The sequence below is a fragment of the Mobula birostris genome, unplaced genomic scaffold (genome assembly GCF_030028105.1).
Source record: "Mobula birostris isolate sMobBir1 unplaced genomic scaffold, sMobBir1.hap1 scaffold_268, whole genome shotgun sequence".
Lineage (NCBI taxonomy): Eukaryota > Metazoa > Chordata > Chondrichthyes > Myliobatiformes > Myliobatidae > Mobula > Mobula birostris.
Genome location: NW_027275732.1, coordinates 773,537 through 903,480, shown reverse-complemented (window position 1 = coordinate 903,480; position 129,944 = coordinate 773,537). Strand labels below are relative to the sequence as shown.

General features: G+C 47.7%; 1 protein-coding gene across 2 annotated transcripts; it reads left to right on the top strand.

Moving 5' to 3' along the window:
- Positions 1 to 15,817: 15,817 nt before the first annotated feature.
- LOC140192806 (nuclear RNA export factor 1-like) lies at positions 15,818 to 101,877 on the top strand. Of its 2 annotated transcripts, XM_072250284.1 has the most exons (22): positions 15,818 to 16,095; positions 28,047 to 28,570; positions 32,573 to 32,765; positions 54,227 to 54,377; positions 56,645 to 56,728; positions 60,564 to 60,668; positions 62,189 to 62,269; positions 67,150 to 67,219; positions 68,491 to 68,579; positions 70,625 to 70,732; positions 72,984 to 73,093; positions 75,872 to 75,908; positions 76,967 to 77,035; positions 78,523 to 78,578; positions 79,394 to 79,501; positions 82,367 to 82,425; positions 85,788 to 85,903; positions 89,626 to 89,668; positions 89,782 to 89,854; positions 90,318 to 90,500; positions 98,086 to 98,146; positions 100,028 to 101,877. In XM_072250284.1, exons 2-22 carry the CDS (start codon positions 28,552 to 28,554, stop codon positions 100,070 to 100,072), a joined length of 1,860 nt encoding a protein of 619 aa, XP_072106385.1. In that variant the 5' UTR covers positions 15,818 to 16,095; positions 28,047 to 28,551; the 3' UTR covers positions 100,073 to 101,877. The 2 variants fall into 2 exon arrangements, with proteins under 2 accessions (XP_072106385.1, XP_072106384.1); XM_072250283.1 differs by lacking the exon at positions 28,047 to 28,570.
- The last annotated feature ends 28,067 nt before the right edge of the window (positions 101,878 to 129,944 follow it).

Here is a 129,944-nt window from a genome sequence, read left to right as displayed (position 1 = left end):
AGGTAGGGTCACTCTCTCCGGAGGATGAGGGATAGGGTCACTCTCTCCGGAGGACGTGAGGTAGAGTCACTGTCTCCGGAGAATGTGAGGAATAGGGTCACTCACTCTGGAGGACGTGAGGAAAGGTCACTCTCTCTGGAGTATGAGGTAAGGTCACTTACTCCGGAGGACGTGAGGTAAGGTCACTCTCTCCGGAGGACGTGAGGAATAGGGTCACACTCTCCGGAGCACGTGAGGAATGTTCACTCTCTCTGGAGGACGTGAGGAAGGGTCACTCTGTCCAGAGGTTTGTGGTAGGGTCCCTCTTTCCGGAGGATGTGAGGTAGGGTCACTCTCTCCGGAGGGCGTGAGGTAGGGCCTCTCTCTCTGGAGGATGAGGGATAGGGTCACTCTCTCCGGAGGACGTGAGGTAGGGTTACTCTCTCTGGAGGACGGGAGGAAGCGTCACTCTCTCTGGAGGACGTGAGGGATAGGGTCGCTCTCTCCGGAGGACATGAGGTAGGGTCACTCTCTCCGGAGGATGTGAGGTAGGGTAACTATCTCCGGAGGACGGGAGGAAGGGTCACTCTCTCCGGAGGATGTGAGGATTAGCGTCACTCTCTCCGGAGGATGTGAGGTAGGGTCACTCTATCCGGAGGACGTGAGGAATAAGATCACGCTCTCCGGAGGACGTGAGGAAGGGTCACTCTCTCCGGAGGATGTGAGGATTAGCGTCACTCTCTCCGGAGGACGTGAGGTAGGGTCACTCTATCCGGAGGACGTGAGGTAAGGTCATTCTCTCCGGAGGACGTGAGGTAGGGTCACTCTCTCCGGAGGACGTGAGGTAAGGTCATTCTCTCCGGAGGATGTGAGGTAAGGTCACTCTCTCCGGATGACGTGAGGAAGGGTCACTCTCTCTGGAGGACATGAGGTAGGATCACTCTCTGGAGGACGTGAGGTAGGGTCACTCTCTCCGGAGGACGTGAGGTAGGGTCACTCTCTCCGGAGGACGTGAGGTAGGGTCACTGTCTCCGGAGAATGTGAGGAATAGGGTCACTCTCTCTGGAGGACGTGAGGAAGGGTCACTCTCTCTGGAGGATGAGGTAAGGCCACTCTCTCCGGAGGACGTGAGGTAAGGTCACTCTCTCTGGAGGACGTGAGGTAGGGTCAGTCACTCCGGAGGACGTGAGGTAGGGTCACTCTCTCCGCAGGACGTGAGGTGGGGTCATTCTTTTCAGAGGACGTGAGGTAAGGTCACTCTCTCCGGAGGACGTGAGGTAGGGTCACTCTGTCTGGAGGTTGTGAGGTAAGGTCACTCTCTCCGGAGGACGTGAGGGAGGATTACTCTCTCCGGAGGACGTGAGGTAGGGTTACTCTCTCTGGAGGACGTGAGGAAGGGTCACTCACTCCGGAGGATGTGAGGGATTGGGTCACTCTCTCCGGAGTATGATGTAGGGTCACTCTCTCCGGAGGGCATGAGGTAGGGTCACTCTCTCCGGAGGATGTGAGGTTGGGTCACTCTCTCCGGAGGATGAGGGATAGGGTCACTCTCTCCAGAGGACGTGAGGAATTGTCACTCTCTCTGGAGGACGTGAGGAAGGTCACTCCCTCCGGAGGACTTGAGGAAGGGTCACTCTCTCCGGAGGACGTGAGGAAAGGTCACTCTGTCCGGAGGACGTGAGGTAGGGTCACCCTCTCCAGAGGATGAGGTAGGGTCACTCTCTCCGGAGGACGTGAGGGATAGGGTCACGCTCTCCGGAGGATGTGAGGAATGTTCACTGTCTCTGGAGGACGTGAGGAAGGGTCACTCTGTCCAGAGGTTTGAGGTAGGGTCACTCTCTCCGGCGGATGTGAGGTAGGGTCACTGACTCCGGAGGACGTGAGGAAGGGTCACTCACTCCGGAGGACATGAGGTAAAGTCACTCTCTCCGGAGGTTGTGAGGTAAGGTCACTCTCTCCGGAGGACGTGAGGAAGGGTCACTATCTCCGGAGGACCTGAGGTAGGGTCACTCACTCCGGAGGACGTGAGGAATAAGGTCACGCTCTCCGGAGGACGTGAGGAAGGGTCACTCCTTCCAGAGGACGTGAGGTAGGGTCACTCTCTCTGGAGGACGTGAGGTAAGGTCATTCTCTCCGGAGGATGTGAGGTAAGGTCACTCTCTCCGGATGACGTGAGGACGGGTCACTCTCTCTGGAGGACGTGAGGTATGGTCACTCTCTCTGGAGGACATGAGGTCGGATCACTCTGTGGAGGACGTGAGGTAGGGTCACTCTCTCCGGAGAATGTGAGGAATAGGGTCACTCACTCTGGAGGACGTGAGGAAGGGTCACTGTCTCTGGAGGATGAGGTAAGGTCACTCTCTCCGGAGGACGTGACATAGGGTCAGTCACTCCGGAGGACGTGAGGTAGGGTCACTCTCTCCGGAGGACATGAGGTAAAGTCACTCTCTCCGGAGGTTGTGAGGTAAGGTCACTCTCTCCGGAGGACGTGAGGAGGGGTCACTCTTTTCAGAGGACGTGAGGTAAGGTCACTCTCTCCGGAGGACGTGAGATAGGTTCACTCTCTCCGGAGGATGAGGGATAGGGTCACCCTCTCAGGAGGACGTGAGGATGGGTCACTCTCTCCGGAAGACGTGAGGTAAGGTCACTCTCTCCAGAGGACATGAGGTAGGGTCACTCTGTCTGGAGGATGAGAGATAGGGTCACTCTCTCCGGAGGACGTGAGGTAGTGTCACTCTCACCGGAGGGCGTGAGGTAGGGTCACTCTCTCCGGAGGATGAGGGATAGGGTCACTCTCTCCGGAGGACTTGAGGTAGGGTTACTCTCTCTGGAGGATGTGAGGAAGGGTCACTCACTCCGGAGGACGTGAGGGATTGGGTCACTCTCTCCAGAGGATGAGGGGTAGGGTCACTCTCTCCAGAGGACGTGAGGAATTGTCACTCTCTCTGGAGGACATGAGGAAGGGTCACTCTCTCCGAAGGACGTGAGGAATAGGGTCACGCTCTCCGGAGGACGTGAGGAACGGTCCCTCTCTCCGGAGTACGTGAGGTAGGGTCACTCTCTCCGGAGGACGTGAGGAATAAGATCACGCTCTCCGGAGGACGTGAGGAAGGGTCACTCTCTCCGGAGGATGTGAGGTAAGGTCATTCTCTCCAGAGGATGTGAGGTAGGGTCACTCTATCCGGAGGACGTGAGGTAAGGTCATTCTCTCCGGAGGACGTGAGGTAGGGTCACTCTCTCCGGAGGACGTGAGGTAAGGTCATTCTCTCCGGAGGATGTGAGGTAAGGTCACTCTCTCCGGATGACGTGAGGAAGGGTCACTCTCTCTAGAGGACGTGAGGTATGGTCACTCTCTCTGGAGGACATGAGGTAGGATCACTCTCCGGAGGATGTGAGGTAGGGTCACTTTCTCCGGAGGAGGTGAGGAAGGTCACTCTCTCCGGAGGACGTGAAGAATGTTCACTCTCTCCGGAGGATGTAGGGAATAGGGTCATTCTCTCCGGAGGACGTGAGGAACGGTCATTCTGTCCATAGGGCGTGAGGTAGGGTCACTCTCTCCGGAGGATGTGAGGTACGGTCCCTCTCTCCGGAGTACGTGAGGTAGGGTCACTCTCTGCACAGCAAGCGATGAAGGGCCACTCTGTCCAGAGGATGTGAGGAAGGGTCACTCTCTCCGGAGGACATGAGGAAGGGTCACTATCTCCGGAGGACCTGAGGTTGGGTCACTCTCTCCGGAGGACGTGAGGAATAAGATCACGCTCTCCGGAGGACGTGAGGAAGGGTCATTCTCTCCGGAGGACGTGAGGTAGGGTCACTCCTTCCAGAGGACGTGAGGTAGGGTCACTCTCTCTGGAGGACGTGAGGTAAGGTCATTCTCTCCGGAGGATGTGAGGTAAGGTCACTCTCTCCGGATGACGTGAGGACGGGTCACTCTCTCTGGAGGACGTGAGGTATGGTCACTCTCTCCGGAGGACATGAGGTCGGATCACTCTGTGGAGGACGTGAGGTAGGGTCACTCTCTCCGGAGAATGTGAGGAATAGGGTCACTCACTCTGGAGGACGTGAGGAAGGGTCACTGTCTCTGGAGGATGAGGTAAGGTCACTCTCTCCGGAGGACGTGACATAGGGTCAGTCACTCCGGAGGACGTGAGGTAGGGTCACTCTCTCCGGAGGACATGAGGTAAAGTCACTCTCTCCGGAGGTTGTGAGGTAAGGTCACTCTCTCCGGAGGACGTGAGGAGGGGTCACTCTTTTCAGAGGACGTGAGGTAAGGTCACTCTCTCCGGAGGACGTGAGATAGGTTCACTCTCTCCGGAGGATGAGGGATAGGGTCACCCTCTCAGGAGGACGTGAGGATGGGTCACTCTCTCCGGAAGACGTGAGGTAAGGTCACTCTCTCCAGAGGACATGAGGTAGGGTCACTCTGTCTGGAGGATGAGAGATAGGGTCACTCTCTCCGGAGGACGTGAGGTAGTGTCACTCTCACCGGAGGGCGTGAGGTAGGGTCACTCTCTCCGGAGGATGAGGGATAGGGTCACTCTCTCCGGAGGACTTGAGGAATTGTCACTCTCTCTGGAGGACATGAGGAAGGGTCACTCTCTCCGAAGGACGTGAGGAATAGGGTCACGCTCTCCGGAGGACGTGAGGAACGGTCCCTCTCTCCGGAGTACGTGAGGTAGGGTCACTCTCTCCGGAGGACGTGAGGAATAAGATCACGCTCTCCGGAGGACGTGAGGAAGGGTCACTCTCTCCGGAGGATGTGAGGTAAGGTCATTCTCTCCAGAGGATGTGAGGTAGGGTCACTCTATCCGGAGGACGTGAGGTAAGGTCATTCTCTCCGGAGGACGTGAGGTAGGGTCACTCTCTCCGGAGGACGTGAGGTAAGGTCATTCTCTCCGGAGGATGTGAGGTAAGGTCACTCTCTCCGGATGACGTGAGGAAGGGTCACTCTCTCTAGAGGACGTGAGGTATGGTCACTCTCTCTGGAGGACATGAGGTAGGATCACTCTCCGGAGGATGTGAGGTAGGGTCACTTTCTCCGGAGGAGGTGAGGAAGGTCACTCTCTCCGGAGGACGTGAAGAATGTTCACTCTCTCCGGAGGATGTAGGGAATAGGGTCATTCTCTCCGGAGGACGTGAGGAACGGTCATTCTGTCCATAGGGCGTGAGGTAGGGTCACTCTCTCCGGAGGATGTGAGGTACGGTCCCTCTCTCCGGAGTACGTGAGGTAGGGTCACTCTCTGCACAGCAAGCGATGAAGGGCCACTCTGTCCAGAGGATGTGAGGAAGGGTCACTCTCTCCGGAGGACATGAGGAAGGGTCACTATCTCCGGAGGACCTGAGGTTGGGTCACTCTCTCCGGAGGACGTGAGGAATAAGATCACGCTCTCCGGAGGACGTGAGGAAGGGTCACTCTCTCCGGAGGATGTGAGGATTGGCGTCACTCTCTCCGGAGGATGTGAGGTAGGGTCACTCTATCCGGAGGACGTGAGGAATAAGATCACGCTCTCCGGAGGACGTGAGGAAGGGTCACTCTCTCCGGAGGATGTGAGGATTAGCGTCACTCTCTCCGGAGGACGTGAGGTAGGGTCACTCTATCCGGAGGACGTGAGGTAAGGTCATTCTCTCCGGAGGACGTGAGGTAGGGTCACTCTCTCCGGAGGATGTGAGGTAAGGTCATTCTCTCCGGAGGATGTGAGGTAAGGTCACTCTCTCCGGATGACGTGAGGAAGGGTCACTCTCTCTAGAGGACGTGAGGTATGGTCACTCTCTCTGGAGGACATGAGTTAGGATCACTCTCTGGAGGACGTGAGGTAGGGTCACTCTCTCCGGAGGACGTGAGGTAGGGTCACTGTCTCCGGAGAATGTGAGGAATAGGGTCACTCTCTCTGGAGGACGTGAGGAAGGGTCACTCTCTCTGGAGGATGAGGTAAGGTCACTCTCTCCGGAGGACGTGAGGTAAGGTCACTCTCTCTGGAGGACGTGAGGTAGGGTCAGTCACTCCGGAGGACGTGAGGTAAGGTCACTCTCTCCGCAGGACGTGAGGTGGGGTCACTCTTTTCAGAGGACGTGAGGTAAGGTCACTCTCTCCGGAGGACGTGAGATAGGGTCACTCTCTCCGGAGGATGAGGGATAGGGTCACCCTCTCAGGAGGACGTGAGGATGGGTCACTTTTTCTGGAGGACGTGAGGTAAGGTCACTCTCTCCAGAGGACGTGAGGTAGGGTCACTCTGTCTGGAGGTTGTGAGGTAAGGTCACTCTCTCCGGAGGACGTGAGGGAGGATCACTCTCTCCGGAGGACGTGAGGTAGGGTTACTCTCTCTGGAGGACGTGAGGAAGGGTCACTCACTCCGGAGGATGTGAAGGATTGGGTCACTCTCTCCGGAGTATGATGTAGGGTCACTCTCTCCGGAGGGCATGAGGTAGGGTCACTCTCTCCGGAGGATGTGAGGTTGGGTCACTCTCTCCGGAGGATGAGGGATAGGGTCACTCTCTCCAGAGGGCGTGAGGAATTGTCACTCTCTCTGGAGGACGTGAGGTAGGGTCACGCTCTCCGGAGTACATGAGGAAGGGTCACTCTCTCTGGAGGACATGAGGAAAGGTCACTCTGTCCGGAGGACGTGAGGTAGGGTCACCCTCTCCGGAGGACGTGAGGTAGGGTCACTCCGTCCGGAGGGCGTGATGTAGGGTCACTCTCTCCGGAGGATGAGGTAGGGTCAGTCTCTCCGGAGGACGTGAGGGATAGGGTCACGCTCTCCGGAGGACGTGAGGAATGTTCACTGTCTCTGGAGGACGTGAGGAAGGGTCACTCTGTCCAGAGGTTTGAGTTAGGGTCACTCTCTCCGGAGGATGTGAGGTCGGGTCACTGTCTCCGGAGGACGTGAGGAAGGGTCACTCACTCCGGAGGACGTGAGGGATTGGGTCACTCTCTCCGGAGTATGATGTAGGATCACTCTCTCCGGAGGGCATGAGGTAGGGTCACTCTCTCCGGAGGATGTGAGGTTGGGTCACTCTCTCCGGAGGATGAGGGATAGGGTCACTCTCTCCGGAGGACGTGAGGAAGGGTCACTCTGTCCGGAGGACGTGAGGTAGGGTCACCCTCTCCGGAGGACGTGAGGTAGGGTCACACCGTCCGGAGGGTGTGAGGTAGGGTCACTCTCTCCGGAGGATGAGGTAGGGTCACTCTCTCTGGAGGACGTGAGGAATAGGGTCACGCTCTCCGGAGGACGTGAGGAATGTTCACTGTCTCTGGAGGACGTGAGGAAGGGTCACTCTGTCCAGAGGTTTGAGGTAGGGTCACTCTCTCCGGAGGATGTGAGGAAGGTCACTCTCTCCGGAGGACGTGAGGAATGTTCACTCTCTCCGGAGGAAGTAGGGAATAGGGTCACTCTCTCCGGAGGACGTGAGGAACGGTCACTCTGTCCATAGGGTGTGAGGTAGGGTCACTCTCTCCAGAGGACGTGAGGTTTTGTCACTCTCTCCGGAGGACCTGAGGAAGAGTCACTCTCTCCGAAGGACGTGAGGAAGGGTCACTCTCTCTGGAGGATGAGGTAAGGTCACTCTTTCCGGAGGACGTGAGGAAGGGTCACACTCTCCGGAGGATGAGAAATAGGGTCACTCTCTCTGGAGGACGTGAGGGATAGGGTCAGTCTCTCCGGAGGACGTGAGGTAGGGTCACTCTCTCTGGAGGACGTGAGGTTGGGTCACTCTCTCCGGAGCATGTGAGGAATAGGGTCACTCTCTCTGGAGGATGTGAGGTAGGGTCACTCTCTCTGGGGGACGTGATGTAGGGTCACTTCTCCGGAGGACGTGAGGAAGGGTCACTCTCTCCTCAGGACGTGAGGTAGGGTCACTCTCTCCGGAGAATGTGAGTACTGCACGTCAACAGCTGCCCCCGGAGAGAGCCAGCAGCACCAAGTTTTCTGAAGCCCACAAGACCGATGATCACACCAGTTCCCTTAACACCCCTTCAGTCGGGAAAGCAGAGCAGCACCTCCACTTCCTGAGGAGATTGTGACAAGTGAGTTTCCCCTGTCCCCATTCTAACCACATCCCACCGGCGCACCATGAAGGCAGCCCGGTCCAGCTGTATGACCACTGGCGACGGGAACAACGAGGCTTTGACCATATGACCACTGGCAATGTGAACGGCGAGGCATTGATTATAAGCACTGCAATGAATTGTGTGACCCACCGAGAGAACCTGTCTCTTCTCCCACCCCCCTGTCTATGAGGGTGTTCGCAAGACCCTCAGAGTTGTCGAGGACTCCTCCCATCCACCCCACAGTCTCCTTGATCTTCTTACCGTCAGGCAGAAGGTACCGCAGTGGAAGAACGAGGAGTGCCAGGCTGGGGAACAGCTACCGCCCAGTGCACACTGTTTCTGACAACACCAGTAGCAGTGTACTGTACGGGTGGCAGGGTGGAGGTACGTCTCTGCTAAAGGAGGTGTGAGGCGCTCCTTCCCTTCGCTGGCCTGTGGGTCACCCTTGGGCAAGGTGTAGCACCTGCTTAGCCCCTGATCAGGGTCACGTGAAGCCGGGGGATCAGGTGGTGGGTGGTCGTATGAGCAGCTGGTGCAGATCACAAGTCCTGGTTATGTGACCAGTGACACCAGGCAGACAATCTCTGAAGAGTATCGATACCCTTTCTGAATCCTTCGTAGTAATTGTTTTGTTCATGTATAGAGGAGATGACAAATAATGACAAATAATAATTTTAGCCGATGTAAAATAATAGCCCAAACTTTGTTTGTTTTTTTTTAGTTTAGGTTTTCTTTAGTCAGGGGGTTTTCTTTTTTTTTCTCTTTATAAAATATCTTTTTCATGGTGAGTTACTTGAGATTGGGAGGCTAAACTATATTTGTTACTTGGAATCTGTGCTTGTTCATGTTAACTGTTATTATTGTAATCCCGATCTCTATGTATCATTACTATTATTGTTATGCTTAATTTTGAAACTTAATAAAAAGATTGAAAAAGAAAGGAGTATTGATAATGTCTGGGGTCACCCCTCTTGTAAGGACACTGCCCAGAAGACGGCAATGGCAAACCACTCCTGTAGAGAAATTTGCCCAGAACAATCGCGGCCATGAGGCCCACGATCATAACGACATGATGATGTCACACAACACAGCACTGAACGAACGATATTTAACCATGTCAACTTGTGTGGGCATCCGCAGAATTTTTAAATGACCTGTTAATATTGTTGCGTTGATTTTATCTTACGTGCTGTGTGTGATATCTGTACTGTGGTTGGCACCTTGGTCCCAGAAGAACATTGTCTCATTCAGCGGTACGCACGTGTCTGGTTGAACGACAGTAAACTTGAAATTGAACTTAGTGTGATAGGGGTGTACGGGATGAAAGAGGCATTGATGACCGGACAGCTGGGGTGGAAATGGCTAATGAGTGGTCATGATTTTAATGTGATTGGAGGAAAGTGTAGGGGGGGACATCAGAGCTATGTTGTTATTTTTTCCCTTCTTACCCATTCTCTTCCTCACCTCCCTCTGGCGTCCCTCCTCCTTCCTTTTGCCATGCTTCTCTCTCTTCTGTCAAGTCCCTGCTTCACCTCCCAGCTGCTCACTTCAACCCCTCCCCATCACCTGTCCCCTTCCCTCCACACCCCTTATTCGGGCTTCTGCCACTTCCTTTTACAGTCCTGACAAAGGTTCTCGGCTCGACACGTTCCTCTCTGCAGATGCTGCCCGACCTGCTCAGTTCCTCCAGCAATTTGAATCAGTTCCTTCTTCTGACTTTTCATGGTGGTTGGCAGTCCAACTTAAGGAGCATTAGCGCCACCAGCTGGACTGGAGTGTGGTGTAGCCCTCCCCGTTCCTTATCAACTGAAAACTAAGGAAAGGAAAGGTACGTCGCATCCGGAGTTTCTCCGGTTAGCGGACGATTTCCCTCCACGCCTGACGTAGCGGGGAACCGCGTACGAGGCCAGTTACGGCAGTGGTTCGCCATTGCCTTCTGCCGGGTGAGTTTCCAAAGGGATCACCAGCTGGTAACCCAGCACATGCAGGGGAGCCGGCTGGATTCAAACTCGGGACCTTTCGTCCCGAAGTCTGGCACTGATGCCACTACGCTACCAACCAGGTCATCTGAAAACTAAACTACCCCCAAAAGCCCTATAGATCATAAATACTGAAAGACAATATTGTGGATTACATTAAAGTCACTTCCATAACACAGTAAAGTTTTAAAATGACACCAAAACTAGAAGCGCAGTCTGCATTTGCTTTCTTTCACATTGTAAAAGAATGTGTTCACCTGTTTAATAGTGAAGGCAACACCTACACCCAGAAGAACAATGTTTTCCAACAAGGTACAGGAATAATTAAGCATAGCACGCCCAATTCTGCATTGACTTGAAGCTGTTCCTCATCTGCTGGGTCCGTTTAAATCCCTTAGTCGTGAGAGAGACACAGGGGGAGAGAGAGAGAGAGAGAGAGAGAGAGAGAGTGATACAGACACAGAGCGAGACAGAGAGACAGAGATAGAGAGTGCAAGCAAGACACGGAGAAAATGAGACACACATAGAGATGGAGAGAGCAAGCGAGACAGAGATAGAGAAAAAATGAAAGACACACCTGGAGAGATCGAGAGTGAGAGAAAATGAGAGACGCACACAGAGACAGAGAGAGACAGAGACAGACAAGGAAATGACAGTGACAAACAGACATAGTCATAGTCATACTTTATTGATCCCGGGGGAAATTGGTTTTCGTTACAGTTGCACCATAAATAATAAATAGTAATAAAACCATAAATAGTTAAATAGCAATATGTAAATTATGCCAGGAAATTATGAAATAAGTCCAGGACCAGGCTATCGGCTCAGGGTGTCTGACCCTCCAAGGGAGGAGTTGTAAAGTTTGATGGCCACAGGCAGGAATGACTTCCTATGACGCTCTGTGCTGCATCTCGGTGGAATGAGTCTCTGGCTGAATGTACTCCTGTGCCCAACCAGTACATTATGTAGTGGATGGGAGACATTGTCCAAGATGGCATGCAACTTGGACAGCATCCGCTTTTCAGACACCACTGTCAGAGAGTCCAGTTCCGTCCCCACAACATCACTGGCCTTACGAATGAGTTTGTTGATTCTGTTGGTGTCTGCTACCCTCAGCCTGCTGCCCCAGCACACAACAGCAAACATGATAGCACTGGCCACCACAGACTCGTAGAACATCCTCAGCATCGTCCGGCAGATGTTAAAGGACCTCAGTCTCCTCAGGAAATAGAGACGGCTCTGACCCTTCTTGTAGACAGCCTCAGTGTTCTTTGACCAGTCCAGTTTATTGTCATTTCGCATCTCCAGGTGTTTGAAACCCTCCACCATGTCCACACTGACCCCCTGGATGGAAACAGGGGTCACTGGTACCTTAGGCCTCCTCAGGTCTACCACCAGCTCCTTAGTCTTTTTCACATTAAGCTGCAGATAATTCTGCTCACACCATGTGACAAAGTTTCCTACCGTAGCCGTGTACTCAGCCTCATCTTCCTTGCTGATGGCAGAGTCATCCGAAAACTTCTGAAGATGACAAGACTCTGTGCAGTAGTTGAAGTCCAAGGTGTAAATGGTGAAGAGAAAGGGAGATAGGACAGTCCCCTGTGGAGCCCCAGTGCTGCTGATCACTCTGTCGGACACACAGTGTTGCAAGAACACGTACTGTGGTCTGCCAGTCAGAGAGCAAGATAGAGAGGGAGAGAAAATGAGAGAGTCAGAGAGTTAGAGCGCGCAAGACAGTGAAAATGAGAGAGAGAGTGCAAAGCAGAGAGAAAATGAGAGACGCAGATAGCGAGAGAGAGTGAGTGAACAAGACAGAGAAAATGAGAGACGCAGACGGACACAGCGTGAGCGAGTCACAGACATACACAGATAGAGAGCAAGATAGCGAGAGAAAATGAGACTGAGAAAGAAAGAGCAAAACTCAGAAAATGAGACAAACTTCGAGAGCGAGCGAGAGAAAAAATGACACACTGAGAAAGAGCGCGAGCGAATGAGACAGAGAAAATGAGAGAGAGAGAGAGAGCGAGAAAGAGAAAGAGGGATTTTCTCATCTTTCTGCTGCTGTAAATTACCCAGGTATCCTCTCTCCACCCACAAGACCCTGTAACGCCAGATCTATTCCCACATTGGCGATACATGTATAGAAGTTCACGCCAGATCTATTCCCGCATTGGCGATACACGTATAGAGGTTCACGCCAGATCTATTCCCGCATTGGCGATACACCTATAGAGGTTCACGCCAGATCTATTCCCGCAATGGCGATACACGTATAGAGGTTCACGCCAGATCTATTCCCGCATTGGCGATACACGTATAGAGGTTCACGCCAGATCTATTCCCGCATTGGCGATACACGTATAGAGGTTCACGCCAGATCTATTCCCGCAATGGCGATACACGTATAGAGGTTCACGCCAGATCTATTCCCGCAATGGCGATACACGCATAGAGGTTCACGCCAGATCTATTCCCGCAATGGCGATACACGCATAGAGGTTCACGCCAGATCTATTCCCGCAATGGCGATACACGCATAGAGGTTCACGCCAGATCTATTCCCGCAATGGCGATACACGCATAGAGGTTCACGCCAGATCTATTCCCGCATTGGCGATACACGCATAGAGGTTCACGCCAGATCTATTCCCGCATTGGCGATACACGCATAGAGGTTCACGCCAGATCTATTCCCGCATTGGCGATACACGCATAGAGGTTCACGCCAGATCTATTCCCGCATTGGCGATACACGCATAGAGGTTCACGCCAGATCTATTCCCGCAATGGCGATACACGCATAGAGGTTCACGCCAGATCTATTCCCGCAATGGCGATACACGCATAGAGGTTCACGCCAGATCTATTCCCGCAATGGCGATACACGCATAGAGGTTCACGCCAGATCTATTCCCGCAATGGCGATACACGCATAGAGGTTCACGCCAGATCTATTCCCGCAATGGCGATACACGCATAGAGGTTCACGCCAGATCTATTCCCGCAATGGCGATACACGCATAGAGGTTCACGCCAGATCTATTCCCGCAATGGCGATACACGCATAGAGGTTCACGCCAGATCTATTCCCGCAATGGCGATACACGCATAGAGGTTCACGCCAGATCTATTCCCGCAATGGCGATACACGCATAGAGGTTCACGCCAGATCTATTCCCGCAATGGCGATACACGCATAGAGGTTCACGCCAGATCTATTCCCGCAATGGCGATACACGCATAGAGGTTCACGCCAGATCTATTCCCGCAATGGCGATACACGCATAGAGGTTCACGCCAGATCTATTCCCGCAATGGCGATACACGCATAGAGGTTCACGCCAGATCTATTCCCGCAATGGCGATACACGCATAGAGGTTCACGCCAGATCTATTCCCGCAATGGCGATACACGCAGAGAGGTTCACGCCAGATCTATTCCCGCAATGGCGATACACGCATAGAGGTTCACGCCAGATCTATTCCCGCAATGGCGATACACGCAGAGAGGTTCACGCCAGATCTATTCCCGCAATGGCGATACACGCAGAGAGGTTCACGCCAGATCTATTCCCGCAATGGCGATACACGCAGAGAGGTTCACGCCAGATCTATTCCCGCAATGGCGATACACGCAGAGAGGTTCACGCCAGATCTATTCCCGCAATGGCGATACACGCAGAGAGGTTCACGCCAGATCTATTCCCGCAATGGCGATACACGTAGAGAGGTTCACGCCAGATCTATTCCCGCAATGGCGATACACGTAGAGAGGTTCACGCCAGATCTATTCCCGCAATGGCGATACACGTAGAGAGGTTCACGCCAGATCTATTCCCGCAATGGCGATACACGTAGAGAGGTTCACGCCAGATCTATTCCCGCAATGGCGATACACGTAGAGAGGTTCACGCCAGATCTATTCCCGCAATGGCGATACACGTAGAGAGGTTCACGCCAGATCTATTCCCGCAATGGCGATACACGTAGAGAGGTTCACGCCAGATCTATTCCCGCAATGGCGATACACGTAGAGAGGTTCACGCCAGATCTATTCCCGCAATGGCGATACACGTAGAGAGGTTCACGCCAGATCTATTCCCGCATTGGCGATACACGCAGAGAGGTTCACGCCAGATCTATTCCCGCAATGGCGATACACGCAGAGAGGTTCACGCCAGATCTATTCCCGCAATGGCGATACACGCAGAGAGGTTCACGCCAGATCTATTCCCGCAATGGCGATACACGTAGAGAGGTTCACGCCAGATCTATTCCCGCAATGGCGATACACGTAGAGAGGTTCACGCCAGATCTATTCCCGCAATGGCGATACACGTAGAGAGGTTCACGCCAGATCTATTCCCGCAATGGCGATACACGTAGAGAGGTTCACGCCAGATCTATTCCCGCAATGGCGATACACGTAGAGAGGTTCACGCCAGATCTATTCCCGCAATGGCGATACACGTAGAGAGGTTCACGCCAGATCTATTCCCGCAATGGCGATACACGTAGAGACGTTCACGCCAGATCTATTCCCGCAATGGCGATACACGTAGAGAGGTTCACGCCAGATCTATTCCCGCATTGGCGATACACGTAGAGAGGTTCACGCCAGATCTATTCCCGCAATGGCGATACACGCATAGAGGTTCACGCCAGATCTATTCCCGCAATGGCGATACACGCATAGAGGTTCACGCCAGATCTATTCCCGCAATGGCGATACACGCATAGAGGTTCACGCCAGATCTATTCCCGCAATGGTGATACACGCATAGAGGTTCACGCCAGATCTATTCCCGCAATGGTGATACACGCATAGAGGTTCACGCCAGATCTATTCCCGCAATGGTGATACACGCATAGAGGTTCACGCCAGATCTATTCCCGCATTGGTGATACACGCATAGAGGTTCACGCCAGATCTATTCCCGCAATGGCGATACACGTATAGAGGTTCACGCCAGATCTATTCCCGCAATGGCGATACACGTATAGAGGTTCACGCCAGATCTATTCCCGCAATGGCGATACACGCATAGAGGTTCACGCCAGATCTATTCCCGCATTGGTGATACACGCATAGAGGTTCACGCCAGATCTATTCCCGCAATGGTGATACACGTATAGAGGTTCACGCCAGATCTATTCCCGCAATGGTGATACACGTATAGAGGTTCACGCCAGATCTATTCCCGCAATGGTGATACACGTATAGAGGTTCACGCCAGATCTATTCCCGCAATGGTGATACACGTATAGAGGTTCACGCCAGATCTATTCCCGCAATGGTGATACACGTATAGAGGTTCACGCCAGATCTATTCCCGCAATGGCGATACACGCATAGAGGTTCACGCCAGATCTATTCCCGCAATGGTGATACACGTATAGAGGTTCACGCCAGATCTATTCCCGCAATGGCGATACACGCATAGAGGTTCACGCCAGATCTATTCCCGCAATGGCGATACACGCATAGAGGTTCACGCCAGATCTATTCCCGCAATGGCGATACACGCATAGAGGTTCACGCCAGATCTATTCCCGCAATGGTGATACACGTATAGAGGTTCACGCCAGATCTATTCCCGCATTGGTGATACACGCATAGAGGTTCACGCCTCTGCACAGATGGAGAGCGAACACTTTGAGGTTTCATGCGCATGTGCGGGGAGAGGAAGGCAGTTTTGAAGGGCATGTAGGCATGCGCAGTACGAAGATATTAAACAAATGAGTCATGCGCATGTGCGGTGAGTGCCGAACGGTGAGAGACGCATACGCATGCGCAGAGGTGTGTGTGTGTGTGTGTGTGTGTGTGTGTGTGTGGGGGGAGGGGGTGTAGGTGTCGCGAACGCGCGTCAGCGTCTCTTTAACTGTTGGACGAGTGTGCGCGCGGGCGCGTGGGTCCGCCGGTGAGGGTTCAAATAATTCCGTCCGACCCGAACCCGCCCGGAACCAACGGCCGGCGCCTCGGAACCTGCCCGGAACCAACGGCCAGCGGTGCCGTTCCCCCACCCCCCGAGCGGAGGCCTTGTGCGGGAGAGTGGTCGGGCGGCATGTCGGAGGACGGGCGCTACTACAGCGGTAAGGGCGACAGGCGGGCCTGGGCCTGGGCCTGGGCCTGTCCCTTCAATTCCCTCCCTTCACCCCTCCCCTCCGGCCTCGTCCCGGCTCCGTAGGCCGCAGTGCGGGTTGCCGAGGCCTGCGTGGGCCCGGCTCCCCTCCCACTCTCTATATCTCATTGTGTACAGTCTGCACTGTGACTTTCTATGTGGGGATGTAAGTATTGACTGCGCGCTGTGTTCGTGGGGTGGACCGTCGGGCGGTGTCAATCTCAGCTGCGGCCTGGTTGAAATTTCTCACCTAGGAAGCGAGACTGCGATAGAATTAGGCCATTCGGTCCGTTCAGTTCGTCGTGGCTGATTTATTATCCCTCCCAACCCCAGTCTCCTGCCTTCTCCCCGTAACTTTCGACACTCTGACTAACCATGAACCTATCAGCCTGTGCTTTAAATATACCCAGTGACCTGGCCTCCAACTATCTGCGGCGAGCGAGATTCACCACGCTCTGGATAATGACATTCCTCATCTCTGATCTAAATGGACGTCCCTCTATTCTGAACCTGTGCCCTCTGGTCCTAGATTCCCCCAGTATAGGAAACATCCTCTCTACATCCACTCTATCTGTGTCCTCTGGTCCTAGACTCCCCCACTATAGGAAACACCCTCTCCACATCCACTCTATCTGTGTCCTCTGGTCCTAGACTCCCCCACTATAGGAAACATCCTCTCCACATCCACTCTATCTGTGCCCTCTGGTCCTAGACTCCCCCAGTATAGGAAACATCCCCTCCACATCCACTCTATCTGTGTCCTCTGGTCCTAGATTCCCCCAGTATAGGAAACATCCTCTCTACATCCACTCTATCTGTGTCCTCTGGTCCCAGACTCCCCCACTATAGGAAACATTCTCTCCACATCCACTCTGTCTGTGTCCTCTGGTCCTAGACTCCCCCACTATAGGAAACATCCCCTCCATGTCCAATCTATCTGTGTCCTCTGGTCCTAGACGCCCCCACCATAGGAAACATCCTCTCCACATCCACTCTATCTGTGCCCTCTGGTCCTAGACTCCCCCACTATAGGAAACATCCCCTCCACATCCACTCTATCTGTGTCCTCTGGTCCCAGACTCCCCCACTATAGGAAACATCCTCTCCACGTCCACTCTATCTGTGTCCTCTGGTCCTAGACTCCCCCACTATAGGAAACATCCTCTCCACATCCACTCTATCTGTGTCCTCTGGTCCTAGACTCCCCCACTATAGGAAACATCCTCTGCACGTCCACTCTATCTGTGTCCTCTGCTCCTAGACTCCCCCACTATAGGAAACATCCCCTCCACATCCACTCTATCTCTGTCCTCTGGTCCTAGACTCCCCCACTATAGGAAACATCCTCTCCACATCCACTCTATCTGTGTCCTCTGGTCCTAGACTCCCCCACTATAGGAAACATCCCCTCCACATCCACTCTATCTGCGTCCTCTGGTCCTAGACTCCCCCACTATATGAAACATCCCCTCCACATCCACTCTATCTGTGCCCTCTGGTCCTAGACTCCCCACTATAGGAAACATCCTCTCCACATCCACTCTCTCTGTGTCCTCTGGTCCTAGACACCCCCACTACAGGAAACATCCCCTCCACATCCAATCTATCTGTGTCCTCTGGTCCTAGACTCCCCCACTACAGGAAACATCCCCTCCACATCCACTCTGTCTGTGTCCTCTGGTCCTAGACACCCCCACTACAGGAAACATCCACTCTATCGAGACCTTTCAACATTTTGTAGGTTCCTCCCTCATTCTTTTAAACTCCAGAGCCATCAATCGCTGCTCATATGTTAACCCTTTCATTCCTGGAATCATTTTTGTGTACTTCCTCTGGACCTTCTCAGCACAGCCAATTTTGATGAGGGGCCCAGAAGTGCTCACGATCCTACAATTGTGGTCTGACCAATGTATTATAAAGCTTCACCATCATATTGTTGCTTTTATATTCTAGTGCTCATGCATTAATGCGCACATTGCATTCACTTTCTTCACCACAGACTCAACCTGCAAGTTAACCTTTTTGGAACCCTGCACGTTTGCACCTCTGATTTTCGAATTTTCGTCTTGGTTAGAAAATAGTTCTTTTATTCCTTCTACCAAAGTGTCATCCACTTCCTGACACAGTATTCCATCTGCCACTTTGCCCATTCTCCTAATTTGAGTCCTTCTGCACCATCGACTTCCTCAACACTACCTACCCCTCCACCTATCTTCATATGCGCTGCAAACTTGGCCACAAAGCCATCAATTCCATCCTAACACTACCAGTAGCCAATCGGAGTAGGCCCCCTTTATTCCCACTCTTTGCCTCCTGCCAGTCAGCCAGAGGAATGATGGATCAGCCTAATTGAATGGTGGTATTGATTCGATGGACAGAATGGCCTTATTCTGCTTCTGTGATCCTAAGGTCTATTTCAAAGGTACACTGCCCTCTGGGTGAAGAAATCTCTGCTTGTCAGCCACTTTGACACTGTGCCCCTCAGTTCTGTACACCTCAGGCAGCGAAAACGTCAACCCTGCATCTGTGCTTTCAGTCCTTTTTAAACATGTATGTTTTCATTGGATTAATCTCAACATCTGAATATAATCTCACCCATCCTTTTATCTCACTGGCTGTATTGCTGGTATATCCTACTTTGGGTAGAGAGACCGACTGCACACTCCATACTGACAGGAAGACGTCTTCAGTATCCTTTGCTGTGAAGTTTCGAGTTCAGAGTAGTTCTATGGTCAAAAGATGTATACAGAATACATCTCTGAGATTCGTCCTGTCTCAGGCAGCCACAAAGCAACGAAACACCATGGAACCCGTTCAAAAAAGCATCAGACCCCCAACATGAGAAAAAAGCGAGTGAACAACAGCTAGAATATCAAGCATCCAACCAGCAGTATTTAGTTCCGTTCCGCACCGCCGTGCTAGTCAACGCAGGGCCTTTTTACACTGTCCTTATTGATCGCCTGGATAAATAGAATCCAGAGAAGCACGCACCACAGACCTCACAGCCCCCCCACTCAATCTTTGCAGGAGGGAGTGGAAGTCCAGTTGAACGCAGGTAGACGACCTACGCAGTCGAGCAATGAGCCAAATGCCCTTTGCTTGCACTATCTACACGTCAGCTTTCAGTGATTACACGGCACCAACATGCTTCATAATGTAAAAAAATACACTTTCTCCCAAAAAGGATGACTGTGTTTTTCCATATTGTGTAGTGTCAGACAACACATTGCTTATTTATATCTTCTTGAAGCTTCACTGCGTTCTCCAGCCTTGATTCAGTAAGCTTGAACACACTACTCTTTCTCCCTGTTGATGTGGGTAGTGGACAGCTGTGATCTGCCAATTCTGCTATAACGGTTCTGTCCCAACTCAGTGATAGTGAGATTTAAAAGTAAAAGTCATTATTGTTTTAGGGCAGGGGTGTCCAGCCCTCCTTATTCTGTGGAGCTGACGTTTGGGAACCATTGTTTAAGGGTGAGATTGTATTGCGAGATGTGGAACCAAGAGTTGTGTAATTGCCGAAGAGAGGGCAAGTGAGCATCTCCTCCTTGCTCAGCTCGATGCTTGAAGTGTCATTGAGGTAAGCAAGCGTGTTGCCTCTGTGACTCGTGGAACCTTCTGGAGTTTTTTTTTGGTGTTCATTTACATGTGGAACAGTTTTGGGCCCTTTTGTGTAATGAAGAATCTGCTGGTTATGAGGAGGTTCCTGAGAGTGATCTCAGGTTATCGTCTGAGGAGCATTTGATTCTGGGCCTGCACTTGCTGGAGTTTGAGGAATGAAGTGGAATCTCCTTGAGGCCCATTGAATATTGAAAGGAGTTGGATGTGCAGAGGATGCTTCCTGTAGTGTGGGAGTCTAGGACCAGAGGACACAGATAGAGTGGATGTGCAGAGGATGCTTCCTGTAGTGTGGAAGTCTAGGACCAGAGGACACAGATAGAGTGGATGTGGAGAGGATGTTTCCTATAGTGGGGGAGTCTAGGACCAGAGGACACAGATAGAGTGGATGTGGAGAGGATGTTTCCTATAGTGGGGGAGTCTAGGACCAGAGGACACAGATAGAGTGGATGTGGAGAGGATGTTTCCTATAGTGGGGGAGTCTAGGACCAGAGGACACAGATAGAGTGGATGTGGAGAGGATGTTTCCTATAGTGGGGGAGTCTAGGACCAGAGGACACAGATAGAGTGGATGTGGAGAGGATGTTTCCTGTACTGGGGGAGTCTAGGACCAGAGGACACAGATAGAGTGGATGTGCGAGGCATTCGCAGAGCGGGGAAGAGATGATTAAGGCTCTCACCCCATCTAGTGACCTCAGTTTCAAAGTCTGCAGGCAGAAATAGTGTAACACTCTGCAGAACTGATAATTGGTGATACTGAGTGTGTAGCTTGCCAAGTACTTTCCATGTTCGGAGAGCAGCTGTGTACACACAGTACTGGAATAGCACTGTGGCAGACAGGACAGTTCTACAACGAGTAGTCAAAGCTCTGGCACCAGCCTGCCCGCCATCGCCGACATAGGGCCAGTAGCATCGTGAGGAATCCCACCCACCCTGCTCATGGACGGTTTGTCCCACTCCTATCAGAGAGGAGGCTGCGTACCATCCACACCAGGACCACCAGACTCAAAAACAGTCACTTTCCTCAAGCGGTAAGGCTGATCAACACCTCCACCCGCTAACCCAGCCGTCCACACCCTGACCATCGCTGCTTTATCATCTCCTGTCAGTTGCCTTATGTACAGACACTCCTGTGCCTAGTGTCACTTTATGGACATCTATATAAGCTAGCTTGTGTTTATGTCTATTGTGTTCTTGGTGTGTTTTCTTTTGTGTTGCATTGGATTGGGAGTAAAAGTGCTTCTTTTCACTGGAGGTGACGTTAAACGATCTTGATATTAACGCCCTGGCTGAGATTGGACACTGGAGTCACTCGTTTGCAGAGGTTGTGAGTGTGGGTGGACGTAGGTGTCCCAAAGACGATCAGCTTCATTGAAACGTACAGTGCAGTGCGTCACTTGGCCCAATGTCCGACACAGTCCGGGGATGTGCTGGGGGGGCAGCCCACAAGTGTTGCCACACCTCTGGCACCAGCGTAGCACGCCCACAATCCCTAACTCGCTGTGGGGGAGGGGGCGAGCGCCTGGCGAAAACCCACGAGAAGAACGTCCAAACTCCTTACAGTTAGTGGCGAGGAATGAATCCTGGCTCTGTCCAGCACTGCACTGACTCGCTGTGCTACCATGGTGCATGCCGTTGGTACTCTGGTGTAAAACACTGCCCTGCTTTGGAGAAATTGACAATTTCAATTTAACCATGCAGCAGAACTTCCACCACTGCAGACTTCTGTGATGACAATGCATCCTCATCTGTTGGTTCAGAATCCAGGAATCTAGCACCAATCCCAGAAGTTCTGTTCACTTGTGTGGAAGGACCTTCATCACTTCAGTAGTAAAGCATTCGTATCAGTACAACCTGTGACCCAGAAATTTAAACCACAAAACATGGCCCACTATGTATCTATCCTTCCATCGTCCTTGTATCCTTGTACCTGTCTGAACGGCTCTTCGAAGGCTCTAATTTATTTGCCTCTACCACCATAGCAGGCAGCACATTCCAGATATCCACCACTTTCTGAGAGAAAAGCTTAACCCTCACATCCCCTTTGAACATACCCCTCCAGTATTGGACATGTCAACCCTGGGAGTCTAGGGTTACTTCCTGTCTATTCGGTCTGTGCCTCTCATAATCTTATAACCCTCTATCAGATCTCCCCTCAGGCCTCCGTGTCCAGAGAAAGCAACCCAAATTTGTTCAGCCTCTCGTGATAGCACGTGCCCTCTTAAACCAGGCAGCATCCTGGTAAACCTCTTCTGTATCCTCTCCAAAGCCTCAACATCCAGAACTGTATGCAATACTCCAGATGTGGCCTAACCGGAGTTTGAAAGTTGTTGGCATTGAATGTGTAAATGAAGAAGGAAGATGGTGACACTTTGCAGGCACTTCACGAGGCTACGAGGCACTGTAGCGGATGTACTGCTATAGATATGCACTGAGGCCTGATGGCGCAAGGTGAATCCATGGTTGGCAACATTATTCAGTGCCGATTGAAGTCATCATACAGGTGTTCAGCGTTTGGCCGATCTCCCTCTCTCTTCACAAGGGATGGGAGGGGCTACTCCTTTCATATTCACTCATCTATCTAAGAGCTTCATAACGTGTACCAGGTTGCTTAATTCCACTCTACCAGTAAAAACTCTTCCAGATATCTTACCACTTTTACCCCTCACGTCCCCTTTATCTCCTCCTGTCCCCTGATTTTAAAGGTGGTTCCTTGGGTGTTTCATTTTTCTACCCTGGGGAAAAGGTTCTGATTGTCTTCTGTCTCTGCTTCTGATAATTTTGAAACCTCTGGTCAGGTCTCCCCATTTGTCTCTGTTGCTTTAGGAAGAGCAAAACCGAAATTTGTCCAACCTTTCCTTCTAGCTTAGGTAGCATCCTTGTAACGGGCAACCGGAATGGCACCCGGTGCTGCAAGATTTACTGTATATAGTACAGAGTGTTGCTCAACGCCCTTGCTGTTGAAGATAAGTAGGCCATACACTACACTTACCATTCTGTTAACTTGTGTAGCCACTTTCAGTGACTGGTATACTTTTTCATTTGACATCCCAAAGTGTAGTAACTTCGCACAAGCCTGGAACACCCTGCTTCATCTCCTACTTCTGCATCTGTCTGTAAATGATCGATATCCCACTGGGACTTTGCACTGCCCACAACTCCGCTTGTCATCCACAGGCTTGCTAATCCACCCATTTATATTTTCGTTGTTATTTATCTCTAAAGAACAGAAGTCCCAGCATCTACCCTTATTGAGCTGGTGATGGACCTCCAGCCAGAATAGGTCTTTCACCCCTTCTGTCTCAATCCAAGCTCTCAATTCTCCCTGGATCCTGTGCATCTTTATCTTCTGAATCAACCACCCACAAGGAAGCTCACTTGCTGAAGTCTGTAACTGCTTTATCCTCATCAAGCTCCTTTGGCATCTACCCAAAAGAAAAAATCTCTTATCCTGCTTGTAAGGCATGAGCCAACCCGGCACAAAGCCGAGCCAGGCTGTGCCTTTCCAAACATACGTAAATCCTAACCCTCAGTCATATCTCCAATAGCATGCCTTCCACTGACATGAGGCTTACAGGCCTATAATGACCTGGATTATCCCTACTTTCTTTCATTTGCCCCTCTCTAGTCCTCTAACACCTTCCCTCTTGCTTGTGAGGATCCAGTGATGTTTGTTCATGCCCCAGCAATCTCCCTGTGGCTGCTTTCAACATTGTGGAATAGATGCTCAATCTCAGTGTGTCACAGCTCACCACTGTCCCTCAGAAAATATAAATGTGAGGTACTCGCTTGGAAACTTGGTTACTTGCTCGAACTCCAAGCAAAATTCCCTCCTTTATCCTTGAGTGGACCTGCCCCTTCCTGACTTATCTTGCACTTTGCTAGAAAAAAAATGAAAGGGTTGACAATTTTTGGAATGGAGAGAAAATACACAAAACCTGAGGCACAGAGGGGCATGGCAGTCCTTGTGCAGGAGTTCCTGAAGGTTAATTTGCAGGTCAAGTCCGCAAGTGCAATGCCAGCATTCATTTCAAAAGGACTAGAATATAAATACAAGGATGTAGTGTTGAGGCTTTATAAAGCACTGGTGAGGCCTCAGTTGGAGTATTGTGAGCTGTTCTGGGCCCCTTACCTTAGAAAGGATGTGTTGAAACTGCAGAGGGTTCAAAGGAGGTTTACGAAAATAACTTGAGGGTTGAACGGCTTGTCAAATAAAGTGTTTGATGGCTCAGGGCCTGTATTCACTAAAATTCAGAAAAATGAGGGGCGACCTCAGTAAAACTTATCAAATGGTGAAAGGCCTTGATAGAGTGGATGTGGAAAGCATGTTTCATATGGTGGGAGAGTCTTAAGACCAGAGGGCACAGCCTTAGAATAGAGGAGCGTGCTTTTAGAACAGATGAGGAATTTCTTTAGCCAGAGAGTGGTGAATCTGTGGAATTCATTGTCGCAGGCAGCTGTGGAGGCCAAGTCTTTATGTACATTTAAGGCAGAGGTTGTTTGATTCTTGATTGGTCAGGGCATGAAGAGATATGGGGCGAAGGGCAAGAGATTGGGGCTGAGAGGAAAATTGGATCAACCTTGATGAAATGAGAACAGACTCGATGGGCCAAATGGCCTAATTCTGGTCCTATATGTTCTTGTCTTCTCTTTCTTAGTACCTGCTTTGTGTATTTTCTTCACCTGCTTCAGTATTTTTCTGCTCTTTATATTCTACAAGGAATATTTGCAGATAGCCACATTTGGTGCCTCTGCTTTTGGCAGTGAAATCCCCAGGCTCTGGAATTTGCTTGCAGAAACTCTCAAACTCTCCTATTTTCTCCTTTGAAATGCTCTGTAAAAACTTTCCCTTGCCAATTTGTTGATTATCTGCCCCAATATCTCATTGTACACAGTGTGCTTTTTCCTTTGTCCTGGGACCTTGTCTATATGATAACCACACCATTGCTGAGTATTACAACTCTTATAAATGGGAAGGTAATTGAGGAGCCAGACAAGTGTCATTTACCTTCTGGTGAAGGGTAAGATATTGTAAATGCTGGAAATTAGATATAAAACTGCAAATTAAGCCACGTCTTTAAAGAGGGAAATTACCATTTCATGTCAGTGATGCATCAGATTTACTTCTCTTTACACGTACGCTGCCCGACATACCAGCTGTTTGTCGATCTTAAAGAGAATGATTTTAGAAAAGTTGACCAGGGAGTTTCTGGCCAACTTTGGGTATGATTGCTTCTTCACTCTGGGTGATGTGATTATTTTCATAGGAGAAATCTATCTGGGAGTAGTTGTAAGCTTGGTTGAGCTGTTTCATTGAAGTTGGTCCTGAGCTCTAGAGCCCTGCTAAATCAGTGAGCAGTTCCAATGACTGTCCTTTCCCTTCAACAAAGTTGCACTTCAACTTTACAGTCCTTACTTTTGGCAGTCTGCAGAGTGCTGTTCAAACTAAGTTTATTATGTATGTCACCACATAGAAACCTGAGATTTATATTTTGCAGGCAGATTCAATAAATCCATTATAGAATAACTGTAACAGAATTGATGAAAGATCTCTCAACTCGGGCAGTCAACCAGTGTATAGAAGACAACAAACTGCAAATACTAAGAGAAATAAGTAATAATAAATAAACAATAAATTTCGAGAGCATACGGTGAAGAGTCTTCGAAAGAGAGCCCATAGGTTGTGGGAACATTTTGGGGAATTAAATACAAAAGTACAGAGGTTACTTCATCCATCGTCCATTATATTTCAGCATCTCATCCTTAGTAGTTCCTGCCACTTTCAAGATTCCTTCACTGGATCTACAGTTGCCTTCCCTGCTCATTCAGTTTTGAAAGGACTGTTCCCTCTGCACCCCTCGGTCCCCACACCACTCTGTTATTGTGCACCCTTGGAAGATGCACCATTTGCCCTTTCTCCGCTCTCTTTCGTGCCATCCTGGGACACAATCAGTCCTTCCAGGTGAATCTGATTCTCTGGCATTTCTTACAATGTAGCACTCAGTGTTGGTGTGACATGGGTGATTGTGGTCTTTGACCACGGTTGTTCTTGGCAAATTTTTCTCCAGAAGTGGTTTGCCATTGCCATCTTTATAAGATGGGTATCCCTAGGCACTATCAATACTCTCCAGAGATTGTCTGCCTGGCGTCAGTGGTCACATAAGCAGGACTTGTGATCTGCACCGGCTGCTCGTACGACCGTCCACCACCTGATCCCACGGCTTCATGTCACCCTGATCGGGGGCTAAGCAGGTGCCACACCTTGCCCAGGGTGACCTGCAGGCTAGTGGAGGGGAGGAGCACCTTACACCTCCTCCCTGAGATAGATAGATACTTTGTTGATCCCAAAGGAAATTAGTGTCACAGCACTAACTAGTGCACAGATATACAGACACACAAATATTAGAAGAGAAGTAAGAAAGAATAAAGTAAGTTACCTCAAATAGTCTAACAAGAGGGGGTCATCACGTCCCGGCTAAAGGTTGACTTATTATAGAGCCTGATGGCCGAGGGTAAGAATGACCTCATATAGCGCTCTATACCGTTGTCTTAAGAATGATTTATACTGGTGCATACCAGTTTATGCCGTAGCCTACGCAAGTGGGCTACGCCGTTGTCAGCATTTATACTTGTGTATTGGTGTGTCTGCGTCACTCAGCAATTCGTGCACGTCGCGCATGTGCACACACCTGCCCGCGCAAGGCTTCACGGTCATTGTAGTCTTTCTCGGGGTAAGCAAGTTTAAAGCGAACGTCTTTTTTTCGTAAAAGCGAAATGTGTCCTCCACAATTTCGGAGGTCTGTAAAGCTTTATGGAAAGCATTGCAGCCAGAGTTCCTTCCCTGCCCTTCAGTCGCCTAATGGGAAGCTATTCCAGCGTAGGAGGAAATGCAATGCTACCAAGTGGACCAATCACAGTTGTTGGGATCGCGTTGCCGCGACACATAGTTACATTTTGGGAGAGGTGCGCGTTAGGCTACACCATAGGGATCCGCGTAGGCACTGCGTTGGGTTTGCGGCTACGCTGTACCTACAGCATCGATTTGACGTACAAGTATAAATCAGCCTTTAATCTATTACTGAAAGTGCTCCTCTGTTCAGCCAAACTGGCATGCAGAGGGTCAGAAACATTCTAAATGTGTGTCTAAGACTTTTGCACAGTACTGTCTATCTTGAGGCTTCTCAAATTCTTACACTGACTTTTGAAACTTAAACTTGTACCAATGCTGTCCAAGCTAATCTACTCCGATCAAACTTGCTGTGGCTTTGTCACTTGGGGTGTGGGTTGCAACCAGCTACGTGCATCCTGTTTGTGTGTTTGTGACAGAACGCTGTTTCTGTTGGTGTGTCCCACCCATTCACATTAGGATCCGTGATACCATAGCATCACACAGAAATCTACAGCACATATCGGCCTCAATGTTGTGCTGGCCATGTAACCTACTCTAGAAACTGCCTAGAATTTCCCTACCGCATAGTCCTCTAGTTTTCTAAGCTCCGTGTACCTATCTGAGAGTCTTAAAAGACCCTGTTGTATCCACCTCCACCACTGTTGCTTGCAGTGCATTGCACACATCCACAACTCTGTGAAAAACATACTCCTGACATTCCCCTCGTACCTACTTCCAAGCACCTTAAAACTATGCCCCCTTGTCTTAGCCATTTCAGTCCTGGGGAAAAACCTCCGGCGATCCACACGATCAATGTCTCTCATCATCTTGTACACCTCTATCAGGTCACCTCTCATCCTCTGTCACTCCAAGGAGAAAAGGCCAAGTTCACTCAACCTATTCTCAAAAGGTACACCCTCCAATCCAGGCAACATCCTTGTAAATCTCTGCATTCTTTCTATAATATCCACATCCTTCCTGTAGTGATGTGACCAGAACTGAGCACAGTACTCCACGCGGGGATCGACCAAGGTCTTATACAGCTGTAACATTACCTCTCGGCTCTTGAACTCAATCCCATGGTTGATGAATGCCAACACACCACACGCCTTCTTAACAACACTGTCAACCCGCACAGCAGCTTTGAGTGTCCTATCAACACAGACCCCAAGATCTCTCAGATCCTCCACACTGCCAAGAGTCTTACCAGTAATATTCAGCCTTCAAATTTGACTACCAAAATGAACCACTGTGCTCTTATTTGGGTTGAACTCCATCTGCTACTTCTCAGCCCAGTTTTGCATCCTATCAATATCCCACTGTAACCTCTGACAACCCTTCAGACTATCCACAACACCCCCAACCTTTGTGTCATCAGCAAACTTACTAATCCACCCTTCTACTTCTTCATGCAGGGCATTTATAAGGAGTGGTCCCAGATCACCGCTGGTCACCAGCCTCCATGCAGAATACGAACCTTTGCCTTCTGTGAGCAAGCCAATTCTGGATCCACGAAGCAAGGTCTCCTTGGATTCCATGCCTCCTTATTTTCTGAAGGAGCCTCGCATGGGGAACCTTATCAAATGCCGTACTGGAATCCATATACGCTACATCTACTGCTCTACCTTCATCAATATGTTTTGTTACATCCTCAAAGGATTCAATTGGGCTCGTAAGGCACAACCTGCCCTTGACAAAGCCATGCTGGCTATCCCTAATCAGATTATGATTAACTGCTGCTTCATGTTGATGTGAACTGGCAAAATGTTGAACCCCTTTATTGCATTGGCTACTTACAGTACTGTTCAAACGAGGCATATCTCTCTCTCTCTGGCTGTCCATCCCATAGGATGATGATGGTTCCTTTCAGTCAGTTCGTGGGGTTTGATATAGGATACCCCACTCAGGAAGGAACAGCGTATGCATGAATGGATTTTAGGTGAGTAGGGGGTTGCACAGGTCCAGACCCACCCTCTCGACATTCCCTCCCGCATCCAGTGGCATGGTGGGGTCCAAGACGGCTGGGGGAAGTTCTGTTGCAGTGAATGGCCGGACCAAACTTCGAAGCAAGGAATGCCCTTTCTGCGCTTCACGGCACGTGTTTGCTAGATGGCCGTTGACCTTACGAGAGGGTTCATCCGCCCTTTGACAGGTCTTATTTCTTGTCCTGCAGGGTGTCTAGACACCCTCCTCACCAGGCAAAAAGAGGCATATATATGTATATGGTAATTGTATGTATTGCACTGTACTGCTGGTACATAAAAATGCAAATTTCATGACATATGTGAGTGATGATAACTTTGCCCGGTGTCTCAGGGCTGGGCTTGTTTACACCTGCACCACCAATCCTCCCCAGACACTCCTTCTCTGCCCCCTGTCCCACACCCCTCCCACAGCACTCTACCCTCACCATTCCCAACACCCTTTGCTCCTGCCAGACTTACAAGCACGCTCTCTGCTCCACGTTGGCAAATACAGGACTGTGCGAGAGTCTTGGACACTCCAGCTACATGCATATAATCCCTAAGAAGTACCGTAAATCAGAATGTACTGCCAGCTATTGTTCGTCCACTACCGGAGTCTGTGTTTAAAGGAAAGGCTACATTTGGTTCTGGGCAATGGAAAGCATCGCTGCTGTTCTGTCTTCCTGTTGCTCAAGAGCAACGGAGAAGTGTGGTTACTGCTGATGCAAGACGTGAGCGCAAAAGGATGTAGATTTGGTGTTCTGTTGTTCAGCTTGAGGCTGACAGCTGAAAATGGGGATTGTGTAGTCGGGACTTGGAGATCAATGGGCTTAGGGAAGGTTGGGAGGGTTGAAGTGTGGGGAGGGGTGCGAGGAGGTCAGAGGGGTGGAGGGCTGCAGAATGGCCATGTGTGTGACTGTAAACAAGGTCTGCGGAATCTCTAGTTCCCAAAATCAACTCCAGCTCTTTATCTGGCTCCAAGCTATCACCAGTCCATGTGCGTATGCTACGTCTGCCCTCCGCACACACGCGGGTGTGTTGGCTGTGAACACATTTCACTGTGTCTCCATGTAGACAAATCCTTAGCAGTTTTATTACTAAAGCAAAGAGAATGAAATGATGCCGCCCTCAGATTTATTGAGTTTACTTGTACCAGAGAGACCAGTAATTCAGTATTTATTTGCTTGCCCTTCAATGTTGAGGTATAAAATTCTACTTCTACCAATGGGTGGGGGGGGGGGGGGGTTTTGAATACAAGAGCAATGAAATTGTGCTATAATTGTACAGATTTCTGGTGACACAATGCTGTTTTATGTTGAGCCTATCCTCGCAAAAGAAATGCTTGCTTTGGAACCGCTTGGTAGACGGGGCTCGTCTGCCACAGTTGGCAGCTCATCTAGGAGAAGGAAAACTCTGCTCTCAAACCTCTGCTGCCTTGCAGCTATACCCACACTTTGGGAGGGCTTCGGGAGCAAACCTTGAGGGAAAAATCCGGAGCTGGAGACCATCGGGCAGTCGGGCATTGAGTTCAACGCTGACTGGCAACTGCTGGGATGCTGCTGGTGCTGAATTGTTCCTTTGGGTTTATCAGCTGCGTGGAGGGTGGGAGGCTGCCACACAGGCCACAGCTTGCTTTGCTCTCTGTATTGTCTTGCCCTGGCTCGCATACCACGTTGACAGCCGGCGTGAAACTTCCATGGTCGACCCTGATCAACGGAGGGCCTCGAGAGTAGATTACGCGGTCGGCACAGCATTGTGGGCCAAAGCGCATGTAATGTGCCGTAGATTTCTGTGTTCTGTTAGGAGGGAATCAGTTCAGCTGGATTGCTACCTGTTTGACCTTTACAAGAATTAAAAAGGAGAGCAACACACATCAAAGTTGCTGGTGAACGCAGCAGGCCAGGCAGCATCTCTAGGAGGAGATACAGTCGACGTTTCAGGCCGAGACCCTTCGTCAGGACTAACTGAAGGAAGAGTGAGTAAGGGATTTGAAAGTTGGAGGGGGAGGGGGAGATCCAAAATGATAGGAGAAGACAGGAGGGGGAGGGATGGAGCCAAGAGCTGGACAGGTGATTGGCAAAAGGGATACGAGAGGATCATGGGACAGGAGGTCCGGTAAGAAAGACAAGGGGGGGGGGGTCCAGAGGATGGGCAAGAGGTATATTCAGAGGGACAGAGGGAGAAAAAGGAGAGTGAGAGAAAGAATGTGTGTATAAAAATAAATAACGGATGGGGTATGAGGGGGAGGTGGGGCATTAGCGGAAGTTAGAGAAGTCGATGTTCATGCCATCAGGTTGGAGGCTACCCAGACGGAATATAAGGTGTTGTTCCTCCAACCTGAGTGTGGCTTCATCTTTACAGTAGAGGAGGCCGTGGATAGACATGTCAGACTGGGAATGGGACGTGGAATTAAAATGTGTGGCCACTGGGAGATCCTGCTTTCTCTGGCGGACAGAGCGTAGATGTTCCGCAAAGCGGTCTCCCAGTCTGCGTCGGGTCTCGCCAATATATATTTCCCGATGTGGCCTTTTGATACACTGCGTCCGGTGCTCCCGATGTGGCCTTCTATATATTGGCGAGACCCGACGCAGACTGGGAGACCGCTTTGCTGAACACCTACGCTCTGTCCGCCAGAGAAAGCAGGATCTCCCAGTGGCCAGACATTTTAATTCCACGCCCCATTCCCATTCTGACATGTCTATCCACGGCCTCCTCTACTGTAAAGATGAAGCCACACTCAGGTTGGAGGAACAACACCTTATATTCCGTCTGGGTAGCCTCCAACCTGATGGCATGAACATCGACTTCTCTAACTTCCGCTAGGCCCCACCTCCCCCTCGTACCCCATCTGTTACTTTTTTTTATGCACACATTCTTTCTCTCACTCTCCTTTTTCTCCCTCTGTCCCTCTGAATATACCTCTTGCCCATCCTCTGGGTGCTCCCCCCCCCCCCCCCGTCTTTCTTACCGGACCTCCTGTCCCATGATCCTCTCGTATCCCCTTTTGCCAATCACCTGTCCAGCTCTTGGCTCCATCCCTCCCCCTCCTGTCTTCTCCTATCATTTTGGATCTCCCACTCCTCATCCAACTTTCAAATCCCTTACTCACTCTTCCTTCAGTTAGTCCTGACGAAGGGTCTCGGCCTGAAACGTCGACTGCACCTCTTCCTAGAGATGCTGCCTGGCCTGCTGCGTTCACCAGCAACTTTGATGTGTGTTGCTTGAATTTCCAGCATCTGCAGAATTCCTGTTGTTTGAATATTTAAAGGCCTTGATAGAGTGTCTCTGGAAAGGATGTTTCCTGTAGCGGGGGAGTCTAGGACCAGAAGACACAGAGTGGACATGGAGAGGATGTTTCCTATAGTGGGGGAGTCTAGGACCAGAGGGCACAGATAGAGTGGATGTGGAGAGGATGTTTCCTATAGTGGGGGAGTCTAGGACCAGAGGACACAGATAGAGTGGATGTGGAGAGGATGTTTCCTATAGTGGGGGAGTCTAGGACCAGAAGACACAGATAGAGTGGATGTGGAGAGGTATTTCCTATAGTGGGGGAGTCTAGGACCAGAGGACTCAGCTTTGGAATAGAGGGAAGTCCATTGAGAACGGAGATGAGACGGAATTTCTTTAGCTGGAGAGTGGTGAATCTGGAATTCTTTGCCATGACTGGCTCATTGGGTATATTTAAGGTAGAGGTTGCTTGATTCTTGACTGGTAAGGACGTCAAAGGTTATGGGGAGAGGCAGGAGAATGACTTTGAGAGTGATAATATATCAGCCATGATGCAATTATGAAGCAGACTCAATGGGCCGAATGGCCCAATTCTGTGTTTCTGAACTTAGCCATGCTACGATCTCGTCGCCTTTCTGAATTGAAAGAAATGAGCGGTTAGTGATTGCTCCTTGGAGTGACAATTAGAGGTGTTAATATTTTCCCTTATCCTGTGCTTTCCCAAGCTGACTGTTAACTCTTACTTACAGAGCATGATGACCGTGTTGGGAATTTTACGGCACACAAAAAGAAAGGACGCGGTCCATTCCGGGGGAAGATGTACAGTGACATCAATCACAGACCAAGGAGCCGAGGTGGTGGAGGACTCAACCCCCGAATGCGGTTCGAGGACGACGATGGTGACGTGGCGATGAATGACTACGAGCCTGTGAGACCACGGTAGTAAGTAGCCCTTTTGCAGATGCAGCGTGGTTAACAATCCCTGCGTTAAGACCGTGGTGACAATCAGTGCTGCAGATGTCGAAACCTGGTGCAAGGAAACATATTGGCAGCATCTGTGGGTGGAAATGGTGTATTCATCTGGACTTGACCCAGCAACTGACTATAGAACCGTAATCATAGGGAAGTACAGCACAGAAACAGGCCCTTTGGCCCATCTAGACCATGCTGAAACCATTGAAACAGCCTACTTTCGTCAACCTGCACACTTACCACAGCCCTCCATACCCCTACCATCCATGTTCCTATCCAAACTTCTGTTGAACGCTGGAATCGAGCTCGCACGCACCACTTGCGCTGGAAGCTCGTTCCATGCTCTCACAACCTTCTGAATGAAGAAGTTTCCCTTCATGTTCCCCTTAAACTTTTCACCTTTCACTCTTAAACCCATGACCTCTAATTGTAGTCCCACCCAACCTCGGTGGACAAAGCCTGTTTGCATTTACCCTGTCTATTCCCCTCATAACTTTGTATACCTCTGTCAAATCTCCCCTCAATCTTCTATACTGCAAGAATTAAAGACCTAACCTGAGTTATAAGTCCCGGCAACATCCTTGTAAATTTTCTCTGTACTCTTTTAACCGTATTTACATCCTTCCTTTCGGCAGGTGATTAAAACTGCACACAGTACTCCAAATTGGGCCTCACCAACGTGTTATACAATCTGAACATAACATCCCATCTCTTGTACTCAAGATGTTCATTTATGAAGACCAATGTGCCAAAAGCTTTCTTTGTGGTGCCATTTTCAATGAACTATGGACCTGTATTCCCAGATCCCTCTGTCCTTTGTCCTAACACACTCCTCAATGCCTGGCCATATCAATGGTCAACCCAAAATGTCGACGACCATTTTCCTTCGCCTGACCTGCTGAGTTCCTCTAGCAATTTGGTTTTCTTTTGCACATTGGTTGTTCGCTTGTGTAAATTTTATTTCTTCATTTTCCTGTAAATGTTGGCAAGAAAGTGAATCTCGGGGTGGTATATGGTGGCATATACGTACTTTGCTCGGACTGGAGGACCTGAGTAATAGGGAGAGATTGAATACGTTAGGACTTCATTCCCAAGAAGGTAGGAGGATGAGGGGAGATTTGATCGAGATATACAACCTTAATGAGGGGTATAAGGTAAATGCAAGCAGGCCTTTTGCACTGAAGTTGGGTGGGACTGCAACTAGACGTCATGGGTTAAGGGTGAAAGGTGAAATGCTGGAGGGGGGAACAACTGAGAGTGTGGAATGAGCTGCCAGCACAAGTGGTGCATGTGAGATCAATGTTTAAGAGTAATTTGGATAGGTACGTGCACGGGAGGGGTGTGGTCTGGGTGCAGGTCGATTGGACTAGGCAGTTTAAATGGCTTGGCACAGACTAGATGGGCCAAAGGGCCTGTTTCTATCGTGTACTTTTCAATGACTCTGACTCCATAATATAAAGAACAGTATGTTTTATTTTGTATGGTTTCATGAATCCTGTTTTTTTTTAATAGCTAAACCTCTGAATGAAATTATAGTGATGTACCTAAACGCAGTGGACTTTACCCCTCTTATTGGGAATTCCAAACATGGCATGTTCCTCATTTAAAAACAGATTTGGCTAGTTGGTATTAAATTAGTGGGGGTCACTCGTGTCACGTGGGGGGCATGGTGGAGATATGTCTCTACCAAAGGAGGTGTAAGGCGCTCTTTCCCTCTGCTGGCCTGCAAGGTGTGGCACCTGCTTAGCCCCCGATCAGGGTCACGTGGAGCCATGGGAACAGGCGGTTGATGGTTGTACGAGCAGCCGGTGCAGATCACAAGTCCTGTTTATGCGACCACTGACGCCAAGCAGACAAGAGTATTGATAATGGCTGGGGTCACCCGTCTTGTAAAGACACTGCCCAGAAGAAGGCAATGGCAAACCACTTCATGCTCATGGATCATGATCATAAGACATGGCGCATAATGATGAAACACAGTACATCAAAGAAAATCTTCCAAGTTTGGTAAACCTTTTCTAGCTGCATCCTGTTCCATCTGCACGGCAACAAGGAGTATGTGTGCGGGAGCATCTCAGTTATTGCACAGCCACGCAACCGCACAGCTTGGAGAGAAGTATGGCTATTTGAGACACGTGCCATTCCATCAAAACAAATTGGCTGTAGTCTTTGACAATCTTGGTTCTAGTTTTCTGTGTTATGTCAAAACAAGTTGACAATGATTTTGTTTTCTCTGTAATTGTCTCATTTTGAATTTGCATTTTAGTTTGGCATCTGTCAAAGCGCGGAAATGGGCCCTTTCATGCCAACCAAGGTTTCTACCTCAGCCTCACCCGTATTTTTCAAGAGGGTCCTAACATTGAGGCTCTGTGCAGGACGGAATGGTTAGATTAATCTCGGAGTAGATTGAAAGGTTCATAGGCTGAAGGGCCAATGTTGTGTGCTGTGGTATTCCTGTCTATCGTGTTCTTTCAAGCATTTGTAATTGTATCTGCATGCACCAGCTCGATCCATAGACCCTCCCTGCTCTGAGAATTTTTCCCTCAAGTCCCCTTTAAATCTAACCACTCTCACTTTGAACTTGTGCACCCTAGTTTTCTTACACTCCCCTATCCTGGGAAAAAGACTACGCCCCTCCCAATTTTGTAAACATCTATGTGTATGTCACCACTCGGCCTGCTTTGCTTTAGGGAAAACAGCCCCTGCGTTTCCAGTTTTGTAACTCAAGCTCTTTGCTCTTCAGTCTTGGCAACAACAATTTCACCAAAGCTGCGCACAATATTACAATGTCTTGTTGTCTCTTGCCAGTCAGCAACTAGTTGCTGTCTGGTTGTTGGTTAGGTTATCTTTATCCAGAGCACGGTTCCGTCCTGATCACCAGAACTTATTAGCTGAGGCTTAGGGTCAATCATGGATGTTGTGTCCCAGCTGCCTATGAGAAACGCAATCCTGGACGGTACATTTGGAGAGCAGCAGACTCCCCCCTCTCCCTGCAGCTGATGAGCCCAAAGGAACGGCAGAGACTGATGCAGTTTGACACCAGCAGTGTCACAGGAGTTGCCAGTCAGCGTTGAACTCAACGTAGGACTGCCTTAGGGATTCCAGCGCCGGACTTTTTCCTTGGGCTTTACTCCTGAAGCCTTTCCCATGAGTGGGTTTAGCCGCAAGATGGCGGAGGTTTGAGATCAGAGATTTTCTTCTAGATGGGCTACCAACCGCGGCTGATGAGCCCTATCTGCCCGAAGCGACTGGTTTTAAGGCGCCAGTAACCCGCCCCTTCCCCTTTCAGTAGAAACTGTTCTGCCATGCTTAGTAGCTAAGCCACACATGAAGGCCATGAGCTGGATTGGGGGTCAGAGGCTATTTGAGATGCACACCATTGGGACCATTTAATAGGTAGTGGGAGCTTGTCCCCATTACCTCCCCCGGCTATGACAACCTTACGAACGATGTTCAGTGTTCTAGTTGAGTTTGAGTTGGCGGTATTCATCACCAATCCAGTAATAAATTTCTTAGTGTCCATGAGGCTTCTTAACAATATTGCATAAGTTCAATAATACTCACTGGTCAGGTTCAGTCGTCGTGTTCAACTGCTGTCTTAGGACTGTCAGAGGTGAATGTCCAAGCTCAATTCTATAACTGTTGATTCTCTACCACAATACAGACTGGAACTGTGCAAATACACATTCAAGATGGTGTCTTAGAGAACTATCACACAGATGCAGCCCTTTGGCCCAGCGAGTCCATGTCTTCCATGGTGCCCACCCAACCAAGTCCCAAATTCCTGCCTTCAGCCCATATCCCTATTCCTCCACATATTTCTTAAGTGAAACTTGCACCTGCCTCAACCAAGAACAACAGTTCCATACACTCGTCACGGTCTACGTAAAGGACGACGGTCCCATACACTCGTCACAGTCTACGTAAAGGACGACGGTCCCATACACTCGTCACAGTCTACGTAAAGGACGACGGTCCCATACACTCGTCACGGTCTACGTAAAGGACGACGGTCCCATACACTCGTCACGGTCTACGTAAAGGACGACGGTTCCATACACTCGTCACGGTCTACGTAAAGGACGACGGTCCCATACACTCGTCACGGTCTACGTAAAGGACGACGGTCCCATACACTCGTCGCGGTCTAAGTAAAGGACGACGGTCCCATACACTCGTCGCGGTCTACGTAAAGGACGACGGTCCCATACACTCGTCACAGTCTACGTAAAGGACGACGGTCCCATACACTCGTCACAGTCTACGTAAAGGACGACGGTCCCATACACTCGTCACGGTCTACGTAAAGGACGACGGTTCCATACACTCGTCACGGTCTACGTAAAGGACGACGGTCCCATACACTCGTCACAGTCTACGTAAAGGACGACGGTCCCATACACTCGTCACGGTCTACGTAAAGGGCGACGGTCCCATACACTCGTCACGGTCTACGTAAAGGACGACGGTCCCATACACTCGTCACAGTCTACGTAAAGGGCGACGGTCCCATACACTCGTCACGGTCTACGTAAAGGGCGACGGTCCCATACACTCGTCACAGTCTACGTAAAGGGCGACAGTCCCATACACTCGTCACGATCTACGTAAAGGGCGACAGTCCCATACACTCGTCACGGTCTACGTAAAGGACGACGGTCCCATACACTCGTCACAGTCTACGTAAAGGGCGACAGTCCCATACACTCGTCACGGTCTTCGTAAAGGGCGACGGTCCCATACACTCGTCACGGTCTACGTAAAGGGCGACGGTCCCATACACTCGTCACGGTCTACGTAAAGGACGACGGTCCCATACACTCGTCACAGTCTACGTAAAGGGCGACGGTCCCATACACTCGTCACAGTCTACGTAAAGGGCGACAGTCCCATACACTCGTCACGGTCTTCGTAAAGGGCGACGGTCCCATACACTCGTCACAGTCTACGTAAAGAGCGACGGTCCCATACACTCGTCACAGTCTACGTAAAGGGTGACGGTCCCATACACTCGTCACAGTCTACGTAAAGGACGACGGTCCCATACACTCGTCACGGTCTACGTAAAGGACGACGGTCCCATACACTCGTCACAGTCTACGTAAAGGGCGACGGTCCCATACACTCGTCACGGTCTACGTAAAGGACGACGGTCCCATACACTCGTCACAGTCTACGTAAAGGGCGACGGTCCCATACACTCGTCACGGTCTACGTAAAGGGCGACGGTCCCCTACACTCGTCACAGTCTACGTAAAGGGCGACAGTCCCATACACTCGTCACGATCTACGTAAAGGGCGACAGTCCCATACACTCGTCACGGTCTACGTAAAGGACGACGGTCCCATACACTCGTCACAGTCTACGTAAAGGGCGACAGTCCCATACACTCGTCACGGTCTTCGTAAAGGGCGACGGTCCCATACACTCGTCACGGTCTACGTAAAGGGCGACGGTCCCATACACTCGTCACGGTCTACGTAAAGGACGACGGTCCCATACACTCGTCACAGTCTACGTAAAGGGCGACGGTCCCATACACTCGTCACAGTCTACGTAAAGGGCGACAGTCCCATACACTCGTCACGGTCTTCGTAAAGGGCGACGGTCCCATACACTCGTCACAGTCTACGTAAAGAGCGACGGTCCCATACACTCGTCACAGTCTACGTAAAGGGTGACGGTCCCATACACTCGTCACAGTCTACGTAAAGGGCGACGGTTCCATACACTCGTCACGATCTAAGTAAAGGACGACGGTCCCAAACACTCGTCACGGTCTACGTAAAGGGCGACGGTCCCATACACTCGTCGCGGTCTACGTAAAGGGCGACGGTCCCATACACTCGTCGCGGTCTACGTAAAGGGCGACGGTCCCATACACTCGTCGCGGTCTACGTAAAGGGCGACGGTCCCATACACTCGTCGCGGTCTACGTAAAGGGCGACGGTCCCATACACTCGTTGCGGTCTACGTAAAGGACGACGGTCCCATACACTCGTCGCGGTCTACGTAAAGGACGACGGTCCCATACACTCGTCGCGGTCTACGTAAAGGGCGACGGTCCCATACACTCGTCGCGATCTAAGTAAAGGACGACGGTCCCAAACACTCGTCGCGGTCTACGTAAAGGGCGACGGTCCCATACACTCGTCGCGGTCTACGTAAAGGGCGACGGTCCCATACACTCGTCGCGGTCTACGTAAAGGACGACGGTTCCATACACTCGTCGCGGTCTACGTAAAGGGCGACGGTCCCATACACTCGTCACGGTCTACGTAAAGAAGTTGCCCCAGTGACCCACTAAAGTCTTTCCCCTATCACCTGAAATCTGTGCCCCCTAGTTTTGTGGAAAATGCTGTTATCTATGCCTCTTATAATTTTAAACATGTCTGCAATGTTGCCCTTCATTTGCCTGTGTTACAAGGAATAAAGACTTAGCCAAATGTGCCTAACTGCAAATACAAAACTGTCATATTTAATCCTTGTAGGGAGAAGCTAGTGTGGCACTAAGGAAGCCATTTAACTCTTTGAGAGTTCTGGTGCAGAGTTTGAATCTGAAACACTGGCATTTCCTTTCCTCACAAACGGGCTGCTTTACCTGCTGAGTTCAATCCTTTAAGCTTCCACTGTTTGTAACGCAGTAAGAATCACAATCATAAAACCATAAGAGGCGGGAGCAGAATTAGACTTCTTGAGGTTGAGGTTCTAAATTGGAGAAGGGCCAATTTTGATGGTATCAGAAATGATTTGGCAAGTGTGGATTGGGACAGGCTGTTTCCGCAAAGGTGTACTTGGAAAATGGGAGGCCTTGAAAAATGAAACTTTGAGAGTACAAAGCTTCTCTGTACCTGCCTGGAGATAACGAGTGTAGGGAACCTTGGTTTTCAAAAGATATTGAGGCCCTGGTTAAGAGAAAATAGGAAGTGCAAAGCAACTACAGGCAAGTAGAAACAAATGGGGTGCTGAAGAAGTACCAGAAATGTGAGAAAACACTTGAGAAAGAAGTGTTAAAAGGAGGCATGAAGTTTGCTCTAACAGACAAAGTGAAGGAGAATCCTAATTCATTCCATAGGTATGTTAAAAGCAAAAGGATTGCAAGGGGCAAAATGAATCTTCTGGAAGACCAGGATGGTAATCCATGTGTGGAGCTGAAACAGAGGGGGGAAGATCTTAAATGCAGTTTGCATCTGTATTTCTTCAGCAGACAGATATCGGAGTCTATAGAAGTGAGGCAAAGCAGCATCAACTTCGTGGACCCTGTACGGATTACAGAGGATGTGTTTGCTACCCTGAGGCAAATCAGGGTGGATAAATCCCCAGGGTTTAACGGGGTGTTTCCCTCGGACCCTACAAGAGGCAAGCGCAGAAACTGTGGGGCCCTAGCAGAGACAATTAAAGCATCGTTAGCGACAGTTGAGGCACCAGAGGATCAGAAGATAGCCAGGGTTGTTCCACTGTTTATTAAACACTCTAAGCAGAAACCATTTAATTACAGGCTGGTGAGTCTGACATTAGCTGTTGGAAGAGACTGGATATATACGTATTTCGATAGACAATACTGATTAAGGATAGTGAGCATGTCTTCGTGCCTGGTAGGTCATGTCTAACCAATCTTATAGAGGAAATTATCAGTAAAGTGGATGAAGGCGAGGCAGTGGATGTTATGTCGACTTTACTGAGGTATTTGACAAAGTCCTGCGTGAAGGGCTGGTCAAGAAGGTTCAGTCACTCAGCATTCAGGATGAGGTAGTAAATTGGATTAGGGTTAGGATTAGGTTTTGGCTTCAAGGGAGAAGCCAGAGAGTGGTGGTAGATGGTTGCCTCTTTGACTGGAGGCCTGTGACTAGTGGAGTGCCAGAGGGATCGGTGCTGGGCCCATTGTTGTTTGTCATCTATATCAACGATCTGGATGATAATGTGGTCAACTGGATCAGCAAGTTTGTAGATGACACCCAAGACTGGGGCTGTAGTAGATAGTGAGGAAGGCTATCATGGCTTGCAGAGGGGTCTGTCTCATCTGGAAAACAGGGCTGGAAAATGGCAGGTGGATTATAATGCAGACAAGTGCGGGGTTTTGCACTTACAAGTGTGAGGTAGGGCACTGAGGAGTGTGGTAGAACAAAGGGATCTGACAATACAGGTCCATAATTCGTTGGAAGTGGTGTCACAGGTAGATGGGGTCGTAAAGAAAGCTTTTGGCAAATTATCCTTCATAAATCATAAGTATTGAGTGCAGGAGTTGTGATGTTATGTTGAAGTTGTGTAGGACGTTGGTGAGGCCTAATCTGGAGTATTGTGTGCAGTTTAGATCGCCTACCGACAGGAAAGACACAAACAGTACAGAGGAAATTTACAAGGATGTTGCTGGGTCTGGAGGACCCGAGTTAAAAGGAAAGATTAAGTAGGTTAAGACTGTATTCTTTAGAATGTAGAAGATTGAATTATGAAGAATATAGAGTAAACAGAAGCATTTTCCACTAAGGTTGGGTGGGACTATAACCAGAGGTCATGGGTTAAGGGTGAAAGGTGAGAAATTTATGGGGAACATGGAAAATTTCTTCACTCAGGGAGTTGTGAGGGTGTAGAGTGAGTTTGATTTCAACTTTTTAAGAGAAGTATCTTAACTCAACCTTCTCCCACTGAGTATGTTCTATCTGTGAAGCCTGTTCTGTTGACTAGATTTTCTATGCAATGTCTTTAAGATGACTTCCCCTCTTATTAAGGCCACAGAACAGGAGCACAATTAGGCCATTTGGCCCATTGAGCTGCTGCACCATTTATCATGGCTGATTTATTAACCCTCTCGACCCCATTCTCCTGACTTTTCCCTGTAATCTTTGACTCCCTGACTAATCAAGAATCTGTCAACCTCAGCTTTAAATGGCTTGGCCTCCACTGCCGCCTGTGGCAATGAATTCCACAGATTCACCAATCTCTGGCTTTCCATCCACCCATAGTTAATCGGGCTCTCATCTGCATTCTCCATCTCCTTTCTGTTCTCCACTCTCTCCTCCCTCCTAGATTGAAACGGATTTTTACCTCTGTTTGGAATGTAATTTGTTCAGCGTCCAATGTACAGTGTAGGACGAGGTAAAACTAATTGAAGTTCGAGTTTAATTGTCATGAACACAGCCAGATGAAAGTGTTTCTCCAGGGCCCAGTACCAACAGTCACACACAGCACAAGGCACGTTTAGCACAAAAATGGTAGCAGCAAGTATACGGTCACACAGGAGTGTATAATGTAGCCCAAGCCCTGAGTGACTTGTCCGTAAATTGATGGATGTGTGGGTGTTACTAGCAAGAACAAGAGGTCTGCAGACAAATGTATGCACACAGGCATGTCATTCCACCGATTGAGCACTGGAGGGCAGCACCAATGGGAGGGACCAGTCCCCCAACTCGGCATGGACACTGCCTCTGGTGTCTCTTCCCCTGGACTGCAGCAATAGGCAAGCCAGTGGTTTGGGGCCTAATCCTGGCTGCAACCGAGGCCACGCAGCTTCCCTGCCGTCTGTCTCTCCAGTTCAGACTTGCAGCGTTTTACATTCCAACGTTCGATAGGGTCTTGCGATCGCAAAAGAAATGTCCACAACGGTCACTCGCAGTAATAACAGAACGCAGGATAAAGTGTCACAGGTCCATACCGTGCACAGCAGGTAGGCATTAGGATGCAAGGTGATAGTGAGGTCCATAAGACCAAGGAGCAGAATTTGGCCGTTCCAGTTCCTAGTTCCTCCAGCGTTTTGTGTGTTGGACTTTCATTATATCGGCTACTTTAGTGTAAATACTTTTATCAAAATATGTATACAGAATACAGTAGGCAGCCATGAAACAAAGGAACCCCACGAAACTCTGTTCAAGAAAACATCAAACACTCATTGCACAAAAAAAGAATAAATTGCATAAATGGCTGACAGCAAGCGAACATGGAATATCAAAGCTGAAGCCAGGAGTCCAGATGTATTCGGTTAGTTCAGTTCAGCCTCGTGCTGCCAGCCCACTGCAGGCCACAGGGCCTTTCTTCGACAGCCTCACTGATCAATCCTTGCAGCGTGGAGCACAAGCTGCTGCGCTTTCCACCGGCAGCAACTAGCGAGAGGGAGAGGCAGACCACCCACCCTCCACTCTCGTCGTCACCGACTGCTGAGGCAGCAGAGTGAGTCTGACGTCTGTGCTGTGCCAAGCTGTGCGGTTTCTTGTAGTCATGGGGAGAGCATACTAAGCTGTGATGCTTTCTGTGGGGCGTGTCGAAGTGAGGGATTCTCAGGAAATGGAGATGCTGGTGGACGTTCTTGAGTCTGCATTTGGAGAAGAAAAGGCTGCAGTTCACCCCTGGAAACTCATCATTCTGTGCCGTGTCGAAATGACATCATCATCATTCTGTGCTGTGTCATAAAACGTGGGCGATCACAGTCTTTGACCATGATTGCTCTTGGCAAATTTTTCTACAGAAGTGATTTGCCATTGCTGCCTTCTGGGCAGAGTCTTTAAAAGTCAGGTGACCCCAGCCGTGATCAATACTCTTCAGAGATTGTCTGCCTGGCGTCAGTGGTCACATAGCTAGGACTCGTGATGTGCACTAGCTGTTTGAGGAAGGACATTCTTGCTATTGAGGGAGTGCAGCGTAGGTTCACAAGGTTAATTCCCGGGATGGCGGGACTGTCATATGTTGAAAGATTGGAGTGACTGGGCTTGTATACACTGGAATTTAGAAGGCTGAGAGGGGATCTTATTGAAACATATAAGATTATTAAGGGATTGGACACGCTGGAGGCAGGAAGCATGTTCCCGCTGATGGGTGAGTCCAGAACCAGAGGCCACAGTTTAAGAATTAGGGGTAGGCCATTTAGAACGGAGTTGAGGAAAAACTTTTTCACCTAGAGAGTGGTGGATATATGGAATGCTCTGCCCCAGAAGGCTGTGGAGGCCAAGTCTCTGGATGCTTTCAAAAAAGAGATGGATAGAGCTCTTAAAGATAGCAGAATCAAAGGTTATGGGGATAAGGCAGGAACTGGATACTGATTGTGGATGATCAGCCATGATCACAGTGAATGGCGGTGCTGGCTCGAAGGGCCGAATGGCCTACTCCTGCACCTATTGTCTATTGTCTGTCCACCACCTGCACCCATTTCTTCATGTGTCCCTGATCTGAGGGGTAAGTAAGTGCTACACCTTGCCCAAGGGTGACCTGCAGGCCAGCGGAGGGAAGGAACACCTTACACCTCCTTGGGTAGAACCATATCTCCACCTCGCCACCATGGAGCGAGCATCTCTTAATTCAAGTTAAGGGAAGCAGGAGTGTGTAGCAGTATGCTATTACAGTGCTAGCAGTCAGGGTTCAATTCCTGCTGCTCTCTTTAAGGTGTTTGTATGTTTCTCCTGTGACCACATTGGTTTCCTGCAGGTGCTCCAGTTTTTTTTTCACAATCCAAACACATACGAGTTGTGTTGTCATTGGAGAGAGTCCAGAAGAGGTTCACGGTGATTCAGTAATGAAGGGGTTAAGATATGAGGAGAGTTTGGCAGCTTTGGGCCTGTACTCACTGGAATTCAGAGGGTCTCATTCAAACCTACCGAATGTTGAAAGGTTTAGATCGGGTAGATGTGGAAAGTTGAGGGATGACCCTTTTAGAACAGAGGTAAGGAGGAATATTTTTAGCCAGAAAGTAGTGAATGTGTGGAATGCTCTGCCATAGACTGTGGGGGAAGCCCAGTCCACGTGGATATTTAAGGCAGAAGCTGATAGTTTCCTGATTGGTCAGGGCATCAAAGGATATGGCGAGAAGGAGGTGTATGGGGTTGAGTGGGATCTGGGATCAGCCATGATGGAATGGTGGAGCAGACTCGATGGGCTGAATGGCCTGTTTCTGGTCCTATGCCTTATGATCTATTAGATACATGGGAGTGAAAGGGCTACACAGGCTCATTGGGCCAGAAGTAGCTGTTACCACACTGTACACTAAGCAAATGTACTTTTTAACAAATCAATCTTCACTATTTCAGCACTGTTAATAGTAACACTGTGCACTGACTGCATCGATCCCCTCTCTCACTGACGTCAATGACCAGCTCTCGAGAACAGTTTGTAGGTTTCTGGAAAGGTACTGGCTCAGTTCCTGGATGAAACATTAGAAGTTGCACAAGTTGGAAGTAGACACTCTGTTTCATACCATTGCTGTACAGGATGGAGACCCTCTTGTGTGGAAGTGTACAGCAGAGAAACCGGCTATTTATCTGAAATATTCTACACTTCTCCTTTATAAAAATGATTCATACAAACACCTTCCACATTTGCTATACAGCCCCAACACTGTAACCTCTTACATTCCTTCCTCCTAGCAATCGCACTTCCCCTATTAAGGGTGATTTATATTTCTGTGTACTAGCTTACGCTGTAGCCTACGCAAGTGGGCTACGCTGTTGTGAGCATTTATACTTGTGCGTTGGTGTGTCTGTGTCACTCTGCAATTCACTGCCAAAACGCTAGTTGACGGTGGGATTTCTGTGTCACTGTGTTGAGTTTCTTCGTGTTGAAACTAAACACGAAGAAACTCAAACTTCGAACAATGGCGACTGAAACTGAAGGAGGGTGAATTTTCTGTGCTTGTCGGGCTGCTGAGAGACATGGACGAGGAAATGCATTTCAAATATATTCGGATGTCAGCAGGTAGATTTGACGATTTGGTTCATTGTCTCCAACCATTTATTTCGCATCTGTGTATGCACAGTATACTCAGAGACAGGCAATCACCATTCGAGTTTTAGCTTCATGTTGAAGTCAACAGGCTGTAGCAGCTAGCTGCAAACTGGCGTCAAGCACAGGGTCCTCCATAATTTCGGAGGTCTGTAAAGCTTTATGGAAAGCATTGCAGCCAGAGTTCCTTCCCTGCCCTTCAGTCGCCCAATGGGAAGCTATTGCAGCGTAGGAGGAAATGCGATGCTATCAAGCGGACCAATCACAGTTGTTTCGGTCTGCATTGCCGCAACGCATAGTTACATTTTGAGAGAGGTGCGCGTTAGGCTACGGTGTAGGGTTGGCATAGAGTACATCGTAGGTACGTGGCTACGCTGTGCCTACGGCGTACATTTGACGCACAAGTATAAATCAGCCTTTAGTGTTGTAGTTCCTCATTCCGTTGTAGCAGTCTTAAAACTTAAAACATAGGAGCAAGTTAGGCCATTCAGCCCATCAAGTCTGCTCTGTCATTCCATCATGGCTAATTTATTGTCCCACCCAACCCCGTTCTCCTGCCTTCTCCCCGTAACCTTTGACGCCCTGACTAATCAAGAGTCTATCAGCCTCCGTTTTGCATATTCTCAGTGACTCGGCCACCACCGCTGTCTGGCGATGAATTCCACAAATTCACTGCCCTGTGGTTAAAGTTCTTCATGAACTTCCTTGTTGCCGTGTTGGACAGGACCAAGCGAGACAAAAGTTAGTGCTGCATATGTAATACACAACAAATTAACATTTTAAAAGAGCTTTGGGTCTAGACCTCTGAGATGTAGAGTTTGCCGTCCCCCAGGTGATTCACTTTGGTCTTACAACACTTAACGCAGCAAACGAGAATTCCGAGAAGCGTGGTTTTCTGCAAACAATCTGTAAGCAGACGTGTAGACCTCAACCATATTTAACGAGTCAATGCGGGTAGAATTCCAGACCACAGCGCACTGACGAGATTTCCACCCTACATCACCATTCTGTTTCCGTGACGACGCCCAATCAGCTGATTGATGAGTCTGTAAAGGCCAGGCCGTCTGAGGGCCCAGCACAATTAACAACGCACTGATGTCTCCTCGTGTGGAGACAAAACATTTACAAATGAATTGCCAGGATTGGAGAACAGCTCAGCCTAATTTACAACACCACATTTGATTTGGGATTTTCCCACCGCTGTCTGTAAGAAGTTTGTATGTTCTCCCCGTGACTGAGTTTCCTCCCACATTCCAAAGTACAGAGCCTTTTGCACAGTGGTGTAGTAATTTTACGTATTGTACTGTACTGCTGCCCCAAAAAAGAAAACAAATTTCATGACATACGTGAGTGATGCTAAACCTGATTCTGAAAAGGGTCTACTCCAATTCCCATCGATACAAATTTACCTGTTGAAATTCAGATGCTCCCTCCCCTTCGTCAAACATGGCTAACGAGAAATCTACAACGCATTACAGGTCCTTCAGCCCATATTGTGCCGACCATGTAACCCGCTCTAGAAACTGCCTCGAATTTCCCTAGCACATAGCCCTCTATTTTTCTGAACTCCATGTACCTGTCTAAGAGGCTAAGACCCTATTGTATCTACTTCCACTGCGGCCGCAGGCGTGCATTCCACGCACCCACCATTCCCTGTGTGAAAAGCTTTCCCCTGGCATCCCCTCAGTAGCTTAAAGCTATGCCCCCTTGTGTTAGCCATTTCACTCCTGGGGAAATGTCTCTGGCTATCCACACGATCAATGTACCTCCTCCTCCGTCGCTCCAAGGAGAAAAGGCCAAGTTCACTCAACCTATTCTCATAAGTCAAAGCCAACGTAAAAGCAAAAGAGAGCAAAAATTAGTGGGAAGTTTGTGGTAAAGAGGATTCCAGAAGTTTCTTCAGATACTTAAAGTGTAAAAGAGAGGCGAGAGTAAATATCGGAACGCTGGAAAATGATGCTGTTGAGATAGTAATGGGCATGAGAAAATGGCAGATGATCTGAATAAGCCTTTTGCATCAGTCTTCACTGTGGAGGACACCAGCTGTATGCCACATACAGTCAGGGGGCAGAAGTTACTGAGGGGGGTGGATTTCATGGGAAACTGAAAGGTCTGAAGGTGGGTAAGTCACCTGGGCCAGATGGTGTACAACCCAGGTCCTGAAAGGAGGCTGAAGAGATTGTGGAGGCATTAATAATGATCTTTCAAGAATCAGTGGATCCTGGCATGGTTCTATAGGAATGAAAAATTGCGACTGTTATTCCACGCTTCAAGAAGGGAGAGAGGCGGAAGACAGAAATTATAGGCCAGTTAATCTGACCTCTGGTTGGGAAGATGTTGGAGTCAATTGTTAAGGATGTGGTTTTGGGATACTTGGAGGCACATGATGAGATAGGCCATGGTCTCCTCAAGGGAAAGTCTTGCCTGACAAAGCTGTTGGAAACCTTTGAAGAAATAACAAGCAGGATAGACAAAGGAGAATTAGTTGATGTTGTGCACTTTGATTTTTCAAAAGGCCTTTGTCAAGATGCCACACACAAAGCAGAGAAGATTCTAGGATGAGTGGAGCATTGGCTGATTGGCAGGAGGCAAAGAGTTGGAATAAAGGGAGCCTTTTCTGGCTGGTTGCCTGTGACTAGTGGTGTTCCACTGGAGTCTGTATTGAGACCAATTATTTTTACATTATATGCCAGTGATTTGGACGATGAAGTTGAAGGCTTTGTGGCCAAGTTTACAGGCAATACAAAGACAGGTGGAGGAGCAGGTAGTTTTGAGGAAGCAGAAAGGCTAGAGAAGGACTTAAACAGGTCAGGAGAATGGGCAAAGAAATGGCAGATGGAATACAGTGTCAGGAAGTGTATGGGCATGCACTTTGGTAGAAGAAATAAAAGCGTAGACCGTTTTCTAAATGAAGGGTAACATTCAAAGTTCTGAGGTGCAAGGGAACTTGGGAGTCCTTGTCCAGGATTCCCGGAAGGTTAATTTGCAGGTTGAGTTGGTGGTGAGGAAGGCAAATGCAATTCGAGAGGACTAGAATTTAAAAGCAAGAATGTAAGATTGAGGTTTTATAAGACACCAGTAAGGCTTCATTTGGAGTATTGTGAGCAGTTTTGGGCCCCTTATTTAAGAAAGGATGTACTGACATTGGAAATGATTCCGGGATTGAAAAGCAGGTCATACGAGGAGTGTTTGATGGCCCTGGGCCTGTATTCACTGGAATTCAGAAGAATGAGGGGTGACCTGATCGAAACCTATCGAATGGTGAAAGACCAAAATAGAGTGGATGTGGAGAGGATGTTTCCGTGAGTGGGAAAGGGCACAACCTTAGAACAGAAGGTTGTCCATTTAGAGCTCAATGTGGGGTAGTTTCTTAAGCCAGAGTGATGAATCTGTGGAAGTTGTTGCCCCAGGCAGCTGTGGAGACCAAATCATTTAAGGCGGAGGTTGATAGATTCTTGGTTAGTCAGGACACGAAGGGATATGGGGAGAAGGCAAGAGATTGGGGTTGGAGGAAATGGGTCAGCCATGATGAAATGATGGATTGAACTCGATGGGCCAAATGGCCTAATTCTGTTCCGAGATCTTATTACCTTGTCGATTCTCATCAGCATATTTGTCATGTTTATAGTTTCTGTTCCTTCCTTGCAAAACGTCAGATAAAGATCACCTTAATTTGTCGCATCTGCATGGAAACACGCGCTGACATGCATTGTTTTCATCAAGTCAGATCAGTTGGGGAGCAGTCTGCGAGTGTCACCGCACTTCACGTGCTGATGTATTATTCGCACGATTTACTAACCCGAACCTGTACGACTGCGGAATGCGGGAGGAGACCGGTGTACGGGCAAACAGACAGTGGCGGGAATCGGATCCGGATTGCCGATTGTTGGTGCTATAAAGTGATTGCACCACCAATTTAGTGTTTTTGTCTGCTGTCGGTGCTTTTCAACATAATTTACATTGTTAGGGGCATTAGCAAAGTTAAATAAACATGTCTGAAGGTTGTTAAAACCATGTATTCTGATAAAGAACAAAAAGTCCCGAAAGTATAATTGGGAAGGGGTGATCTAAGCTGAGGCCTTTCGTCTGCCCTGAAGGGTTAAGGGGCAGGTGATTACTAGAGATTGTAAAGATCATGAAGATTTATAGCTATGTCAATGTTATCCTCATCAATTCATGGACGAGTAATGAGAGTAGAAATTCACAGTATCACAGGTCATTACGACGAGCTTGTGTGAATTAAGGCTGGAGTACAGTATTTCCTGCTAAAAAAATCATTGTTGAGACAGGATCCGGAAACTGTTAAGAGGATTAAAAGTTTTCAAAAAGGAATATCCAAGGACGTAGGTTGGTGTATCACTGGCGTTTTAGACTAGATGGCTCATGAAGATAAACAGCATGTGATTCTAGTTTTCTTTAGCTTTATCAAGGATTTGTGTTATCAGGTATTTGTTTTAGCATTCAACTTTATTTTGCATAAGCAATCAGTGTGATTTAGAAACCAATCCCAGTGTACACATACTGTGGACTTTATCACTTGTCTGTTTCCTGATGTTTTTTGCATAAACCCGATTACAGGGAACATTAGCATTTACACCTATAAGAGGAGAGGAGAGTGCATTTCTCCCTTCCTCTTTTAAAAATCTTTCAGAAAGAGGGTCTTGCGTTTGCCCGGCACCGTGTGAATGATTACTGAAACCATCACATTGCAGCGCAATCCAATGGCTTATTTGTGCATTAGATGCAGTTTTACATCAGCAAGGCTAGGCAGAGGAGGGGTTCCCATCTTTTTATTATGCCATGGACCCTTGCCATGAGCTGAAGGAGAAGGCCGGAGTTAGAGGAATGAATGTTTAAATGGTGGAGAAGGACTGCTTGCCTGCGATGTTGGTACCTGTCCAATGCATCTATCACTGGGTTGGCTAGATTACACAGCCGTCAAACCCCATCTCTTCCCTTCTCCCGGATTCGTCTCGGAGAGCTGCATCATTATCACCTCGTAGCAAGCACATTCCTGCTGGCACTCAGTGGCTTGAACGTCGACTGTCCATTTCCCTCGGCAGATGTTGTCTGACCTTTTGTTAGTCGGGATTCCAGCAGCTGTGCTATCTTGTATCTTCATTATTCCCCTCTTTCAGGTAAAGTGTGGCACTTAAATTGTGCATTTGTGCTTCTTTTGGAGTCAGACTTCAGCACAGTGCACTGATGAGAGGGTGGTGTATCTTGGATGAAAAGAAAGATTGAAACCCAATTCACTCTTTCCCATGCTGGCAGACTCTGCGGAGAAGACCGTAGTCGTTCCTGGCTCCCTGGCTGATGTTTGTCCCTCAGTCAGCATCATGTAACAGTTAGTTTTTGTCAGAGCCTGCCTTTGTACATGTGTGTCTGAGGTTTGCGGTGGCTGTGGGTGGCTTTATGCAAATTGAACTAAATCACTTCCGATCTTTATTTAAAAATTCTGCCGTATTGTAATGCTGTTCCCTAAAGGCTTGTAACTGCTGGGAAATTAATTAATTCCTTCTCATTGCACAATACCAGATCTGTGGAACTTCAGTTCCACCCATGCTGATCTGGAAAACCACGTCCTGTATAGTCGGTGGATTCAGCCTCTACCCCTGCCAGTTTTTTTTTGTTATTGAGATTCAGCACAGAACAGGCCATTCCGGCTTTCTGAGCCGCGCCTCCCAGCAATCCCCTGATTTAACGCTAGCCTAATCACGGTACGGCTTACGATGACCTATAACCTACCAATCGGACTGTGAGAGGAAGCCCACGCGGTCACAGGGAGAACAGGCAGCGGTGGGGATTGAACCCGTGTTGCCCAGTCTACAAAGTGGCTGTATTACCGATACTGTCTCCAATGATCCCTTTCCCTCGTGTACCTGTTCTCAACACTCAGTGTACAATGCTCACATTGAGGGCATGTGGCTGCCCCCAGCTCGTCCTGCATGTGATAAATAAATCTGAATCTGCCCCTTTCTGGTTCTTCTGTTCTCCCTCAACCTAGTTCTACTGCTTCATTTATTGAGTAGGATCCTGTCTCTCTGCTTCCGTTCTCCTGTCCTTTATCATCGGGAATAATCCTCTTTTCCTCCCCACATCTTTTCAACCTGGTTCCTTCTCTTCACTCAACTTCACTCACCCTTCATTGAAATGTTCACACATCCTATGGATTCACTTTCAAGGACTCTTCAACTCGTGTTCTTACAAATAATAAATAATTTGAAATAGGAGCAGGAGTAGGCCATCTGGCCCCTCAAGCCTGCTCTGCCATTCAATAAGATCATAGCTGATTTGACCATGGACTCATCTCCACCTACCTGCCTTTTCCCCATAACCTTTAATTCCCCTACTATGCAAAAATCTATCCAACCTTGTCTTAAATGTATTTACTGGTAGCCTCCCCTGCTTCATTGGGAAGAGAATTCCACAGATTCACCACTCTTTGGGAAAAGCAGTTCCTCCTCATCTCCATTCTAAACTTACTCCCCTGAATCTTGAGGCTATGTCCCCTAGTTCTAGTCTCACCTACCAGTGAAAACAATTTTTCTGCCTCTATCTTATCTATGCCTTTCATAATTTTACATGTTTCTATAAGATCTTCTCTCATCCTTCTGAATCCCAGAGAGTACAGTCCAGGCGACTCAATCTCTCCTCATGGTCTAACCCCCTCGTCTCTGGAATCAACCTGCTGAACTTCCTCTGTACTGCCTCCAAAGCCAGTATATCCTTCGTCAAGGAAGGAGACCAGAACTGTACGCAGTACTGCAGGTGTGCCCTCTGTGCATTTGCAGTATAGCCTCCCTGCTGTAAGTTCCATCCCTCTAGCAGTGAAAGCCAACATTCCCCCTGCCTTCTTGATAGCCTGCTGCACCTGCAAACCAACCTTTTGCAATTCACACAGAAAATTATTATCTATTTCTCCTCTTGAGTCCCCTCTTCCCTCCCTTTCTCCCACGGTCCACTCTCCTCTCGTATCAGATTCCTTCCTCTCCAGCCCTTTACCTTTCCCACCCACCCGGCTTCACCTGTCCTCCTTCCCCCTCCTCCCACTCCCCACCTTTTTATTCTGGTGTCCTCCCCCTTCCTTCTCAGTCCTGAAGAAGGGTCTAGTACTGAAATGTCAACTGTCTATTCATTTCCGTAGATGCTGCCTGACCAGCTGAGTTCCTCTGGCATTTTGTGTGTGTCGCTCTGGATTTCCAGCGACTGCAGGATCTTTTCTGATTATGATTTTTTTTCCCTTCTCTTTCTGTTTTTGCATAGTTCGTTGCCTTTTGCACACTGACTGACTGTCTATCCTGTTGGGGGCAGTCTTTCATTGATTCTGTGTTTCTTGGATTTATTGAACGCCTGCATGAAAGCAAAGCTCAGGGGTGTATATGGTGATGTGTGTACTTTGATAATAAATTGACTTTGTACTTCTTGTCCTGCTCAGCTACTTTAGTCCCCATCTCTTCATCAGCTTCGACATCAACATTCTCACCCTTGTGTCTCGATCCCCTCACAACCTCACCTAAGCGCATTTGACCCTTCTCTGGCCTTATGACCTCATAACTTGAACCATAAGACCGTCTTCAACTGTGGCCTCCTTTGCAACCACCACTGGGTTCAGTTGTCTGGCTACCAAGCTCTGAAGCTTCCCCTCTCATCTTGTCTCCCACTTACACTGGCTCTGAGAAGTTACCTCCTATCTCATAACATTCACCGTCCTTTCTCCTCCTTTCCTTTAGATTAACTTTTTTGTAGCTCTGTGATGTTTGTGGGTAAAGCTCTCTTTAGTTGGCATTTGCATTTTGACAATCACAGCAAACCACATAACTCTGAATTGTCATCCACCTGCCATGCAAACGACTTAAAACCTGTTCAAAGTACATTTATTATCACTATATACAACCTTGAGATTTGTCTCCTTATAGAAAAATGTACTTTGAACTTTAAAAGCAAAACTCCAGAGACTTGTGTGTCTATACTTAGTGGCCGCCTTATTTGGTACGGTAGTGGAAACCGCTGTGGTCTTCTGCTGCTGTAGCCTTGACGTGTTGTGTGTTCAGAGATGCTGTTCTGCTCACCACTGTTGTAACGTGTGGTTATTTGAGTTGCTGTCAGCTTGAACCAGTCTGGCCATTCTCCTCTGACCTCTCTCATTAACAAGGCACAGAACTGCCTCTCACTAGATTTTTTTCCCTCTCTGGTTTCACACCATTCTCTGTAAACTCCAGACACTTGTGTGTAAAGATCCCAGGAGATCAGCAGTTTCTGAGATACTCAAACCCCCCTGTCTGGCACCAACAGTCATTCCACCGTCAAAGTCACTTAGGTCACATTTCTTTCCCATTCTGGTGTTTGGTCTGAACAAGTGAACCTCTTGACCATGTCTGCATGCTCTTATGCATTGGCTGATCAGATATTTGCATTAAAGAGATGTACAGGCTATACTTAATGGAATGGCCAGTGAATGTATGCACATGTTTTCCCAATGAACTTGTGCATGTTCCAGGTTGTGATTGACCCTGAATGTTAGTGAGCCTCAGCTGAAAAGTGTCTCTGCTGTTTCCCGTCAGTGATATCCTGCTATGCAATCAATGTGGGAGGCTATCAGGATGGAGTACTACTCTGTTCATTTTTCCAATCTGATGAAGCCCTGTAATTGTGTAATTTGCAAAATTTGATACAGAAAGTTGATTCTATTATTTGTGATGTTTTGTAACCTCTTTACTTTGGTCCTCAGTTCACCCTATGGCTCCAGGCCGTCGCGACGCCCAGACAGTTGGTACGACCGTGATGGGGGACCCTCCAGTATTCATGTCACTGTGAAGCCAGGCGCGGAGAGGGGTGCAAGTAACAGCGCCAGCAATCGGAGGGGCTGGTATAAAATCACCGTAGGTGTCCATATCGGGAGCTATTCTGTTCTATATTAAAAACAACTTTGTGGGCCGAAGGGCCTGTACTGTACTGTGCTGTTATGTTATATGTATCTGCAGATGCTCAAGTTTGAGTGTAGCTTTATTTTGCTGGCCTCCTTAAGGGAAATGACTAATGTGTTCATGAAAGAATTCCTTGGAGACCCTTCACACACACATGCATCTGTCCCTCACTGTAAAATGAATCAAATAGTGCCTGACTTTTCCAACTCCTAATTCAGTAAATATGAATGTCTTCCCTCCATTTTTCCAAGCTTCGTTCTGTGCCGTGTCATATAATGTGGGCGATCATGGTCTTTCCATGACCATGATTGCCAGACCATGATTGCCCTTAACAAATTTTTCTACAGAAGTGGTTTGCCATTGCCTCCTTCTGGGCAGTGTCTTCACAAGACGGGTGACCCTATCCATTATCAATACTCTTCAGAGATTGTCTGCCTGGTGTCAGTGGTCACATAACCAGGACTTGTGATCTGCACTGGCTGCTCATACGACCACCCACCACCTGCTCCCATGGCTTCACGTCACCCTGATCGGGGGCTAAGCAGGAGCTACACCTTGTCCAAGGGTGACCTGCAGGCTAGCAGGGGAAGGAGCACCTTTGGTAGAAACGTATCCCTGCCCCGTTGCCAATAGTAACCATACCAAAAAAGCAGTTCAGCTGGTCCATCAGCAAGCAATCCGTGGTTTGAAGTGGTCAAGTCCTGAAAGGACTTGAACTCCTGAGCGCTGCCCTATGCAAACACATGGGCGGTAACTTCTCAGTCCCTTCGTGAAGGAGATTGAGACATAGAAGTGTGCAGCAGGGGTTGCAGTCTGACACCCTTGTGCACCCCAGTTCAATCTGTGCAAATATTCACTTTTCCTTTTTGCACATGTGGTGCCCTTATCATTAATTCATTGGTCAACTAATCCAGAAATAATGGTGTGAGATTCTGCAGATGCTGGAAATCCAAAGTAACACGCACAAAATGCTGGAGGAACTCAGCAGGTCAGGCAACATCTGTGGGAATGAAGAAACAGTAGATGTTTTGGGCTGAGACCTTTATTGTGATCTGAAAAGGAAGAGAGAAGATGCTAGAATAAAAAGGTGGGGGAGGGAGAGGAAGGAGATGGGTGAAGCCAGGTGGGTGGGAAAGGCGAAGGGCTGGAGCGGAAGGAATCTGATGGGAGAGGAGAGCGGACCGTGGGAGAAAGGGAGGAGGAGGGGCACCAGGGAGAGGTGATAAGTAGGTGAGAGAGGTGAGAGGCCAGGGTGGGGAATAGAAGAAGTGCAGAGCGGTAGGGAATTTTTTTTATATTGGAAAGAACTCAATGTTCATGCCATCAGGTTGGAGGCTGCCCAGAGGGAATATTAGGTGCTGCACTCCACCCTGAGGGTGGCCTTGTCTTGGCACAAGAGACGGCCGTAGACCGACATGGCGGAATGGGAATTGGATTTAAAACGTTAGGCCACCAGGAAGTTCTGCATTTGGCAGGTGGAGCGTAGGTGTCCCTCAATTTACAACACTTCTTACCAACGTAGAGGAGACCGCATTGGGAGCACCAGAGACAAACCCCAGCAGATTTCCTGGTGAAGTCTAGAGAGTCTCAACCTCTCCGGGGGCAGTTTGAAACTTAGAAACTGTCATGAAAAGGATGCCATACGTTCCACTACATGAAGGATGAGGAGGCTTTACGTTCCATTACAAGTACTCCTCATGACATGAAGGATGTGAAGAGTGCAAAAGAGGTTTATCGGGGTGTCGCCTGCATTAGAGGGTATGAGTTATAAGGAGAGGTTTGAGAACTTGGATTGTTTCTCTGGAGAGGCGGAGGATGAGTGAAGACCCGATAGAAGTTTATAAAGTTAATCCAAGCAGGCTTTTTCCACTGAGGGTGGGTTAGTCCCATTTGCCTGCATTTGGCGGTATTGGGGGCATGCCAGCGATTAGGGTTCATTCCCACTGCTCTCTGCAAGGAGTTTGTACGTTCTCCCCATGACCGCGTGGGTTTCCTCTCACAGTCCAAAGACGTATTAGTTAGGATTACTGAGTTCTAGGCGTGGTATGTTGGCGCCAGTAGTATTTGTGGGCTGCCCCCAGCACATAGTGAAGAACTCGTTTGTATGCTTCAATGTACAAATAAAGCTGATCTTTCTTTCTCCTCCACCAATCCCTTGTGATATGACACATTTGGCTATGTTTTGATGTACAAATAAATAGAACTGATCTTTCTCTCCTCAGATTCCCCATGGAAAGGCATATGAGAAGTCTTGGCTTCTGTCAAGTTTGGAGGCCAAGTCCTCCGTTCCGTTTACGCCCGTCCAGGTAGGGATGATGGCAACTCGTTCAGGAAATGCTGGAGTGACATTAGATTTTTTTACTGCTCTCGATTCAGTATAACTGAACACTGGTAGGAGTGAAAAATTAAAACTTCTGCTTTTAAACATTAGTGATTCCTGGTGCCACTGGCTGGGAACTGCGGCAGAATGTGAGTCTGTACATGGACATTTCAACCATCACTGGAAATGGTATCCCAATAGGGCGATATGGTGGTGTAGTGGTTAGCACGCTTTTTGGTACCAGTGACCTGGGTTCAATTCCCACCACTGTCTGTAAGGAGTCTGTACATTCTCCCCATGACTGCGTGGGTCTCTTCCCACAGTCCAAAGTTTGGGAGCTGAACTGGTCATTGTAAACTGTCCTGTGATGAGGCTCGGGCTCGGGTTAAGTCAGAGGATTGCTGGGCAGCACAGCTCAGGGGGCCTATTCTGTGTTGTGTAGTGTCTGAATAAATAAATGAGTACTTTTGGCAGATTTGAAATGGGTCAGAAAGTGCAATGCAGATGATGTAACATTACCCATTTGCTGGTTGTCCATCGTGTCCAGCAATGACGGAAAACCTGTGGTGGAGAGTTTTTAAAAAATGGAAAAGCCATTACGTTGGGGCACTTCACTCAGTCCAGATCCAGTGGTACAAACACGCGTCACAGATTGGGCTCTTACTTGGTTGCAGTGAATGACCCTGGCGTCTTCTGTGCCGTGTCCTGTCGCAGTGCCACCTCCTTGGCCGTCGGATCTCATCCGCCCAGCCTGCCGGAGCCGACTATGCATGCTTGACCAGGCATGTCCCTGTCTCACCGGGGTATGAGGCCACCAACCACCCTCAGCTGGTTCAGCCTGCCTGCCGAAGCAGTGGGCCAGGGTGTGTGGTGCTGTCATGTACAAACAGCTACTTGTGAGAGCTGAGTGTCCAAAGGTGACACGACAGTCCCCTTCTCCAGATGTACTACCCCTCCCTGGACACCCCATGCCAGTCATTTACTTGCCCCAGTGTCAGTCATTTACTTGTCAACTAATTCATCCAGAAATGGGCTATTTAAATTGCTCAGTCTGAAATTAGGATAACCTTTGAGATGTATTGAACCTTCTTGCTTATGCAAGGAACAGTTGGCATGGATATTGCACCCCAGCTGTCTAGATACATGACCCAGGGCAGTACGATATGGAGAGTGAGCTGTTGTCCATGCAGCAGGCTCCCCCTCTCCATGCAGCGTATGAGCCTAAAGGAATGGCAGAGTCCGACACATCTTGGCACCAGCACTGGACTCAATGAGGGACTGCCTTGGGGACTCCAGCTCCAGATTTCCCCTCTGGGTTTACTCCCGAAGCCTTCCCCATGAGAGGGCAGAGCCGCAAAGCAGTGGAGGTTTGAGATCAGAGTTTTCCTTCCCCTAGGTGAGCTGCCAACCGCGGCTGCCGAGCCCCGTCTGCCCGAAGCGACGGGTTTTAAGGCGCCAGTAACCCGCCTTTGCCCCTCCCGTCAGTGGAAATGGTTCCACCGGGCTTCGTAGCCAAGCCACACGTGAAGGCCAGGAGCTGGACTTCATTGTCAGAGCCTATTTGAGATGCATGCCATTGGGAGCATTTAATAGGTAGTGGGAGCTTGTCCCCATTACCACCACTAACACCCCACCTCTTCCCCCTCCCCCCCCCGATATAACAATGGTAAGGAACCTAGTTAGGAGCAATACAAGCTAACTTTGTCTCTTTGAGCTGAACTTGACAGCTGTCAATCAGTAACCGGAATGAGCTCTCTTCTGTTCTTAGAGTGAGAGAGAATTGGGCCGGCTGGTGGCACAACGACATCGGCGCCGGACCCGGGAGCGGAGGCTCCCAAGTACGCTTTCCATCCATGCCGGGTTGAGTGTCGAGATCGCAACTCGACCTCATAAAATAAAGGGAAAATACTGCAAAAATGTCTGTGTGAGGAGTGGCGTGTCGCACAGTCTCTCCCTCGCTCCGCGCCATGAAAAAGACATCATCACGGACACACAGACTCGCACGCACACAGGCACACGCCCAAAAAAAAATGAGAGAGAATCTGAATGATGAATGATAAAGGGGAAAGAAAAGAAACAAAATATGCCGATGATGTTGGCTCAGCGTTGTGGGCCAAAGGAAATATACCGTGCTAATCTGTATGCAAGAGCACAGAAACGGGCCAGTCGGCCCATCTAGTCCATGCTGAACCAGTAACCTGTCTAGCCTCATCGACCTGCACCCAGACCATAGCCGCCCATATCCCTCCCATCCGTGTACGTGGCCAAACTTCTCAAGTGTTGAAATTGAACCCACATGAATCAAGGCTTCTCAACAGTTGTTTTAACGTGGGCTTGTTTTAGTAAAGCAAAAATAAATTATCTTAATCAAAATCAGGTTTGATATCATGAACTTGTGTCAATGAAATTAGTTGTTTAATGACAGCAGTACAGTGCATGGAAAAACTCTAAATTACAATGGGAAATATACAGTGGATTCCAGTTAATTGGGGCAGCCACTTATTTGGGACAACTCTTAAAGAACAAAAACTAATGGATAAAATAGCCAGGATTCCCTTCGTTTACTCAGGATGATGTGTTGTTTGACTTGGGCAGGGGACTGTTGCCAAACAGGTTCTCACTAGCAGCAGACGTGCGCTGTTGTGTGGCCGTTAGATACTGCACCATGCTCAGAGCAAACCGTTTTCAGATAGTGTTGCCGGCGTGTGTCCGGGTTACAGAAGCAGCGGTTTTTGTCGCTGATAGTTGGCGAGGGATAAGCACTGAGGCAATTCCGAACTGTTTGCTCACTTCCAGCATTGGGGCTCAGAGACGCCAGGAAGGGCCAAGAGGGGAAATGAAACTATTTCACCACCTCAAGTCAGGAGCTCTGTAAGATTTAAGGTGTCGAGAGTCACCCTGACTATTGAAAGTGAAAATTTGCAAGATGCATTTGTTGAAAGTATTGTATGAAGGCAGTCCATTATCTGCACTGACTTTGTTCATTTACAGTCAACCAAAAGAACATGGCAGTGATAACTATTAGGAAGTAACACACAGCTTTATACTGTAGTACTATTGGTAGTGTTCGAATTTGTTCTGTGTTTCATTTAAATCTGTTACTCAGTTTGTCTTTTTACACACCTTTTTAACTGGCTCCATGAAACTTCGGCTAATTGGGGCAGTCACTTAATTGGGCCAAAACGTGCTGGTCTGGATGTGTCCCAATCAACTGAAATCCCCTGTAATTAATGAATCGAATTAAATTACTGCAAAAAGAGAATAAAAATGGTGTGGTATTGTGTTGGCGCGTGGCCAAGTGGTTAAGGCGTCGGTCTAGTAACCTGAAGGTCGCTAGTTTGAGCCTCAGCTGAGGCAGCGTGTTGTGTCCTTGAGCAAGGCACTTAACCACACGTTGCTCTGTGACGACACCAGTGCCAAGCTGTATGGGTCCTAGTGCCCTTTCCTTGGGCAACATCGATGTCGTGGAGAGGGGAGACTTGCAACATGGGCAACGCCAGTCTTCCATACAACCTTGCTCAGGCCTGCGCCCTGGAAACCTTCCAAGGCGCAAATCCACGGTCTCATGAGACTAACGATGCCTATAGTTCACTCTCTGTTCAGAAATCTGATAGCGGAGGGGAATTATATTATCATAACATTGTTAGCTGGCATGCACTGCCTCAACCTCTGATGGCCGTAGATCGATCGCCTTTGGCAAAGCAACAGAATGTAATTTGTAAGGAGCCCACTTTGTGCCAGGCGCTTCTGTCATTTAGGACTCACTGTGCGGGATGGATTGAATTGCATTATTTCTCAGTGGTAATTTTTGTGTTTGACAGTTCCATTATGATGGTAACCGGGCGGTCTTCTTTGTGGAAGATTCTACAGCAGCAAGTGCTTTGAGACAAATATCCAGGAAGATTACTGGCAAAGATTCTTACCGGGTGACTGGCTTTATGTGTTTCTCACAATAACAATATCTCAAAGTTCAACGTAAATTTATTATCAAAGTACATCTATGTCACCATGTGACATAGAGCTGGGGTGCCTAAGACCTTTGCACAGTACTGTGTTTGTCAACGTGGAGGGGAGAGCAAAGTTTGTAAATGTGGCAGGAGCAAAGGATGTTGAGAATGGTGAGGGTGGGGCGCCGCAGGGGCAGAGGAGAGCCGGGGTGGGGGGGGGGGGTGGATGGCATGGGTGCAGACACACCCAGCCCAGAGACACCAGGCAAGGTAGTCTGACTCCAAACAATTGGTTTATTGATCTTTACAGAATGTCTCTCTGGTGCTTCCCTCTCCCTTCCCCTTTTCCCAGCCATGATTCCCCTCTCCCTGCCCCCCTCCCACTCTCAGTCCACAATAGAGACCATAAGACATTCCAGCAGAATTAGACCATTTGGCCCATTCAATCATGGCTGATCCTTCTCCCTGTAACCTTTGATTCCATGTCCAACCAAGAACCTATCAAGCTCTGCCTTAAATACACCCAACGAGCTTGCCTCCACAAATTCATCACCCTCTGGCTAAATCAATTCTCCGCCTTTCTGTTTTAAGCAGAAGCCCTCTATCCTGAGGCTGTGTCATCTTGTCCTCAACTCTCCCACATGGAAAACATCCTTTCCACATCTTCACTCTCTAGGCCTTTCAACCAGAATCAGGTTTATCAACGCTCAGATGTCACTAATTGTTTTTTTTATTTTTTATTTTTTGTGACAGCAGTACAGTGCCATGCTCTGGGCCAGTACTCAGTGGAGTTCAGAAGAACGAGGGGGGAGCTTATTGAAGTCTATTGAATATTGATAGGCTTAGGTGCAGTGGATGTGGAGAGGATGTTTCCTAGAGTGGGGGAGTCTAGGACCAGAGGACACAGTTAGAGTGGATGTGGAGAGGATGTTTCCTATAGTGGGGGAGTCTAGGACCAGAGGGCACAGATAGAGTGGATGTGGAGAGGATGTTTCCTATAGTGGGGGAGTCTAGGACCAGAGGACACAGATAGAGTGGATGTGGAGAGGATGTTTCCTATAGTGGGGGAGTCTAGGACCAGAGGACACAGATAGAGTGGATGTGGAGAGGATGTTTCCTATAGTGGGGGAGTCTAGGACCAGAGGACACAGATAGAGTGGATGTGGAGAGGATGTTTCCTATAGTGGGGGAGTCTAGGACCAGAGGGTGGTTAATCTGTGGAATTCTTTGCCACACACTGCTCTGGAGGCAGAGCTATTGGGTGTATTAAAGGCAGAGCTTTAAGGTTAATCAGGGTGTCAAAGGTTATGGGGAGACGGCAGGAGAATGAGGTTGAGAGGTAATATATCAGCCATGATAGAATTATGGGATAGACTCGATGGGCAGAACAACCTAATTTTGCTCCTATGTCTCATCTGATAGTTGTGAAAGATGCCATATTAATGCAAATGAAACTTGGTCCCAACTTGTAAAAATGGTGTATTTCTCTTCTTTTACAGATTGCGATCCTGATAGACCAGTCAAACCCACCACCTTCCATTGCAAATGAGCTCAAGGCAGAAGAAATAGAGCACATAAGGGTAAGACACTTTGTGGCCTGCTGAGGAGCCCTTGGGATTCGAATTTATAGATGGCTGAGGAGAGCGAGTTTCGTTTAATATGGCACCAGCAAACAGCAGCTCCTCAGGCGACGTTTTCCAGATAGTCAATCATTTCAGTTTTTCTAGATCTAGTTATTCTTTTTATCTTAATTTTGTTTTTGAAACTGTTGGAGCCTGGGACTTACAGTCTGTAGTTCAGTCAAGTAAGCTCGCGTCCTGCTGGCCCCGAGAAACTCCAGGAGAGAAACGCGAGCACAAGCTACCACGAGGAGAAGCGCAGAGACAAGATGTGGGGCCATGATCGACTACATCTCTTGCCGATTAGAGTCGAAGATTGACAAATGGAGGCAAACGCAGAGGAGAGCGAGAGGTTCTTGGATTCGTGTCGCTGTGTCAAAGATTATGGGGAGAAAGCGGACAAGTGGGGTTGAGGGGGACAATTAATCAGCCATGATGGAATGGCAGAGCAGTCTCGACGGGCTGAATGGCCTATTTCTGCTACTATGTCTTATGGTTTTATCCACTGGTTTCTGTTTCAGGTAATCTGTAGTCAGCGTGAACGTAGATTGCAGGGAGGATTTTTCAGTACAGTTTAGACCTTGGTTGGGGTATCAAGCAATCTGCTAATGAAAGTGAACAATTTGAGCAGCGTCTGTGGGGAGGGAAGTCGAGGTTGTTGTCATTTTGGATTGAATCTTCGCGTCAGAACTTGGTTGAAGTATTGCTTTGTCCTGAAAACTATGCTTGAGTGAAGATGGTCAGGCTTTGTAAAGATGTGGAGAAGATGTACAAGAGTTGAGGAACTGAATTGAAGTGGATAGTGCAGACAGTCTGGGATTCCTCTCATATCTGGAGGTACAAAGAGGTGGGCAGATTAGTGCAGCGAGCCAGGTCACCGCCTCTCGACTCCAGTGACCCAGGTTCGATCTGGGTTTCTGTGTGGAACGTGCACATTCTCCCTATAACCGAGCAGCTTTCCCCAGGGTGCTGCAGTGTCATCCCATAGACATGAGGCTTGCTAGATGAATTGACTACTGTGAATTTCCCTGAGGATAAGGTGGTGGTGGAATCTGAGGGAAGTTAATGGGATTGTCCTGGGGTTAAAGGACTGAGTGTGTGGGTGGAAGGAATGGGTCTTGATTTTACCTCTCATCTTCAAGCTATCCTCATTCTCCCTCACCCCACCCATTTTATTCTGCTGCCTTCCCTCTTCCTTTCCAGTCCTGAAGAAGGGTCGCTGCCAAAACGTTGACTGTTTGTTAATTTCCACAGATGCTGCCTGGCCTGCTGAGTTCCTCCAGCATTTTGTGTGTATGTTGCTTGTATTTACTGCTGTTTTATTGCTGCTTGTGCCCTGTGTTGCTCTGCCAAGCATTGTGGGTATGCTAGGTTGGCACCCCAGAATGTCAGCCACACTTGGCTGCCCCCAGCACACCCTTGTGTGTGTTAGTTTTTAATGTAAACAGTTCAGCTCACTCCGTGTTGATCTATATATGACAAAGATCATGGGGAGAAGGGGTCATGTGGGGCATTAGTTGGGGAGAATGGAATTGCCTTCAGGGCCCACATAGACCCGATGGGCCAAATGGACCCCTCCTGTGTTGAAAGGAAGTGCTGAAAATTTGGTGGGGGAAGAACATTTTCACTGGCAGGGGTCGACATTCAAAAAGCAGAGATTTTGGATCTGTCGCGGTGAGCTGATCAGGAGGAGTAGACAAATAAGGTCACTGATGAACTAACTGGATTGTGGAATATGTCTGAGAGGCTGACTGGCTCAAACTTCGCAACAACAAGGTGCAGTCCTCTCTGACTTCCGTTTGATAAAAGTTCTGCAGTTGCTGGAAATCCAGAGCAACACACACACACACACACACACACACAATGCTGGAGGAACTCAGCATGGGAATGAATAAACGGACAACGTTTCAGGGCACGGCCCATCATCAAGACTTGGAAGGAAGGGGGGAAGGAGACGGTGGTGCGTGTTGTACTCCTTCCCTTCCCCCACCACTTTTTCTGGCTTCTTCCCCTCCTTTTGAACCAGGAACATCGGCTCTTTATTCCTCTTCATAGATGCTGCCTGACCTGCCGAGTTCCTCCACCAGTTTGTGTGTGACTTTGGTTTGAATTGCATTTTCACAGTTGCTATGAAATGGTAATTTCTGAGAGAGATTAATTTATAAAGTACACAACAGTTTTAGCTGGGAGGTTTTGTAGAGGAACAGAAAATTATAGCTCAGAAGCAGGCCCTTCAGCCCATCTAGTCTGTTTGAAACCAGTTAACCTGCCTCCTCCCATCTGGACCATCCATGCACCTATCCAAATTTCTCCTAAATACTGAAATCGACTCTACTTCTACCACTTCCACTGGCAGCTCATTCCACATTCCACATGAGTTAGACATTTCCGCTTAAATATTTCACCTTTCACCCTTAACCTATGACCTCTAGTTGTAGTCTCACTCAACCTCAGTGGAAAAAGCCCGCTTGCATGTACCCTACCTATACCCTCATAATTTTGTATACCTCTATCAAAACTCCTCTCATTCGTCTATGTTCCAAGGAATACAGTCCTAGCCTACTCAATCTTTCCTTATCACTCATGTCCTCCAGACCTGACAACATCCTTGTAAATTTTCTCTGTACTTTTTCAACCTTATTTGCATCTCTCCTGTAGGTAGGCAACCAAAAGTGCACAGAATAAGTTTAATTTCCCCAATTAAATTTGACAAATCGGTGTGAAGCAGTTTCTAAAACTAGCGATAGCTGGAAGATGAAACAAGAATGAATTGTGGGGCGGTTGGGTAGCAGGTGAATCGGGTGTGAATCCTGTCAATTACATCCACTGAAATGCTCAGCAGATAATACATTACACTTGAAGTGTATCTGTTATTTCATGAATGCATTGCCCTTCCCAGGCATCGGTGGCTGCCAGCAGTATTAACCATAGACCTTGGTGCTGTAGGGCAACCAAGAATGAATTAAAGTTAAATTTGTGTGCCTTCTGTACACCAGGAGAAAATTTTTCTTCCTCTGCTGTACAAATCTATATAGATAGAGTGCCCAAGACTTTTGCACAGTATTGCAATAATTTTATGTATTACTTCAAAAAAAAACAAATGTCATGACATATGTGAGTGATGATAAGCCTGATTCTGATATGGGTCTCTGTTGTGGTCTGAGAATGGGAAGGGGGCAGGGAGAGGGGAATCATGGTTGGGGAGAGGGGAGGGAGCGGGAAGCACCAGAGAGACATTCTGTAATGATCAATAAACCAATTGTTTGGAATCAAATGACCTTGTCTGGTGTCTCAGGACTGGGTGTGTCTGCACCCGTCCCAGATACTCCTCCTTTGCCACCTGTCCCACACCCCTCCCACGGTGCTCCACCCTCACCATTCCCAACATCTTTTGCTCCCACCAGATTGACAAACTTGCTGTCCACTCCACGTTGACAAATACAGTGCTGTGCTAAAGTCTTCGGCACCCTGGTGATATATATGTGCCTGACACTTTTGCGCAGTACTGTATACCTGTCAGTTATGTGTGTTTGCTGTAGAACGGACTGCTATGAAGAAGGACAAGTGTGTTCCATCTCATCACATCATCAACTGATACTGTCAAGAGGTCTGTTTTATCGGCAAACATTGATCAATTTGTACATAGGTTGCAGTGTAATTCTCCTTTGTCTGGGGGGCAGTAGCTCAGCGGTGTAGCTGACAGATGCAACTTCGGTCCAGTGCTGACCTCTGGTATTGTCTGTGTGTGAAGACAAGGTTTTCTACGGGTTCTCTGGTTTCCTCCAAGTCACTAAATTTATGTAGGTGTTGAACCAAATGGTCTTTAAAAGTCGTCCCTAACACGTAGAGATGATGGCAGAGTCACAATCAGATGTATGTTTGCATTAACTTGTGACTCTGGAGGCTATGGACTCAGTTGCAAAGTTGCATCTCAATATTTATTGCTTATTTATTTATTACTACTTTTTCTTTTTGTATTTGCACAGTTTTTTTCTCGTGTACGCTGGCTGTTTGTCCTGTTGGGTGTGGTCTTTCACTGATTCGATTGTGTTTCTAGTATTTACTGCAAATGCCCGCAAGAAAATGATTCTCAGGGTTGTAGATGGTGACATAGGTGTACATTGATAATAAATTTACTTTGAACTTTGAAATGAGGGGGAAGAATAGGTTACGGGGAAAATTAGGGCACTCTGTGTCATGCCAAGTCAAGTTTATTATCATTTAACTATATATGGTTATCGTATATGTTATTGTAACTATATACATGTATATAGTGTATATTGTATATAGAAATGAGACAACATTTCTCCGAACCAGGGCACAGTAACTTATGAAGGTAAGGATAAAATCTGCAGATGAATCACTCATAAACAACAAACTAAAGTGCATTAATATTAAATATGGTCAGGTACGGAACAGATTTACTAGTGACACTTCGAAGGCAATGTGGCAGGGAGTTCACACACCTAATGGCCTGAGGGAAGAAACTGTTTCTCATCCTGGCTGTTCTTGTTTTTAATGTATCAGAGTCTCCTGCCTGATGGTAGAAAGTCAAAGAGGATGCTGGATGGATGGGTGGGATCCTTAGTAGCACTAAAAGCCTTGCGTATGCAGCGCTCCTGATAAATGTCTTCGATGGATAGTATAGGGAGGCCCCTATGATCCTCTCCGCTGTCCTCAGTCTTTTGTAGGGACTTCAGGTCCGATGGTCGTCTGCTCCCATACCAGATGGAGATGTGTATGTGTGAGACAATTTGCATGAAAGAATTGCTTTGAGAGGCAGTATTGGGCTCCTTCTATGTTCCAAGGCAATAATCCGGTGCAACCCATCTGTTTTACAGCAATGCATGAGTAAGCGTTACGATGGATCTCAGCAGGCCCTCGATTTAAACAGTATACGCAGTGACCCAGGTATGGATTTGGGGTTTATTTGTTCTTCAAAATAAAAGACTCTGACCATGCTTAACAATGAACCTAGATGCCCAGAGCAAGTTCATGTGATGCCAGTGACAGTCATGGTGCTTGGGTTTGGGCAGGCAACCAGTCAGTTCCTTCCAGTTTCAGGTTCACCCATTCTCATGCACACCTTCCACCCAGAATCTGGTGCACAGGTCTCTCAGTTGTTCCTTTGCGTGCCTTGTTGTGCATCGGGCGCATTTGTCTGTCTGTTTAATGCTAGCTCAGCGCTCAACCCAACAGAGATGGAGCCCGGGACTGTTGGCCTCTAGGTCCAGTGCTGATGCCAGTACACCACCAGCTGTCTCAGGTTTTGGAGAAACCTCAGAGGGAGGGGAGAAAGCAAAGAGGTGGCACCAATTCCCTTGTGGGAAGATCAGGAAGATCTTCCCATCGCCATCCCAGGGCAGAGGGTTGACAACGTCAACTGTATTGGCCCCCACTAAGAGCAGACAACAAGAACCGGTTAGGGACTGGGGTTCCTGCAGCAAGGCACTCAAAAAGAGTGACTATTTATAAGTGGCAAGTAAGGAGTGTGGGGAAACTGCCTTTATCCTTGTGACTTGTATCTTCTGGAGTGTCAGGAGGCAAGTTCTCACCACAGGATCCCCAGCCCCTGCACTTCCGTGTCACAATATGTATCTATGTGTGCGCGCGCACACAGACACACACTGTTTTGCTGCTGTGACCCGTCCACTTCAGAGATGCTCTTCTGCACACCACTGTTATAACGCGTGATTATTTGAGTTACTGTCACCTTCCTGTCAGTTTGAACCCTGTCTGGCTGTTCTCCTCTGACCTCTCTCATTAACAACCCACAGCACTGCTGCTCACTAGATATTTTATGTTTTGCACCATTCTCTGTAAACTCTAGAGACTGTTGTGTGATAAAATCCCAGGAGATCAGCAGCTTCTGACATACTCAAACCACCCCATCTGGCACCAACAATCTTCCCCCATTCTGATGTTTGGTCTGAACAACAACTGAACCTCTTGACCGTGTCTGCATGCTCTTATGCATTGAATTGCTGCTGATCAGATATTTACATTAGTGAGCTGGTGTACAGGTGAATCTCACAAAGTGGTCACTGAGTGTAAAGAGCAGGAAAGTCTGGCTGTCCAGTTGGATGGCACGATTCTTCACTTTCCCATTAAAGAGGGGCAGCAGGTTTATTATGTGCTGGCCTTGGGGTAGTAGTAATATATACCTGTGTATGTTTGTTTAGATCTTGTCTCCCAGAACATTGAAGTGGTTTTCAACAGGAGGAATTCCATGAGAACAATTGTCAAAATAATAGAAGAAAACATTCCAGAGGTAAGCAGTACGTGGATGCACTTTCCAGGGAATGTTCGTGCTGGAGAAATTTCAGGAGCCATTAGAAGTGAAGTCATTGAATAACACTAGGCACAAAAAACAGGCCATTTGGCCCCTAGCCCTGTGAAACTCTCCCATTTGTGAGCCTGTCCAAGTGCCTTTTAAATATTGTGAAATATTGACCTTTGAACAATTTGAAACACATTTACATTTACCTTTACCTTACAATTTACATTTACACAATACACTTTAATAAAAGTATAGTTCAATAGCTCCATTTAATATCAGAGCAATGTATACAATATACATCCTGAAATTCTTATTCTTCGCAGACATCCACAAAAACAGAAGTGTCCCAAAGACTGCTAAAATGTTAGAACTTCAAAGCTCCCCTTACTCCCCCTGCCATGCACGAGCAGTACCAGCGCATCAACCCCGCCCCTCACTTCTGCAAAAAAGCATCAGCACCCTCCACCCACCAAGCAAGCAATAGCAAACCCTCCAATAAAGACCATGATCTGCAGTGCGACAAAAAACAATTGTTCACCTGACAGTTTGACATCTCGCTCTCGCTCTCCCTCTCTCGTGCTCTCTCTCTCCCCCAAGAAAGTGGAAAAAGAGGTTTCCCCTTTTCACAGTGACAGGGGTGACATAACAAAACTACTCACTGATTTGCGGTGTTAAAACTCTGTCCCACCACTTATTTTTCTCCCTCTTCTCCCCCCCCCCCCACCGGAGTTCTGTGACCTGAGAATCAACAACAATCTCTCATCTACCATTGAGAGAGAGAGAACACAGCTCACCGAGCACAACCCTCCAACAGATGATACCTTAAAGCATACCCATGGTGTACTGCTGTCCTTGTGTGTGAAGTCGGAAGTGCACAATTCAGCAGTAAGCTGACTGAATGCAGAAGTCGGCAGCACACACACATGCAATTCAGTACGAGTAAAACTGAGAACGAACCTGAAGAAATTAGGATTATATGAAGCTAGACTTAAATGTAACATATCCAAAATTATACAGAGAATGAGTAAACAGTTGTGTATTCGAGAAGATTAACAGCAGGTAGTGATTGTCCTTCGTACCCGATGGTGACAGGAACCCTGTTCAGAAGAGCTTTTAAAGTGAAAAAGTTGTTCCACTCTCTCAATCTCAGAATCTCATGCATTACTAAATGACAATAAAAGAGGACTGCGTGTCTTCATAATCTAAGTTCAGGTCCAGTGCTATGAGCAAGCGTCACAAAATGGGGTCTTCCTTGATTGCAGTGGATGACCATGGTGTCTTCTGTCCCTTGTCGTGTCCTTCGCTCTCCACAGAGCACTGCAGTAGTGTCTTGGACCTCACTGCAGATCTCATCTGTCCAGTCCACCGGAGCTGATTTCGCAGGCTAGGACAGGCGCGTCCCCATCTCACCGGGGTATGGGGCCGCCGGTTTAGCCTGCCTGTCGGTGGTGTGGCTGCTGTCTCATGCAAACAGCTACTTGGAGCCACAGGCTAGAGCTGAGTGTCCAGTGGGGACCCAAGCTGAGAGAGCTGCCCTGGAGTGGACATGACAAGCCCCTTCACCAGAGATGCTACCCCTCTCTGAACCCCAACATCCATATAAGCATTCCTTAAATTACCAAGGCTGGTTGAACACTATACTGATAATCAGGAATAAACTTTTACGTAATGTTAACATAAAATACTGCTCAGATAGTGTTCTCCTTTATGAACAATGATTTCAGTGGCACAAACAAAGGAAAGACAACACAGGATTGTGTGAATGTGCATCAGTCTGACTTAAAAGTTCCGCCAAAACAAAATGGCTGCTCTCCTCGTGATCCAACAGAGTTTCAAATTTAAAGGCAGCAGCCCCGTCAGAATTAAACTCAGCAGGGTTATATTTCAAAGTAAAAGCCTAGCAGTTTAACTTTTCAACACGCCAAGAATCAATCTGTAGAAAGTACATTGTTTGCTTCTGACTTGGAGGCCCATTAGGAATGCCGCAGATTGTGACAGAAAGCAAGTGTGAGTGTACCTTGTGTGCCTTTTTCCAGTTGCTCTCCCTCAACCTCGGCAACAACAAGCTCCACCGACTGGATGACCTGGCAGAACTGATTTCTAAAGTTCCCAATTTGAAAATATTGAACCTTTCCAGAAACGAGGTGAGTGGGTGCTGATGTCCAGGTCTCAGTTACATTTCTCATGTAGGCATTGGTAGTTATGCACTGCCTAAATCAGAGGATCCTTGGTGAAGTAGATACTGCCTTTCATTGATTTTAGTCTCCTATTCTTCAGTTGCTTCATAAGGAACGCTTTTTTCCCCCTTTACTGTGATGGTGGACAAGCCTGGAGTTGTTGACTGGAATCAATGCATGGACCCCTGTGTTCTGTTCAGAGGGGCTATTTAGAACCTGAACAGCTTGCAAGTTGGAAATGCAGTCACAGACTACATTCCTACACAGTAGAAAATGCCTGCATCTGTCATCAAATCCTTCCTGCCACGCTTAAGTACGAGCTGCACTTTGGGTTTTAGTTACCTCATTTTACGTTCAGCCCATCACCCCCTACTGGGGCATAAGACACCAGCCACTCGCTCACCAGAGTCCTCTGTCCTGGGCCAAATTTTCAAGTTGTCCCCATCTTCCTGATATCCTTCCTCTCTCAGGGATGAGTTCTTTGGAGTTTCTGTTGGTATTTTTTACAGGATGGGGTTGCTCACCATGTCCGACCCCCCCCCCCCTCCTCTCTCGCCCCCGTGTCCGACCCCCCTCCTCTCTCGCCCCGTGTCCGACCCCCCTCCTCTCTCGCCCCGTGTCCGACCCCCCTCCTCTCTCGCCCCCGTGTCCGACCCCCCTCCTCTCTCGCCCCCGTGTCCGACCCCCCTCCTCTCTCGCCCCCGTGTCCGACCCCCCTCCTCTCTCGCCCCCGTGTCCGACCCCCCTCCTCTCTCGCCCCCGTGTCCGACCCCCCTCCTCTCTCGCCCCCGTGTCCGACCCCCCTCCTCTCTCGCCCCCGTGTCCGACCCCCCTCCTCTCTCGCCCCCGTGTCCGACCCCCCTCCTCTCTCGCCCCCGTGTCCGACCCCCCTCCTCTCTCGCCCCCGTGTCCGACCCCCCTCCTCTCTCGCCCCGTGTCCGAACCCCCTCCTCTCTCGCCCCGTGTCCGACCCTCCTCCTTTTGCAGCTGGGCTTGGGACCATCCATGGCGGGGCTAATGTAAACTGGGGAGGACCCACAACTAAGGACTCATCACTACTGTGTTACGACATTAACTCCAGCAAACGGCCTGTTGACTGCCCATTTGTCTTAATTAATTTGATTTTAACCATCATTTCAAGGATCTGTCTGCTTTTGAAAAGCAGCAACCAGTCCAACTTTAAAAACAATACATTTTTGACATTGATAAAGCATTAAAAAACTGCTGATTGATGCAAGGACATAATTTTGGTGGCTGCCAGGAACAGATTGGTAAAATAGTTCTGAATTGATTCAGTGGCTAAATTGCTCAAAGCCTGTGCTTTAAAAATGCCTCAAATCGGCTGGCTGTATCAATGACCTTCCTACTGGAAATTCTCTGAAATCTGGCCTTCACCTGCACACGAATAACGCATTTTAATCTGTCACAAGGTTCCTTCTGCTAGAAGCTGAGAAATTCTAACGTCAACAGTGGCCCAAGGAGCAAGTCATTGGGCGCAACAACCTTTCAAGCAGAGAAGCTCCTACATAGAAACATGTTTTGGTGGCAAATCTTTCAATGAAACATTGAAATGTACAACTGTAGTCTTTAATTGTTAACTTGTACTGCGCTGAACAAGTTTGAAGTAATTGCTGGTCTATCTCAGATGTTTTTAATATTTAATTTTCAAACTTGCTAAAATTCAAAGGTTGCGATAGTTTTAATCTCCTTGCGTGGAGTTATTTTAACAATTTGTGATACTGAATGGTCAGCAGCTGTCTGGAAAATATATACAGTGCAACACCCACAATGCTGGAAGAACTCAGCAGTCAGGTAGCATCTATGGAGAGGACTAAACGTCTCAACCCTAAGCGTTGACTCTTTTATTCCTCTCCATCGATGCTGCCCACCCTGCTGAGTTCCTCCAGCATTGTTTGTGTGTTGCTCTGGATTTCCAGTATCTGCAGAATCTCTTGGGGAAGGTGAACAGTGCGGGGCTAAAGTGGGCATTGGTGCATGACTGCTGGGATCTTTGTGAATGTTGCTGCACTAAACTTGAGGTTTTTCTTTGATAGAGGAGACGTGCTAACTTATCTAGGAGAACTTTGCCTTCTCAAACTGAAGCTGCTTTAAGCAGGTACCTGAGGGAAGTGCCTAGGAGCATGGATAGTGGCTTTGTTTTGTATAGCTCAATCATGTCGGTCACTGTAAGAACCATGCAACGTCAATCTCTGTTTAGCTCAGATCTGAGAGGGATCTGGACAAAATAAAAGGCTTCAAGCTGGAAGAGCTTTGGTTGGAAGGGAACCCGCTATGTGGCAGCTTCCGAGATCAGGCCACCTATGTCAGGTCAGTGAAAGGACCTCTTGTTGAGCTATTGTTTCAGGATGCTTCAGAAAAAGAACACGCTGTATTTTTCTCTAACATATTTCAATTTATGAGTAATTTGCCTCTCTCATTCATTTATTTAGTTCAAATTTCAAAGTTCAGCTTGCTTCTCGCAGTCAGTTTATGTGGGAGACTGAAGTCTAGTGTACGAGTGCATAAATCTATTCCTTTTATATATTGGAAGGTATTATTTTTCCCACCAGGTGGTTAAGAAGCTAATTTCTTTTTCCTATTTTCAAAGTAAAGTAGGCCTAATGATGAAAACCTGGCTTAATATCTAATTGTTGTCCTGTTGTCCACTTTTGGAATTCTGTATGAAGAACTGCATTCCAAAGAATCCACTGGCGCTCTTTGTTTTCATGGTTAAGATTTAAAACGGGGTGAAGTGGATTGATGTTGAGGCTGGGGGCTGAGAAATTTGATGTGCAAAGCTTGTGAAGCTGTTCCCGGGCATTCATCTTCCTGTGTTCCTTAAAAAGTGTTGCATAGTCACACATGTACACTCTTGCTATTTCAAATGTTACACGCTGACATTTTTTCACATACAGAAGCGGACTAAAGTGAATGTGTTTTTTTTTCTGTTGGCCAGAGATGGGTAAGGTTCCTCGAGAGGAACGACCCAAGGCCAGGCACAGTCGTGCATTGCCCCTCACCAGAGAGATGCAATCGTGTGGCTTCGATGCATTCCTGGCCTTTCCACCTACCTTGGGAGTCTGACAGATTGAACCAAGTTCCCCAGCCAAGCCACTTGAGGAAATTTTACGCATAGTTTGCAGCTGCGGTTTCTGGCGGTCAAGTCCAACATAAGGGAATGAAATAAATCTTCAAAAATATCTGCCTTTTGGAGTAAAGTTTGGAGGCAAAGTCTAAAAAGTTTGACGTGATAAAGGCCATTGGATATTCTTTGGACAGCAGTTTTGTTTTCTGCCCTCTTTCTCTTTTTTTGTTTTTTTTCCCCTTTTATCTCTTATCCCATCTCCTGCGGCCTTTTTTGCCTTTATTATTTTCTAAATTCGGCACCCAGTGTTTATTTTGGTTTTCTCCCAGTGTTCAGTATTCATTTGAATGGAATTAGTAACTAGCTCTTCGGTGATATCACATTGGCTTAATCCTTCTCCCTACCCAATCCTAACTAATCATAGTGTCGGTATCTCTTTTTCCAACACTGATGCTGTATTCTGTCGCCGATGTTCAGGTGAGTGATAGCTCGGTAAGTAAACAGACACTAAATATGTATGAGACTGAAGGCAGTATTGCTTTTAGTTGGCCTAAATAGGCTGGTTTCCAGTCATGTTCATCTGGGATCGAGCTGCCCTCTGCTTTATCTGAACCGATGACTTCCAAGTGGGATTTCCACACAGCAAGTGGGTAAATTTCAGGCTCTCGGGTTGCCGATGCTTCAGGAGGAAACACTAGTATGAATTCTCCATTAAAATTCCTGCGGTAATGGGGTTGAGAGGAATAATAAATCAGCCGTGATGAACTGGTGGAGAAGACTGATGGGCTGAATGGCCTCAGTCTGCTCCTATGGTCTAATTATTCAAAGTACACCAAGTATCCAAAAGCCCAACGGGGTTGAGAGGGATAATAAATCAGCTGTGATGAACTGGTGGAGCAGACTGCCACACCAAGTAACCAAAAGACCAATGCCAATGAAGTGATTTAATGTTGCAAAACATGTTTTTCCCTCTTAAAAGCCTCCCAAGGATGTGTGAAGAGATTCTAGTTCTCTCTCAATACTGTAGTAGTCATCGGTTAAAGGATTTAAGTCCTGTGGAAGTAGTTCTATCGCCTATGTAGACCAACAGAAAGCTCTCTGCCATAGCAGGCTTTAGTGATGACATGAAAAAAATTTCAATTCTTCTCAGTAACTTTGAGACAGTGGGAACACTTAATCTGTAATCGTGAATGTGCAGACCTGAATCAGCAGTCACTTTTAGTAACACACCTCCAATCTTGTCCTTTGTGGAGCTTTATCACCTGCAACTTCATAAATGCTGTAACGTTGTAGAAATGATCGTCACTGGCGAGCTGCTGCCCTTGGGGAGGTTTTCAGCAGGTTGGAGTGGGTAATGTGACAGCTGTCTGGAAGACTGGCACTGTGAAGTTCAGGTAGTTAACTGAAGGCGATCGTGTCTACACTCAGTCTAACCCGTGCAGAGATGTAGCATTTAATCACAGGAAACTCTTCATGGTTCAAGTGATCTTATTTTCAACTGTAATTGAAGTGTCCCTAAAATTAAGGAGGCTATCAGCCTTAAATGCAGCACCCATCAAAATTCTACCACTGATTGCGGTCCTCTTTAATTCCACTATTGCCACGAGCCCAGAGGTCGACCCCTCTGCCTTAACTATTTGGTGTGCGGGACATTTTGCACAATTTTCCTGCTTCCCCACCATGGCAATTGGCCTGGGCGTGGTCAGTCTGAGACCGAGATGAGATGACCTGAATCATGAAAACCACTCTGCCTGTTTTCTGACCTCTTTCCTCGTGGAGTAACCAAGCCAAAGAGTTTTCTCAACTGGGGAGATGGGTCTTGATTGTCTGCAGTCTTTCATTCAGTGAAACTGTAATGAACAGTTTAAGTCTTAATCAGTATATGCGGTTCAATGAAGGTGGGGAGGTGACTGGTTGAACGCGAGGCCATTCTGGCCATTGGCAATGTGATGGGAATTTTCTCGCTGTTTTAAAAACTGTTGCTTTGTTTCACTTCTCTCCCTCTTTGCAATGTTTGACAGTGCGGTCAGGGAAAAATTTCCAAAGCTGCTCAGACTGGTAAGTACATTGCTGGTGGTTTCATGACAGATTTTCAGCTTTGCATACATAGGTTGTGGTGAGTCAGTGCTGGAATGGGTGGAACTAGCAAACCAAGCTGTGTGTGCAGAGCAACAATTTTAATCACGATTTTAAATGGATTCCATTTTGGTAGTGCCATTCATCCAGGGGCTGTGGGCATTTAATTGTCCTTTCTAGTTGCCCTTGAGAAGGTGGTGAGATGCCTCCTTGAGTTATGGGTCTACCCACAGTGCTGCTGGAATTTAAATACATGTTAAACGCAGTTGTTTCATGCTTGTATCCAGAAACAGAATGGAATAATCTGTCTCCATGAACCGCTGTGGTCCTGAGGTATGAGTGCACCCACAGTACTATTGGAATGAAAATAAATTTTAAACGAAGTTGCTCCATGCTTGTGAACAGCAACAGGATGGAATAATCTGCTTTGAAATTTAAAAAAAGTCACCGTCTTAGGACGGCTAGAGTTTCAGTCCCCACCTCTGACGTCTCCGGAGGTTGTACCTTCTTCCTGTGACTGCATGGGTTTCTCGCCTTCACCAAGACTGGAAAGGAGGGGGGCAGAAGCTAGAACGAAAAGCTGGAGCTCATTAATGAATGGGGAAAATCAGTCAGCCATGACTCACCGGGCCAAATGGCCAAATACTGCTCCTGTTTCTTATGATCTAAGTCCTGTCGATACCTCCCGTATCCCAAAGATGTGAGGGCCAGTCGAGTATCCCGCATTTGGGGACATCGCAGGCGTCAGCACGCCCGAAGTGCTGTGGGATAGCCTCGTCCTGGGAGAACTGCCTTAATGATCATTGTCTCTCCCCTGCCAGTCAGATGGTTTTCCACTGTAAATTATCCACGGTGTATAGGTGTTAGGATCCGGGAAGTGGAAGTGAGTAGGGGTTGACTTGCCATGGCTTCAGTGGGCTGAGTGATTGATGTTGTTGGTCACATTTCTTTACGCTAGCTTTGGGTGATGCAGTGAATATGTAATATTTAATAACTGGTAAGCTTCTACTGCTCAGTTACAATCTGTTTTCTACTCACAGGATGGCCATGAGCTGCCGCCTCCAATTTCTTTTGACTTGGAAACACCAACCACACTGCCTTCGTGCAAGGTATGATCTAAGTGGGCTGCTCTGGAGGGGATAGAGTGTGTAGTTTGCTGGCTACCCGGTAAAGTGGGCCTGGTTGGACTCCAGCTTCCAACATGGTATGGGTTATGCTGGACTTGTTAGCTTACAAGCCAGGCGTCAATGATATATTGATGTTTCTGAGAAGGCATACCATGCAGATCTGCCTTTAGGAGCAGGTGGAGTGAACGGAATGAAATCGGGGCTTTTTTTAAATCAGAAGAGTGTATTAGTGGTCTAAATAGCAGCTTATAATTTAGTCTTTGTGGGAGACGAAATCGAGAGCGAGAAACACAAATGAAATGGAAGCAATTTAGCTCAAATTCAAGTAGATAGAATTGCCTTTCAGAGCTTATATAGAAAGGTTGAATAGGTTAGGATTTTATTCCCTGGAGTGTAGAAGATTGAGGGGAGATCTGATAGAGCTCTACAAAATTATGAAGGGTGGCTTTTTCCACTGAGGGTGGGTGAGACTAGAACTAGAGGTAATAGGTTAAGGCTGAAAGGTGAAATATTTAATGGGAACATGAGGGAGGAGGTACATCTTCACTCAGTGGGGGGGTTGGTGTGAGAATTTGGAAGGAGCTGCTAGTGGAAGTGGTGGGTGCAGGTTAGATTTCAACATTTAAGAGAAGTTTGGACAGGTACATGGATGGGAGGGGTGGAGGACTATGGACTGGATGCAGGTCAATGGGAGTAGGCAGATTAGTAGTTTAGCATGGACTAGATGGGCCGAAGGACCTGTTTCTGTGCTCTTATGGGAATTGATCCAGAAATGAGATTGCCAAGGAGGGTAAATGAATAGTGGTACAGAAAACACGTGCGATTGTAAATACTTGCTTGGAAGGAAAGTACCAACATTGGGCAAGTATAGTTATGTCTACAACCATCTGAAAGGGCTGACTGGGCTTTTGATTCGTGGGTCACCTAAAAGAGGTGTTATTCCTGAGAGTTTGGCAGAAAAACCTAAACATTGTAGCAGATTTTTAAAAAACATCCCATTACTAAAGCAGGGCAGTCTTTCTTTCTTCAGATCCAGCGCCCCTCAAAAGGGAATGAATGGTTATTCGGTTGTTTGCAAGTTGGCTGCCTCATTTGCCTGCACCATCGCTGTATGCTTAATTTACATGTAAATCATAAGGCACCTCATTAAACAGCACGTAGTTCAATTATTCACCTGCAGGGCAATTTTGTGACAAACGCTCATGTTACCTCCATGAGAGGCAGAATGGGGTTTGTTGTGGAAGTTCCTGTTTTGAGGCAATGCGGGAAAAAATTACTGTAAATTAGAGTAAAGAACAAAAGAAGTATTGCAAATGTACAGCAAGAAGTGAGGCGGTGCTCACCGGTTCAGAAATCTGGATGAGGCTGTTCCCAAGGCGTTGAGTGTATACCCTTAGGGTCCTGTCCCTCCTAGATGGTGAGAGCTCTGAATGAGTTGTGCTTTCTGACATGCTGTTTTTCATTAACAGGGTAGCTACTTTGGCACAGAGGAAATCAAGGTCCTTGTAACACGTTTCATTCAGCAGTAAGTACCCTTGTGTGCTGGTGAACTTTGTATAGAAACAAACAACTAAGACCAGTCTCTCCGTGGTTCTGTTATCCTTACCGGGTTTAGGCCCACTGTCGGGTGGCGGGGTGGAGATGCGTTTCTACCAAAGGAGGTGTAAGGTGCTCCTTCCCTCCGCTAGCCTGCAGGTCACCCTTGGGCAAGGTGTAGCACCTGCTTAGCCCCCGATCAGAGTGACGTGAAGCCGGGGGATCAGGTGGTGGGTGGTCGTACGAGCAACCGGTGCAGATCACAAGTCCTGGTTATGTGACCACTGACACCAGGCAGACTGTCTCTGAAGAGTATTGGTAATGGCTGGGGTCACCCGTCTTGTGAAGACGCTGCCCACCCCACCACCCTTATGAGTGACCACTGGTTCAAAATTCTCTCTCGTTTCTTGTTTCTCAATAGAAAGGGCTACTTGAATTTAGTGTCTCAGTCTGGAGCCAGGTGACCATGGAGGAGTATGGTAGTGGTCTGGTGGGCACCAGCAGGCCATCCTGGAACAGAGATGGGGAGGGTGCTGAATGTACGGAATTGATTGCCAGAGGCCGAGCCACTGGGTATGTTTAAAGCGAGGTTGATTAGTCAGGGCATGGGAAGGCAGGGGAATAGGGTTGAGGAGGAAAGTAAATCAGCCACAATCGGTTGGCAGAGTAAACGATGGGTTGAATGGGCAGGATATGCTCCTGTGTTTTGGTCTCATTGTGACTGCAAAACGCATCCTGTTATTGTACGACCTCCTCCCGCAGCCCGGCCCCACGCTCCCTGACGCTTGCTGTTCTCACCTGCAGGTACTACTCGGTGTACGACTCGACGGACAGGCAGGGGCTGCTGGACGCTTACCACGATGCGGCCTGCTGCTCACTGAGTATTCCCTTCTCGCCACAGAACCCTGCCAGGTGAGTGGGGGAGTGGGGTGGTGGGCTCTGGGTTGGACCACCTGTGTGCTCAATAACAACACCAGCCTGACCACCCCAACCAGAGTTACAGCTTAGTATCACCGGCATGGCAATACAGAAATAGATAGGTGCCTTACTGATCCCAAAGGAAATTGCAGTGTCACTGTAGCATTACAAGTGCACAGATAGACAAATATTAGAAGAGAAGTAAGTTTCCTCAAACAGTCTGACAGGAGGGGAGTCATCACATCCCCGGCTACAGGTCGACTCATTATAGAGCCTGCGGCTGAGGGTGAGAATGACCTCATGTAGAGGTCTTTGGAGCAGCACAGTTGTCTTAATCTGTTACTCAAAGTGCTCCTCTGTTCAGCCAAGGTGGCATGCAGAGGGTGAGAAACTTTGTCCAGAATTGCCAGGATTTTCCGGAGGGTTCTTTGTTCTACCACAGCCTCCAGTGAGTCCAGTTTGACTCCTATAACAGGGCCAGCCTTTCCAATCAGTTTACTGAGCCTGTTGGCATCACCCGTGTTGATGCCATTGCCCCGGCACACCACCGCACAGAAGGTTGTACCGGTGACAGCAGACTGGTAGAACATGTGAAGGAGAGGCCTGCACACTCCAAAGGATCTCAGTCTCCTCAGGAAGTAGAGGTGACTCTGGCCTTTCTTATACACAGTCTCTGTGTTGGTGCTCCACTCGAGTCTGTCCTCCAGGTGCACCCCCAGGTAAGTGTAGGTCCTCACTGCATCCACATCCTCACCATCAGTAGTAACAGGGAGCAGTGCAGGCTCAGTCTTCCTGAAGTCCACCACCATCTCCTCTGTCTTACTGATGTATATAGTAATAAAAACTAAATTATAGTTTGTGTGTGTGGGGTCAATGTCCATTCAGAAATCTGGTGACAGAGGGGAAGAAGCTGTTTCTGAATCACTGAGTGTGGGTCTTCAGGCTCCTGTCCCTCCTCCCTGATGGTAGCAATGAGAAGAGGGCATGTCCCGGATGACGGGGGTCCTTAATGATGGATACCGCCTTTCTGAGGCATCGCTCCTTGAAGACGTCCTGGATGCTGGGGAGGCTGGTGGCCATGATGGAGCTGACTGAGTTTACAGCTCTCTGCAGTGCCCCCGCACCCCCACCCCTTACCAGATGATGACACAGTCTGTCAGAATTCTCTTTTTGGAAGGGGCATTTTTGGTTCAGAGGAGAGAGACGATTGGCTGATTTTTCTTGGAGTACGGGGGACCTGATAGAGGCATGCAACATTCTGAAAAGCGTAAGTAGAAACTGTTCTCAGTGCTGGTGGTATAGGCCAGGCCTGAGGAGTTGAACTGGACTACTCTGAAAGGTGAAGATCTGTTGACCATCTTGGAGCTCAATGCAAAATATGCATGTTTGGCAATCACTAGGTTGCTCTGCACCAAGGCTGCAAATTGAATACAAAATTACGTCAACCATTCTCTGAAGGAATAGGATGTTGAACTGAACAAAGAAAACCTCTTCACATCTCCCTGGCCAAAAGACCGTGACAGCTCACAAAAAAGAACAACAGCATTCCTAACCCCGTTATCTCTAGTCATAACCCAAACATTGCTGCTACAGAGAAACCATTGCATTATCAGTGAAACCCTACAGCATGTTACACAGCATTTTGGATAGGTACGTGGATGGGGGTTGGCGGGGTGCAGTATGGTGGGTTATGGTCAAAGTGCAGGTTGATGAGACTAGGCAGAATAATATCTAGCATGTACTAGATGGGCTGAAGGGCCTGTTTCTGTGCTGTAGTGCACCATGACTCTATGGATTTAAAATGAGAGTGGCCACGGTCTGGATGCAGGTCAATGGGACGTGAAGCGGATTAATCATTCAGCATGTAGTAGATGGGCTGAAGGGCCTGTTTCTGTGCTGTAGTGCTCCATGACACTCTGGGTTTAAGATGAGGAGCAAGAGGTGATCTGGGGACGATCTTGTTCTTTACTCAAAGTCTGTTTGCAGTCTTGTCTGAGGTGAGTGGTGGGGTTGCAGCTACCTCTCAATAATTCTGAAGTATCTGCACTAACACTCGAGTGAGCAAAGTATCCACCAGCCGCCAGACAGAGAGCTGACGTTTGGAGTCAACGTGGTGATTTCTGTACAGTGTGACTCTTGTAAAGAAGGCCTCAGCAGATCCTGACGCATTTCACAACGCCATGCCTTGGAGTGTCATAGGGGGGAAAAGAGAGCGCGCAAAGCTCCTTAAATGAAACTGCAGCCGCACCTATACTCAGTGGCCACTTTGTTAGCTACCCCTGTACACCTACTCGTTAATGGAAGTATCTGATCAGCTAACTCGACGCACAAAAGCATGCAGGCACGGTCAGAAGGTTCAGTTGTTGTTCAGGCCAAACAACAGAATGGGGAAGAAGTGACTTAGACCGTGGAATGATTGTTGGTGCCAGACGGTGGTCTGAGTATCTCAAAAACTGCTGATCTCCTGCGATTTCCACGCACAACAGTCTCTAGAGTTTACAGAGAATAGCGTGAGAAACGAAAAACAGCCAGTGAGCTGTTGGTGAAAATGCCATGTTAATGAGAGAGGTCAGAGGAGAATGGCCGGACTGGTTCAAGCTGACAGTAACTCAAATAACCACACGTTACAACAGTGGTGTGCAGAACAGCATCTCTGAACACACAACACATCGAACCTTGAAGTGGATGGGCCACAGCAGCAGACCATGAACGTACACTCAGTAGGCACTTTATAAGACACAGGAGGTACCTAACAACATGGCCACTGAGTGCATATCAATAGAGCTACAATGAAGAAATATGTTTGAGCCAACTATTATAGTCAAACGTTAATGCCAAAAATGTGTTGCCTCTAAACAGGAGCAGTTTGGGAGAGTATTTTAAAGAAAGCAGAAATGTGAAGAAACTGAAGGATCCAAGTAAGATGCATTTTATCATGTTTTGTTTTGACTTGCCATGACTGCTGGTGCAGTAGAAGTCAGAAGTAATTGTCTGTTGTTGGAAATACTTTTCAACTCTGAATCTATTTTTGTTTAAAACAATCTTCTAGGGTTAAGAGGACCTTGGGTTAGATGCTGCCTGACCTGCTGAGTTTCTCCAGCACTTTGAGTGTTTTTCTAAGGTTGGGACTGAGCTGCTGATATTCAGTGGAGAGGCTGTCGACAGTTAAAACTGTAAATTCTCAACAGGCCGGACATCTGTGGAAAGAGAAATGGCTGGCATTTGCTTTCTGCGACCCATCGCCAGCAGATATCCCTCCGCAGATGCTGCCTGGCCTGCTGAGTTTCCCCAGCATTTTCTTTCACGTTGGCTGAATGATAAAACGGGATAGTTACCAGCTTTCGGGCTGCTTTTCACTCCCAATCTAACAGATGTTGCAAGTCGGAGCTAAAAGCAGAAATTGTTGCATGTACTCAGCAGGTCAAAAAGCATATTTGATGTCCTGTCAAGGGTTAACTAACCGCAGAGTATTTTCTGTTAACTGTTTCTTTGCAGGGTGCCACGGTAGTGTAGCGGTTAGCGTGGGGAGTCAGAGTTCAGAGTTCGATCCCAGTGTCCTCTGTATGTTCTCCTGTGGAATACTTGGGTTTTCTCCGGATGCTCCGGTTTCCTCCCACAGTCCAGAGACGTGCTGGGTAGCAGGTTAATTGGTCAATATAAATTGTCCCATGATTCAGTCGGCATGTGGGTTTGCTGGGCAGTGAGGCTCAGCGGCCCAGGGGGGCCTATTCCGCGCTGTATCTAAATTTGCCTGCGATAATTGGGTAAATCGGGGTGTGGGTTTGCTGGGCAGCGAGGGCCTGTTGCTCACTGTGTCTCTAAATAAATACTGGGCCTGCAGAGTATTTAATAATTTTAATTTTGTGTTAAAAGGAATTTGTTTAACTGGATGGGGTTGACCCTGATCATGTGATGGTGGTTCAAACAAAACAGGGAGAAGAACAATCAGTATTATTCATTCAGTCCTTGTTTGAATTGAGTCATTTGGCTTCAAAGGGCCTGGAGTATTAAGACAAGGTGATCCAAATCAAGCAGAAGGATTCTAATACCCATTGTCTGGTCCGTCTGTCCACTTCTACTTGCTCTCAAACTGAGTTTCATTTTAACCCAGTGTACCTGGCCTCACTTTCTAAAGTGACCTCTGTGCATTCTGAAAAGCTGCATTGGAATCCATCCTTTCAGAGGTTATATTTGTATAAAATTCATTGCAATCTTATCAGCCTTTTGTAGCCAGAATAGCACAATCCCTAATCTGCCTTTACAATCTATCGCTTGATAAGAATACGTTTGAGAAAGCTTCTCGCATCTTTTCCCCCTCTTCCCTTCCCTGGAAGCCGCTGACCGGGACAAATTTCTTAATGCTGCCTGGGATTTTGTGTGTGTTGCTCTTGATTTCCAGCAGATGCAGAATCTCTTGTGTTTCTGCTGCCTGCAAAATTGTTTGCCCTTGTCTGAATGCAACATGACAGCATTGATATCAGAGCAAAGGTTGACCACCTGGGCCCTTTGAGACCACGTTCACACATTTCATAAAGCTGGGGTTAACCTGATCCTTGTCTCAGCACTCTTCCCCAGACTTCTAGAACAAAAACTGGAATCTTTGGCCTGGAATAGCTTATCCTTCGAGATTCAAGGTTGTTTCATGTCATTTCCAGTACACAAGTGTAAAGGAGAACAAAATGTTGTTACCCTGATCCGATGCGCGGTATTCCCCAAAGATTAATTTGCAGATGATGAAGGCGGCAAATGCAATGTTAGCACTCATTTTGAGATGTCTGGAATATAAAAGCAAAGATGTAATGTTGGGGCACTGGTAGCACCTCACTTGGAGTATTGTGAGCAGGTTTTGGCCCCTGATCTGAGAAACGATGTGCTGATGTTGGAGAGAGTCCAGAGGGGGTTCACGAGAATGATCCCGGGAATGAAAGGGTTAATGGCTCTGGGCCTGTACTCAATGTAATTCAGAAGAATGGTGGGGGGGGGGGGGGAATGCATTGAAACCAATTGAATGTTCAAAGAAACATGCACAAGACACAAGACACTGGAGGTCAGGCAAGATCTGTGGAAGTGAATGCAGTTGACGTTTCGGGCCTAGAATCTTCTTCAGTCCCATGCATTTGAAACAAAATGTCGGCTCTTTACTCTTTTCCATACATGCTGCCTGGCCTGCTGAGTTTCTCCAGCATTTTGTGAGTGTTGCTTCTGCATTGGGAGCAGTATGCAGGGTATAAAGATAAGACCCTAAGACCAGGGGTTCCCAAGCTTATGTCATGGAGCTTTACCAGAAACCGAGGGGTCTGTGGACTCCAGGTTGGGAACCCCATGCCCTAAGATATAGGAACCGGAATTGGGCCAGACGGCACTTCAAGTCTGCTTTGCCATTCCATCCTCGCTGATTTATTATCCCTCTCGTCCCCATTCCCCTGCCTTCTCCCCATAACCTTTATCACTTTACTAATCAATATCCACTTTAAATACACCCAATGACAGCCTCAGCTGTTTGTGGCAATCAGTTCCACAGATTCACCACCTTCTGGCTAAAGGCATTCCTCCTCATCTCTATTCTGAGACCGTACCCCCTGGTCCTAGGTTCCTCCACTATAGAAAACATCCTCTCCACATCCACTCTTATCTGTGCCCCCGGTCCTAGACTACCCAACTATAGGAAACATCCTCTCCACATCCACTCTATCTGTGCCCTCTGGTCCTAGACTCCCCCACTATAGGAAACATCCTCTCCACATCACTCTATCTCAGCCTTTCAATATTCGATGGGTTTCGATGATACTCCCCCGCACCCTCGTCATTTTTCTAAACTCCAGCAAGTACAGACATTCCACTGTCAGTTGGTAATTGATTTTTGTTTGTTAGATTGTTACAGTGGAAAGCTATGTTTTCACAAGATTTTAAAGTTTATTTGTCACATGTATGTTGAAAACATACAGAGAAGTGCATCACTTGTGTCAAATTAATTCAGTGAGGATTGTGCCGGGTAGCTGGGAACCATTGCCATGCTTCCGGTGCCAAAGTAGCACGGCCACAAGTCATTAACTCTAACCGGATGTCTGGGGAGTGAGGGAGGAGACCCACATGGTCACAGGCAGAGTATCCAGGCAGCGGTGGTGATCGAACCCCACTGTAAAGTGATGTGCTGTCTGCTACACTGCTGTGTCATCCTCACAGATCATTGTACATGCTTACCCTTCCTGAAGGATAACCGTGCGGATTGGAGCAGAGGTCGTCTGTTTTTAATGCACTTGTTTGTTTGCTTTGCTCCCAGCACTTCGAGCGAGGTTGTTGAAACACACCAGACTAAACGTGGTTGCTTTTCTCAACGAGCTGCCAAAGACGCAGCATGACATAGCGTCCTTCGTTGTGGACGTCAGCGCGCAGACGGTAAGTGAAGCACTTGGTTCAATTTTCCGTTCACAGTGAACTGAGCTCCGACCAATGCTCTGCAGGTGCACTGCTTGGCTGCCCCTTTCCCGAAAGAACCTTGGGCACATTCGGCCCGTCTTGTCTGTGCTCACCGCACTCATCTTGTGTACCAACACTTGGTCCACCATCCAGAGAATTCCTGTTGTGAAGACTCTGTTCCTTCACCACCCCCCTCAGGTAGAGTGATCCAGATTCTAACTACCTTCTGAATGAGTGGGGGGAGGACAGAGGGAAGTTGTTCTGGAAGATTTCCTGTAAGGTGCTTGGGGAGGACCTGACATTTGAGATGCTGCTTCCAGAATGGATATTGTGTGTTTGCAAATTTCAGGCCTGCCTCAATGTCCACCTGGTGGTGGCCCCGTAGAAAAATGCATTCTGCTTTTGTACTGTGCTACTTGGCAAGGAAGCTGCCGTTTCCATTGTTTCCAGCAGCTGATCACCGCTGATGCTAAACACCAAGGAGTTACCGGTGGAAGAATCTGTTCTTGTATTTGATGTCAGGTTTTGACCCGGTCTCCCCTGCTTTAAAGTCTATTCTTCACACAGAGAAGTGGCCTGTAACTGAATGAAAAATACTGCTGCAATTGGGGGAAAAAGGGTCAGGTCCATTTGTGGGAAGGGAAACAGTTGATATCTTCATCCCTGTTTCTCTTCCCGCAGATGCTGAGTCTTTTCAGCAGTTTCTGTTTTTCTCTTGGAGGTGCAGCGTCTGCAGCGTTTTTGTATTCCCATTGCCCCTGACAAGCGGTAGTGAGTGGCCACCTTTAAGCAGCACAGAATATTATCATAGTGCTACTGGCTACTGGCTCGGCGACTGCTTGCTGAGATGTTATGTTGAAGTTATGTAAGACATAGTGAGGCCTGATTTGGAGTATTCTGCGCAGTTTTGGTCACCTACCTACAGGAAAGGTGTGAATAAAGTTGAAAAAATACACAGAAATTTTGTATTCTCTGCGTTAGAGAAGACAGGAGATATTGCCGGGAGCAGTGGACCCAAGTTATAAGGAAAGATTGAATAGGCTAGGACTTTATTCCTTGGAGGGTGGAAGATTGAGAGGAGATTTGATAGAGGTATACAGAATTAAGAGTGGTATAGACTGGGTAAATGGAAGCAGGCTTTTGGGTGGGTCTGCAGCTAGGGTTAAGGGTGAAAGGTGAAATGTTTAAGGGGAGCATGAGAGGAAACATTTTCACTCAGGGTGGTGAGAGTTGCCTGCCTAAGTGGTGCATGCGAGCTCAATTTCAACGCTTAAGGGAAGTTTGGATGGATATGTGGATGGTAGGGGTATGGAGGGCTGTGGTCAGTGAAAGTAGGTAGTTTAAATGGTTTGGCATGAACTAGGTGGGCCGATGGGCCTGTTTCAGTGCTGTAGTTGACTATGACTCTATAACTGTACACTGTGCCTTGCCTTATCTTCCTTGTTTCCTCAGTCTCGGTCCTGCCTTATCTTTACAAAATTCAGTCACGTGCTGCTTTTATCTCTTGGCGTCTGTCGGTGTACTCTGACCTTTTAACTGATGATGGGTTTTTGTGCTCTGAGTAGGGGCCAGATTATGTTGTTTTGTTGGAGAAATTCATGATGATGATGCATTAATCAGAGCTACCTGGCTTAGTTTGCAAACCGGTTGGTCAGCTCTCTCCATACTTCTGTCAAGGATTTGTGTGCTCCGGCTGTTTTCTGAGAATTAGTCAGGTTTAAAGTCACTGGCATGTGTCCTGAAATTTGTTGTTATGCAGCAGCAGTATATTGTAATACCTAAAAACTGTAAATTACACTAAGCATACAGAACTGTGTAAAAGTCTTAGACACATATATGTAGAAACATAGAAAATAGGTGCAGGAGTAGGCCATTCGGCCCTTCGAGCCTGCACCGCCATTTATTATGATCATGGCTGATCATCCAACTCAGAACCCCGCCCCAGCCTTCCCTCCATACCCCCGATCCCTGTAGCCACAAGGGCCATATCTAACTCCCTCTTAAATATAGCCAATGAACTGGCCTCAACTGTTTCCTGTGGCAGAGAATTCCACAGATTCACCACTCTCTGTGTGAAGAAGTTTTTCCTAATCTCGGTCCTAAAAGGCTTCCCCTCTATCCTCAAACTGTGACCCCTCGTTCTGGACTTCCCCAACATCGGGAACAATCTTCCTGCATCTAGCCTGTCCAATCCCTTTAGGATTTTATACGTTTCAATCAGATCCCCCCTCAATCTTCTAAATTGCAACGAGTACAAGCCCAGTTCATCCAGTCTTTCTTCATATGAAAGTCCTGCCATCCCAGGAATCAATCTGGTGAACCTTCTCTGTACTCCCTCTGTGGCAAGGATGTCTTTCCTCAGATTAGGGGACCAAAACTGCACACAATACTCCAGGTGTGGTCTCACCAAGGCCTTGTACAACTGCAATAGTACCTCCCTGCTCCTGTACTCAAATCCTCTCGCTATAGCCTGTGTGCCTAAGATTTTTGCACAGCATTGTAGTAATTTTATGTATTGCACTGTACTGCTGCCACAAAAAAAACACATTTCATGACATATGTGAGTGATGATAAACTCTAGAGACTATTGTGCATGAAAATCCCAGAAGATCAGTTTCTGAGATACTCAAACCACCCTGTCTAGCACCAAAAATCATTCCACGGTCAAAGTCACTTAGATCACATTTCTTCCCCATTCTGACGTTTGGTCTGAACAACAACTGAACCTCTTGACCGTGTCTGCATGCTTTTCTGCATTGAGTTGCTGCCACATGATTGGCTGATTTAGATATTTGCATTAATGAGCAGGTGTACAGGGGTATCTAATAAAGTGGCCGCTGTCTGTACATCTGACAGAAACAAAAAAACATTTCATAGCTAGCGAGGTATTTTTCAGTGTAGTGGGTATAGTAATGTTGGGAATATAAGCCGATTTGCACTCATTCCGCTAAGTAACAGTGCAGTGGAGATCATGGTCAAGGAGTAAAAATTCAGAGCAGGCAAGTCAGGATCTCTTTCAGCTAAAGGACAGACAAGGCCCCTGGCTTTCACCCGCACCTGTAGAATCTTCAGAGCCCCACCAGTTGTGCTGGTGCAACTCGGCAGGTCAGGCAGGGAAATAAGAGTCGATGTTTCGGCCTGAGACCCTTGGTCAGGACTGGAAAGGAAGTAGGAAGAAGCTGGGGCTGGAGTGGAGAAGGGGAAGGGGTACAAGCTGGCAGGTTCGTCCTGCATTTTGTATGTTGCTCTGCATTTCCAGTATTTGCATAGGCATAGGGAAGTACAGCACAGGAACAGGCCCTTCAGCCCATCTAGTCTGTGCAGATTATGGTTTTATGCTCATGTCTGGAGTGAGGCTTAAACCCACACTGTACCCGCTCAAGAACCAGTCCCACCAACCAAGCTGAGTCACACCGCACCGAAGCAGGTCCTCAGTCCACCGTAACTGCACTGGTGTTCGTGTAACATCTAGACTAACCCTATTGACCAGCTCTTGGCTCGTGGAATTCTCTGGCGTGGCAATTCGGGTGTTCATCCGATAAAGTAAGACATAGCAATAGAATTTGACCATCGAATCTTCTCTGCCAATGTTGTGAGAGTGGCTGCCTGCACTACTGCCCTGGGGCTCTTAACTCCTGCTTTCTAAACCTTGCAGCATATAATTTCCCATGCAAATTGGTGACCTTGCCTTTCTGTTTCAGAATACACTGCTCTGTTTCACCATACATGGAGTTTTCAAAGAAGGTGCGTAAACGCGATAACTGTAATTTGGCTTGGTGCCGACTTTTTAAACAAGTTCTCATGGTTGTATACACATCTTTTTTTAAAAAAAAATTTGATTTTTGATTTATCCACAGTCGATAGCAAATCCAGAGAATCAGTGAGGGCCTTCTCGAGGGTGTTCATTGCTGTGCCTGCTGGGAACACAGGGTAAGTTTGCAAAGACGCCTTTGTCTCCCCCTGCCCACCTCCCCCCCCCCCCCAAGCCCCACACCAGTGCATGTTTCCAGTACTCAAGCTTGAGTTATCACAAGCCATCGCTTCTTTGGTGAGTGAGCACAGGCCTTATCAGAACTTGCAATATGTAGCACAGAAGTAAAGGTACTCGGCAAGTTAATGAAACATTATGGTCGATGCTTTGATGGTATCACCTGTAGACACTGATTATATTTTTACAATTTCATTACATTTATTGGTGGTTTTAATTGGGAGGAAAGTGTTTTATTATTTAGCCATACAGCGTGGAGAAGCCCTTCTGGCCCCTTGAGCCTCGCCGCCCACTCCCCAGTAACCCCCCCGACAATCCCGATGAATCTTAACAGGACTAATTAACCTGCCCGTGGCGTCTTTGGACTGTGGGCACTCATTCCTCTGTCGCATTTGCTTTCCTCAGGCTGTGCATCGTCAACGACCAGCTCTTCATCAGGAACGCGACCACTGAAGAGATTCGCAAGGCCTTTGTGACGCCGGCGCCCACGCCGTCGAGCAGTCCCGTGCCCACCCTCACCGCCCCGCAGCAGGAAATGCTGCAGGCTTTCTCCCTGCAGTCCGGCATGAACATAGAGTGGTCACAGAAGTGAGTGTTACAGTGTTGGCTCACATTTTATAAAAGAAAGGTTTTAAGATCTTTCAAGCTGCTGTTTTTCTTTTAAACCATTTGTGACTTTTTCATCAACTTTGACTGACTGTGAACCTTTAAACAACGCGACAGTTAGAAAGGTTACTGGCGTGTAGTTTGTCAGGGGAGTTCTTATCTCTGTGACATATCGCAGACTAACACACACGATTGTGGTCTGGAATCTTCCTTCCACCTTTAGCCCGAACAGCCTCATTTCAACGCAGACGTCAGGGGTACGCATTTCCTTCGCAACACATTTCCGGATCTCCTCAATCGCACTTGGGGCACATCTCCTAATACCAATTCCATGGATGCGTTTGTGCATTTTATTGTATATTCCCCGCTAACCAACTCGTCAATGGCAGATCGGCCGCCTTTTTCTCAGGAGCAGAGTACTGTGCAAAAATCTTCCTACCCTAACTATATACACGTGCCCAGGACTTTTGCACAGCGCTGTATCTGTCAGTGTAGAGCGGAGAGTCAGTTTGTAAATTTGGCGGGAGCAAAGGGTGTTGGGAATAGTGAGGGTGGAGTGCCATGGGAGGGCTGTGGGACAGGGGGCAGCGGAGGAGTGCCAAGTTAGGGAATTTGCTTTATTTTGGTGGCAGAAGTACAGTGCAATACATAAAATTACTACAGTACTGTGCAGGCACTCTAGCTATATCCATATGCCTCAGACTTTGGCACAATACTGTGTATATTAATGCCCTTTCTGAACTGAACTATAAACTATACTGTATATGTGTAAGTTCAAAAAGAGGGGAGCATACACAGACTACAACTGTGCTCTCTTTGGTGTCATAATTTAGTGTATGTGACAGACCCACCTACACAATGACTGATCGGTATCTCAAGGTTTGCAAATTTGCTGTGGTGAGGGCCGTTAACTCCAGGCTCCAGTTATCACTCTCCCCAATGCTGTCATTTGCACATCCAGTTGTGGTAACTGCTGAGATAATCCCCTGGAGCAGAGGTGTAAATTGCACCATTAGCTGCTGTCTAATGCACTTTACTGAATCAGGAAACGAAATGACACATAATGACTGTGCCTTCCTGCGTCTCTAGCGTCCAATACGGCTAGCACAACACTTTCAGTCTTGTCCCAGTCTCTCAGTGAGGTCATTGAAAATCAGTTCCTCTCTTGTGGAACAGACCCCTTTGACCCACAATGTTGTCCTGAGCCAATTAATTTAATAACCATATGGCTTACTAAACTAATCCCTTGTGCACACACAATGTCCATATCCTTCCATTTCCCTCACCTGTCTGAACGTCTCTTACAATGAGTGCCAAGGTGCCATGACGCTATAACAGCTCTGAGTTCAGCGTGCACCATTCTGTAAGGACCCCTGTGGAATGCGTGGATTTTCCCCGGGTGCTCTGGCTTCCCTTCTCAGTCCTAGGTTAATTGGTGACTGGAGGATGACGGGGCAATACAATAGTTGGTCATAGACTAGATAGGCTGAAGGTCCTGTCTCTGTACTGTGGTGTTCCAGGACTAGGGATTGGGCAGAGCAGAGGGTGGGAATCATTCATTCCCAAATTGTCAGGATTTGAGGACGAGCTATCGGGAAAGGTTGAATAGGTTAGGGCCTTATTCCCGGGAATGTGGAAGATTGAGAGGAGATTTGATAGAGGTATACAGAATTATGAGGGGTATAGATAGGATAAGTGCAAACAGGCTTTTTCTACTGAGATTCCAACTAGAGGTCATGGGTTAAGGGTGAAAGGTGAAATGTTTAAGGAGAACATGGGGATGGACGGACTTCTTCACTCAGGAGATGGCGGGCATGTGGAACGAGCTGCCAGAGCAAGTAGTGGATGTGAGTTTGGTTTCGATGTTTAAGAGAAGTTTGGGCAGGTACGTGGATGGGGGTGGGTCCAGGTGCGGGTCGATGGGACGAAGCAGAATAGATGGGCCAAAGGGCCAGTTACTGTGCTGTAATGTTCTGTGACTCAATATCTGAAGGTGTGATTATTCACAATTTCCTGAGGCTCCGTGCCTGTTAGACAATAACCAGATGAGTCGATGCAAACAAAAGTTGTAAAGCAAAAAGAAACTGTAGCTGCTGTAAAGCTGGACTAAAATTGAAGTGCTGGGAATTGTATCCGGGGTCCTGCCTTTGGCTGTTCTGCAGTCAATATTAAAGGTCGATCGTAAGTTGAAGCCTTTTGGCCAGAGACTTGAGGCCCAGAGGCCTGTTCTGGAGTTGCAGGACTGTCTATCTGTCTGTGTATGTGTGTGGCAGTGGCAGACAACAAACAGGCTTGTTTTGTTACTTAACACACACAAAACGCTGGAGGAACCCAGCAAGTCAGGCAGCATCGATGGGGAAGAGTAAACAGTCGACGTTTCGGGCCGAGACCCTTCATCAGGGCTGGAGAGGGAGGGAGAAGACGCCAGGATGAAAATAAGCGTGGGTGGGGAAGGACAAGATGGAAGGTCAGGTGGGCTGGAGGGGAAGGATTCTGAGAGGCGGGGAGTGGACAGTGGGAGAAAGGGAAGGGGCTGGACCAGAGTGGGGAATAGAAGAGGAGTGGAGGGGGAGGGGTTGCTTTGCTCTTGTTCTGCCCAGCACTTTGGCCGTGTTACACTGGCGCCAGAATGTGTGCCCACCCCTGGGGGCTGCCCCCGGCACACCCCTGGTCGTGTTGGCTGTTAGCGCAAACCGTACACGTGATACACAACTGAATCTGCGTCAGGCAGCGTGGACAGATGGACTTGACGCAGGCATCAACCTCTTTCCCCTCTTCCACCCCAGAGCCGGTCACTGGCAGCAGCAGTAGGGCTGGGGTCTTCAAACAGTGAATGCTGAACTGGGGGAAAACCTGCAGCGGGTTGCAACTCAGTAGCCTGCCCAACGTCGAGGCAATGTCTCCAAAAAAAGGTGGCATCCATCATTCAGACCCCCTCCCCTGGTCTCCCTCGTCACATTGCTACCATCGGGGCGGAGGGGGTGGAGGAGGCATGGGAGCCTGAAATACTCGAGGGACAGCTTCGTCCCTTCGCCATGCAAACATCAACTACAGGATTACATTTATATATGAATTTCTTATTGTGATTTTAGTGTATTTTTTATGTATTGGGCTGCCCAAAACCTAGGCCTCGATCTGCAGAACCACAGTCTGCGAGGTATTAGGAAATGGTAAAGGAATGAGACCGATTACAGAGCTGTTGAAAGCAATGAAGCTCTGCTTATCTGTGAGTGAGGCCCATTGAAGCAGAGTGCACTGTAAAACTAGTACAACTACAGCTTGATGTGTCTAATAATTTACAGGTTGTCAGGCCAGGCAGGGTCTGACCTTTTCACCACAATGAGCCCTTTGAAATCCGAATTCAGAATCAGCACCGTGCTGAATGATCGCACCTCCCGGCTATCTTGGCAGCTGATCGATGGGAGGCTTTGTGTTTGCCGACAGTTGTGCCTCTTGCTTATCAACCTGTGCTGCTGAAGTTAAGCCGTGGCAGGTCAGGCATCCGCCTTGTGTCCCGTTGCCGAATCTGCCTGAGCAAGTTGCTGGTTGAGGGTTGAGGTAGCAATTTCTTGGGGCGTCAGGCTAGGAGGTCTGTGAACCCTGGAGAGCAGAACGTCGGGAGCAAAGTCCAGTGAGGCCAGGGAAACTCAGAAAAATGGGAAGTTATTCACTTTGGAAGGTTGAATTTGAAGGCAGAGCACAGGGTTAATGGCAGGATTCTTAGCAGTGTGGAGGAACAGAGAGATCTTGGGGTTCATGTCTGTAGATCCATCAATGGACGAAGGTGGTTAAAAAGGTGGATGGGGAAAATGAATATCCTTCCTCGGTTATTGTATCTTTTCCGTGCTTTACCGGTGGAGGTGGATGATAATCAATTCAGGGAATGGGACAAATGGATTTCCCGCTTCATTTGGCAAGGAAAGAAACCTAGAATTCGATATAACACCTTACAGTTAGGGAAGGAAGGAGGAGGTATGGTTCTTCCTTGCCGGAGAAATTATTTTTATGCCTCACAGATAACCCCTCTGTTATATTGGTGTAATAGGGAATATAAGGCTAGATGGAAGGAAATAGAATTTGGATTAGTTGATAGTTTTCCTCTACAGGCCTCAATAGCTGGCAAAGGATTGATGGCCCAGTTGGAAAAATTTAAAAACAGTTGGATAAATCTTACATTAAAAGTATGGCAGAAGGTGGTTAATTCATGTGGAATTAATAACATGTTAAAACTCTTTAGATGGTGTGCATATGATACCGAATTCCTTCCCAACAGAGGAGATAAAAGATTTGAGCTATGGATAAAGAAAGGTCTTACAACCTACCTCTCATTTATAGATAAAAGAGTATTACAAAGTTTCCAAATCCTGCAGGACAAACATGGCCTAGAACACAATGACTTTTTTAGGTACCTTCAAGTACGAAACTATGTTAATCAGAGTTGTACATATACAGACCTATCAACAGTAGAATTAGAATTTTTTAAGATTCTGAATTCGGCTTGCAGTTCAATACCTAGTAAATCAGTTTCTCGATTATATAACGCACTCGCCCATGCTAAAAATGTAAATACACTGTATATTAAAGAGAAGTGGGAGAAAGAAGCGGGGTTGGTACTTTCAGAGGAGGCTTGGGGGAAAATCTGCAGCTTTCAATGGTCCTCGACTAATTCTTTGACTTGGAGAGAACATTGTTGGAAAAACATTATAAGATACTTCAAGACCCCATATCAGGAAAAATATAAAGATACAAACGTGACGTGTTGGAGAAGGTGCGGCTCCAAGGAAGCAAATCATTTTCATATTTTCTGGGATTGCCCTAAATTAAGTCTATATTGGGAAGGTATTCATAGAACATTAGTTAAGGTACTTGGGTCCCAGATACCTCTGAACTTTGAGACGCTCTATTTGGGGCATGTATTGTTTTTTGAACGGAAGGAAGATATAAAATTGCTGCAGGCCCTCTTAGCGGCAAGTAAGAAATCAATCACTAGAAAATGGCTAAATCCAATACCACCTACATTAGAAGATTGGCACGAAATTATCTTGGAAATATTTAAAATGGAAAAGTTGACTTACTCCCTGAGAATTCACAAAGAAAAATTTTATCAAATCTGGAATAAATGGATTGAATATATAACCCCAATGCGAGCAGACTTTAGATGACTCTCCTAATGATTTATACTGCTCTTCTCATCAACACAGTAATATTGCTAACGTAAGCACCCCTAGTCTAAATGTCTTTTTTTTTGTTTTCTTTTGGAAAATAGAGAATTAACACAAGTAAAGGGAAAGATTTGGGAAAGGGATAAAAATATGAAAAAGATAAGTAAGTAAGTACATAGGGATTGGATAATTATGTCTGCGGGCAGGAGCAAGCATGAACAAATTAGGATATAAACACCTACAATGGTTGTTACATAGGCTTATATACAACATTTTGGACCAGTGGAAATGGTCCAGAAGGGTTATATGGAAACTATTATTACTATTTTTCTTAACAACTAATTCCATTACTTAGCCTAATAGGTTAGATTTACCACAGTACATAATTATCTATTTAAGTGTCTAATTTCCTTTTATGTCATCTCAATGTGTACTTAAGAATGTATAAATAATTATAGTTTTATACATATAAAAAATGGAAAAGGTTATATGTGTGAAAAAAGTACATGATATTTGTGAATTCCTTATCCAAATAAAAATAAAATTTAAAAAAAAGAAAGGGGATGGGGTGTTGGCCTTCATTAGTCAGTGGGTTGAGTTCAAGAGACGTGAGGTAATGTTGCAGCTCTATAAAACCCTGGTTAGACCACACTCCGAATATTGTGTTCAGTTCTGGTTGCCTCATTGTAGGAAGGATGTGGAAGCTTTGGAGAAGGTGCAGAGATTTACCAGGATGCTGCCTGGATTAGAGAGTGTGTTTTTACGAGGATAGGTTGAGCGAGCTAAGACTCCGCTCTCTGGCTGAGAGATGACTTGATAGAGGTGTACAACATGATAAGAGGCATAGATCGAGTGGACAGCCAGAGACTTTTCCCCAGGGCAGAGAAGGCTAATACAAGGGGGCATAACTCAAGGTGATTGGAGGAAAGTATAGGGGGATGTCGGGTGAAGTTTTTTTTATAGAGAGTAGGACATCCTGCTAGGAATGATGGATTGTTGGACACTATAGGGACATTTAAGAAGCCTTTACATAGGCACATGAACGATAGGAAGATAGAAGATTATGCGGGGGGAAAGGGTTAGATTAAGATTTGGCACAACATCGTGTGACAGTGGCAATGCTACCAGTCAAATGTGTGTACTGGATGTCAAGCACTGCATTATTTCTTGTGTTTCTACTGCGTAGGGCATTGGACTGACCACACTGGGAGTATCATGAGCAATTCTGGGCCCCTTGTCTCAGAAAAGATCTGCTGACATTAGAAACGGTCAAGAGGAGTTTCAGGAAAATGATCCCGGGAATGTATGAGTGTTTGATGGCCCTGGACCTGTACCCACTGGAATTTAGAAGGAGGAGAGGGGATCTCATTGAAACTTACTGCATGTTGAAAGACACAGAGTGGATCTGGAGTGGATGTTTCCTATAGTGGGGGAGTCTAGGACCAGAGGACACAGACGGAGTGGATTTGGAGAGGATGTTTCCCATAGTGGGGGAGTCTAGGACCAGAGGATACAGATAGAGTGGATGTGGAGAGGATGTTTCCTGTAGTGGGGGAGTCTAGGACCAGAGGACACAGGTAGAGTGGATGTGGAGAGGATGTTTCCTATATTGGGGGAGTCTAGGACCAGAGGACACAGATAGAGTGGATGTGGAGAGGATGTTTCCTATAGTGGGGGAGTCTAGGACCAGAGGATACAGATAGAGTGGATGTGGAGAGGATGTTTCCTGTAGTGGGGGAGTCTAGGACCAGAGGACACAGATAGAGTGGATGTGAAGAGGATGTTTCCTGTAGTGGGGGAGTCTAGGACCAGAGGACACAGGTAGAGTGGATGTGGAGAGGATGTTTCCTGTAGTGGAGGGGTGTAGGACCAGAGGGTGTTTCAAAATGCTGGAGGATCTCAGCAGGTCGGGCAGCATCTATGGAGAGGACTAAACAGTCAACAATTCGGCCCGAGGTCCGTCGTCACGACTGCATTGATAAGCACGCAAGATCCTGCTGATGCTGGAAATCCAGAGTAACACACACAAAGTGCTGCAGGAACTGGGGGGTCAGGCAACATCCATGGCGGTGGACGCTTCAGGCCGAGACGAAATTCGTAACTGGCCCAGTGGTAGGAAGCAGAGGGTGATGGTCGAAGGTTTCTTGGACTTGAGGTCTGTGACTAGTGGTGCTGGTGCTGTTCTTGTTGATTTGTGTAGATGTTTTGGATGAGAAGATAGGAGGTATGGTTAGTAAATTTGGAAATAGATGGTGTCACAGCCTGTAATAAGGTTATCCTTATAATATTAAACCAGGGATGCCAGCTCTGTAATAACTACTAACCACTGTGTCGCGGTGCCACCCCAAGCTGTTTAACCAACTCTTCCTCAGTGACGTCTCTTAATTGTTTCTTTTGTGTTGTAGATGTCTGCAAGACAATGAGTGGGACTTTAATCAGGCCGCACACATCTTCACACAGCTCAAGGTTAGTTGATTAAAGGGTCCAGAAATGGAAACCAAAATTACCCACAAAAGTCGGCTGGTTCAGGTAAAACCCAGCTGGTCCGTCGAATTCAGCTGTTCAGTGTGTGAGTGCGCGAGGGTAATTCTCTCTCCTTTGGGTGAGCTGTTTCTTATGGCTGAGTTACAATCCCCTGGGAAGTATCACTTCTCTTTCAAGTAGAGAGGACTAAAAGACAAAACCAAGGATGTGATGCTGGGGCTTTATAAGGTGTGGGTCAGACTGCACTTGGAGTATTGTGAGAAGTTTTGGGACCCCTTATCTAAGAAATGATGAGCTGGCCTTGAAAAGGATCCAGAAGTTGTTCACAAAAATGATCCTGGGAATGAAAGGGTTAACGTATGAGGAGCATTTGGCTCTGGGCCTGGACTCATTGGAGTTTAGAAGAATCGGGGGGGGGGGTGGCAGGATACCTTATTGAAACCTACTGAATATTGAAAGACTGAGGTAGAGTGGATGTGGAGAGGATGTTTCCTATAGTGGGGGAATCTAGGACCAGAGGACACAGATAGAGTGGATCTGGAGAGGATGTTTCCTATAGTGGGGGAATCTAGGACCAGAGGACACAGATAGAGTGGATGTGGAGAGGATGTTTCCTATACTGGGGGAGTCTAGGACCAGAGGACACAGATAGAGTGGATGTGGAGAGGATGTTTCCTATAGTGGGGGAGTCTAGGACCAGAGGACACAGATAGAGTGGATGTGGAGGGGATGTTTCCTATAGTGGGGGAGTCTAGGACCAGAGGACACAGATAGAGTGGATGTGGAGAGGATGTTTCCTATAGTGGGGGAGTCTAGGACCAGAGGACACAGATAGAGTGGATGTGGAGAGGATGTTTCCTATATTGGAGGAGTCTAGGACCAGAGGACACAGATAGAGTGGATGTGGAGAGTATGTTTCCTATAGTGGGGGAGTCTAGGACCAGAGGACACAGATAGAGTGGATGTGGAGAGGATGTTTCCTATATTGGGGGAGTCTAGGACCAGAGGACACAGATAGAGTGGTTGTGGAGAGGATGATTCCTATAGTGGGGGAGTCTAGGACCAGAGGACACAGATAGAGTGGTTGTGGAGAGGATGTTTCCTATAGTGGGGGAGTCTAGGACCAGAGGACACAGCCTCAGAATACAGGGACATCCATTTCGAACAGAAATGAGGAGGAATTTCTCTAACCAGAGAAAAGAATGGGTTGAGAGGGATAATATATCAGCCATGATAAAATGGCAGAGCAGACTTGATGGGCAGAATGGCCTAATTCTGTGCGTCTTATGGTCATTCTGGGTGACTGGCCTTTAGCGTTTAAAACGAGGGTTGATCTTACTGATACAGGTGCCACCAGTGGGAGAGTGTCGGATTAAGGGACAGTTGTTTTAAAATTGAGTTGTGTGGGAATATCTCGGGGGGGGGGGGTGAAAATCTGGAATTCTTTAGCCTGCATGTTTGCAGAGATGAATCACTTGCGGGGGCATTTAAAGAGGGGGGAGGTAAATGTTTGAAAGATTGGCCAGTTGAGGGCTGCCTAGGAGGAGAACACGAGGCCTGAGGCAGATTAGCCAGGATGCTACTAAATGGTGAGGCGGGCTTGAGGGGCCGACTTTTTAAACTTGATGATGATCACACCTCTCTGTACGGCATGCCCAGGGCTCGACGATCACCCCCAGCGCCCCCCGGCAAGCCTCTGCCGCAGAGTGGGAAGCTAGCCAACACCAGAGTGGGGAATCGGAGCTGGACGCCGACAGAACGTGGAGTGGCTTTTAATTTTCCTCAGCGTTGTCGCCTGTGAGGCATCTCTCCCTAGTTTGTTCAGTAAACCTGTCTTCTGCTTTTAACTGTGCTCTTTTCCAGGCCGAAGGAAGAATCCCCGAAATAGCGTTTCTGAAGCAGCTGTGAAGAGAGAGTGTTACACTACTGTGTCAGGTCGGAGGCTTCAAAGATAGAGCCAGGACCCTTGATTTTCCTGTTCAGACCCAAAGCCTCCTCGTAAACTAATTCAATAAGTATAATGTGAAGTACATTGCCACTTAGACTCGTTATTTTTCTAGTATATTGCAGTCTAGCCTTAAGAACGTTGAAGTTCACTGTATTTTTGAGTTGTGTAAGGTCTTTGTGGTGCCAGTGTTTTCAAGTATTTTTTATGGGTTCAAGGATGGGTGGGGTGGGGGGGGGGGAGGGAGGCCGGGTGGGGTGGGGCGCTTCATAGGAGAGAGTGAGAAAAGCAAGGTGGCAAGTTTTCAGTTTTGAAAGAAAGTTTGTTCCTGTTGTCAGCTCTTTTGAAGAGTTGCAAGGCGAGTTACTTCCCACTGGAGGTGACTGGGCGATCCATTGTTCATCTGCTACTGTCTGGGCACAAGCTTCAGGCCGAATCGCGAGCTCTGGCCCTGAATCCCTGGCAGCATCTTTTCCCCCAGTCGTGAAGGCAGTTTCCCGCTGTGAAAACTGCCAAACACTGGTCTCCGAGACCAGGCTGCCCTGGGTGCTTTTACCGAAGTTTCTTTGCTCCCTTTGGAGCCAGGCACAAAAGAAAGAGCAAGGTTGGCACGTTATTTAAAAACCGCACGACCTCGTAACCTGGCGCTGGTCAAACTGCCAAAAGCGCCCTTCAGCTGTTGGTGTGTAACTTGTGCCCATGCAAAGTAGAAGATGACTGCGACCTCCAAGTCACGTTATAGTTTTCAAAAACAATCCATATTATTTTTTAACCCGGCCTCAACATTATTCCATTTAAATTAAATAAAAGGAAGGCATAGCATATTAATAGGAAGGATATTCATTAAGGGGTCTTACACCAAAGCAGGAATCTATTTGATCTCAGTATTTGGGGGGAGGGGGGTATATCTGCATTAATTGCTGTTTTTAATGGTGGGTATGTATTTTTGCTGGAGGTTTATAGTGGAAGGTGGAGATATAAACCCACACTTCAGACAGATTGTGTGGCAAGCTGCTGAACTGCCAGCAGTTCAAAGCTCACTGGCTGGAACTTCAAGCTGAATTGATTTTTAATACACGATATTGCCCCAAAAGCTATGTTTTTTTTCCCATTAATTCCGGCAGTGTAAGCATTTTAAAAGCAAGCTGCAGTTGCCCCTAATTTGTTCTACCCCTGCAGTCACGCAGGTTCCAGCCAGAAACTGGTTCTGGGGTCATCCCCAAGCCGGAAAAAACAGTTGAAATATTTCTAAGGCATTCAGTGTCTGTCCGATCTTTTTCTCTCTCTCTCTTTCCTTCCTTTATCTTTCTTCTTCCTTTTCCTTTTCATTTTTCTTTTTCTTTTTCTCTCACATCATCTCAGACCATGTTCCCTTCATATTTCACCCCATCTTCCTCAACACCTTTGAGAATCTGTGCACGTGGCTCGGTGAAGCAATTGCCCTTCACTGCCAGATACCCCCCTGTGCTGAAATGGGTGCGGTGAAGGGCTATTGCTTAATCGAGCCACGTGCACAGATCTCTGACCTCCGAGGCCCGAGCCATCGTCCTAATGCAGGGGCACTCAAGTTAGGGAAGGCATTGTGTTTGGCGAATCTCGGGGCTGGCTGGCTTCCTGGAGTGGGGGGGTGGGCTTGGGTTTGGGGGTGGGGGGAGCACTGGGAGGCACAGTTACAGCGTGCCCACTTTAACACGTAGTGCAGTGGGAGGAGATTCTACACATCAGGCTTCACTGTCAACAGGTAGAGTGTAGCTTGCTCTCGGGTGGTTTTGGGGATCGGGGTGGGACAGGGTGTCTGGGGAAGGTGGGGTGTGGGTGGGGGAGAGGGGAGACTATTTCACATAGTCGATGAACTTCCACTCATAAAGTGGCATTTAACTGCTCTGAAGTCGCGAGAGCTGGAATCTGCCGAGATGCCGTGTGACCGAGGCAGTCCATCGGGGTGGGTTTCGGCAGCCGCCTGCGTATCGCTGGGAATTGTTTGCGCTGCCCAGGTGTGGGAATTCTGGTGAGGATGAGTAGATGTGACTGATCCTGTGAGAGACATTGTTTTCGGGGTTCTCTTTTGCTTTTTCGAAAGCCAGTAACGGCTCATTTAAAAGCTGAGACTGTGCCAGGTTCACCTGTCGGGCTGCTGAGTGATTGGGTCCGAGGTGCCTGGTTTGACAAGTCACATTTGTTCCATTCTGCCGCTGAGCTGTTTCTAAATTTAAGTGGTTGTTTCATAATGTGTTTCTGCTTTAATCAAATCCTCTTCACACACTACACCAAGAGAAACAAACAGAAGGTCTCTGTGACCCACCTGGGTTACTGATCAGTCGGGACACCCTTGCAGACTGTGTGTGGGGTCATTGCACGAGCAACTGGCTTTCCTATTCGGACCTGGGTAATAGCTTCACCCTCCATCATCAACCATTCCTCACAAGGACAAGACTCGACTCAGCACGACAAGTACACGTTTATCAGCGCCTTCTCTCCACGCTTTGTGTTCACCTGGTGTCCCTCGAACCTCACTCAATATGGTTCACTCCATTTCAAGCTTCTGTGCTGTAATTTGCAGATTTTGTCTTGTGTTACATTGAGTTTGGCGAGGTTGCCTGAAATGTGTGTCCAGGAGAAGTCTCTGTGTATGTGTAAAGATGTTAGCTCAGGGAAGGCTGATAGCACTTTGCCCTGAGATCCAGAGATGTTTGTAACAAGCTGTGAATGCCGGATTGTTGACTGTACGATTGACTGATGCAGTATGCTTTCCCTCCTGTTGGCTCATTCGCGACCCAATTCCTATTCAACGATGGGAGAGGATGGTTTTGTTCTCTGCCCTCTGACCACCACTGTCCCATTGTCATCGATTGCTGAACGTTCTCGGATGGGGAGAAATCAGCTCTCCCCTCTCATGGTGAAAAGCAAAAAGTATATTCCCGTTCTTTAAAAAAACACTGCACCATGTAGTCTCCTCAGTGTCTAGGGGAAGAGTAAGATCACCTCCAGAAGTTCTCCTCTGAGCCTTCTCCTGTGGACTGCGTCACGCCTGCACCTAACCCAGCAGAAAGGAAAGTGACTTGAGATGGAAGCCGGAGCATCCCTCGTTCCGAGCCAGTGTGTGGCAGTGAGCTGGCTGTTTGTGGCGATGAGTTGGTGCAGAGCACGTTTCCAGTGCAGTGCTCTTCCTGCAGCGTCAGCCCCCTGCGCTGGACTCCCGCCAGCCAGCGTCTCTGCTCGGTTCGTTGTCTCAGACGAGTACCGCTGTTGCCCAGTGGTTCCCCTGTGCACCGACGCTGGAGGACGAGCCCAGACCACACTGGCACCTGTTCCACCCCCTCCCCACCTCCCAAACCAGCACCTACCCCCTCCACTCCAGGGTAGAACTGGGGACAGCCTGGGAGCTGGCCCCCAGCCCCCACTTCCCCTTCAGCAGGGTGGTGCCAGTAGCTCTGAGTGACAGACAGAGGGCAAGGAACACTTTTGGGTCTGTTCAAGCCAGTAGGATGGAACGCATTCTGCCTCTTCAGTATGGGACATACATTGGACTGATTAGTTACTGGTCCCATGATGACACCGGGGTTAAATTGTCCTCACAATACCTTTTTCTGGTTTTTATTCACCCACCCAGCCTGACACCCCGCAGTGTTCAGGTGAGGCACTGACGACTGGCTTCTGCCAGCTCTCTGTTACCCCATCCGGCCACTGGCTGGCCACGCTGCGAGATGCCACGGTCTCGACCCGGCCTCGAGCGCCGTGTCCCAGCTCGGCTCGGTGAGGGCTTTCACCCTCCCGTTACATGAAGTGCCGGCTGACAGTATTCCACCCTCATCTGGTTTGGCCTCCACACATATCTTTTCACCGGTGAGTTTAACGAGTTCCCAGGGTTTGTGAAACTCCAAAAAAAATTAGCCCTTTGGTAGCAGGAAGGCTGCTACAGGATTTTTCTGATGCAAGTGGATTCGTCTCTTTTCACACCCCCTCGGTGCAGCGCTCTTCGTTATTTTCCTACCTCCCCACTCCTGCCGTAAGACTGGTGTGTGAAGTGGATCGTCCATCCGGGAGAGGAGGCAGGGATTCCACCTCTGCCGACTACAGAGATGTTTGTCCGTCTGGTCACCCCACAGCAGCCTCCTGCCGGGGCAGTGCTGAGCGACCACGGGGTTGTGACCGGGTGAACGGCTGCCGGGCTGACTCCTTCCTGTCGCTGCACCGGGTACGGCGGGAATCTGTCCACTACAGGTGGCTTCGTTCCTTATCGCCTGCTTCCTTGGAATGAAGATACTCTTCAGCTCTCACTGTCCCGTTCCTGCACTCCTGACCAGAGCAGGACTGAAAACACTGCTGAGTGTGAGCTGTGTGCGTCCTGTAGCAGGCTCCCTACTGACCCTTCCACTCCCTGGGGCAGGAGAGACCTCCTCCCACCGGTGACACATCACATTCCCCCTGCTAGATTCAAAATGCAGTCCAGTGTCTGTCACCTTTGTTTTGGAGAGTCGACAATTGTATCCGCACATCTGTCTGAAGTGTTCATGATTTCATGGAAGTGTATAATTCTGCATTTCTTACGACCTTCTCTTTAACCAGTTTCTGTACAAGTTCTCACTTACTGGATTGGAACCTGAATGACAAGCTTGTAAATAAATTCTTTTCCTGACATTACTTCCAATGGATTTGTTTGTTTGTTTATTTATTTATTTATTTATTGGGATATAGTGAGGAGTAGGCCCTCCAGCAACCCTAACCCAATCACGGGACAACTTACAATGACTGAACGGTACGGCTTTGACCTGAGGGAGGAAACCGACGGGGAGGACGTGCAGACAGTGGCAGGAATTGAGCCCAGCTCGTTGATACTATAAACTGTTGTGAAGAATGCGAGGGTGGTGCTTCATTACAGCTTTCATGCAAGTCCGGTTCATTCAAGTTTACCATGAGTGTGTGGAAAGATGCAGTGAAATGCATCATTTGCCTTAACGACTGACACACACACACACACCCCCCCACACCCCTCAAACCCCAAGACAGACTGTTGTCTTCGTACACCAGTGGACTCTGATTCAGGCCAGGACACGCAGACAGGCAGTTTTTGATGACCCCACGCAGAGATTTGCAGACACTGTCCTGTTGGTGTGGGAGGAATGACATGGTCCCGTTGAGCTGTCGCCTGCTTGGTGTGGCTGCTCCCAGCTCTTTGTTGTATTGCTGTGTGACTTCCTTGTCCACTTGTCTCTCCCTCCTGGCTATCTGTTCCCCCACCCCCTGGCTTTCCATAAGGATCACTCTCTTCATGACTCCCCCGTCCCCTCGTCCCTTCTCACTGATCTTCCCTACAAGCAGAACAACTTCCACACCTGCCCTTCCCTCACCACCATCAGCCCCAAACCGTCCTTCCGGCTGAGGTGACACATCACCCACGCATTTGTTGGAGGTCTCCAGTTAGCCTGACGCAGCTGGTGTGGTCTCCTCCGCACTGGTGAGAGCGGGCACAGGTGGAAGGACCACCTTCGCCCTGTGCTTTGCAAAAGGCACAATCTCCTGCTGGCCGCTCATCTCCATTCCCATTCCAACATGTCTGTTGCGGCCTTGTCTACTGCCACGATAGACCAAGCTCAGGTTGGAGGAGATGCACTTCGTAACCTCCAACCTGATGGGATGAACATTGATTTCTTTAACTTCCAGTATTGCTTCCTACCCCGTCTCTCACACACATACACAGCAAACTCATAAAAGCATGCAGAGACGGTCAGTTGTTGTTCAGACCAAACATCAGAATGGGGAAGTAATGTGATCTAAATGACTTTGACTGTGGAATGATTGTTGGTGCCAGATGGGGTGGTTTGAGTATCTCAGAAACTGCTGATCTCCTGGGATTCTCACACACAACAGTCTCTAGAGTTTACAGAGAATGGTGTGGAAAAACTAAAAAGACATCCAGTGAGTGGCAGTTCTGTGGGTGAAAACACCTTGTTAATGAGAGAGGTCAGAGGAGAATGGCCAGACTGGTTCAAGCTGACAGTAACTCAAATAACCACACGTTACAACAGTGGTGTGCAGAAGAGCGTCTCTGAACGTACAACGCGTTGAACCTTGAAGTTGATGGGCCACAACAGCAGAAGACCACTCCTGCACCTGATAAGTGTGTATGGGCAGGAGAAAGAAGAATGGAGATGAGAGCGAGTGTGAAACGCTCACAGAGCACAGCACACTCTGTAGGAAAAAAATGGCTCCCCTGTTCTCCTCCTTGCACTCTCTACAATGTTCCCAAAACACATCCTGCTGGCTAATTCAGCAAACCTAACTTACTAATCAACTGAATTTTAATTTTAAACAGCAAAAAAATATGAAATGCAGAAAATAAAATAACTGACTGAATTAATAAACTAAAGCATAGTCGTAAACCGGTCGATACAGCATCTGCTCTCAGGATGAGGCTTTTCATTCCAGCACAAGGGAGATGTCCTCCTTTTTTAAAGAAAGGGGCTTCCCTTCCTCCACCATCAACTCTGCTCTCAAATGCATCTCCCCCATTTCGCTCACATCTGCTCTCTCTCCATCTTCCCACCACCCCACTAGGAATAGGGTTCCCCTGGTCCTCACCTACCACCCCACCAGCCTCCAGGTCCAACATATTATTCTCCGTAACTTCCACCACCTCCAACGGGATCCCACCGCTAAGCACATCTTTCCCTCTTCCCCTCTTCCCCCCCCCCCCCGGCTTTCAGCAAGGATTGCTCCCTACACGACTCCTTGTCCATTCGTCCCCCCCATCCCTCCCCACCGATCTCCCTCCTGGCACTTATCCGTGTAAGCGGAACAAGTGCTACACATGCCCTTACACTTCCTCCCTCACCACCATTCAGGGCCCCAAACAGTCCTTCCAGGTGAGGCAACACTTCACTTGTGAGTCGGCTGGGGTGATATACTGCGTCCAGTGCTCCCGATGTGGCCTTTTATATATTGGCGAGACCCGACGCAAACTGGGAGACCGCTTTGCTGAACACCTACCAGAGAAAGCAGGATCTCCCAGTGGCCGCACATTTTAACTCCACATCACATTCCCATTCTGACATGTCTATCCCTGGCCTCCTCTACTGTAAAGATGAAGCCATACTCAGGTTGGAGGAACAACACCTTATATTCCATCTGGGTAGTCCAACCTGATGGCATGGACATTGACTTCTCTAACTTCCATTAATGCCCCTCCTCCCCTTCGTACCCAATCCCTCATTCATTCATTCATTCATTCATTCATTCATTCATTATGATGTTTTCTCTCTCTCTTTCTCCCTCTGTCCCTCTGACTATACTCCTTGCCCATCCTCTGGGCTCCCCTCCCCCTTTCTTTTTCCCTAGGTCTCCCGTCCCATGATCCTCTCCCTTCTCCAGCCCCTCATATCCCTTTTGCCAATCAACTTCCCAGCTCTTGGCTCCATCCCTCCCCCCTCCTGTCTTCTCCTATCATTTCAGATCTCCTCCTCCCACTTCCAAATCTCTTACTATCTCTTCTTTCAGCTAGTCCTGGCGAAGGGTCTCGGCCAGAAACATCGACTGTACCTCTTCCTAGAGATGCTGCCTGGCCTGCTGCGTTCACCAGCAACTTTGATGTGTGTAGCATCCTGGTAAATCTCCTCTGCACCCTCTAAAGCTTCCACATTCTTCCTGATCTGAACACAATGCTTCAAGTGGGGTCTGACTAGAGTTTTATACAGCTGCAACATTACCTCGTAGCTCCTGAACTCAACCCACTGACAAATCAAGGCCAACACCCCATACACCTCTTTAAGCACCCTGTCAACTTTGAGAGATCTATGGACCAAGATCCCTCTGTCCCTCCACAATGTGAAGAGTCCTGCTGTTAACCCTGTATTCTGCCTTCAAGTCTGACCTTCCAAAGTGAATCACTTTACACTTGTCCAGATTGAAATCCATCTGCCATTTCTCATCCTATGCCCTGCTGTAACTCTCAACAACATTCTACACCCTCCACAACAACACCAACCCTCATCTCGTCTACCCCGCCCTTCCAACCACTCATCCAAATAGTTCATAAAAATCCCAAAGAGTAGGACTTCCCAGAACAGGCTGCATCCAGAGCCACTCTGCCTTTGTGAGAAGCCAATTCTGGATCCACAAATCCAAGTTTCCCCATGCTTCCTGAATTTCGGAATGGGCCTCTCATGGGGAACCTTATCAAATGCCTCACAAAAATCCATACCGAAGGTTTGTTTTATTACCAAACTATGTAGGCAGAATGCAACTCTGAGGTTTGTCTTCTCCAGACAGAGTATACAGAAAACCTGAGAGGTCATTGAAGGGAAGACATCAATCCCTCCCCGCGTGACAAGAAACCGAAACAAAAACACGCAAACCCCAACACCACCCTCGCACGAAAATTAACAGCTTCACCAAACCCGCAGACCGTCACTCCGCAAGAAGCAACAATGGGCAAGAACACAGAGTAAATTAGAAATGAGAGAGGCCAATAAATACTACAGCTCATTTAATCAACAGTTCAAGCTATAAATCTAGGAATTTCAATAACATCTTCGAAAGCATTGGATCTCAGCAGACCCCCGAGGGAAACAACTCAAACACAGCAGCCATCCGGGTGAAAGACAAATCAGAGGACCCCTCACTTCCCTCCGCATTTGCCTCAAATGTTACAAACTTCCTCCTCTCTGTGATCACTGAGAAATGCAGCTGATCGCGGCCTCATTGTCTCATCTCTGAGCTTCTCCTTGCGGTAGATTGTGCTCACGTTCCTCTCCTAGAGTTTTCTCTGGGACAGCAGAGTGTTCTGTCACTCCTGGAGTTTTCACTGAACAACAGAGTGCTCTCTCACTCCTGGAGTTGAGATTAGATTAGATGATGAGGACACTCAGTCCTCGTTTATTGTCATTTAGTAATTCATGCATTAAGAAATGATACCATCTTCCTCCAGTATGATATCACAGAAACACAAGATAGACCAAGAGTAAAACTGACAACAGCCACATAATTATAACATATAATTACAATAGTGCAAAGCAATTCTGTAATTTGATAAAGAGCAGACCATGGGCACAGTAAAAAAAAAGTCTCAAAGTCCCAATAGCCCCAACATCCCACGCAGAAGGAAGAAACTCTCCCTGCCATGAACCTCCAGCACCACAGACTTGCCGATGCAGCACTCTGGAAACACCTGACCACAGCTGTCTCTGAGTCTGTCCGAAAACCTTGAGCCTCCGACCAGCCCTCCGACACTGAGCACCGAGCACCATCCTCTGCTGAGCGCTTCGACCCTGGCCCCGGCCGCCAAGCAACAGGCAAAGCCGAGGATTCAGGGCCTTCTCCTCCGGAGATTCTCGATCGCACAGTTGCAGTGGCAGCGAGAAAAGCATTTCAGAAGTTTCACCAGATGTTCCTCCGTGCTCTCACGTCTGTCTCCATCAAATCAGGATTGTGCATGGCACCCTTCTTGACAAATAACAGATATTCATCACCGGAGTGGCCGCTGTGCACTGCGTTGTGCCACCATCTTCACTTCACTTCTACGCACCTGGAGTTTTCTCCGGGACAGCAGAGTGCTCTCTCACTCCTGGAGTTTTCACCCTGACAGCAGAGTGTTCTCTCACTCCTGGAGTTTTCACCCTGACAGCAGAGTGTTCTCTCACTCCTGGAGTTTTCACTGGGACAGCAGAGTGCTCTCTCACTCCTGGAGTTTTCACTGGGACAGCAGAGTGCTCTCTCACTCCTGGAGTTTTCACTGGGACAGCAGAGTGTTCTCTCACTCCTGGAGTTTTCACCCTGACAGCAGAGTGCTCTCTCACTCCTGGAGTTTTCACTGGGACAGCAGAGTGTTCTCTCACTCCTGGAGTTTCCACTGGGACAGCAGAGTGCTCTCTCACTCCTGGAGTTTTCACTGGGACAGCAGAGTGTTCTCTCACTCCTGGAGTTTTCACTGGGACAGCAGAGTGCTCTCTCACTCCTGGAGTTTTCACTGGGACAGCAGAGTGCTCTCTCACTCCTGGAGTTTTCACTGGGACAGCAGAGTGCTCTCTCACTCCTGGAGTTTTCACTGGGACAGCAGAGTGTTCTCTCACTCCTGGAGTTTTCACTGGGACAGCAGAGTGTTCTCTCACTCCTGGAGTTTCCACTGGGACAGCAGAGTGCTCTCTCACTCCTGGAGTTTTCACTGGGACAGCAGAGTGCTCTCTCACTCCTGGAGTTTTCACTGGGACAGCAGAGTGTTCTCTCACTCCTGGAGTTTTCACTGGGACAGCAGAGTGTTCTCTCACTCCTGGAGTTTTCACTGGGACAGCAGAGTGTTCTCTCACTCCTGGAGTTTTCACTGGGACAGCAGAGTGTTCTCTCACTCCTGGAGTTTTCACTGGGACAGCAGAGTGCTCTCTCACTCCTGGAGTTTTCACTGGGACAGCAGAGTGCTCTCTCACTCCTGGAGTTTTCACTGGGACAGCAGAGTGTTCTCTCACTCCTGGAGTTTTCACTGGGACAGCAGAGTGTTCTCTCACTCCCGGAGTTTTCACTGGGACAGCAGAGTGTTCTCTCACTCCTGGAGTTTTCACTGGGACAGCAGAGTGCTCTCTCACTCCTGGAGTTTTCACTGGGACAGCAGAGTGTTCTCTCACTCCTGGAGTTTTCACCCTGACAGCAGAGTGCTCTCTCACTCCTGGAGTTTTCACTGGGACAGCAGAGTGTTCTCTCACTCCTGGAGTTTTCACTGGGACAGCAGAGTGTTCTCTCACTCCTGGAGTTTTCACTGGGACAGCAGAGTGCTCTCTCACTCCTGGAGTTTTCACTGGGACAGCAGAGTGCTCTCTCACTCCTGGAGTTTTCACTGGGACAGCAGAGTGTTCTCTCACTCCTGGAGTTTTCACCCTGACAGCAGAGTGCTCTCTCACTCCTGGAGTTTTCACTGGGACAGCAGAGTGTTCTCTCACTCCTGGAGTTTCCACTGGGACAGCAGAGTGCTCTCTCACTCCTGGAGTTTTCACTGGGACAGCAGAGTGTTCTCTCACTCCTGGAGTTTTCACTGGGACTGCAGAGTGTTCTCTCACTCCTGGAGTTTTCACTGGGACAGCAGAGTGTTCTCTCACTCCTGGAGTTTTCACTGGGACAGCAGAGTGCTCTCTCACTCCTGGAGTTTTCACTGGGACAGCAGAGTGTTCTCTCACTCCTGGAGTTTTCACTGGGACAGCAGAGTGTTCTCTCACTCCTGGAGTTTTCTCTGGGACAGCAGAGTGATATCTCAGTCCTGGAGTTTTCACTGGGACAGCAGAGTGTTCTCTCACTCCTGGAGTTTTCACTGGGACAGCAGAGTGCTCTCTCACTCCTGGAGTTTTCACTGGGACAGCAGAGTGCTCTCTCACTCCTGGAGTTTTCACCAGGACAGCAGAGTGTTCTCTCACTCCTGGAGTTTTCACTGGGACAGCAGAGTGCTCTCTCACTCCTGGAGTTTTCTCCGGGACAGCAGAGTGCTCTCTCACTCCTGGAGTTTTCACTGGGACAGCAGAGTGTTCTCTCACTCCTGGAGTTTTCTCCGGGACAGCAGAGTGCTCTCTCACTCCTGGAGTTTTCACTGGGACAGCAGAGTGTTCTCTCACTCCTGGAGTTTTCACTGGGACTGCAGAGTGTTCTCTCACTCCTGGAGTTTTCACTGGGACAGCAGAGTGTTCTCTCACTCCTGGAGTTTTCACTGGGACAGCAGAGTGCTCTCTCACTCCTGGAGTTTTCACTGGGTCAGCAGAGTGCTCTCTCACTCCTGGAGTTCTCACTGGGACAGCAGAGTGTTCTCTCACTCCTGGAGTTTTCACTGGGTCAGCAGAGTGCTCTCTCACTCCTGGAGTTTTCACTGGGACAGCAGAGTGTTCTCTCACTCCTGGAGTTTTCACTGGGACAGCAGAGTGTTCTCTCACTCCTGGAGTTTTCACTGGGACAGCAGAGTGCTCTCTCACTCCTGGAGTTTTCACTGGGACAGCAGAGTGCTCTCTCACTCCTGGAGTTTTCACTGGGACAGCAGAGTGTTCTCTCACTCCTGGAGTTTTCACCCTGACAGCAGAGTGCTCTCTCACTCCTGGAGTTTTCACTGGGACAGCAGAGTGTTCTCTCACTCCTGGAGTTTCCACTGGGACTGCAGAGTGCTCTCTCACTCCTGGAGTTTTCACTGGGACAGCAGAGTGTTCTCTCACTCCTGGAGTTTTCACTGGGACAGCAGAGTGTTCTCTCACTCCTGGAGTTTTCACTGGGACAGCAGAGTGCTCTCTCACTCCTGGAGTTTTCACTGGGACAGCAGAGTGCTCTCTCACTCCTGGAGTTTTCACTGGGACAGCAGAGTGTTCTCTCACTCCTGGAGTTTTCACTGGGACAGCAGAGTGTTCTCTCACTCCTGGAGTTTCCACTGGGACAGCAGAGTGCTCTCTCACTCCTGGAGTTTTCACTGGGACAGCAGAGTGCTCTCTCACTCCTGGAGTTTTCACTGGGACAGCAGAGTGTTCTCTCACTCCTGGAGTTTTCACTGGGACAGCAGAGTGTTCTCTCACTCCTGTAGTTTTCACTGGGACAGCAGAGTGTTCTCTCACTCCTGGAGTTTTCACTGGGACAGCAGAGTGTTCTCTCACTCCTGGAGTTTTCACTGGGACAGCAGAGTGCTCTCTCACTCCTGGAGTTTTCACCCTGACAGCAGAGTGCTCTCTCACTCCTGGAGTTTTCACTGGGACAGCAGAGTGTTCTCTCACTCCTGGAGTTTTCACTGGGACAGCAGAGTGTTCTCTCACTCCTGGAGTTTTCACTGGGACAGCAGAGTGCTCTCTCACTCCTGGAGTTTTCACTGGGACAGCAGAGTGCTCTCTCACTCCTGGAGTTTTCACTGGGACAGCAGAGTGTTCTCTCACTCCTGGAGTTTTCACCCTGACAGCAGAGTGCTCTCTCACTCCTGGAGTTTTCACTGGGACAGCAGAGTGTTCTCTCACTCCTGGAGTTTTCACTGGGACAGCAGAGTGTTCTCTCACTCCTGGAGTTTTCACTGGGACAGCAGAGTGCTCTCTCACTCCTGGAGTTTTCACTGGGACAGCAGAGTGCTCTCTCACTCCTGGAGTTTTCACTGGGACAGCAGAGTGTTCTCTCACTCCTGGAGTTTTCACCCTGACAGCAGAGTGCTCTCTCACTCCTGGAGTTTTCACTGGGACAGCAGAGTGTTCTCTCACTCCTGGAGTTTCCACTGGGACAGCAGAGTGCTCTCTCACTCCTGGAGTTTTCACTGGGACAGCAGAGTGTTCTCTCACTCCTGGAGTTTTCACTGGGACAGCAGAGTGTTCTCTCACTCCTGGAGTTTTCACTGGGACAGCAGAGTGTTCTCTCACTCCTGGAGTTTTCACTGGGACAGCAGAGTGCTCTCTCACTCCTGGAGTTTTCACTGGGACAGCAGAGTGTTCTCTCACTCCTGGAGTTTTCACTGGGACAGCAGAGTGTTCTCTCACTCCTGGAGTTTTCTCTGGGACAGCAGAGTGATATCTCAGTCCTGGAGTTTTCACTGGGACAGCAGAGTGTTCTCTCACTCCTGGAGTTTTCACTGGGACAGCAGAGTGCTCTCTCACTCCTGGAGTTTTCACTGGGACAGCAGAGTGCTCTCTCACTCCTGGAGTTTTCACCAGGACAGCAGAGTGTTCTCTCACTCCTGGAGTTTTCACTGGGACAGCAGAGTGCTCTCTCACTCCTGGAGTTTTCTCCGGGACAGCAGAGTGCTCTCTCACTCCTGGAGTTTTCACTGGGACAGCAGAGTGTTCTCTCACTCCTGGAGTTTTCTCCGGGACAGCAGAGTGCTCTCTCACTCCTGGAGTTTTCACTGGGACTGCAGAGTGTTCTCTCACTCCTGGAGTTTTCACTGGGACAGCAGAGTGTTCTCTCACTCCTGGAGTTTTCACTGGGACAGCAGAGTGCTCTCTCACTCCTGGAGTTTTCACTGGGTCAGCAGAGTGCTCTCTCACTCCTGGAGTTCTCACTGGGACAGCAGAGTGTTCTCTCACTCCTGGAGTTTTCACTGGGTCAGCAGAGTGCTCTCTCACTCCTGGAGTTTTCACTGGGACAGCAGAGTGTTCTCTCACTCCTGGAGTTTTCACTGGGACAGCAGAGTGTTCTCTCACTCCTGGAGTTTTCACTGGGACAGCAGAGTGTTCTCTCACTCCTGGAGTTTTCACCCTGACAGCAGAGTGTTCTCTCACTCCTGGAGTTTTCTCTGGGACAGCAGGGTGTGAGATCACTCCTGGAGCTTTCACTGGGACAGCAGAGTGCTCTCTCACTCCTGGTGTTTTCACTGGGACAGCAGAGTGTTCTCTCACTCCTGGAGTTTTCCCTGGGACAGCAGAGTGCTCTCTCACTCCTGGAGTTTTCACTGGGACAGCAGAGTGTTCTCTCACTCCTGGAGTTTTCACCCTGACAGCAGAGTGCTCTCTCAGTCCTGGAGTTTTCACCGGGACAGCAGAGTGATATCTCAGTCCTGGAGTTTTCTCTGGGACAGCAGAGTGTTCTCTCACTCGTGGAGTTTTCTTTCTTTTTAAGTCTTTTAATTAATTTTCAAGATTATAAGCACAGTAACAATGTTGATACAAAGAGATTGGAATAACCTTAATAAACATATACAGAAAAGATTTTAAGTAACATGGGTATAATAGACTTCCAAACTCATAATGAAATTAGTCATAAAGAGAAGAAAGAAATAAAAAGAAAAAATACATATAAACAAAAAAAAACCCCAAAAGAAAAAGAAAAAAAACTGAATACTAAGCGGGAAAAAAAGCAAAGAGAAGAAAACAAGGCTAAACCAATATTTTGAATCAGACACGTTCAGTACTGTCGTCAACTCCGCTCCTCTATTCATATATTTTTAAGTTAATAAAGAAGATTCGGAAAAGTCAAAGTACATGATATGAAAATGTTGCATAGAAGGTTTCCAAGCTTCTTCAAATTTAACCGAAAGATCAAAAATATCACTTCTAATTTTTTCTAAATTTAAACTTAATATAGTTTGAGAAAACCAGTGGAATGCAGTAGGAGGATTGATTTCTTTCCAGTTCAACAAAATAGATCTTCTGGCCATTAAAGTAACAAATGCTATCAGGCTGAAGAAGACAAAGATCTATGTTCTACCATTGGCAATCCAAAAATTGCCGTAATAGGATGGGGTTGTAAATCAAAAGTAGAACTGTTGAGATAATATCAAAAATATCTTCCCAATATTTTTCCAAGAGAGGACAGGACCAAAAGATATGAGTTAAAGAAACCACCTCAGAGTGACATCTGTCACAAATAGGGTTTACATGAGAATAAAAACGGGCTGATTTATCTTTCGACATATGGGCTCTATGTACTACTTTAAATTGTATTAATGTATGTTTAGCACATATAGAAGAAGTACTGACTAATTGAAAAATTTTATCCCATTTCTCTATAGGTAGACAAAGTTGAAGTTTCCTTTCCCATTCATTTTTAATTTTATCAGATATACCTGGCTGTAATTTCATAATTATATCATAGATAACTGCTATTAATCCCTTCTGAAAAAGATTTAAACCTAAAATTCTATCAATGATATCAGTAGGATATGAAGTCCGAAAGGTAGGCAACGTAGTATTTTTTAAAAATTCTTATTTGTAAATATCAAAAAAAATGGGATCTAGGCAAATCAAATTTCTTGGATAACTGCTGAAAAGACATAAAACAGTTATCTAGAAATAAGTCACGAAAACATGTTATACCTTTCATTTTCCATATTAAAAAGGCTTGGTCCATTACCAAGGGTTGAAAAAAGAAATTAGGTATAATAGGACTTGATAACATAAATTCATTCAGGCCAAAAAATTTACGAAATTGAAACCATATTCGCAATGTATGTTTAACTATAAGGTTAACCATTTGTTTATTCAATTTAGATAGTACAAAAGGAAGTGAAGTTCCTAAAATGGAAGCCAAAGAGAACCCTTGTACAGAGTGGCCTTCAGGGTTTAACCAATGTGGGCTTGGAGTTATATTCCAATCTTGTGTCCAAAATATTAAATATCGAATATTAATTGCCCAGTAGTAAAATCTTAGGTTAGGGAATGCCAAACCACCATCTTTCTTAGATTTCTGTAAATATTTTTTACTTAATCTGGGATTTTTATTTTGCCATATATAAGAGGAAATTTTAGAATCAATAGTATCAAAAAAGGATTTAGGAATAAAAATTGGTATCGTTTGAAATAAATATAAAAATTTAGGTAAAATAGTCATTTTAATACCATTGATTCGGCCAATCAATGATAGAGACAAATGGGGACCACTTAGTGACCAGTTGTTTAACCTGATTAATTAATGGTAAAAGGTTAAAATTGAATAGATCCTTATGTCTCTTAGTAATTTTAACTCCTAAATAAGTAAAATAGTCAGTAGTCACTCTAAATGGAAAGTTTCTATAAGTGGGAACCTGCATATTTAACGGGAAAAGTTCACTCTTACCCAGGTTCAGTTTATAACCAGAGAAACTACTAAACTGAGCACGCAAAGTTAATACTGCCGGAATAGATTTCCCTGGGTTAGAAGTATATAATAGTAGATCATCTGCATATGGTGATAACTTATGAGTCTCATTTCCACGGGTAATGCCAAATATATTAGGGGAGTCACAAATGGCAATAGCTAGCGGTTCCAAAACAATATCAAATAGTAGTGGACTGAGAGGACAACCCTGCCTAGTACCATGGAATAGATGAGAAAGAGGGGATCTTTGATTGTTAGTAAATACCGAAGCCAAAGGGGTGAGATATATCAGTTTAATCCAAGATATAAATATCGAACTAAAATTAAATTTCTTAAGGGTGTTAAATCAATATGTCCATTCAACTCTGTCAAAAGCTTTCTCAGCATCCAATGAAATAACACATTCTGGAATTCTGGGTGAAGGTGTATAAACAATATTCATTAATCTCCTAATATTAAAAGAAGAGGAATGATTTTTAATAAATCCAGTCTGAACAGCAGAAATAATTTGAGGTAATACATTCTCCAATCTCATTGGCAATATTTTAGAAAAAATCTTAGAATCCACATTCAGCAAAGATATAGGCCTGTAAGATGCACTTTCAGTAGGATCCTTCTCTTTTTTGAGAATTAGGGAAATAGAAGCTCCATAAAAAGATTTTACCTATAGATACTGCATTCCTAAAAACTCTACATAGGCAGGGAGTCATTGTAGTAGAGAAAAACTTTAAAAAATTCTGCTGTATATCCATCTGGGCCAGGTGCTTTACCTGAGTTCATCGAAAAAATAGCATTCTTTATTTCCTCTACTGTAATAGGTACATCTAGTTTTGAACGTTCATTAGATGATAATTTTGGAATATTCAATTTCTTAAAATATTCATGCATTATAGTGGAGTCATCAGGAAATTCTGATTGATATAAGGAGGTATAAAATTCTTGAAAGGATTTATTAATCTCGTCATGGTCAACTGTCAAAGTGCCATCTTGTTTACGAATCTTAAGAATCTGTCATTTAACTGAGGCTGATTTCAATTGATTGGCCAATAGTTTCCCAGTTTTATCACCGTGTGTATAGAATTGGCCCTTAGTTTTGATTAATTGACTTTCAATCGAAGATGATAATAAGAGATTATGTTCCATTTGAAGTTCGACTCTCTGTTTATAAAGTTCCTGATTAGGGGCTATAGAATATTTCTTGTTGATTTCTTTAATCTTGTCAACCAGTTTAAGTATTTCATTCCTGACGAAGGGTCTCGGCCTGAAACGTCGACTGTACCTCTTCCTAGAGATGCTGCCTGGCCTGCTGCGTTCACCAGCAACTTTGATGTGTGTTGCTTGAATTTCCAGCATCTACAGATTTCCTCGTGTTTAAGTATTTCATTATTAGTTCGCTTTTTTAATCCAGCAGTATATGAAATAATTTGTCCACGAATATATGCTTTAAAAGTATCCCATAATATCCCACTGGAAATATCCTCTGTAGAATTCATTGTAAAGAAAAAAATAATCTGTTCCTCAATAAACCTAACAAAAGTCAAGTCTTGAAGCAAAGTGGTATTAAATCGCCATTGTCTAAAATTAGTAAATGTATCCCTTGAGTTTATAGATAATTTCAATGGTGCATGATCAGAAACAGCAATGGAATAATATTCACAACCAGTAACAAGAGGAATTAATCGAGAATCGATTAGAAAATAGTCAATTCTTGAATAGTGCTGATACACGTGAAAAAAATGAGAACTCTTTCTCATTTGGATATAAGAATCTCCAAATTTCTGAGACTCCAGAGTCGGTCATAAAAGTGTTAATAAGGGTAGCCAATTTGTTCAGAAGTATTTGATTGGATTTGGATCTATCCATCAAAGGATTTAAACAACAATTGAAATCTCTACCCATAATCAACAAATAGTCATTTAAGTTATGAAGAGATGTAAAGAGATTCTTTAAAAAATCAGGACAGTCAACATCTGGGGCATAAACATTAAGCATAACAACTTTTTTGTTAAATAACCGGGACAGCAGAGTGTTCTCTCACTCCTGGAGTTTTCACTGGGACTGCAGAGTGTTCTCTCACTCCTGGAGTTTTCACTGGGACAGCAGAGTGTTCTCTCACTCCTGGAGTTTCCACTGGGACAGCAGAGTGCTCTCTCACTCCTGGAGTTTTCACTGGGACAGCAGAGTGTTCTCTCACTCCTGGAGTTTTCACTGGGACAGCAGAGTGTTCTCTCACTCCTGGAGTTTTCACTGGGACAGCAGAGTGTTCTCTCACTCCTGGAGTTTTCACTGGACAGCACACCACATCCTGCAATAATTTGTTTCGTCATTCCCTTGAATAAGTTGATCAGACTCTTCGGATATGCCCTGCCTCTCACAAAGTTATGCTGACTGTTTCTCATCACGCTCAGCTTCTCTCAATGCTCAGTTATCGTGTCTCTGCGAATCCTCTCCACCGGATGCTCGAGCTCTATGCCAGGTTTCCTCTCCCTGCCCAGATTTCCTCCCAGAGTCCAAAGACAACCCGCATAATTGATCCCATGAGCATAATTGGGTGGTGTGGTCTCGCTGTCCGGAAAATGCCTGTTACTGTGTTGTAATAAAAAAATTAAAATTTGTACAAGTCCATCATGGGCCGTGATGAGTGGCTGTTTATTCACTTCCAGAGAAGCTGCCTGACCTGCTGAGTTCCTCCAGCAGTTTGTGTGTGCTGCTCTGGATTTCCTGCATCTGCAGAATTCCTAATGCTTCTGGACTATAGTTCCCACGATTATCCTCATGACTTTTCTGGATCAAAGGAATAATATCTGTCAGCCTCCAGCCATCTGGTACAACTCCAGTGGCAAGAGAGGACACAAGATGTCTGTCAGTGACATAGAAATCTCTTCCATCATTTCTATGGTAACCCAGGGTACATCCCAAGACCTATCTGTCCTAATGATGTTCAAAAGTTGCAGTACGTCCTCTTTCTTAATTTCAACATGTTCCAGCATCTCAGCCATTCTGTGTAGTTCTCACAATCGTCAGTGTCCCTCTAACTGGTGTTTGTTAAGAGCCTCTGTGACGTCCTCCAACTCCAGGCACGTTTCCCTTTTACCCCTGACCAATCGTCCCCTCTGCCTTCACATACCTGTCGAACTCCTTGACTCCTTACTTGCCTTCATCTTCCTCACCAAGACCTGTCCCTCCTGGCTCCCGAAATGCATTCTTAATCTCCTTCCTGGCTCTCTTGTAGCTCATGTCAGATCCTTGCTTCATAAACCCACCTCTTTCTTCCTCTTGACTCTATGTTCCAACTCTGTGGTCAACCATGGTTCCTCCTCCCTACCGTCCCTTCGCTGTCGTGATGGGATCAACCTATCCACAGCCCAGGCAAGTCCTCCCACAACAAACTGTACATTTCCATCGTACACTTGTTTCAAATTTACACTCTCAAATTCCTGCTTAATTAACACTCTCTCAATCTGGGGCATTATGTGCAGCTTTGTTCACCTATCGGTGGGAAAGATGTAAAAATGGTTGAAAGAATAGAGAGAAAGTTTGCAAGGATGTTGCTGTGTCTGGAGGATCTGAATTCTAAGGGAAGACTGAATAGGTTAGGAAAGAGCAATGTTACGATAGTCATGGGTCTTTGATATGCAGGTACACTGAGAAAATCAGGTTGGCGCTGGATTCCAGGAGGGGCAATTTCCAGAGTGCCTACAAGATGGCTTTTTAGAGCAGCTCATGGTGGAGCCCACTCAGGGATCGGCTATTCTGGACTGGGCGTTCTGCAATGAACCAGAATTGAATAGAGAGCTTGAGGTAACAGAACTCTTAGGGGTAAGTGACCATAATGTGATCAAATTCAACCGGAAGTTTGAGAAGCAGAAGCTAAAGTCAGATGCATCAGTACTGCAGTGGAGTAAAGGGAATTACAGAGGCACAAGAGAGGAGTCAGCCAGTTTGGTAAAGAACACTGGCAGGGATGATGGCAGAGCAGCAACAGCTGGAATTTCTGGAAGCAATTTGGAAGGCATAGGGTATATGCAGCTCAAAGAGGAAGAAGTATTCTAAAGGAAAGATGACACAAGAACAGGAGAAGTCAAAGCCAACATAAAAGCCAAAGAGGGGGCATATAACAGAGCAAAAATTAGCGGGAAGTTAGAAGATTGAGAAGCTTTTAAACACCAACGGAAGGCAACTAAAAAGGTAAACTAAGAAGGTAAAGATGGAATATGAAATTAAGCTAGCCAATAATATTAAAGAGGATACCAAAAGTTTCTTCAGATACATGAAGTGTAAAAGAGAGGTGAGAGTGGGTATCGGACCGTTGGAAAATGATGCTGGAGAGGTAGAAATGGGGGCAAGGAAATGTCGGACAAACTGAATAAGTATTTTGTGTCAGTCTTCATGATGGAAGACTCTAGCAGTATTGTGGAAGTTCCAGGTGTCGGGGGGCATGAAGTTACCACAACTAGAGAGAAGGTTCTTGGGAAACTGAAAGGTCTGAAGGTAGATAAATCACCTGAACCAGACGGACTACACCCCAGGGTTCTGAAAGTGGCGACTCAAGATTTTGGAGGCATTAGTGATGATCTTTCAGGAATGACTAGATTCTCGAATGGTTCTGGAAGACTGGAAAATTGCAAATGTCACTCCACTCTTCAAGAAGGGAGAGAGGCAGAAGAAAGGAAACTATCCGCCAGTTAGTCTGACCTCAGTGGTTGGGAAGGTGTTGGAGTCGATTATTAAGGATGAGGTCTCAGGGTACATGGAGGCACGAGATAAGATAGCCCATAGTCAGCATGCTTTCATCAAGGGAAAATCTTGCCTGACAAATCTGTTGAAATTCTTTGAAGAAGTAACAAGCAGGAGAGACAAAGGAGAATGAGTTGATGTTGTGTACTTGGATTTTCAGAAGGCCTTTGACAAGGTGCCATACGTGAGGCTGCTTAGCAAGCTATGAGCCCATGGTATTACAGGAAAGATTCTAGCATGGATAAAGCAGTGGCTGATTGGCAGGAGGCGAAGAGTGGGAATAAAAGGAGACTTTTCTGGCTGGGTGATGGTGATAGCGATGCACCACAGGGGTCTGTGTTGGGACCGATTCTTCTTACTTTATATGTCAATGATTTGGATGATGGATTAGGTGGCTTCGTTGCAAAGTTTGCAGACTATATGAAGATAGGTGGAGGGGCAGGAAATAGAGAGGCTACAGAAGGACTTAGACAGATTAAGAGAATGGGCAAAGAAGTGGCAGATGGAATACAGTGTCGGAAAGTGTACGGGCATAAATGCGTGGCTGAGGGATTGGAGAAGGGGGCAGGGATTCAAATTTCTGGATCATTGGGACCTCTTTTGGGGCAGGGAGGTTTGCTAAGGCTATTGGGGATAGTTTAAACTAGAATTGCTGGGGGTGGGAACCGAACCGAAGTGACGGAGGAAGGGGAGGTTGGCTCACAAATAGAGAAAGCTTGTAGACAGTGCAAGGAGGAGGATAGGCAGGTGATAGAGAAGGGATGCACTCAGACCGATGGTTTCAGGTGTGTCTATTTTAATGCAAGGAGTATTGTGAACAAAGCGGATGAGCTTAGAGCGTGGATCAATACTTGGAGCTATGACGTTGTGGCCATTACACAGACTTGAATGGTGCAGGGGCAGGAATGGCTACTTCAAGTGCCAGGCTTTAGATGTTTCAGAAAGGACAGGGAGGGAGGCCAAAGAGGTGGGGGCATGGCACTGTTGATCAGGGATAGTGTCACAGCTGCAGAAAAGGAGGAAGTCATGGAGGGGTTGTTTACGGAGTCTCTGTGGGTGGAAGTTAGAAACAGGAAGGAGTCAATAACTCTACTGGGTGTTTTTTTATAGACCACCCAACAGTAACAGGGACATCGAGGAGCAGATAGGGAGACAGATTCTGGAAAGGTGTAGAAATAACAGGGTTGTCATGATGGGAGGTTTTAATTTCCCAAATATTGATTGGCATCTCCCTGAAGCAAGGGGAAGGAGATTGGTTAGAGTTTTTTAGATGTGTTCAGGAAGGTTTCTTGACACAATATGCAGATAAGCCTGCAAGAGGAGAGGCTGTATTTGATCTGGTATTGAGAAATGAACCTGGTCAGGTGTCAGGTCTGTCAGTGGGAGAGCATTTTGGAGATAGTGATCACAATTCTATCTCCTTTACCATAGCATTGGAGAAGGATAAGAACAGACAAGTTACGGAAACGTTTAATTGGAAGTAGGGGGAAATATGAGACTATCAGGCAGGAACTTGGAAGCATAAATTGGAAACAGATGTTCTCAGGGAAATGTACGGTAGAAATGTAACAAACGTTCAGGGGATATTTGTGTGGAGTTCTGCATAGGTACGTTCCAATGAGACAGGGAAAGGATGGCAAGGTACAGGAACCATGGTGTACAAAGGCTGTTGAAAATCGAGTCAAGAAGAAAAGAATAACTTACAGAAGGTTCAAAAAACAGGGTAATGATAGAGCAGGATTGAGGAGAATCCCAAGGCATTCTACAAGTATGTGAAGAGCAAGAGGATAAGACGTGAGAGAATAGGACCAATCAAGTGTGATAGTGGAAAAGTGTGTATGGAACCGAAGGAGATAGCAGAGGTACTTAATGAATACTTTGCTTTAGTATTCACTACAGAAAAGGATCTTGGCAATTGTAGGGATGACTTGCAGCAGACTGAAAAGATTGAGCTTGTAGATATTAAAGACGAGGTTGTGCTGGAGCTTCTGGAAAGCATCAAATTGGATAAGTCACCGGGACCGGATGAGATGTACCCCAGGCTACTGTGGGAAGTGAGGGAGGAGATTTCTGAGCCTCTGGTGATGATCTTTGCATCATCAGTAGGGACAGGAGATGTTCCAGAGGATTGCAAGGTTGCGGATGTTGTTCCTTTATTCAAGAAAGGGAGTAGGGATAGCCCAGGAAATTGTAGACCAGTGACTCTTACTTCAGTGGTTGGTAAGTTGATGGAAAGGATCCTGAGAGGCAGGATTTATGAACATTTGGAGAGGCATAATATGATTACAAATAGTCTGTCATGGTTTGGTCCGTGAAGTCCATACTCCGGTTCACGGCCCGGTCCATCGACCCTTCCTCCAGGTTTTCCTATCTACCCTGTTTCTGTTCTTGTTGAGCTCTAATTGAGGCAGCTGATGCTCGTTGGGGCTGGCTGCATAAATACCTTCAGAGACCAGGGCGTGGCTGCTGGATTGTTCTTGTCCTTAATCCTTGTATCCCTTCTTCTGCCTTCTGTTTCCTCGCCTGAAGCCCTGCCTTGTCTTGCCAGTAACTCTCGTCTCACCTGAAGTTCCCATCTCACCTCGCCTTGCCTTGTCTTGCTGGTAACTCTCGCCTCGTCTGGCCTGCAGTCTTGTCCTGGAGCCACCCTGTACCTAGCTCCCTTCCTGTCCCTTGCCTCCGCCCAGGTAAGCCAGGCCGTCTCGCTGTTACCTGCGGTTGGTTCTGTCCCTTCCCGTCCCTTGCCTCCGTCGGGTGGTGATGCGCACCCTGCCCAGGTGATCCGCGCCATGCCCAGGAGTACCACGCCCTGCCCAGGTGAACCACGCCCTGCCCCAGAAGATCCTGCCTAGCCTCAAGCCTGAAGACTCCAGCCTCACCTTGCCTCACCTCAAGTCACCTGCCTCTAGCCTCCAGCCCAGCCTCACCTCAAGTCTCCTGCCTCCAGCCTCCAGCCTCGCCTCAAGCCTGAAGACTCCAGCCTCTTGCCAAGCCTCACCTCTAGCCTCAAGCCTGAAGACTCCAGCCTCATCCTGCCTACCTGCCAAGCCTTGTCCTTGCCTGGTTCTGGGGTCCGAGCCAGAGGCAAGACCTAGGTACTGGGTCCTTGTCCAGTCTCTGGCTCGGAGTCCAAGCCCGGGCTCCTAGCTCTCTTGTCCAGTCCTGTTCCAGGTTCCTGGTTTTCCTGTCCATGTTTTTGCCCTCACCCTGTATCCTAGTCCTGTCCCTAGTCCTTCAGTGTCTGTGTTTTGCACCTGGGTCCGTTCCCGGCCACCACCGTATGACATAGTCAGCATGGCTTTGTCAAGGGCAAGTCGTGCCTTACCAGCCTGATTAAATTTTTTGAGGCTGTGACTAAACACATTGATGAAGGAAGAGCAGTAGATGTAGTGTGTATGGATTTCAGCAAGGCATTTGATAAGGTACCCCATGCAAGACTTATTGAGAAAGTAAGGAGACATGGGATCCAAGGGGACTTTGTTTTGTGGATCCAGAATTGGCTTGCTCACAGAAGGCAAAGAGTGGTTGCAGACGGGTCATATTCTGCATGGAGGTCGGTGACCAGTGGTGTGCCTCAGGGATCTGTTCTGGGACCCCTAATCTTCATGATTTTTATAAATGACCTGGATGAGGAAGTGGAGGGATGGATTAGTATATTTGCTGATGACACAAAGGTTGGAGGTGTTGTGGATAGTGTGGAGGGCTGTCAGAGGTTACAACGGGACATCGATAGGATACAAAGCTGGGCTGAGAAGTGGCAGATGGAGTTCAATCCAGATAAGTGTGAGGTGATTCATTCTGGCAGGTCAAATATGATGGCAGAATATAGTATGGTAAGACTCTTGGCAGTGTGGAGGATCAGAGGGATCTTGGGTTCCATAGGACACTTAAAGTTGCTGTGCAGATTGACTCTGTGGTTAAGAAGACATGGGATTGAGTTTAAGAGACAAGAGGTAATATTGCAACTGTATAGGATCCTGGTCAGACCCCACTTGGAGTACTGTGCTTGGTTCTGGTCGCTTCACTACAGGAAGGATGTGGAAACTATAGAAAGGGTTTACAAGGATATTGCCTGGATTGGGGAGCATGCCTTGTGAGAATAGGTTGAGTGATCTTGGCCTTTTCTCCTTGGAACGACGGAGGATGAGAGGTGACCTGATAGAGGTGTACAAGATGATGAGAGGCATTGATTGTGTGGATAGTCAGACGTCTTTTCCCAGGGCTGAAATTGCTGACATGAGAGGGCACAGTTCTGAAGTCCTTGGAAGTAGGTACAGAGGAGATGTCAGGGGTAAGTTTTTTACACAGAGAGTGGTGAGTGCGTGGAATGGGCTGCTGGCGGCTGTGGTAGAGGTGGAAACGATAGGATCTTTTAAGAGACTCCTGGATAGGAACATGGAGCTTAGAAAAATAGAGGGATATGGGTAACCCTAGGTAATTTCTAAGGTGAGGATGTGTTCGGCAGAGCATTGTGGGCTGAAGGGCCTGTACTGTGCTGTAGGTTTTCTATGTTTCTATTGAAAAAAAGGATGTTATGTGAGGCTTCATAAAGCAATGGCGTGGCCTCACTTGGAGTATTGTGAGCAGGTCTGGGGCACTGAGGAAGGATGTGCTGAATCCGGTACTCTCAAGACCATAGAGAATGATACCATTAAGAAAGTCTTTGACTACAAGTACCTTGGGTCAAGAATGATGAGTTCGGAGAAGGACATAAAGATACGGAAGGCACTGGCGTGGAGGTCTACGAATGACATGAAGGAAATCTGGAAGTCAAACCTGACCAGAGGACTGGAAAAGAGGATTTTCATAGCAGTCATAGAGTCCATTCTCACGTACGGATGCAAGACGTGGACACTCACCAAGACGATGCGAAAGTCTCTAGGTGGTTGCTATACACGAATGCTCCGGATGGCTCTTGATGTGAGTTGGCAACAGCACATGACGAACGTCGAGCTCTATAACAACCTACTGATGCTCACCACTAAAATCGAGGTGAGAAGACTGCAACTAGCGGGGTACTGTCTACGCCACCCCGAGCTACCTGCCAGCCCAGTCATCATATGGGAGCCCAAGCACGGGAGGATGAACCCTGGGCACCCTCCCAAGACTATGGTCAACACGCTCCTAGAAGACAGCGGCGTGGCTAATGCAGATGAACTGAACACTCTGATGAGGGACAGGGAGAAGTGGAGAGTCCGTCATCGTGCCCGACGCCGGCCCCCTAGGCCTGGGTCGACGTAGTAGTGGTAGGATCTGGAGAGGGTTCAAAGGAGGTTCACAAAAACGATTCCAGGGTTGAATGGCTTGTCACGTTAAGAGTGTTCGGTGGCTCTGGGCCTGTGTTCAGTAGAATTCAGAATAATAAGGGGTGATGTCATTGAAACGAATCGCATGGTGAAAGACCTCGATAGAGTGGATGTGGAGAGGATGTTTCCTCTGGTGGGTGAGTCTAGGACCAGGGAACACAAACCCAAATAGAGGGGCATCCTTTGAGAATGGAGGCGAGGAGGAATTTCGTTAGCCAGAGAGTGGCGAATCTGTGGAATTCTTTGTCACAGGTAGCTGTGGAAGTCAAGTCTTTATTTATATTTGAGACAGAAGTTGATAGGTTTTTGATTGGTCAGGGCATGAAGGGATATGGGGAGAAGGACAGGAGCTTGGGGCTGAGAGGGAAATTGGATCAACCTTGATGAAATGATAGAGCAGACTCGATGGGCCAAATGGGTCTAACTCTGCTCCTATATCTTATGGTCTTTTGGTCTTTGTTCCTTTGAACGTAGAAGATTGAGGGGAGATTTGACAGAGGTATACAAAATTATGAGGGGTATAGATCGGGTAAATGCAAACAGGATTTCTCCACTGAGTTTGGGTGGGACTACAACTAGAGGTCATGGGTCAGGGGTGAAAGGTGAAAAGTTTAAGGGGAACATGAGGGGAAACTTCTTCACTCAGAGGGTGGTGAGAGTGTGGAATGAGCTGCCAGCACAAGTGGTGGATGTCAAAGCTCAAAGTAAAATTTATTATCAGAGCGCGTACACGTCACCCTGAGATCCTTTCTCCGTTGGGAATACTCAGCAAATCTATAGAACAGTAACTGCAAACGGGATCAATGAACAACAAACTGTGCGAATGCAGATAGAAATAAATAGCAATAAATAACGAGCATGAAGTAACAAGATAGAAGTGTCCTTAAATGATTGTATTCCCCTGTTGTTCAAAAGCCTGACGGTTGAGGGGTACTGACTGTTCTTGAACGTAGTGGTGCGAGTCCTGAGGCTCCTGTACCTTCTACCCGATGGCAGCATCGAGGAAAGAGCTCGGCCTGGGTGGTGGGGATCTCTGACGATGGACGCTGCTTTCCTACGGCAACGTTTCATGTAGATGTGCTCAGGGGTTGTGAGGGTTTTACCCGCGATGTACCGGGCCAAATCCACGACCTTCTGTCGGATTTTCTGCTCGAAGGCCCTGGTGTTCCCATACCAGGCCGTGATGCAGCCAGTCGGAACACTGCCCACCCTGGAGGAGATTGTCAAGGTTATTGATGGCGTGCCGAACCTCCGCAGGTTCCTGAGGAAGTAGAGACGAAGTTGTGCTTTCTTTGCAGTTGTGGTTATATGATTATATTTATACGTGAGCTCGATTTCAAGGTTGAGGAGAAGTTTGGATATGTACGTGGATGGGAGGGCAATGGTCCCAGTGCAGGTCGATGGGGACAGGCACTAGATGGGCCAAAGGGCTTGTTTCTGTGCTGTAATCAAATACTTTCCCATGTCGTCTGCTCCTATCCTTGTCCAAGACTACGGTAAAAGTCAGGGAGTTGTGGTGACATTCACTCGCTGGGCGGTCTGACACCTGACCTGGTTATTGCCCAGTACCAGGTCCAGTATGGCCTCTGCTCTGGTCGGTCAGTCTACACACTGCGTCAGGAACCCTTCCTGGTCCTACCGAACATCTTCCACACCATCCAAAGCTTTTGCACTGAGGCGGTGCCCAATCAGTATCAAGGAAGCTGAAGTCACCCGTAACAACTGCCCTGTTATCTTTGCACTTTTCCAAACTCTGCCTCCTGATCTGTTCCCCAGAGTCTCGGTTGTCGTTGGAGGCTCTATAGGATAGTCCCAACAGAGTGATTGCTCCCTGCTGTTCCTGCCTTCCAGCCACAAAGACCCAGTGCACGACGCCTTCATGGCGTCCGCCCTTTCTGCAGCTCTGAAACGACTCCCGATTAGCAATGCCACACCCCCACCTCCCTCACCTCCCGCCCTGTCCCTTGTAAAACTTCTGAACATTGATCCGCCTTGCCTGCCCTTCTGATGGCCAAGTCCCTACAGGGGCACAGCACCCGAGACAGGAGAGGTTCCGCAGACGCTGGAAATCCGGAGCAACACACACAGAGCACTGGAGGAACTCAGCACGTCAGGCTGCATCTGTGGGGATGAATAAGCAGTCGACGTCTACGGCTGAGACACTCCATCCAGCTGTATAAGGTCAGACCTCACGTGGAGTAGAGAATTCCGAGCAGTTTCAGAACCCGAATCTAAGAAAGGATGTGCTGACATTGGAGAGGGTCCAGAGGTGACTCACGAAAATAATTCTAGAAATGAAAGGGTTAATGCAGCAGAAGGATCGGAGGCTGTGTTTGCTGCAGTTTAGAACAGGGGGGGGCACAGGGGAATCTCATTGAAACCGATTGAATATTGAAAGGCCCAGATAGAGTGGATGTGGAGAGGATGTTTCCTATAGTGGGGGAGTCTAGGACCAGAGGACACAGATAGAGTGGATGTGGAGAGGATGTTTCCTATAGTGAGGGAGTCTAGGACCAGAGGACACAGATAGAGTGGATGTGGAGAGGATGTTTCCTATAGTGGGGGAGTCTAGGACCAGAGGACACAGATAGAGTGGATGTGGAGAGGATGTTTCCTAGAGTGGGGGAGTCTAGGACCAGAGGACGCAGATAGAGTGGACGTGGAGAGGATGTCTCCTAGAGTGGGGGAGTCTAGGACCAGAGGACGCAGATAGAGTGGACGTGGAGAGGATGTCTCCTAGAGTGGGGGAGTCTAGGACCAGAGGACGCAGATAGAGTGGACGTGGAGAGGATGTCTCCTAGAGTGGGGGAGTCTAGGACCAGAGGACGCAGATAGAGTGGACGTGGAGAGGATGTCTCCTATAGTGGGGGAGTCTAGGACCAGAGGGCACAGATAGAGTGGGCGTGGAGAGGATGTCTCCTATAGTGGGGGAGTCTAGGACCAGAGGGCACAGATAGAGTGGGCGTGGAGAGGATGTCTCCTGTAGTGGGGGAGTCTAGGACCAGAGGGCACAGATAGAGTGGACGTGGAGAGGATGTCTCCTGTAGTGGGGGAGTCTAGGACCAGAGGACACAGATGGAGTGGACGTGGAGAGGATGTCTCCTGTAGTGGGGGAGTCTAGGACCAGAGGACACAGATAGAGTGGACGTGGAGAGGATGTCTCCTAGAGTGGGGGAGTCTAGGACCAGAGGGCACAGATAGAGTGGGCGTGGAGAGGATGTCTCCTATAGTGGGGGAGTCTAGGACCAGAGGGCACAGATAGAGTGGGCGTGGAGAGGATGTCTCCTGTAGTGGGGGAGTC

What these genes read in the sequence shown, in the direction of transcription:
- LOC140192806 (XM_072250283.1), top strand. Translation starts at nt 16,068, where the DNA reads ATGTCGGAGGACGGGCGCTACTACAGCG. An exon ending in GTAACACGTTTCATTCAGCA is followed by an intron (nt 78,579 to 79,393) that starts GTAAGTACCCTT and finishes TCTCACCTGCAG; the next exon opens with GTACTACTCGGTGTACGACT. An exon ending in ACATGGAGTTTTCAAAGAAG is followed by an intron (nt 89,669 to 89,781) that starts GTGCGTAAACGC and finishes ATTTATCCACAG; the next exon opens with TCGATAGCAAATCCAGAGAA.